The 121,896-nt window shown below is 45.4% G+C and overlaps 4 protein-coding genes across 7 annotated transcripts; 2 read left to right on the top strand and 2 right to left on the bottom strand.

The window, feature by feature from the left end:
• The first annotated feature begins 521 nt into the window (after positions 1-521).
• On the top strand, positions 522-5,453 carry LOC308531186 (haptoglobin-like). 2 transcript variants are annotated; one of them, XM_081108067.1, is made up of 5 exons: positions 522-720; positions 2,128-2,210; positions 2,738-2,839; positions 3,544-3,618; positions 4,548-5,453. In XM_081108067.1, the coding sequence occupies exons 1-5, from the start codon at positions 716-718 to the stop codon at positions 5,324-5,326; spliced, it is 1,044 nt and encodes a 347-aa protein (XP_080964193.1). In that variant the 5' UTR covers positions 522-715; the 3' UTR covers positions 5,327-5,453. The 2 variants fall into 2 exon arrangements, with proteins under 2 accessions (XP_080964193.1, XP_080964194.1); XM_081108068.1 differs by lacking the exons at positions 522-720; positions 2,128-2,210; positions 2,738-2,839 and having other exon boundaries at positions 3,570-3,618; positions 4,634-5,451.
• Positions 5,454-7,374: 1,921 nt separating this feature from the next.
• Positions 7,375-14,450, bottom strand: TXNL4B (thioredoxin like 4B). 2 transcript variants are annotated; one of them, XM_081108069.1, is made up of 4 exons: positions 13,605-14,450; positions 11,050-11,216; positions 9,523-9,674; positions 7,375-7,921 (listed from the first exon to the last, which is right to left on the bottom strand). In XM_081108069.1, exons 2-4 carry the CDS (start codon positions 11,179-11,181, stop codon positions 7,756-7,758), a joined length of 450 nt encoding a protein of 149 aa, XP_080964195.1. In that variant the 5' UTR covers positions 11,182-11,216; positions 13,605-14,450; the 3' UTR covers positions 7,375-7,755. The 2 variants fall into 2 exon arrangements, with proteins under 2 accessions (XP_080964195.1, XP_080964196.1); XM_081108070.1 differs by lacking the exon at positions 13,605-14,450 and adding an exon at positions 12,919-13,007.
• Positions 13,953-32,122, top strand: DHX38 (DEAH-box helicase 38). 2 transcript variants are annotated; one of them, XM_081108060.1, is made up of 27 exons: positions 13,953-14,148; positions 16,585-16,926; positions 17,237-17,421; positions 18,086-18,187; positions 19,168-19,315; positions 19,472-19,590; positions 19,750-19,826; positions 20,308-20,463; positions 20,992-21,153; positions 21,328-21,435; positions 21,761-21,873; positions 23,565-23,702; positions 24,032-24,218; positions 24,362-24,547; positions 24,902-25,042; positions 25,396-25,506; positions 25,588-25,704; positions 25,897-26,004; positions 26,302-26,414; positions 27,118-27,326; positions 27,434-27,588; positions 28,247-28,402; positions 28,497-28,631; positions 28,820-28,945; positions 29,447-29,542; positions 30,223-30,344; positions 31,659-32,122. In XM_081108060.1, exons 2-27 carry the CDS (start codon positions 16,604-16,606, stop codon positions 31,741-31,743), a joined length of 3,678 nt encoding a protein of 1,225 aa, XP_080964186.1. In that variant the 5' UTR covers positions 13,953-14,148; positions 16,585-16,603; the 3' UTR covers positions 31,744-32,122. The 2 variants fall into 2 exon arrangements, with proteins under 2 accessions (XP_080964186.1, XP_080964187.1); XM_081108061.1 differs by having other exon boundaries at positions 14,142-14,277.
• Positions 32,123-36,270: 4,148 nt separating this feature from the next.
• PMFBP1 (polyamine modulated factor 1 binding protein 1) lies at positions 36,271-83,030 on the bottom strand (the record flags this gene model as incomplete). The annotated part of the gene is made up of 20 exons (XM_081108355.1): positions 36,271-36,275; positions 37,797-38,032; positions 40,179-40,253; positions 40,759-40,862; positions 41,688-41,855; positions 42,150-42,317; positions 42,825-42,989; positions 47,861-47,998; positions 48,271-48,438; positions 49,360-49,513; positions 49,674-49,860; positions 52,955-53,195; positions 54,694-54,851; positions 54,954-55,080; positions 57,598-57,708; positions 58,719-58,889; positions 60,506-60,727; positions 64,327-64,569; positions 76,885-77,040; positions 82,980-83,030. 20 exons carry the CDS (start codon positions 83,028-83,030, stop codon positions 36,271-36,273), a joined length of 3,048 nt encoding a protein of 1,015 aa, XP_080964481.1.
• Between the last annotated feature and the right edge of the window lie 38,866 nt (positions 83,031-121,896).

Genomic DNA, 121,896 nt, shown 5'->3' with positions numbered 1-121,896 from the left:
ATAGTAATTGGGATAAGCAGGTGCAAACATCTGACTGAAGCATACACACCTTCTCATCTGTCTGTGTCTTAATTACTGGTCTATAAAACCATGAGAACCACTACCATTGAGTATGGTATGTGCCAGTCCACACTATTGTGTTAACTCTTTTGTGTGCTTTCTTGCAAACAGCAATCAGAGAAGACAATACATACATTGTACTGATTTCAGGTTGGAGAGCTTTGAAGCAATAGGAAGATGTCAACACAGCATGGGGGAAATACTTGAAAAGGAAATGCTCTCTTTATTAGAGCCCCATCTCAGCCCGGTTGCAGGAGTGTTCATAGGGGTTTGAAGTAACCCCAAAGAAGGGCTTTTTTTCAGTGTTTTCACCCTCCAAAACAAGGAGGTGCAGATCAATTGTTTTCCCAGCCCGCCCAGGGGCCGTTTTCGGGAAACTCTCTGGCAGCTAGCTACCTGGGGTCACGATGGGGCCAGGTGTCTTTGGGTTTGTAAAAGAACACCAGGGAAAACTCAAGCGTGAGGCAAGAGCTCCACGCTTAACGGGGATGTTTGTGGCTCTGTTACTGGAAAATGCCAGTGCCCTTAACAAGGTCAAACTTGTGTAGACACAGGGTTACAACATCGGGAAGGGGTGGGTGAGATAGTACAGGCATAAAAGCACCAGCCGCTGCACCCCACAGCACTGCTCTTCCAGAGGCAGGACCAACCAAAGATGCGGTGAGTCCACAGCTCTGCTCACTTTCCTTCCCTTTCTCTTGTTCCTCATCTCATCCTCCTTCGCATACCTCTCTTAGTTGCATGACAAGCCTACAGAACAGATGCAAAAATACAATGAAGAAATAGGGTAAATGGGCTAAATTATAGTCAACTGAAGGGCGCAGTGTGTTAAGTCCTCTGCTTTTCTGCACCCATAAGAGGTAATGCCTTCTGATACTGCCGTCTTTCTCAGGAGACGTGACTTACTTTAAGAAATATCTTTTTTTCCTTGAGGTTGTAAAGTTGTGTGTGTGTGTGTGTGTGTGTTTTTTTTTGTTAATCCTCACCCGAGGGTATTTCTTCCATTGATTTTTTTTTTAGAGAGAATGAAAGGAAGGGGGAGACAGAGAGAGAGAGAGAAACATCAATGTGAGAGAGACACATCGATTGGTTGCCTCCTGCATGTGCCCCAACTGGGGCCAGGGATTAAGCCTGCAACAGAGGTACGTGTCCTTGACCGGAATCAAACCTGAGACCCTTCAGTCCACAGGCAATGCTCTAACCACTGAGAAAAACCACCTAGGGCAGAGGTTGTGAAGTTTTTATCTTTGTAGGAGATGACAGTAGCTGGGATTTTAAATGTATTTATTAGATTTTTTTTCCTTTAAAAAATGTGTAATAAGAAAGACCAATAGTGGCATATTTGGATGACACAATTAAGGCACTTCGATTTTATAAAAAGACTTTGGAAATGTTGAAGTAGCCATACTAGAAACTTAAGCAAGCAATCCCCGAGGAGCTGACAATCTGTCAGTGAGATGAGTAACTGGCAGGTGTGGCCTGTGCATCGATGCCCGTGTCCGCTCATGCTGTCAGGGAGCCAGTTATGCTCCAGGGAACCTGCTGGCATTTTGGGGTTTGATATACCATTTCACGAAGACAAATGATCACAAAATAAGACACACACTATATAAGTATTTTAAATGAAATATTTAAAAACCTTTCCTTATGGGGAATTTTGAAAAGTGGAGAGACTAGCAGTCAATTCCCACGTTCCCGGCTCCACAGTCCACATTTTATCTGAGTGTGCTCGTAGCCTGGCACTCCAGAGGTGCCCAAGGGAAGCCTCCCCTTGCGGGAGAGCCCATGTATTACTAGATTAATGCTGCCGGAATTGAGGCCCACACACCTGTGTGCCTCCCTATCTTGGTGGTTCCTGTCTGAGGCTTATGGAGAATTCCCAGCAGCAGAGAGCTTGCTGGGCCTGGGTGTACTGGGAAGCTGTAAAGGATGCATTTGGTGGGTCCCAGTGCTTGCATGTGACTATTTTATTTCCTGGCTGCCTAAAGGGAGGGAGGTGTGTGTGGGGGGGTAAAAGGGTGAAGCAGGGAGAGCAGCTTTGCACTCCTGCCTGTCTTCTCTCTGCAGCGCCCTGGGAACTGTCGTCACCCTCCTGCTCTGGGGGCAGCTTTTTGCAGTGGACACTGTCAACGAGAACCCAGAAAATGCAGGTAGGTGTTTGGGTTGGGCAGACGCTGTGCACCCCAGCACCTGTTGTGGCTGACCCTGTGAGATCTGCACCCTTTCTTCAGGAGACCCAAATACCCTCTTCTCATCCTACTCGCTGGCCTTTCACTACTGTTAAAACCTTGGGGAGCCAGCCAGAAATAAGGAAAGATTGCCCACTGCATGACTTCCACTTGGGATGGAGGACGTACAGAGCAGCTTCCTCTCATCTGACTTTTCATGGGTCTCTGAGAGTCATTTCTTTTTTTTTTTATAAAAAATATATTTTATTGATTTTTTACAGAGAGGAAGGGAGAGAGATAGAGAGTTAGAAACATCGATGAGAGAGAAACATCGATCAGCTGCCTCCTGCACATCTCCTACTGGGGATGTGCCCGCAACCCAGGTACATGCCCTTGACCGGAATCGAACCTGGGACCTTTCAGTCCGCAGGCCGACGCTCTATCCACTGAGCCAAACCGGTTCCGGCCATTTCTTAATATTAACCTCCTCTTCCTGTTTTTCTTTGCAGATGACAGCTGCCCAAAGGCCCCTGAGATTGCAAATGGTTACGTGGAGCACTCAGTTCGCTATCAGTGTAAGACCTACTACAGGCTGCGCACTGAAGGCGATGGTAAGACCTGGACAAGTGTCCCTGTGCCCTACTCATACTGGCATTTCCATGATGAGTGGAGTCAGGGTGACTGGCTAGGAAATTCATGGGTTATCCTCAGAGCCAGGAGATGCAGATTGTAATAAGGGGTTTTGTTCCCAGTGCTGTGGCCTTTTGGGCAAATTAACTTTGCTCAGCCGCAAGCTTTGTCTTTTGTTAAGGGGAGGGGATGCCACATAGCCTACCTATCTCAGAGTGAGAGCTCCATCTAGATCTGGCAAAGGATGCGGCAAAAGAACCAACAATGGTGATAGTGATGACATTGGAAGTCCTTACTTTCCTGGCACTGTTGTAAGTGCTTTACATTCATTTGCTCACTTAGTCTTCATAACACCCCTCTACAAAGATACTATTATTATTACTTGCTGATGAGGAAACTGAGGCACAGAGAGGTCAGGTAGCCTGCAAGAGGTAGAGGCAGGATTTGGACCCTGATCCCACCCTGCATGGCCTCACCATGACCACCATGACCACGGTTCTGTCCTGCTGGGCTTCGCTAGGGCCCAGCACTTGGCTTCTAGGACAGCGATCCTCCCTTCCTCCTCTTCCCTGCCCCTCCCTCACCTTCCTTCTCCTTTTTCAATTTTTTTCTTTAAATACCTTCTCTCCCGCACTAGGTCCAGACTGAGTTTCTCCTTTGGCTCATCTCTTTCCTTTTGTTCCAGGAGTGTACACCTTGAACAGTGAGAAGAAGTGGACAAACAAGGCCATTGGAGAGAAGCTTCCTGAGTGTGAAGCAGGTAGGCAGCCGAGAGCCTGGGAAGCAGACCAAGGATAGGCGTTGAGGGTTCAGTGCTTGGGCAGGGATATTGGTCAGAATGTCCTAGAGGCACATGCCCCTCCTGTGTGGCTTCTCCTGAGCATACGAAAGCCAAGACCTGGGACCAGGGAGAACCACAAATGGCTGGCAGGGAACTGAGCAGTTAGGTGATGATTCCCTTAAAAAGTTCACTAAGGTTCCTGCTAATTCAGGCCTGCAGGGCACTGACGGAACCCACTGTATACACTGCCCCCAAGGGGTCCAGAGACCCTAAGTGTACAGACAACCCACCCAGAGAGCCAGGGTCCCAGGGTAAAGCCAGCTCCAGGAAGAACTATCAGGGAGGATGTAACTAACCCTAATCCAGGGAAGGATGACAGAAAGCTGGATGGATAGGGCTTCTGTTTCTTGTCATTAGGAAGAGCTACTGCTCTTTTTCCCTCTTGGAACAGGAGGGTTTTGCCTGCCCTCTTCTGCTATTAGTGGTGTGGAACTGCTAACCTGCCTTGTATTACTTGCAGTATCTGAGTTCTGGCCAATGCTACAATAGATCCCTCTTTATTCAGAGAGAATGAGTTATAATGAATTTCAAGGAATGGTGGACATGTCCTTGTTGTGACAAACTGTTGAATATACATACAGCTCATCAGCCAGGGTTTCTCAACCTCAGCAATACTTGTTTCTTTGGTGAGTTAGGAAAGCAGTAATGGAGCTCTGCCTTAGCGATAGAAACAACTGACGGTAAACACTGGAAACAAGAGGACAGATGGTAAAGCAAAGCGTGTACACACTCCTGGCTCGGAAGAGATGAACAATGATCATGTAGACCGCAGTGACAGCCAAAGCTTTCCCCCCTCCCAGACGGGGAGATCCTCGTGTTTCTCATGATTTCCTTGCTCTCCTTGACAGTGTGTGGGAAGCCCAAGAACCCGGTAGATCAGGTCCAGCGGATCCTGGGTGGCTCGGTGGATGCCAAAGACAGCTTTCCCTGGCAGGCCAAGATGATTTCACATCATAACCTCACCACGGGGGCCACACTCATCGGCGAGCAATGGCTGCTGACCACGGCTAAGAACCTCTTCCTGGGTCATGCGGAAGACGCAAAAGCAAAAGATATTGCCCCTACCTTAAGGCTCTATGTGGGGAAGCAGCAGCTTGTGGAGGTTGAGAAGGTGATTCTCCACCCTAACTACCTCGAGGTCGACATCGGGCTCATTAAACTCAAACAGAAGGTGCCCGTGGGTGAGAAAGTAATGCCCATCTGCCTACCTTCCAAAGATTATGCGGAAGTGAATCGTATGGGTTATGTGTCTGGCTGGGGACGAAACGCCAACTTTAACTTCACCCAGCTCCTGAAGTACGTCATGCTGCCTGTGGCTGACCAGGACAGCTGCGTGCGGCACTATGAAAAGAGCACGGTGCCCGAAAAGAAGGAGCCCAAGAGCCCTGTGGGGGTGCAGCCCATACTGAACGAGCACACCTTCTGCGCTGGCCTGTCCAAGTACCAGGAGGACACCTGCTTTGGGGATGCTGGCAGCGCCTTTGCTGTCCATGACACTGATGACGACACCTGGTATGCGGCGGGGATCCTGAGCTTTGATAAGAGCTGTAGCGTGGCCGAGTACGGTGTGTATGTGAAGGTGCACTCCATCCTGGACTGGATTCAGAAAACCACGGCCGACAACTAACGTGTGCTAGATTTCACTCTGGAAGAGGGGAACTGGATGGGGGTGGAGGGATAAAAGCTGGTGTGAAACCGACGGGCTCTAGCCCTGCATGTCTAAGGCAAACAATAAAGAGCTTTCTTTCACTCATTTCTGTGTTTTTGTTTTTTTTTCTTTTTGGGGGGCCCGGGGGGCTTGGACCTTTTTATCCTTTCCTTTATGGTACAGCAGCAGCCAGGCGGCACAGCGTGTACTGGGACTGTGTCAGAAAACACTGCAGGCCGACTGGAAAGCCCCATGGTGGCACAAACTGTCCCACTGCTGGCCACACTCACTGACTGAGTGCCCACTGAGGCAGCTCTCAGAAAGGCCATCGTTACCCTTGTTTTACAGACAGGGAACACAGACCCTGAGATGTTACACGATTTGCTTAAGGTTACGCAGCTATTAAGTAGCAAGGCCGAACCTTGAATCTAGGTCTGTCTGAATACAAACGCTGAGCTCCTTGCTGCATCCTTATTTTTTTTTTAATATTTTTATTGATTTCAGAGAGGAAGGGAGAGACAGAATCATCAATGATGAGAGATAATCATTTATCGGCTGCCTCCTGCGTGCCCGCACTGGGGATCGGCCTGAAACTTGGTTATTTGTTGTGACCAGGAATCGAACTGTCATCTCCTAGTCAACGTTCAACCACTGAGCCATGCTGGCTGGGCGATGTACTAAAGGTTTATAGCGGAAGAGTTCAGTTAGAAAAAGAGCTTCCTGTCTGAAAGGGTTCTGGAATCTTTCTTCTGGGAGTCCCTGAAGAGCATTTCTTTGTGAAATGGAAAACTTGGATGGCTTGTGTTTATTATCGGTGGAAATGGAGTTCTTGGGGTGCTGCGAGGAAAAAATTTCCTGAGGTCCCTGCGAGAGGATGAGGTTTCCTGGAAAGCTGTATTAATGATGTAAAATTAAGGGGGTTTTCCTCCAAGGTCCCATCTCTGTCTGTCTCGCCGTGGAAGAAGTCCAATTTTGTCTTCAGCAGGGCCAGAATGAAGGCCACTGACCAGAGTTCCTGCTCCATATTAAAGTCCAGTCCATCATCCGGCTTGCTTAGCTTGTGGTCCTAGCTGTAGTCCGCTGTGTGCGAATCTGCATAGCCAGCAGCCACTCAGCTGCTTAAGGCCACAGCAATGGAGAATGAACAGGCGAAGGCACGGGCAAGTGTGGGTCATGGAGCAAGAGAGCAAGCAAGCAAGATCAAGAGAGAAGGAACTCTTTGGGGATTTTAACCTTCCAAGATTTTGTGCACTTGTGGTGGCTCCACCCTCCTAGCCAATCCATTGCTCCCCAGGCTAGACTGACAGATAAGCACCTCCCCTACATCACCAACTTCACTGCACAGGCGCCCATCTCCCCCTTTGTCTGTCCACCTCCCCTTTTGTTTGATGCTTTCCCGTGATCTGCACGGAATGGCATGGTGGTTCCCTGGGGAGCGTGAACCTGTAGTTTCCTGGCAAAGCTGCCCAGATGACCATGCTTCCAATGTCTGGCTTTCCTTTGGCTGTCTTCCTTTATTAGTATTAACAAGCTACATACGACAAGAATGCCGACTCCTGTAGAGAGTAGGTTTCTTCCAAGTGGGGAAAGCAGCCCCTACGCTTTCTAACAATTCTGATTCTCTCTCTCTTTCTAGTCATGAGCCCTTGAAGCAGTTTTGTCTCAGGAAGAGGTGGAATTCTGACTTCTGGGAGAGCTCTGTTCCTACTTGCTAAGGGTAGTTAATTCTTTGTTTAGCTCAAATTGGGTGCTGGATGGTAAAGGTTCAAGTCTCACTTCCTGGGTAATAGCACAAAAGCTAGTAAATTTGCAAACCAGGACACTGTTTTCGAAGTGTGAACCAGGAAGGCTCCAAAATAAAACAAACTTGCCTGCTATCAGTGGAGAATTATTCATTCCAAGAGAAACTGGGATAATTAGGACTGGAGATCGGAGAGCATGAGTAATAGAAATATGTGAGTGGAGGAATGGGCAAGGTTGAGGGTGAGAAAGAGGTGTGTGTATGTACATATAGACTAGAAAATAAGTATTTTTGCTCTTTCCATTTTACTTGTGTGTCAAATAAATATAGTTAAATCAAATTGTACCAGCCAATGTTTAGGAAAATTCTGTATTATGTTAAGAGATAAAGAAAAGCACAATATAAAGAAAAGTCAAACAAATCATGCAGGGAAATTGACCACAGTTGACTTGACTGCTCTGAGGTTTGTGGGGAATAAACACTTAGGCTCCCCAGGTCATCACAGTCCCGTGGGTCTTCCACTCAGGCCAGTATTTTCTATACAAGTCAAACCTCTCTCCACTGGGACGCTGAGCATCTTTCCGAAGGACCCGGAAAACAGCACAGCTGCCTTCGCGTACCGTTTCGAGATGGGCCTTTCTCTTCAGCTTTGACGGTAGTTAATGTGCTAAATGTCTTGATAGAGAAGGTCATATTTGGGAATATTCTTGGGATCAATTGGACTTTGGACAATAAGTTTTCCCCTCATTGCTCCTCGATAGATTACTTCAATCAAATCTATGAAGTCTTGTTTGGTTTTGAAACTTCCCACAAATTTTGTGTGATCTGGAGACCTAGGTAGCACAGAAGAGAAACAACCTGGCTCAGAACTTTGAATATTTACTTGCTGAAGACCTTCAGGGCAAACAAAACGAACAGTAGCTCTTCCTGTAAGGGAGACTTTAGCCATAAGGCCCAACAATGATTTTTCCATTTGCAATTATAGGACCCATTTGATATACGACTAAAACCAGAGCTGTGGGCATGGGATAGCACGTAAGCTCTATCATATGGAAAGCTTCTGCTCAAAATGTATTTTAACCATTTCTCAACTCATTCTCAAGTACAATTCCCTGAGTACTGGTGTGGGCACAGCTTGTTTCACGGTTGTTGTGTTTGGCCAGGCACTGTGCAAAGCCCTAGTCGTGGTCTCCAGTTCCAGTCACTTCCATTTCTGAGTAGTGGGTATTAATTTCTTTCCTTCTTCCTTTTTTTTCTTCACTATTTTGAACATCAAGTATGTTCATTGCAGAAATTTTTCAAGACAAAAAGAGTTGCCACATTTTGGTATATATCCCTCCAATCATACGTACGTGTATGTGTCTCTACGTGCATTTTTTTTCTTCACAGTAATGGGAATTATATCACACATTCTATTTTGCAATGTGGTTTTTAAAAAACATATGTTTCGTTCAAAGTTAACCATGCATCTACAACATCAGAGTAAATTGGTATCTACTATCCCTTTGTGGACATCTAAATTCTAAGTATTTTGCTTCCTAAACAAGTATCCCTGGAGCCAATTTTGCCCACTTTCAGAATTACTTTTCTTCAAATTAATTCCTGGAAATGCAATTGCTGGATTAAAATTTTTACACACTTGTAAGGTGTTTGGTATGTAATGTCATGGTAGTTAATGTGCTAAATGTCTTGATAGAGGTCATATTTGGGAATATTCGCCTTCTGAAAAGATTACAGCAAATTAATACTTAAATGAACCATATTCTACCTTTAGAACACTTAAAACACATAACATTTTACACCTTTCAAACTAATAATGACAAAGCAGGTACACAGATCTAGACAAGAGGATATCTCAACCACATTAAGAAAAAATAAAAATTATGGATATTTTCAATATAGATATTAAATACTGGGATGCTGATTGGGCAGAAGGCATTACAGAAGACTTCATGTTACTTATACTTGACAGGCTTTGTTGAAGAATAACTTCAACAAAAGAATAACTTCTTTCCTGGCAGAAGACAGGAAACTTGGCAAGAGAGGAGCATGTCTTCGTTTGCTGAAAGGAGTACTTCTTTTATAAATGCAAACTATCAGTCCCAAAAGTTTAAGAATGACATATTTTGTTTTAAATGAAATCCCTGGGGAACTTGTAAGAAAATGGTTTGATATTTTCTAGGCTGAAGGATGATTAGTGCTTCACAGCTGTACTATTCTTTCATACTTAAGTAGGAAATTAAAATTTGCCAGTCATGCCAGAATACTCATTTTGCACCAAGCTGCTCATAAAAAAATTAGAGAGAGTATCTGTTGAGGAGACAGTATCAATAAAAGACTCACCTAGCCAACACTGCAAGCAAATAGGTAAGTTACCGAAACTGCTGAAAAGGAAACTTTTAGACTGTTATAGCTTCATGTCAGCCTAACTTACCCATAATCCACTTTCATATGCTGCCCATTGAAGAAAAACACAGTAGATGGAATATAACTGATGTCGAAATAGTGTGTATAGACTGGAGTTTGGTCCACATCCACCAGATATATAGCAGCCATTTTACTCAAGTCAGAAGAGGTCTTAGAAAGCTGCAAATGAGGAGAGAGATGTAGGTTGCAACATGAAACCAATGTTTCTGCTACAAAATGTTTTAATAGAATATTCTGTTTAAAAATATTCCTGGGCCAAGAATCCAGCCTGCTTGAGTTCCACATTAGACAGTGTAACTTTATCATTCAGTCTGAATCACTATTGGCAGAGTTATCAGAGGGCCCTGCATAAATTATGTGAGTATATTCCTTCATTTTTGTTCTACTTTTGATTGTAAAGTTTTTAATGAACTTTTTATGGATTTATAAAATCCATGCTCACTTAAAGCAAAAACAGAACAACTCATAAATATGTACTACAGACATCACAATTCCCCCTAAAGGTTTTTCCTTATAATCTCCACATAAATGATAATTATATATAAAAAAAGCACACACTTACATGGCATTATTATGTGCTACCCTAACTGCTTTCCACTTTTAACTCATTTAATCCTACAACATTCCTATGAGGTATGCACTCTAACAGTCCCCATTTCATAGGTGAGGAAACCGGGGCCTAGGGAGGTAATCTGCCCCTGGACACACAGCTAGTAGGTAGTCAGGTGTGGATTTGAACAGAGGGAGCTTGGCTTCAGAGTCTGTGCTCTTGACCTCCAGTGGTAGTCCTTCCTCCCTACAGCTGAGGTATAATCCTCTGGCCCTTACCCCATAGAGTAACACATCACATACTCATATTTAATCGCGATAATGAGGATTCTTACACTCCATCCATAGAGTGATGTCAGCAATAGAAATAGTGGGGTAGGTCTCTCTCCATAATAAACATAACAGTGACATCAGCAATAGAACAGAGGTCTTAGTTCTGGAGTGAGTCTCGCTCCATAATAAACAGACACAAGAATAAACCTATTCTGTCCCGAACTGCCCTTCCTATTCACCGGAGTGTGAAGACGGGTGGTGAAGTCAGAGATCATCATGGGGCGCACGCTGGAGCAGCACACTAGTAAAGCAGGTTTGCAGGCAGAGAAAACAGTTCAAACCCCAGCTCTGCAATTTCGTGGTTCTGTGCCTGTGGGACGTCACTTGGCCTCCCTGGCATTCATTTCTCCCCTTGGGAACAGTAGTCGTAAAGAAGCCAGTGCTGTGAGATAATGTTCACAGATGCTTGTTCGTAATGTTTCGGGTCTTTCACTGCCTTGTTGGTGAAGTGGAGCTTGGACAGCTGCTAGAGGGGAAGGACATCCAGCACAGATTCGGCACAATCACAGGTTTAGGGGTTCGGCTCTTATGAAAGCATACTAACAACTGAACAGCTCTATCCCAGACCCTGCCTGCGTCCCTGCATGCACTTGGCAGATGTTGAAGTAAGAATGTATAGATTAAAAATTTTTTATTTTAAATATTTACTTACAATGTCATCTAGTTGCAGACAGACAGGATCCTCGTCTCTCCCAAACCTGAGAACCAACACCTTCTCTGCAGTGCTCTTTATTGCCTCGTCGACTTCTTTTTTGCTAGTCAGCTTGGGCAACAGAAAGCTCATCTTGAAATAATCCAATGAATTCCTCACTGTCAGTCCTGAAATAAAGTTGCGATGTTTAAAGGCAGATTAAGGGCATGAGTCCTCATTTTTAAAAAAATTAATTTTTGGAGTAGGTAATATAGGTCCCCCAAAATGTACACACACTTGGAATAATTATAAAGGCAGTTATGATACACTTCATTTTCAAAGTTGAGCCATCAGCTGTTATAGTGTAACACTATTACAGCGTTACATTTCTTGGGGACACACTGTATGCATGTTTTTTCCCCAGAGGAACACAGTATCACAACACAGAATCAGAAAAGTAAAAGGAACACAACCAATGCACAATCTGGTGACAAATAAGTTTACCAGTTAAAAAGCAACAATATAGAAAGGAATAGGGTGAAAAATCTCCCTCCCTCTCCCTCCCCTCAACTGGCCTAGTCCCGCTGCCCCATTTCTCCCCACACACCAGGTAGCTACTTCTATTAGCTTCTCATGTACCTTCCAGAGTTTTATTAAGCATTCACTAGAAATACCAATGGGCATTCCTGCTTCCTCCTTCCTTTACTCCCCAATTAGCCTTTCAGCCAGTCAGTATTTCATGCGAAAAAAAGATGACATCCTCAAATTTGGCAATTGGAGGACTCCCAGGAAGGCAGGATATAGGAAAAGAATAGGGTCCAGTGCTATACTCTGGGGTGAGTAACAGCGGGGTGCTGTTCCCACCCCTACACCTGGAGGAGTCATGGAAGGGAGTAGTGACCGGAATTGTGTGGTGGAGAAGGCAGCTGTGCAGGTGGTCAGCCTGCAGTTAGGGGATTCAGCTACTGCTCTCCCTCTACCTAGTCCAACCCCCTCATTTTACATACTAGTTTGCTTATAGTTACACTTCTAGCTACAAAAATTAGGATTGGAAGCCAGGCCACCAAATCTGTACTTTAGTGTTCCTTCTACTACATATAATAAATTCCTGTTTTTATGATCAAGAAACTCTTGGGTCAGGAGGCTTTCTTTCTTTCTTTTTATTATTATTATTATTATTTTTTTATTGCTTAAAGTATTACAAAAAGTATTACATATGTTTCCTTCCCCCCCCCCCCCCCCCCCCCCGCCCTTGACAATCTGCATCCACCCACCAGACCCACTGATATACTTGATATTTTAAATTCAGTTCCAAAGTTGGCTAATGCTACGAGAAGGGAGGCTTTCTTTTTCTGTTTATTTGTGTGTGTGTGTGTGTGTGTGTGTGTGTGACAAGCCACATTTTAAGATATGAATTAATAAAACTTCATATAGGAAATGAAATTGTTCTAAACAGGGAAGCTGACGGCCAGGAGGGACTTCATCAAATGTGAGTGGTAGAACAAATTACTGATGAAAGGGAACGTCAAAGAGAAGATGAACCTGTCCCACCGCTAGAATTTAAGCAAACAGCAACTCCTGTATGTTACTGATAAAGAGGAGGAAGAGGGGGGCGGGCAGAGCTGTCAAAGGGCAATGGGGGTGGGGGTGGGGGTGGGGAAACTGGATAAATGTTGGAAGGAGAGAGAAACTGAGATAATAACCTAAGAAAATGCCCACAGCAAAGGATGCCAAAAGAGAGGTCACAAAAGAACAACAACAAATGAACCATAAATATACTACAGTAAGCGCAAAGGAAAGCAAATTAAAAGATGTATTTTTAAAAAGCCATTTAAATTGGTAAAGATGAAACAAAAATGGAAAGCGTGTGAATGAAGGGCAGGCACTCACAGTCCCCGCTGGAGCGCAGAGAGGCGACACTGTCGCTCCTGGAGAGAAAGCGGAGACGCTCCCGGACCAGCCATTCCAGCCTGAGCACCGGCGCTTAGGAAACAGACATGCGCACAAAGATGTACACGCAAAGGATACGCGTCCCACTTGCGGTGGCAAAAACCTGGAACTAGCGTACATGGCAACTTAACAGGGGACTGGCGAAAGAAGAGACAGCACAGTTCCGCCATGTACCGTGAAAGTCACCACGCACTGTGTGAGAGACGCACATCGCAGATACTGCGAGGTTCTCATGATAAAGAAGAGAGTTACGAGACAGTGCGATACCACACTCCACAGTCTCGGTACACAACCTCCCCATCCCGCGAACTCACCAACCGAAGTGAGTGGGAAGGAATACCCTCCACGCCACCAGCGGCGACCGCTGCGAGCGGACAGACAGGGGAGCTTTATTTACGTCCAGGGCGCGTCTTTCTCCTCCCAAAACAGTCCGCACCGCTGACCCTGGAACGAGGCCGGGGTGCGGCGCCTCCGGCCCGCGCGGTCGAAACTTCGCGTACAACTTAAGTCGGCCGCCGGGTACCCGGATTCCCCGCCGGGTGTGGAAAATACAGTTCACTCTTGAAAAACACAGGGGTCCCTGGTTAAACTTTAATGATGTCCGTGGTAGGGAAGACGACACTTACTTTATTTGTACAAGTTCCCTCCCTCCAACTTCAGGACTGCCGGCGGCGACGCGGCCTCTTTTCCCAGGTCAGGACGCCGGCGGCTCCTTTCTTCGGCCGGAAGCGCTCAGGGACCCTAAGGCAAAGCCACCCGGGGCTGTTGCCTAGCAACCGTGGGCGGTCCACTTCAGGAAACGGAAACGGAAGAGGAAAACGCACAGGCGCAGTAGATGAACCAGGGTAGCCCAAGAAACCGGTGGTTCCAGTCGCCGTCTACTGGACCGGCTCTGACCGGAAGCCGTGGAGTCACTTCCGCCCTTACTAAACATGCCCGGCCCCTTTCCTGTCCCCTCCCACCCTCTCAGGCTAGAGGCGGGGCCTCGCCTCTCCGGCCGGTGCGGTTGGTCGCGGCGAGACTCGGAAGTGTCTCTGGTCAGAGGCCCAGAGGAGGGCATTCTAGTCTTGAGGGCCTGGTCGAGTTATGTCCCGGGCCTGGAGCCAGGAACCGGCATTTTCCGGGTCGCTCTCTATGGTCTCTTTGGACGGATAGAAGGGGCCGCACAAGGTATTATGGGACAATAATGGCGGCATTCAAGGTGCAGGTTTTGGTTCTCTAAGGCGATCTGAGCGAGGGGTGGCGGCGCCGGCGCCCCGGGATCCGGGACAGAACCTCCCGAGAGTCGGGCTTGGTGAGGTGAGGGTCCCTTCTTCCTTCCGGACCTGCCCTTCGCCGATCATGGCTGCTCCAGGCGGCGGGTGTCTGTCCTTCGCTCAGGTCGGGCCCGGGCTTGGGAAGTGTGGTCCCTGTCACTTGGCTTGTCTTACCCGCGCGGGTCCTACCTGGCCGGGCTTTTCTCTCTGTTCTGCTCGGACCCGGGGCGGCCTCTGCGGCCAGGGATGCTTCCCGGGTCGCCCTCCTTGGGCCTCGGCAGTAGCCCGCTCCCACACGGACGTCTGAGCCCTTGTGCCTTCCTCTTCGCTGACACATTGTATCTCTAGGCCATCTCCTCTGCTAGAATGTTAACCCCAAGAGGGCGGGGGTTTTCGTCTGGTTGGTTCTCTGCTCTGTCCCTATTTCCCAGAACAGCGATGGGCTCAGGGGAGGTACTGAATGAATAATCGTTCAATGAGTAAATCCAGTTTCTTTCTTCCATTGCTTCCCCCCCCCCCCTCCTACCTCATGTAGCCTCTTTGTCATTAATCCTTCTCCAGAATCCAGACCCTTAGCTCCTAGTTCATTCATCTCAGCAGCGAATTAAGTTTTGCTGTGAGACACCTTGTTTAGTGACGCTGGTATCTTGCTGTCTCTCCAAATGGCTCACTTCCGGTTTCCCTTTAATCAGTTTAAATTCATTAATCCATTTATTCATCGAACGTGTGTTTTGCTAGGCATTGAGTACAGCATCAGCAAGACAGACAAGTCAGGGCTCTTTCTCCTGCGTAGAATGGCATGGGAATGGCATTCCAATGTTTTCTAGGTTAGACGACTTCCGAGCACAGCCTGTACGGCTCCACCTTCTTGCTTAGATTTTCTCACGGGTATATTCAGATGTCAACAACATGCAGCTTCTCCTTCTCCTACTCGACATTTTCCTTTCTTTCTTTTTCTTTGCTAATCGTCATCTGAGGATATTTTTTCACCATTGATTTTCAGAAAGTGGAAGGAAGGAAGGTGGGAGAAAGGAAGGTAGGAGGAGGGAGGGAGGGAGGGAGAGAGAGAGACACACACACATTGATGTGAGACATATCTATTGGCTGTCTCCTGCACATGCCCCAATTGGGGCAAGACTGAACCTACAACTCAGATATGTGCCTTTGGCCCTTGACCTTTGATTGGGAATCAAACCCATGACCCTTCAGTTGGCTGGCCGATGCTCTAACCACTGAGGAAACTTCCTACAAGGCCAGGCCCCTGATGACATTTTTCAAAACGTAGCTCTTGTTTCTATGTCCATATTATGTGTCTAGTCTGTTTGACTGTATTCCTCCATAGAACTGTGCACGTTAATTGGAACTGTGCAAATAATTCTGGATTCTGGTGGTACACCACTCCTTGACACTTCCTTTGCTTCACTGACTTGTTGGAATGAGGGCTCAGAATTGGTGTATGTTCACAAGTGGATGGTGTATAATGGAAGGGAAAGAGGAATTGATTAGAAGTGGAGTACCAGGAAATCTTACAGCCACCTAAATAAGTACTCTTCAGAAACACCCATTTTCTAACCTAGTGTTTCTCATCAATGTTTTTGATGAACATAGATGATTTTTAAACAGATTTTGAGTTCTATATACAACTGGTCCAAAAAAAGCTAGTAAAGTATGGATCACATAGATGGTAGCCTTGTACCCCAATATCTCTGCAGTCTCTGTGAGTTTAAAGGGAGGGAGAGGTAGAAGAACTCATGTAAAAAAAAAAAATGGCAAGGGACCCAGCATAGGAGCACAGCAAAGAATATAATGTAACAATTGCATTTATGTAACTCTTTATAGTTACAGAGAGCTTTTACATGTTCTCTTTTGTTTGATTTTCACAAGAAGTCCATGGATTAGAGCAAAAAGTATTTCCATTTTATAGATGTAGAAATTATGCCTAACCAAAGATTAAGTTATTTGCTTACACTCATATAGGTAGAAAATAATCAGGAGCCTGGGTTCCCACTGAGGTTTCTGACTTCATACCTGCTTGAGTTTCTGACTTCAAATCCCCGACACTCCCTTTATAGATGTCATCATGCTCTAATAAGTGTGCCATCATGAGTCCCGAGGATGCTGTCTTGGATCCTGGTATTTGGGGTGAATGTGTGCATATTTCTTATGTGTGTTGAGGTGGGAGTAGGGTGATCTTTTGAGATTGTCAATGACTTGATGGAAGGATCTTAGCAAGAGGTACTTAAGAAATCCTAGTCTTAAATATACCTATGACTACAGCTATCTTAGGATATAGCAGAGCTAAGCCTTTCCCCTCTTATGTCCTTTGCCAAATGGCTTGTTTTCCTTCTAGAGAAACCCCAGAACCTATCATGGAGGACACCAGTGAAGACACCTCGATCCATAGATTGGAAGGCACTGATGGGGACTCTCAGGTTGGCGGTCTTATTTGCAAGACCAAAAGTGCAGCCAGTGAGCAGCATGTCTTTAAGGCCCCTGCTCCCCGCCCTTCATTGCTGGGACTGGACTTGTTGGCCTCCCTGAAACGGAGGGAGCGAGAGGAGAAAGACGATGGGGAGGACAAGAAGAAATCCAAAGTCTCTTCCTACAAGGACTGGGAAGAGAGCAAGGATGACCAGAGGGATGCTGAGGAGGACGGCAGTGACCAGTCTGGTCGAGGTAGCCGGAAAGACAGGTGAAGGCTTTAGGATGGGTTGACCCATAGGGAATGAAAATGGAGGCTGGGAAATAATGTCCCACCTTTATCTCTCAGTTTTCTTGGATTTATTTGATTTTATAATATTGAGGGCAGGTAGGAACTGGTACATCCTTCAGATTTGTGGGGGACACTTACAGGAGATGGTGGTGGTTAGAAATGCTTTGGGTTGTTGCCGTATGGAAGCCTGCAGTACCAGGGGATGAAGGGGAAAGGACAGGCCACTCGTTGGGCACAGCCAGAGGCGGGCGAGGCTTTTCTCCTTTACCCGTTGCCCTCCCTGTTTCAGACATTACCGCTCTGCTCGGGTAGAGACTCCATCCCACCCCGGTGGTGTGAGCGAAGAGTTTTGGGAACGAAGTCGGCAGAGAGAGCGGGAGCGCCGGGAACATGGTGTCTATGCCTCGTCCAAAGAAGAGAAGGATCGGAAGGAGAGATCGCGGGATCGAGATGGTGACCGCAAGAGAGACAGAGGTAGGGTGCCCAGCATAGGTCCCATAGCCCATTAAGTATTTGAATGAACATGCCAGCATCTGTCCTGTTGCAGGAGTGTTTATAAGGCCCATTAAATTAAGAAGCCCTCTTTGCATAATGTCATTCTGTTTGGTTTTGACCCTGTTGGGATTGGGAATAGCAGGCAGTTTAAGAACTGTAACTTGCAACATAGCTGCTATGTTTGAATGTGTGGTCTTCCTTTTATTATGCAACTTGGTGATAAAGGTGATAATGGGTAGTATGTTTGAGAAACCAGAGTTGACAATAGTGCTAATGACAGAGAAAGGACAGTGCTATGGAGCAAAGCTAGACATAGTCCAGTGCTGGCCTTGCTCAGCAGTGTTTAAGTTTTATACCTTATAGACTTGTAACTCTTAAGCAGCTACTCACTATAGACTTGTAACTATCCTCTTCTGAATTCTTACAGGAAGGTAACTGTTACTGTGAGTTTGAAACTTTCTAGCCAGTAACTGTTTTTCCCCTTGAAAGAATGGGGACATGTGAGTGTCAGGAGCCCATGGATAGAGCAGTGCAGGTTGTACCTGTGAGTGAGTGGGAAGGCCTGTCCTTTCCTGAGGGTGAAGACGGGTGGAAGTTGGGATGGGACACATGTTTCCTAAGCTCTGCGTGTGACTCCTGACAGATGAGCGGGATAGAAGCCGGCACAGCAGCAGATCGGAACGGGATGGAGGGTCAGAGCGCAGCAGGAGAAATGAACCAGAGAGCCCGAGACACCGACCTAAAGGTAGACTGAGCTGTTGCTGGTGGTGGTTTGTGAGGGGTCAGGCGTATAAAAGGCAGGATGAGCAGCTCCCCTCCTCAGTGGAACTGCTGTGGGCAGAGAATTCCTGATTCCATCATGAATTCTAGGACTCTGATTCTGAGTCGGGTGGGAAGACCCTGGACCTCTCTGTGAAGATGGATATGCCTTAAGGTGAGGGGTGGCTTACTGAATGGCCACTTTCCCATATGGCAGGAAAGAATAGGAGCTGGAGAGCAGAAGGAGCCATTAAAATAATTACATTTAAAGGGTTATGTTTGCAGAGACAAATAGGAAATTCCTTGAAATGTTACAAACACAGATGAAAACTGAACTGTTAAAACACAGATATCTTTTTTTAAAAAGTGTTTTTATTGATTTCAGAGAGGAAGGGAGAGGGAGAGGGAGATAGAAACATCAATGATGAGAGAGAATCATTGATCGGCTGCCTCCTGCACGCCTCCCACTGGGGATCGAGCCCGCAACCCAGGCATGTGCCCTTGACCAGAATCGAACCCGGGACCCTTTAGTCCACAGGCTGATGCTCTATCCACTGAGAAAAACCAGCCAGGGCAAAACGCAGTTATCTTTAAAAACTGGCAGAACCATCTTATCCATTACAAATAGGTACAAAGTTCACAAATAGTAAAATAATTTTGGGAATCTGCCTTTTAGCGAATAGTTCTAGAGCAGGGGTGGGCAAACTTTTTGACTCGAGGGCCACAATGGGTTCTTAAACTGGACCGGAGGGCCCGAACAAAAGCATGGATGGAATGTTTGTGTGAACTAATATAAATTCAAAGTAAGCATAATTACATGAAAGGGTATGGTCTTTTTTTTTTTTTTAGTTTTATTCATTTCAAACGGGCCGGATACGGCCCGCGGGCCGTAGTTTGCCCGCGGTTGGGCTAGAGCCATGTCCTGGTTAATTTACATTTTCCTGTGGATGTGTCTTTTGTGCCCAGACGCAGCCACCCCGTCAAGGTCTACCTGGGAGGAAGAGGATGGTGGCTATGGCTCCTCACGGCGCTCCCAGTGGGAATCGCCCTCCCCAACACCCTCCTATCGGGATTCTGAACGGAGCCACCGGCTGTCCAGTCGAGATCGGGATAGGTGATATTCTGGGCAGAGCAGCCTAGTTTCTCTGGGTGGGTGGCATGGGTGGATGGGATGAGGGCAAAGGACTCTGGGCTGGGAGAGCAGGTGGCAGCCCAGGGACATGTCTCAGTCTAGTGACTGGTCAGTGATGCTGGTTATACTGTTTCCCAGGTCTGTGAGGAGCAAGTACTCGGATGACACACCCTTGCCAACCCCATCCTACAAGTACAACGAGTGGGCCGATGACAGAAGACACCTAGGGTCCACCCCGCGTCTGTCCAGGGGCCGAGGTAAGGCCGGTGGGAGTAGGCGATAGGAAGCAGGGTCACTCCCGCTGGTCAGGCTGAGCAAAGCTGTGCCTCAGGAGCTGTGCACCTTGCAGATCTGTTGGTGGCCCCTGGGGATAAGCTGGGGTTGTGGGGTCTGACCTGGTGCGTGTTCTCCTTTAGCGAGACGTGAGGATGGAGAAGAAGGGATTTCATTTGACACAGAAGAGGAGCGGCAGCAGTGGGAGGATGACCAGAGGGTAAACACTTTTTATCTTTGAGGGACGGAGTGAGGGATGATGGCCATCCATCGGGGAATGGGTGACAGGATGTGTCAGAGCACAGGGGCCACAAGTGACACTCTCGTGGAATTGGACTTTGATGATAGTCTCAGGGAAGCTGAGCCTTGTTCAGTCCCGAAGCCCTGGAATCTCTCCAGAGGCTCCCAGTGAAACTTCTCGCCTAAGGCAGGTCCCACCTTCTCTAGTTATGTGTTGGTGCCACCATGTGGTGAATCTGAGAAGTGCTGACATGATGAGGTGCCATAGGAAGTCTTACATATATAGTTGGTCACTGTGGTCTCCTGTAGAGGCTCATTTCAGAGTGGGGTGACCTGCACCTCTCACAGGCCTGCTCCACCGCACCAGTGACTTCTTACCAAACATCCTCCCCTTCTGGCCATGTCTTGTGCATAAACGTGATCTGTTTCCTGTTCCCTGTGGTTTGTCTCATGCACTGCAGCAAGCCGACCGGGATTGGTACATGATGGATGAGGGATACGACGAGTTCCACAATCCCCTGGCCTACTCCTCCGAGGACTACGTGAGGAGGCGGGAGCAGCACCTGCATAAACAGAAGCAGAAGCGCATTTCGGCTCAGCGGAGACAGATCAATGAGGTGATGCTGCTGCCTGTAGCGCTGGGGGCAGGTTCAGCTGGAGTGGGGCATGTGGGAGCAGCAGCGGGTCATGTGCGCGTGACGGCAGCACAGCTAGTGTCCCTACAGCCCAAGTGCCAGGAGCAGCTGAACTCTCTAAAGGTGGAGGAGGGGAGTGTGTGGAACTTTACAGTAGCTTAAAAAAAACCCCAACTTAAAGCTCTCTTTGCAGTACTTCCTTGAGGGTGCTGTTGATGGGAACTGGTAGGGTGGGGTTTGGCTCTGTGGTCTGTGTCCTTTGAGTCACTGAATGGGGCTGGGGCCAGGTAGAGGTTCTGGCTGAGATAGAAAGTGCCGCTTCTTGGAAAAAGGACTGCAGGTGACTTGGGGTCAGCGACTCTTCTAAGGAGCTGCAGGGTAGAGAGGCCTGTGACTTCGCTGCGGCCCCCAGGGCCCTCTGTCAGGACTTCTTGCATGCACTTGCCTGGTGACCTTTCAGAACCACCTTTGGTTTCATTCTGAGTGTGGCCTCCCACTGTGTTCTTACAGGATAACGAACGCTGGGAGACCAACCGCATGCTCACCAGCGGGGTGGTCCACCGGCTGGAGGTGGATGAGGACTTTGAAGAGGATAGCGCAGCCAAGGTGCATCTGATGGTGCACAACCTGGTGCCGCCCTTCCTGGATGGGCGCATCGTCTTCACCAAGCAGGTGAGGCTCCTCTGTGGCCTGAGACAAGCAAGCTCAGAAAGGAAGGGAAGGGGAAAGTACGCCCCATCACAGTAGGGGAGCCACCCCTTTCATTTACTGGGGCTGTTAGGAAATGGACCTTCTTGTTGAGGTTAATGATCAGTGGGAATTTCTCTTTCCCGCAACTCCCTGCAGCCAGAGCCTGTGATTCCCGTCAAGGATGCCACTTCCGACCTGGCCATCATTGCTCGGAAAGGCAGTCAAACAGTGCGGAAGCACAGGGAGCAAAAGGAACGCAAGAAGGTTGGCTTGTCTTCTGGGGCTGGGGAGTCTGCATATTCTTTTCATTTTTAAAGTCATATTAGAGCTCATAGGTAGTGTTCCTTTTGGAAGTTAAAGGACGCTCACAGAGCAAGACCCAGTCCTTGGCAGAGGGCATTGCGTCCCTCCACCAGGACGTTAGCTGGGACGACCACTGGGCCGGGTGCTTTGGGAGCCTAAGGCTGAAGATGCAATGCCGCGTGGGAATTAGCACCTGCTGCTAGAGGAAGCCTGTACCGTGGGATTGGTTTCCTGAACACAGTCGTATCACAGGATGGTACAGACTTACTTTTCGTGTCTTTTTCAGGCTCAACACAAACACTGGGAACTGGCTGGAACCAAACTGGGAGATATAATGGGTGTTAAAAAAGAGGAAGAACCGGATAAACCGCTAACGGAAGATGGTAAAGTGGACTACAGGTAGGGGTCTCGGCTAGCAGTGGGCTATCTCCAAAGATGGGCCCTCAAGGGCACTTGGATTGGAACTGATAAGATTCGGGCTCATGAATCAGAAGGTGATGAGTCTTCTGGTCTCTTCTGGACCCTTCCTCCTGGTCTTTCTTTTCTACCATCTTCAACTTCCCCTAGATGTTATTCCTATTGCTGCTACTACTGCAGGAGCTTCCTCCGTGCCAGGCAGCGTTAAACGCCTCAGTTACTTGCTCACTGAATTCCCACCAGAATCCCATGGGATCGGTGCTGTTATTCCTATTGCATGTGAGGATAGCGAGGCCCAGGGAGGTTAAGTAACTTGTTTGAGGTCACCCAGCTGATAAATGGTAGAGGGAGGACCAGACCCAGGCAGTCTAGCTTACGAGCCCACTCTTAGCCCCTCTGCTAAAGTGCCTCTCAGGTGTTGGGTGGGAGAAAATGGGCTTTGCCCCCTTAGATTTCAGGTCAACATAAGGAAGAACTATTTTTAACAGAGGTTTAAAAATAGAAAGGGTTGTCGTATCAGGTAGTGACTTCCCTGTTCACAGAGATATCCAAGGCAATGTTGGGTAAGTGCTTAATAGGATTCCCACATTAGGGAGGTGGCTGGACTCACATGTGTCTTGTGAAGCTCATCCTTTGAACACTCTGAAGTCCTATGGAACTGTCATCTGAATTAATAATTCTTCGTACCCTTGTGAGAAATGTCCTAAATGAGAAGTCAGTACTATTTTTTTAAAGTTGATTTTAGAGGAAGGGAAAGAGAGAGAGAGAGAGAAAGAAACATCGATCGGTTGCCTCCTGTATGCAACCTTTGTATGTGCCCTGACCAGGGATTGAACATGAAACCTTTCAGTGTATGAGGTGATACTCCAACTGAGCCACACCATCCAGGGCAAGAAGTTGATACTATTGACCAGCCCTTGTTAGTTTCTAGAAAATTTAATCCCTTAAAGGTTAATTGTTAGCTGACCAGGGGTGCCTGGGAATTAGAAGTAGGAAGCTTTTCAGAGCGTGGGGTAGGTCTGACAAAGGAAAAGTCTTGGGAGGAGGTGGGGGAGATTGTGTGGACTCGTGTAGCACGGGCTGGTTTCTTTTTGCTGTGGAGTCTTGGGAAACGACATAGTGCTTTTGAGTGTTGGGATGTGTGCATGTGTCAGATATTTGAGGCTTTTAGGAGGAGTGGGTAAATATTAGGTTGACTGTTTGGAAATGAAGCCTTACAGACTGCGCCATCCTGTCGAGAGGAGGTGGGAGGTCTGGCCTCGGTCGTGCCTCTGCAGCCATGACTCCTCCTTTCAGCCCCTCAGGGTTGAGCTGAACTTGCCCCAGGTGTTCTGTGTGAGGTAATGACTTGTCATTTCAGCTCCTCTTCTGGCTGAGCTCATTTTTAGAGCAGAGGCTTTGCCCACCTGCCAGTCTGTAACTCCTGAGCATTTAGCTGTCTGACCGGGGGCGTTGGTGTGCTGTGGATGATGGGCTCTCCCACAGCAGTCTGCTCCCTTAGGCGGGAGGAGGCGAAAGCATCTCGACCCGCTGGCTGCTCCAGTGTCTTGAAGGTTTATTAGGTCTTGTTGAAGCAGCCCTCATTCTTGGGCGCAGGAAGAAGGGCAGGAACCCGGTCAGGAAGGAACAGGTGGGAAATCGTGCAGGGTGCTTAGGCTGCCGTGTGTTCTCAGGACAGAACAGAAGTTTGCGGATCACATGAAGAAAAAGAGCGAGGCCAGCAGTGAATTCGCCAAAAAGAAGTCAATTCTGGAGCAGAGGCAGTACCTGCCCATCTTCGCTGTGCAGCAGGAGCTGCTCACTATTATCAGGTAACTGCCAGGGCCTGGGAATTCCAGCCCTGAATCGGTGTCTCCTTGGCTCCTGAGTTTACTTGGTAGGTCTTTTCCTTGTGGGCATTACATCTGATGGAGAAGGGAAAGCAAGCAAGATGGAATTGTTTTGCTATTGTTCGCTTGTTTAAACCTCACCCTCTTTTAGACATTTCAGGGGTATCTCTGCTTCCCCAGGGGAATCCTCCTCTCTAAGCAGCGTGCTTCTTGGCTGGCCAGAATTGGACAGGAGCTGGCAGCATCTTCTTGGAGGCTTGGATGTGGTCTCCACTCTGGCTGACTTGCCCTTTGCCTTCTCTCCCTCGCAGAGATAACAGCATCGTGATTGTGGTTGGGGAGACGGGGAGTGGTAAGACCACTCAGCTGACCCAGTACTTGCATGAAGACGGTTACACGGACTACGGGATGATTGGATGCACCCAGCCCCGGCGTGTGGCGGCCATGTCGGTGGCCAAGAGAGTCAGTGAAGAGATGGGCGGAAACCTTGGTGAGGAGGTGAGTGGGCGAGGGCCGAGCTGTAGACCTTGCCCGGTAGTTCCCGTCTATTTGAGCTGATCTGCTATGGCCTGGACCCAGCATGGGGTGTGACAATGGTGAGCTGTACCAGAGCTTCTGAGCCATCTCTCCCTGACCTCCAGGTGGGTTATGCCATCCGCTTTGAAGATTGCACTTCAGAAAACACCTTGATCAAATACATGACTGACGGGATCCTGCTCCGAGAGTCCCTCCGGGAAGCAGACCTGGATCACTATAGTGCCATCATCATGGACGAGGCGCACGAGCGCTCCCTCAACACTGATGTGCTCTTCGGGCTGCTCCGGGAGGTGAGGGCTGGGGGTTGCGTCCATGGGGCTTTGACCAGCACACTGTCAGTAGGTAGTGATCGGGGCGCTTCAGGTGGGCTAGGGGGTCTCTCTCAGGCCAGAGTGTCCCAAGACCCTTGGTTGCTGCATTCAGACCTGCTGTTGGAGTTTATTCTGTTCTTGCTCAGCTGAGTGACTCATGTCCTCTTGGCTGTGGCTCCATGGGTTCAGTCTTTAGGATTGTTATGCAACTATGTGCCAGTTCATCGGCTTTGGCTCTGTTTCATTTGGGAATAATGTTTGTTGATGAGACTGGAGGATGGAAGCCAAGGGTCCCAAACCTGTGGGGAAGCTTCTGACGGACCCTTCTCTTAGGTGGTGGCTCGGCGCTCAGACCTGAAGCTCATTGTCACATCTGCCACTATGGATGCAGAGAAATTTGCTGCCTTTTTTGGGAACGTTCCCATCTTCCACATCCCTGGCCGTACCTTCCCTGTTGACATCCTCTTCAGCAAGGTACTGAGGCCTTTTTTTGAACTGACCCTGAGCTCTGATGAGAAGTTGGAGGGCGCAGGATAGGATACTGAATTGGGAAAGGTTGTGGGTACCGTGAGGTGCGTGGGGCAGCCTGCAGCTGCAGGGCTCAGAGCCAAAGGACTGAGCTTTGGGTATGTTTTGTTTTGTTGTTTCTCTGGAGCGGAGACGTGGGGCCCCTGGGGTTAGTCAAGCTCCTCTGCAGGTGTGGCAACCCTGAAAGTCTGCCGTCTCTAGCCCTAGACTAGTGACTGGGCCACTGGTCCCCAGAGAGGTGCCTGGCCTGCATTTCCCTCGACACTTTCCTCTGACGGTGTCCCTGGCTGGTGTTGCAGACCCCGCAGGAGGATTACGTGGAGGCTGCAGTGAAGCAGTCCTTGCAGGTGCACCTGTCAGGGGCCCCTGGGGACATCCTCATCTTCATGCCTGGCCAGGAGGACATAGAGGTGGGTGCCTTGTCATGACCGTGATGAATCGGTGTATCCTGTGTGTGCGCATACAGTGTCTCATGGTTACTGTGACCTCAGGTGACCTCAGACCAGATTGTGGAACATCTGGAAGAACTGGAGAATGCGCCCGCCTTGGCAGTGCTGCCCATCTACTCCCAGCTGCCTTCCGACCTCCAGGCCAAAATCTTCCAGAAGGTGCGGCAGCAAGAACGTCTGTCCTGGGCCCTCACCTTTGGGTCCTCTTGGGTTCTCACAAAGGAGGGCACGAGAGAGTAGGAGTTACTTTTCTGGCAGGGGTGGGACATGCTGCTTCCTCCGGTTCGGGGGGCTCTTTGCTACCTGAAGGTCTACAGCTTTCCCTCCCCGTACATCCTTGCCCGGCTGTAGGCTCCAGATGGTGTTCGGAAGTGTATCGTGGCCACCAACATTGCTGAGACATCTTTGACTGTCGACGGCATCATGTTTGTTATTGATTCGGGTTACTGCAAATTAAAGGTAAGAGAAGACACGCCGGGGCCCTGGGGCCTCACCCAAAGCCTAGTCGGGGTGGGAAGCAGGCTCTGGGTCCTCCGCTCCCCAGGGAGGGAGTCACGTGAAGGTGGTGTTGGTTTGAGAGACTAACATTTGCTGAGTTCTGAACTTCTGTGTGCTGGATTCATTTAATCCTGCCTGTGTTGCTGAGACACTGCTCTGCAGTGTGTAACAACCAGGGATGTCTTTGTCTCAAGGCTGCCTCCCTTTTCCTTTCCTCCCTTATTCTGACCTTAATCAGCTCTTTGCTGCTGCTCCTAGGTCTTCAACCCCAGGATTGGCATGGATGCTCTGCAGATCTACCCCATCAGCCAGGCCAACGCCAACCAGAGGTCGGGGCGAGCTGGCAGGACGGGCCCAGGTCAGTGTTTCAGGTAGGAGCCCTGTGCCAGCCTGCTTTCCGGGGCGGCGCTGGGATTGCTGCGTGAGGGGCCGGGCCGGGGTGGGCAGGTTTGGACTGTGACCCAGCAGAGGATGGGGACTGATGTTGGTCCTCTCACCGTTCACTGCTGAGTGGAAGGAGTGGCTTTCCAGGCAGCTCTGGGGTCTCAGCAGTTTGGGGTTTCAGGCAGACCGATGTTGAATATGCTTGCAGTAGAAGACCAATAGTTACGACATGTTTTCCCTTAGAGGATAAATCTGAGCAAATTACACACACCATTGGTTCGTTTTTAGATCTCCAACTATTCTTTTTTTTGGTCCCAATTTTCAGAAATAATGTATTCACTATAGAAATTCGGAAAATACAGAAAAGTATGAAGAAAATAAAACCCAGCGATAATTCTAGTTCCAGGCTCTTTGGTTCCAGAAATGAAACAAGCATATAGGACACTAGCAGAGGAGTAAGCTTGCCAGGCTGAGTTTTGAATAGGTGGACATTCACAATTCAAAGAGAAAGTGGGGAGAGGCGGGGAAGAAAGGAGACATTCTCCTGCCTGTGTCTGCCTCTGTCCGGCTGTTCGGGGTGCGCATACCGTGGAAGCTGAGGGAGCGTCACTACTGCGTCGCAGCCAGGCATGCTGGAGGGCGCGGTGCCCAGTGTGCTGGTAGGTGCAGTGGCACTGGGTCTCCTTGCAGGCTCTACACCCAGAGCGCCTACAAGAATGAGCTCCTGACCACCACGGTGCCCGAGATCCAGAGGACCAACCTGGCCAACGTGGTGTTGCTGCTCAAGTCCCTGGGGGTGCAGGACCTGCTGCAGTTCCACTTCATGGACCCGCCCCCGGAGGACAACATGCTCAACTCCATGTATCAGCTCTGGATCCTTGGAGCCCTGGACAACACAGGTGCTGTGGCCCCGGGAGCCCGGCAGGGCCTCCTGGGTGCAGGGGCCTGGGTTCTTCGCCTCTGCACCTGTGCTCATTGAACATCTGGATTTGCTCCTCTCTCCTAGGTGGTCTGACCTCAACTGGGCGGCTGATGGTGGAGTTCCCGCTGGACCCCGCCCTGTCCAAGATGCTCATTGTATCCTGTGACATGGGCTGCAGCTCTGAGATCCTGCTCATTGTCTCCATGCTCTCGGTCCCAGCCATCTTCTACCGGCCCAAGGTGCGGAGATCGTGGCTGGCTCTCCTTTCTTCCCAGAAGCCTCAGGGGAGTTATGGGCTCGAGAAGGATTAGAGAGGACAGTAGTTTCTCTCTCTGTTATTAAAATGGAATGGAGCCCTGGCTGGGTGGCTCAGTTAGTTGGAGCATCGCCCCATACACCAAAAGGTGTGGTTTTTATTTCTAGTCGGGGCACATACCTAGGTTGTGGGTTTGATACCTGGTCCGGGCACAGGAGGTTATCTCTCTCTCTCTCTCTCTCTCTCTCTCTCTCTCTCTCTCTCACATCCTCTTTCTCTAAAATCAGTAAACATATCCTTGGATGAGCATTAAATATTGAGAAAATGGAATGCAGGGATAGGAGTCATGGTTTCTAAATAATGATTTTGCTGTTTTCAGTTAAGCAAGTTGGGGTCAAGGTGAGGGGATAGGATGGTTTGAAAATTTGCAAGAGCACTTTTTGTGTTCTAGAATGGTTGCTCCTAAACTCTCACCATAAGGATGAATGCTGCATTGTAAACTACCTTTCTTCCTCACACTGTTAGAGCACTCTGTGCATGTGTGTGGAGTTGTGGGTGGGTAGGTGGGAGTGTGAGACGCTCCAGCCTCTGCTCAGGGGACCTGGACTCCCCTGTGCTCAGAGGCCCCTGTTCCTCCCTAGGGCCGAGAGGAGGAGAGCGACCAAATCCGGGAGAAGTTTGCTGTCCCTGAGAGTGACCATTTGACCTACCTGAATGTTTACCTTCAGTGGAAGAACAATAATTACTCTACCATCTGGTGTAACGATCATTTTATCCACGCCAAGGCCATGCGGAAGGTGGGGCACTGGCCCAGATACTCGGGATGTTGGATTGAGGGGTGGGAGGCATGGGAAGGGGGCTTCATCCGTGCCCACCTGTGTCCTTCTCTAGGTCCGGGAGGTGCGGGCTCAGCTGAAGGACATCATGGTGCAGCAGAGGATGAGTCTGGCCTCCTGTGGCACCGACTGGGACATCGTCAGGAAGTGCATCTGTGCTGCCTATTTCCACCAGGCGGCCAAGCTCAAGGTGAGCCTGGTGGAGCTGTGGCCCCTTCCTGGCCTGATATTTGTGCCCGGGAAAGTGCTGCTTCTCACTCTGCAATCCTGCAGATCTGGGCCTCCCCACCAGCCTGTGTCGAGGTCTTATTAAAGGGACAGGTTCACTGCCCAAATGAGCAGCGTCTTCCTGATGTGGCACCTGTTGTCTCTTCCTAGGGAATCGGGGAGTACGTGAACATCCGGACAGGGATGCCCTGCCACCTGCACCCCACCAGCTCCCTCTTTGGAATGGGCTACACCCCCGACTACATAGTGTATCATGAGCTGGTCATGACCACCAAGGTGAGTTTTCCGAGGCGGCTTGCATGACGTAGGCCCACCTGGCTAGGCCAGGCCCCTTCACTGCCTTCTGGGATGAGCTTTGACTTTGGGAGGCTTGAGGCCTTGCTTTGAGGGGAGTTGAGGATGGTTTTCAGGTGAGGGTTTGGGGAAACTTGCACAGAGTTAGCCTCTAAGTTACAGTGGTCTTGGCTGTGCCTGCAGGAATGTTTCCTGCTTACTGCCTGGGACAAGCAACCCCCGTGGTGTCGTCATTAGAATGGTGTTTTGAGGGTCTGGGCCGTCTCTCTCGGACACTAGGCAGCGTTTTCTTAAGCATGGAGAAATTTTGGTGGGAGAAGGGGTTAACATTCACGTGTCTGAGGCTTTTCCTTGCCTATTTCAGCCTCAGAGGGCTGGGGTTAGGGCCCTTCCCACATAGCTCCTAACTGTGGAGCCACCCTGGGAGGGACAGCTGAAGCCTTGGCCCTCTGTGACCACCACTTTGTGGCGCTCTGCCTGCAGGAGTACATGCAGTGCGTGACTGCTGTGGACGGAGAGTGGCTGGCGGAGCTGGGCCCCATGTTCTACAGCGTGAAACAGGCAGGCAAGTCTCGGCAGGTAAGGTTCCTGTGCTTTTGATGAAGGTTCTGTTTGCCTCTGGGATCCATTTCCCCTCAGCCTGGTATTGAAGACACATCACTGTCTGATCCCCCCTCTTTACTTTTTCCTGGAAGGTTTTAAAGCATATCTCAGACAACATGTTTTCTCATGTTGCCTGGTGCTCCCACTGACGATGCTGCTGAGCTCGCCCGGAGGTTCCACCTGACCCCTCCATTCTAACTCCATCTCCGCGCAGTGTTAGTGTCACTGATGGCCACCACCTAGATCCATACTTAGGGTTGCGGAATGCTGTGGGGCTTCTGCTTCCCCTTCTCAGTGTGGTCCGGCCCACATGGGCCTGCACATATCTTCCTTACGTCTGAGTGTTTCAGCCAGCTGTAATGTCTCCCCTGTGCTTCCTAGCACAGCCATGAGCGTCATAAGAAAATGCAAGTCCTTACTGAATGGAGTGCTGAGGCATGACTGACTTGGGTTAGGACTGCATCGTCCAGTGTCTATCTTGAATCAGTGAGAGAAGCAGGCTCTGGCCTTGGTGCTGAGGCAGGCAGCCACGGGGCGCCCCCTCTGGGAGCTGTGTGGTCTACACAGCACCTGGCTTGCAGCAGGGAGATGGGACAGACAAGTCTTTCTTACTCGCCAGTCCCCAGTGGCTCCCAGAACCTCTCCCCCTTCTCTAGGAGAACCGCCGGCGGGCCAAAGAGGAAGCCTCTGCCATGGAGGAGGAGATGGCGCTGGCTGAGGAGCAGCTGCGAGCCCGGCGGCAGGAGCAGGAGAAACGCAGCCCCCTGGGCAGTGTCAAGTGAGCTTTGACTTGGGACCCTGGCTGGGAGGGAGCCCCCTGGAAGTCCCAGGGACCAGCTGGATGGACTGACTAGGTCCTGAAACAGGGTCACAATTTAAGAAAAGTTAAATGTGTAGAGGTGAGTGGGGGACAGAAGTTGGTAGTGGTCATGTGTGGAGACATGGAGGCGTTCCTGACATAGGGGTGGTGCTGATCAGCAACCCCGATCCTTGTTTGTCATGTTCTTTTGTGGCCAGTGGTGGGTTGGAGCAGCAGGTAGGTCTCACAGCTTTGCTGACAAGCAGGGTTTGGAAAACACTGGTGAGGGGAGGAGCGCCTTGGACTGTGCGTCTGTGCTGGTGCTGGGGTTCAGCCAGCCTTCACAGGAAGGGCACAGTGTTTGGCAAGACTATCCTCGCTTCAGACACCAGCTGAAAGCTGGGGGTACCCAGGGTCACCCCTCACCTGTGACCAACTTGTTACAGATTGGGGGATCCCCGCAGACTCCCTCAGACATAATTTGCTAGAATAACACAGAATTCAGGGAAGTTTTATTACAGCAAAAGGATACAAATTGGAACCAGCTAAAGGGAGATATGCATAGCATGAGGTCTGAAAGGTCCCGAGTCCTCAGGGCTGCCTTACCCTCCTGGCACATTGGTGTGTGACAGTACACACCGAGCATTGCCAACAGGGAAGCCAAGTTTCTCAGGGTTTCATACATGGGTACATGGATTGAATCAGCAGCCATGTGGTTGACTCAGTCTCAGCCCCCCTCCTCTCCTCAGAGGCTGGGCTCAAAGCTCAGCCCTCTAATTACATGGTTGGCTTTTCTGGCCTGGTGGCCCCCAGTCCTAAATCATCTTATTGGCATAAATGACTAGATGTGGTCCGAGTCACCCCCAAGGCCCTCCCTTCCTACCATGAACCACAGAGATACTCCAGTTCATAGGAAACCTCAGGGCTCTAGAGATTACCCCCAGGACTGGGGACAAAGACCAGCCGAGTCTAAGACACAGCTGGAGTGGTAGCCTGGTGAGTGGATGGAAGGCTGCCACTCAATCCACAGCTCACCTAGGGATGTGAAAGGAGTTATTAAGTAATCTATCTTACAACATTCCTTAATGGGCATCAGACGAGTGGTGTCCTGTTCTGCTCCCACTCACAAATGGGGAAGGCAGAGGGAGTGGCAGTGTGCCAGGGAGAAGACTCTCAGCCTGAAGCCTGCTCACACACCAGTTAGAAACAGCAAGGCCTCAGGCTGCGCATCCTGCTATGTATCCTGGGTGGAGTGAGCAGCAGTGTGATCCCTAACCCCCCTCTGTGCTCCAGGGCTACAAAGATCTACACTCCAGGTCGGAAAGAGCAAGGGGAGCCCATGACTCCTCGCCGCACGCCAGCCCGCTTTGGGCTATGAGCTGAGGCTGTCCCTGCAGGGATGGAGCCAGAGATTGAGTGGCTGGAGCACCCGGGCCTGCTGACAACACCTTTTCATCTATGTGCTTTCATCTGTGCATCATGGCCTGAGGGAAGCTCCTGCCAAGGGCAAGGCTCTGCTAGGGCGGAAGGAGTTCCTTGGTGCAGCACTGGGCCGCAGAGCAGCGAGAAGCTGCGAGAGGTGGCTGGACCCGTCGTGTCCAAATAAACTGTCCCCAGGACGCTTGGTGTATAAATGACTTGGCCATTGACTATGTTTTTTAAAATTCTTGTGTAAAGCCGCAAAACAGACCTAGAGGGAATTGTAATTTGGTTATAATTCAGGATTTGGAAATAAATTTATTCTTTGTAAAATGTTACTGCATTTCTGACTGTTCCGTTTTCCCTTGCCACCCGAAATCACATGATAAAGAGAAGATGGGCAGGACCCCAACCTGACTTGACATGAATGGATCCTGCTAGAACCTTAACTCTTCCTGTTTCTCTTCTCCAGACAGAGCTTCTTAGAGGAGGGATTGGGAGAGTGGGACACAGCTGACAGGGAGAGTGGCCTGGGCCACCAGCACCCAGCTCTGCGAGTGCCAAGCTGGTCTAAGGCTGGTGGGTGGCAGGAAGCGAGGGAGGTCAGTGGCCGAGTATCCTCTGCCTCTCCTTAAGGAGTGGGGGTGGGAGGAGGGTGTTTGGCCAGAGTTTCTACTCTGCATGTGTAAGGGTTGTGTATTGATGGAAAATAGTGTAAAATGTTGCTTATTGATTTTCACATAAAAGATGATCTTTGCCCTACCAGTGGTTGGCAAACTCATTAGTCAACAGAGCCAAATATCAACAGTACTACTTCAAAATAGACTCACCCAGGCCGAAAACCGACTTCTGTGCGTGGGCCACGAAGTTTCAATTGCACTGTACGCTACGCGTGCCCGCACGTGGCATTTTGTGGAAGAGCCACACTCAAGGGGCCAAAAAGCCGCATGTGGCTCACGAGCCGCAGTTTGCCGACCACGGCCCTAGCCGGTTTGGCTCTGGATAGACCGTCAGCCTGTGGACTGAAGGGTCCCGGGTTCGATTGTGGTCAAGGGCATGTGCTTGGGTTGTGGGCTTGATCCCCAGTAGGGGGTGTGCAGGAGGCAGCCAATCATTGATTCTCAATGTTTCTATCTCCCTCTCCCATCCTCACTGAAATTAAATAAATGATCCTTACGTTGGAATCACTAGTGTTTTGTTAAGCAGCCTCTTAAGTCTGCTGAGGTAACTTGAGTATTTGGCCCTTTGCATCACTCAAGGTCCTTATTTTGTGATTCCCTAGGGTTGGGCTTCTGCCAGGTGTGCTGGGTGCAAGGTTCTGTGTTGGGGCCACAGCACCGACAGGCTTGGGGCTAAGAAGCAGCCGGATATTGGCCAGCGCTCAGCCAGAGCCCAAGGTGCATGGCTCACGCTGCTGACTCAGTTCCACTCCCTTCCCCACTCTGTTCCTGGGATTTGAATTTCCATCTGTTATAGCTCATTATAGGTTAAAATTTAAATCAATTTTAAGGATGAGTTTGGAAGCCAGACTTTACCAGCCAGCATCAGCTACACCTCTACTTCCATTCTTTTTCTTTTCTTTTTTTTTTTTTTTTTTTTACCTCTAACCGCCTTTATTGGGAATGTAGGTGAAACTGACTTCTCGCAGCTCTGGAGTGAAGAGAGGGCTTCTGGCTGCTTGCCTGGGAAGGCTTCTATCTTGGCCCTGGGTTGAAGGGCTAGCAGAAGTTGTCTACCTGCTCTGTGGAGAGAAGTAAGCTGGGATGTAATCTATTTACACACTTGGGCTTGGGATGCAACAGAAAAGGAAAAAGATTGATGTTTCAATTCATGGCTTTATTATTAACAGGCTCTGACGAGTCACAACTCACCTTCAGGTTCTTTAGAGAAGAAAATTGAGGCCGGAGAGGTGATGAAAACCATGGGTCCAATCTGACTTTCTAGTTTAAAAGCAAGAACACCTGGCAAGGGACACTTGGCACACCTGGGTGCCACCAGATATGGGGAGGCTCCTCTCCCCAAGGCTCTACCTGCGGCTGCCTAAGAGTCTGCACCTGTGTCTCTAATGCTTTTTGGTTGGCAGATCCTGTCCATTCAGATCCACCTGTAAGTTCCTTTTAGCTTTAATGCTCTGATTCCTACCGTCATTCCCTTAGATCAGTGGTTGGCAAACTGCGGCTTGCGAGCCACATGCGGCTCTTTGGCCCCTTGAGTGTGGCTCTTCCACAAAATACCACATGCAGGAGCGCACGTACAGTGCGATTGAAACTGTGGCCCATGCGCAGAAGTCGGTATTTTGTGGAAGAGCCACACTCAAGGGGCTAAAGAGCCGCATGTGGCTCGCGAGCCACAGTTTGCCGACCACTGCCTTAGGTGATAAGCAGTCTTTTCCTAGAGGTACAAAAGCATTTCTGTGACAACAGCCCTGAAGTGGACTCCTGAGACTGCCCTTCAGACTTCTGGGTTTGAGGGAGCAGCAAGGCTGTTGCCCTGTCTTTATAGGGGTCCCCTGCTTGTATCAGTCACATGCATCTGTCTTGAATGCCTATTGGGTGCTTCAGACACGTTGGATATGTCAAAAGTTGAGGGTCTCGGGCTGAGATAGGGGACCCCAGAGCTTGCTTGCCAGGCTCTATCCATGGCAGGAGGCTTCCCCCTCAGTTGGGTTGTGTAGAAGAGGCTCAAATGGCAAGTGTGTATGTGGCAACCTGGTGGTTCAGGGAGCTCCCTCTTCCCTTCAGTAAGGAAGCAGGCTGAGGGGCTGATGTTTGCTCTGAGCCCCTTTAGCCCAGGGAGAGAAATATACTCTATTACACAGGATTCTGCTGGTCCTAGGTATCAGAATCTGGTGGCATCCTCCCACTGGGTAGCTGAAGCTCTTATTCTATATCATAAAAGGCTAATATGCAAATCAACCAAATGGCAGAATGACTGGTTGCTATGACAAGCACTGACCACCAGGTGGGCAGATGCTCAATGCAGGAGCTGCCCCCTGGTGGTCAGTGCGCTCCCACAGGGGGAGTGCTGCTAAGCCAGAAGCAGGGCTCACAGCTGGCTAGTGCGGGGAGCCTCTCCCACCTCCACAGCTGCCCTAAGGGAGCGGGTCTAAGCCATCAGTCGGACATCCCCTGAGGGCTCCGAGAGGGCACAGGCCAGGCTGAGGGAACCCCCCGAGTGCATGGATTTTGTCCACTGGGCCTCTAGTTTTATTTATAATCCCCTTGGCTAAGTCCTAGCTTTGTAGTCATTTTTTCTTTTCTATTATTTTTTTAGGGCAGTTTTAGGTACATGGCAAAGTTGAGCAGGAGGTGCAGAGATTTCTCCTGCTCCCGCACAAGCGCAGCTTCTGCCATCATCAACGTTCCCCACCAGAGTGTAATGAAGTGTATCTTTGTTACCCTAGACCAGCGGTTCTCAACCTGTGGGTTGCGACCCCTTTGGAGGTCGAACGACCCTTTCACAGGGGTCGCCTAAGACCATCGGAAAACACATATATCATTACATATTGTTTTTGTGATTAATTATTATGCTTTAATTATGTTCAATTTGTAACAATGAAAATACATCCTGCATATCAGATATTTACATTACGATTTATAACAGTAGCAAAATTACAGTTATGAAGTAGCAACGCTAATAATTTTATGGTTGGGGGTCACCACAACACGAGGAACTGTATTGAAGGGTCATGGCATTAGGAAGGTTGAGAACCACTGCTCTAGATGTACCTATACATCATTACTCCCCCAAAGTCCACAGTTTACATTAGGAGTCACGTTCAGTGATGCACATTCTACGGGTTTGGACAAACGGGTAATGACATGTGCCCATCATTCAGTATCATACAGAAACTGTTTTTAAAAATATCAGTTGTTTAAACTACTTTTTAGGAACTAACTTTGGTTATTGCTTAGCAGCGTTGGGGAAGGTCTGGCCCACGGGCTCTGTAAGGCCTGCAAGATCCTTTGGTCAGGCCCTGCCAAGGCATTAGGGGTGACTTGTAAGTTGATCATTTTGTATGGCCCTTGAAGGAGGTTATAAATATGCAAATGGCCCTTGTCAGAAGAAAGGTTCCCCACCCCTGGCTTACAGAATGATAGGAAGGCGACACTCAGCTTCCCTGCCCCTTGTCCTGTCTGAAGGCCGGACGGCTGGGTGACATCACCATGTTTTTCTGGCTCTGCTGCGCCTTTGCTCCCCATAGCTCCCTTGCTACCTGCTTGGCCTGGTGTAATCACCCCCCAGGAAGTGAAAGGCAACTTTGAAAAAATGTACATTATTCAAAGTATCCAGATATTGTCGCTTTCACCAACATGTAGAAAACCTCTTCGTAAAATAAAGTAAAAAAAATGCCTTCTTAGTAGACTGTACTGGGAATTTTCATGACACTGAACTTTTGTTTAAGTAAATGGTCCACAGGCTAGAAGTAGGAAGCTATTATCAGTACCAGATTTTCCCATCTTTGTTTTCTCTAGAAAATAAATCCTTATCCTAAGGCAAATGGGGGAGCACAGTCAAAAGAGCATAAGCAGACAACGCCCATCACAAAAGAAAGGACCAGATGTGCCCGCACCCCGCCTCCCGCTGCTCTGGCAGGGGCATCCTGTGTCACCATAAGCAGTGACTTTTCCTGGCCTTTGTTTGGCTGGGGAGGGAGATGATTTACGAACTGCTACCAACGAGTGGGTTTCTTCCTCCGCTTTCCCTTCCCCTCCACCCAGAAATGCAAGCTCTTTCACTTCTTTCTCTTTATTTTACCTTAGCAGCTGTTTCTCTCAATTTCCTGCAGATTAAGAATAGGAATTCTAGACATGTACTCAGTTTAACAAAATCCTACCACAACAAAATAGTTTAGCTGTCCTTGGAGTTTGTTATAATGGAGTTTTACTTGTACTGAGCTGGCTGGGGAGAAAAATAAAACTGTTCAGAGGAGGAATGACGTGTGGTGGCCAGGGAGGAAGCAGACGGCTCTCTCTCCGTCCTCCATTTGGAAAGTGCATCACTTAGTTCTCGTCCTTTCTTTTGCACCTCAGGATTACTTTTCTCTTTAAGGTTTTTAGATTTTTTTTTCTTCTTAAATTCTAGACAGAGATAGAAAGAATAAAGAAGGAGCTAGTTTTCTCTGGTTGGTTTATAAACGAATCCAGAAGCTGACTGTGGGAATGACAACTCCTATCCATGAGAAAGAGGCCTGTATTCGTTAGAATCCAGGGAAGGCAGCGTGAACACACTGCTGGGGGCTGGAGGGGACAGAGATGTCTGCAGGATGCCAGGAGCTCACCGGGACTGCTGTGCGCATGTCTTTATTTTAGAGTTTGGGCTTGGAGAGGGTGGTAAGGGGCCAAGGCTCCCTCTGCTGCAGGAAGTGGACAAAACTCAGTAAACATCAGCATATTGCAAAACAGGCTGGGACCTTGATATGTTCTTGTAGGAGCTGATCCAGGCCCAGAGGGAGGGATGGGGACTCACTGTCTTCAGAAACGTGTGGGAATGATGCCCAGGGGGAGGCGCTGGTTCTAGCAACATGAAGAACCTGAGGGAATCGGGAGGAAGCGACAGTCTTGACTTGAGGAGAAATTAATGAGGTGACTCCTCAGGACTGGCCTTGTGCCAGGAAGGCCGCTCTGTTGCAGTGTGATTTTCCTCAGGGTGACGGAGTCTGTGTGGCAGAAAAGATGGCTGTGCAGGGGACAGGGCGCTCTCGCGTGGCTCCCAGAACTCACGACAGGCAGAAGATGCCTATCCTGCTGCTCTCGGTCCCCACATTCCAGCTGGTCTGGGTAAGGGACAGACCTGGGACACGAGCTCTCGGTACCAGCAAAGACTCGTAGTGAGAACAAGCCTTGTCTACCGACAGGGCAACAATGACCTCTGGTCCTGACTTGTTTTCTTTTCCCTTTTGAGTTCGCAATCTAGTAATCTCTTGAAAAATAGTATCAGGCTGCTATCTTTTTGACCCATGGGACTAAGACAACATCGCGGTAAGTAGCAAAAGACGAATGGGGGACATACCTGAGCAGAGCGGAGTCCCGGCAAACGTGGTGGCATCCATTCTGTGGCTCAGGCTCTGGGTCGTCCCCCTCCAGTCCAAGCGGCCACACCCTTTCCTCTGTGTGGGCTCTGTTTTGCACGGGTTCAGAGCTTTCGCGCATAACCTTTGGTGCCCGGATTTCAGCTTCTTCTCCTCGATCTCGGTCTTCAGCTTCTTGTTTTCCTGCTGCAGATGGACCATTACATTGTGGAGGTGGCTGGGGAAGGGAAGGGCACAGGTGGGTGTTGGTCTGCGTCAGCTCCTCGGTTCCCCACAGGAAAGGACAGAGAAAGGCACCCCAGAATGGAGAGACATGGGTGCCTGGTTCCTTCCAGAGCGAGCCCTCTCACGCATGCTCTGTGGGAATGGAGCCTCTGTGTGTCCCTGGAAGAGGCCAGGCCTGGGGTTGGGGTGGCTCCAGACCCACGGAGTCATCTCAGCTCGGGCTCTGTTTTCTCATCTGTTCCATGGGGATAACTGAGTGTGACAAATGATAGAGACTTGATTGGAAGAGCCAGAAGGCTGTTACCAACAACTCTGACCCCGTGTCCTCGGTCTCTCATGGCCATGCCCTGGACTCTGTTCTGAGGCCCAAGTCCAAGTTCTTTCACATCCCTTTGCTGAAAGGTGGGAAGCCCGGGGAGCCGGCTCTGTTTGAGAGCTCGGGCGAGTAACTTATCCCCCTTTTACAATGAGAAAACGGTGGCTGTAATGCAGGTGACGGGGAAGATAACTACATATTTCCTGCGGTTCGACCCATGGCAGTTATTCATATGGACAGTTGTATTTCTCCACATCGAGGTGGAGGGTAGGGTGACAAGGGCTCAGGAACCAGACTTCCCGGACTGGAATGCTGGTTCTGCCACTTACTAGTTGGGAGGCCATGGGCAAGTTATTTAGCTTGTGAGTTCCTCTCCTCATCCGCCTCAGTTAACGCATGTAAAGCACTTACTGCCTTAATACATATCAGTGGAGCTATTATTATTCAAAGATGGTTTTCCTTCAAAGAGATTCAAGAATGAGTTCTTTATAGGAGAGAGGACCAGAACTTCAGTCTATAGGCCGTCGCTCTGTCCACTGAGCCAAACCAGCTAGGGCATGAGGACCAGAACTTGACACAATATAAGAAAAAGCCTGACATTCTCTGTTACCCTCAGATTCAGACAATTTTTCTTTTAGTTAAACCCTTTCAGAAAATATTTGTATCCTAGTAAAAAATTTCATGTTTTTTTTTTCCCCTCTAAAGGAAATCAAATAAAAAATTCATCCTCAACTTCCTCTCTGGGCTCGTGCTTTGCCCTCTTGCTCTCTGTCAACCTGGCCAGAGTTGACGACACCCAGTCCCTTGTAGCTCCTCACGTGGTCGCCACATTCCACATGCCACTGGGCCTGCAGGTGGGGTCGCCATGCCCCTGGCTCTCTGCCACTCCCTCTGGCCCACTCCTGTCAGCACCCCGGATGCCTTCAACATTTCGTACTTTCTATCCGAGTCACACCTCCGTTCCTACCTCCTTATTCCGATGTCCTTCCTCTCTTTCCACTCAGGCACCCTCTCCAGGTCACAGCCTGGAGCTGAGCTTTCTACAATGGGTTCTAGGTGTGCTGAGACACCTCCGCTCCTGTGCAGGGTCTGGGGCAGCTGCTGACTGGTCACAGCAACCCCACCCCCGGCCCTTCCAGGTGCCGAACCAATGCGATCATGTTCTAAGTGTTCTCTAGCAGGAGACTGGAAGCACTGCCCCAGAGCCTGTCTGTACCTGTTACTACACCCCCTTTGAAATCTCAGTTTTAGACATTCATGTCTTTCCCCCATTCCCGAACTTCCAACACTCCTCTCCTGCCACTCGCTGCTGACCCAGCTTTGACCGTGAAAGTGAAGCAAGGCCCAGAGGAGGGCAGAGCAACAAGTAGAAAGAACTAGGTCCCCAAATGACCCTGGGGGACAGAGGAACCCCACCAACCTGGACTTCTCACCTCCTAGAGCTGTGCCTTCCATGTTCTATGTTCCTCCACTTGGAGATCTTTGTTACAGCAGCTTGGCCCCCACCCTAACTAACACAGTCCGCTTTCTGTGCCCGTTTCGTTCTCAGCATTTCTGACCTCAGAGTCACAGAAAGTGACAGTGGAAAGGCGCGTGGAGACCATTAACTCCCTTTTATTATTGTTGAGGCAGCTATGGCCTTAAGAGGTAAAGTGATGTGTCCAAGGTCTCAGAGATGAGGTTAGGACTTGGGGTCTTTCCAAAGTCCCAGGCCTTTCCTGGGGTCTGACCCACGTATCCAGTGAGAAAGCCAGCCCTGGCTCCTGGCCAATCCTTCTACTTAAGACCCAAGCAGCAGCCAGGGTGGTGTAGGATGACTTACTCCTTTTCACCAGTCAGCTTGGCAATGTATTTGACCTGTTCACGGAGCTTGTTTCCTAGTTGCTCATTGGCGACTCTGTAATAAAATCCACGAGAAAAGAGTTCCCAGACCCCTGTGAGCAGAGCATGGGCTGGCTACACGGGACATTGGGTGTTCTCAGCAAGGCTTCTGCGGGGCCCCAGTCCCCAGAGCTGGAGCCCTCCTGGCCCCTGGCAATTAAGAGGACTCTTCATAGTCAACTCCTGTGCAGATTCCCTGTGATCCCAGGCGAGTTCAGGGATCTAGGCAGCGAAGCCGGACCCCAGGCTGGGAAGAGGAAAGCTGACCCTCAGTGAAGCGCCCATCAGAGCTGCTTCTCTTTTACGTCAGCAGGGCCCTCTAGCTTACCCCCAAGCCTTGGGTGTGGGCCGAGACGGGGTCAGCTTCCCAGAAGGGCAGTGTGTGTGTGTGTGTGTGTGTGTGTGTGTGTGAGAGAGAGAGAGAGAGAGAGAGGCTGAGAGACTATTCTTTGGCACATGTATGGGTCCTCGGTTTAGCCCAGGCCTTGGGACCTGGTCTTATTTTTTTCTTCCTTACTTACTTCTGCTCTTTTGCCCATTGCTCCATGTTGGTCATGATCTCATCATTCTCTCGGTGCAGCCTGCAGGCGTCTTTGAGCACAGGCCGCTGGGGCAGGCAACAGGGCTTTGTAGGAGAAGAAAATGAGATGGTAAGGGGTGGGAGCATGGGCCCGTCACCTGCCTGCTCCCAAGTCAGGCCTCTTCTCTCTTCCTGGGAGAAGAAACACTGCCTCTGCTGGCCAGAGCTGGAACTGCCACAGCAGGACACCACCTCCAGCATCCAGGCTGCACCCACACAGAGGTGCCACCTCTGAGCAGCCACCGTTTCTAGTAGAGACAAAGTAGACTTGTACACTTACACTGATTTTCAGGTCAAAGGCATTATTGTTCTAAAAAAAAAATTTGGTTAAGCCAATTTTTTAATATGGAAGGAAAAATATCTTGAGGAAGAGATGTCTTTTTTTTTTTCCTAATTGGAGCCAAGGCCCTGTGGTCACCCCACGGTATCCTGTGGCTTCCTGCCATGAATTCCACCGCTCAGGGTGCCAGGCATGGGGCACATCACACCCTAAGATCTTAGCGGACTCCACTGCAGGGAAAATAAAAGCGTCAGAATGGCTTCTGGAGGGAAACTGCCCAGTGGATTTTCTAAGTCAGGCGTGGCTGGTGTACCTGACAGGGAGAGGGCATGCTCTCTCTCCTGGAATGGGGCTTTTGTTTTGCTCAATATCTCTATCAACAAAGCCACAGGAAGATGGTTTGGTCGACACAGATGCTATGGCACCCACACCCTGCTTTGTGCTGAATAGAGCAGGTGTCTTTCCTTGCTCCCAGGCACCTCCCCCCTCGCCGTCCCCTCTCCTCCCCAAGGGCTGTCTGGTATCCAGGTGGCTGTAGGCAGTGCTGGGAGGAACTGGGAAGAAGTGACCACAAGCCGAGGAGCACCTACATCCTTCTCGTCAGCAAGGAGGTTCTCCTTCAGGGTGGTCATTTCCTCCTGGAAGGACCGGAGCTGCTCTTCCTTAGCGGCCAGCATCTTGAGGTCACACTGGTGCTGCTTCTGCCACTGCAGCACTTGGCAGCTCATCTCCTCCAGCTTCTTGTCGAAGGCGTGTACCTGCGCAGGGGCACGAAGTGAGGAGGAGACCCCCAGCTTGCTGCCGTGACCCCAGAGACCCATGACCAGGCCAGAGGGCCCTTTTTCAGCTCTGGGATTTGTTAGGGGGCATTTTATTGCCAGCGGCCAGCAGAGGGCGCTGCTGCTCTGATCGTTGGCTCCGGGCCTTCAACTCACAGGACCCAACAAGGGGAGGGAACCCATTATGGCTCAGTGCTAAATAGCTGTGGGTGCAAGAGGTGACCTTGGGGACCTGGAACAGGAAGGCAGCCTGAGCCCCAGGCTGCTCCTCACCTCTATCTCACTCTGCTGATGGAAGCCTTGAAGTTTTTTTAATTCCATGTTGAGCTTTTTCATCCTCTCCTCATAAGCTATGATTTCCTCTTCCAGCTGAGCTTTCCTATCTTGGGCCTGCATCAAGCTTCGGTGCAGGCTCTTGGTCTCTGAGATCGAGTGGTTGAGCTTTGGGTAAAGACAAAGGGGATGAGGTGGCTGTCAGAGCCCTGGGGGCCTCTCTGCTGAACCCTGAATGGAGAAGGGCTCCAACCCTCCCTGTCCTCTACCGAGGGCAGCAGACACCCTGTCATTTTCCTACTGTCCCACAGTAGTTGGTTTTCTGCATCCCACATTTCCTCCTCTGTTCCCTCTCTTTTTGGTCCTATGAATGGGTCAGACATGGTCAGCATAGGGATGGAGCATGAATTTCCTTGATAATCCAGATTTTGGGAGGACCTTGCCCTGGGTCACCCCTGGGCAGAAAGATGTATCAGGTTTGGCCTCCATCTTGCTCCTCCCAACCCTCCCCAAAACCCTGACTCAGAAGAAGTAGGCCTTCTCTGGACAGACATCCCAGCGCATGCCAGGGTTTGCACGAGCCTCGGGGACAGTCAGGAGTGTAGGAAATTGGTTTCTATGCCTCTCCCACTGCTAGGACATGTCTTTGTCCTAGAGATACAGGGCGTGGCCCACCTTCTCGAGAGCTTCCGTCAGGTCGTCTTGGCAGGCAGCTGACTTCCGGGATAGTTCCTCATAGACTTCTTTACTGACCATGGTCTGTTGACAATGCTGCTCTTTATGCTTAGCCTTGTCCAGCTGGGCCTGCAGATGCACTATGGTCTCCTTCTGAGAGGCGACCTTTAGGGAGGGGGAATATTACTGTCAAGGTTCATGGCTATGGAGGCATTCTCTGTGCCCATAGGAAACAGGAGGAGCACTGGGCTCTCTTCCCTCTGCACTAGCCCGTAGAACAGTGTGAGATAAAGCCCCCGTCTCCACCTCCTTGTTGTAAAAGGAAGAGCTGCTATTCCAGGCTCTTCTGCACTCCTCTCCCCACCGTTCCGCTTCTGGTTAGCATGCCCCTCCCTGCCTCCCTGCCCCCGGCACAAGGACTCCTGGAGGTTCTGGGCCATGATGTGTCATGAAAAGTCCCTTTCACAGACTCTGCAGCCTTTGATAAAGATCCAATTCTAGGATGGGAGACGTGATACAGTATCTCAGTTGTGTGCACTGTGCCTCACTTTGTTCCTGACATAATTCACTAGACTTACTGCACCATGAAATTAGGGCTGCCCGTGCTTTCTTCGCTTACAGCTCAGGGCACGGCACATAATAGGTGCTCAGTAAATATTACTCTTCTTGGACTGAGTGAAATATTGCATTGGGCAGTGTTTGAAATTAGAGATGTATTGAATACATAGTTCTGGCAGAAGTATATTTAAAAATGGATGTCCGTGTCTTAAATGTTGTCTTGAGTATTCGTGCTAGTTAAAAGGAACTGAGATCGGGAGTTAGAGGGTCTATGTTGAGGTCCTGGTTCTGTCATATACTTCATCTCTCTGAGTCTCTTCTGTGAATCAGGGTACTTTCAACTGCTTCATAGAGTTTTTGTGATGATCAAATGGGATGTAAAAAGGGCTTTGTAAGGTATAAATGCTACATAGCTGTGAGTTATGATCATGAAGATGCTAAGTAATTAGCCATTTTATTCTGCACTTTAAGTATAGGATCGACATCTAAGTCTGGAAGCAGGAGGGAGACCTCAGAAATTCGTGTGCCTGACTTCTGTTTTTTGGTATTCCAGTACACTGCATTCTCCATGTGGCCACACACACAGAGGAACACACCCTTTTGGGTTTTCTTCAGTAACTGCTCAGTGCTCGAAGTTTATTGTTTTTTCAAGTGGAATTCTGAGTATCTTTGACCTTAGGAACTGGTGAATGGGAGAAGTGTTAGACTGTATTTTTGCCCCTATATTTACCTATCTGGGAAGGGGGGTGAAGTTAATCCTAAAGATGGAATAATTTGGTCTTCTGCAAATAAAAGTACAGTTTGTGGAGACTTTGGAAAACCCTGGAGTCAACTGGGTCTGCACAGTGAACCAGGGGAGTTGCTGGAGAAATTACAACCCACCGTAAGCTCTTGATAATTGGTGGCCGGATTGAGAAATGTCACCATACAGGTGAGATACTAAAAATAAAGGTGGTAAAAATATCACAATGATGCTAGACACTGAAATGGAAGCTTTATCTTAAACTTCTCTAACATGAGTGGTTTAGCTTAGGAAAAGATACTAAAAATACTATATATACATACATATATAAAATTAAAGAATCCAAGAGTTTTAATGAAAAGTTCTCATAAAGATCTGCTCTCTCCTTGCCAAAGACATTAAACCTGGATGGTTTTATAGGTGAAATCCACTAAGTCATCCTACATTCCTCACTTTCTGTCAGTTAGTCTGGTTGATTCTACTGCCGAAACATATCCTGAATTTGCTGATTTCTGTCTTAACTGACAACACTCTAACTTAGATAGCAATACTTTCCCAACTGGTTTCCTCACTCCCAAACTGACCCTGCTCCCCAATCCATTTCCACACATTAGCTGAAGCTATATTTTGAAAACCGAAATCAGATCAAATCATCTCCTCTGCCCCTTGAGGAAATTTCATCAATGTCTATCAAATGTTCTTAGAATAAAACCCAAAATTTCTTAACAGAGGCCACAATGTCTATTGCTACCTATCTTTCTACTCTCATCCTATACTAATATCCTTCTTGATTACTATATTATTGGCCTTACTTCACTTCTTAGAACATTCCAAAGAGTGATTGAAAGAGTGATAGATATACACCGTCAGGCTTTATACTTGGGATGCAAGGATGGGCCCACTTGATTAATTTTATTCGGCACATTACAGGGAATATCAGACTGAAACATGAATTCCATTAACATTAAAAGCAAGAAAGGATGCTACTGTTGAACACCATACTTTAGGTAGTATCTAATGCAATCAGGCAAGAAAAATGAGTAATATATGTTACAAAGGTTTAGAAAATTGTTGCTTGTAAATGATCTAATCATAACTTAGAAAATCCATGAGAAGCAACTGAAAAAATACTATTGCTTATAAGTGAGTTTAATAAGATATCCAAATATAGAATAAAAATAAATTAGCTTCCTTAGTATTTAACAGTAATCTATAATAATAAAAGCATAATATGCTAATTAGACCAGGTGACCTCTGGATGAAGCCGGGCCTGTGAGGGCCGAGGCAGCCACCTAGGCAAGCCGCTGCGGCTATGGAGGCTGAGCCCCTTGCACGAATTTCGTGCATCTGGCCTTTAGTTAATTATAAAATACTAGAGGCCCGATGCACGAAATTCATGCAAGGGGCTCAGCCCTTGCAGCCATGGCAGCGTGCCTTGGCCATCGCAGCTGTGGCTTCGTCCAGAAGGTCGTCTGGAAGGTCGTTAGGCTGTCCAGTCTAATTAGCATATTATGCTTTTATTATTATAGACTAGAGGCCCCGTGCACGAATTTGTGCATGGGTGGGGTCCCTTGGCCTGGCCGGTGATCAAGACCTATTGGGAGGTTGGCCAGCCAGCCCCCAGATTGGGGCCTATCAGGGGGGCCAGTTGGTAGGGGGTAGGGACTGTGGGAGGTTGGCCTGCTGCCCACCCCCCTGATTGGGGCCTGGGGGGAGGGACCTCAGGAGGTTGGCTGGCCAGGGATGGGAGGAGGGGCCACAGGAGATTGGTTGTGGGAGCACACTGACCACCGGGGGCAGCTCCTGCATTGAGCGTCTGCCCCCTGGTGGTCATTGTGCATTATAACGCCTGGTTGACTGCCTCTTCGGTTGTAACGGTTGCTTAGGCTTTTATATCTATATATCTATATATCTATATCTATCTATCTATCTATCTATCTATATATCTATATATCTATATATCTATATATATATGTATATAGATGGTAGAAAAATGTCTAGAATCAGAGATGAAAAGGATCTCAATATATATTGCTTTGACTTCAGATGGGAAATTTTAAAATTGAGAATACTGATGAAAGAAAAATACATTTTAGAATGCAAAACTAAGTTTCTTTAAAAGAAAATATTTTTATTGATTTCAGAGAGGAAAGGAGAGGGAGTGAGAGAGAGAGAGAATCATCAATCAGCTGCCTCCTGCACACCCCCCACTGGGGATCAAGCCTACAACTCAGGCTTATGCCCTGACCAGTAATTGAACCAGTGAACTCTTGGTTCTTGGACTGATGCTCAACGGTTGAGCCACACCTGGCTGGGCAAAACTAAGGCTCTTTCTAGTGGCTATTTCAATTGATTAAAAAAGTCTACCATACTTGGGGCATACTTTTAAAAAGTGAAACATGCTTACACATACATGAAAATCCTCTAGTCTCCTGGCTGCCACCAAAAGAATTCTGAAATTAGTGCTTTTTACGTCCACATTGACATGACTTTCTTTCTTTTGGCAAATGTAATGGCAAGCCCATATAATACGTAGATAGTATCCCTTATTTACAGAGAGGTTCCTCGGGGATTTGAGTGACTCAGAATGCAACTCTGGATCACAGTAGAGATTTATATCTCTGGAGGGAAAATCTCCAGAAACATGAGTTTCTATGCTGTCTAACATGGTAGACACTAGCCATATTAGGCTATCTGCAGTTAAATAAAACTAAATTTAGTTAATAGTAAAATTATAAAATCAGTTCCTTAGTCATACTAAGCCATAGTCCAAGCACTCTGTGGCCACATTAGGCTAGTGGATGTAGTATTAAACAGATGTAATTTAGAGCTCAGACCGCTGTAATTTAGAGCTTTTCACCACTGCAAAAAGTTCCATGTGGCAGTGCTGTTCCTACATTTAGAATAGTCATAGTATTTTAAAATTAACTTTAAAAAATATTGTGAAGGAATCAGAGCTGCTGGTCTCTCATCTGTATCCCAAGAGACCACCTATTAAGATGTTCTAACTGTTTCTTGCCCAGAAAGATGGAGTATATTTAGTTGGGGAAAGTTATTGCCATTCAGGATGAAGGGAAAAGAGGTTAGATGTTAGACTGAGATGATCCAGGTTCAAATACTGGTCCATCCCATCACGTACTAATTAGTCACTTTAGGCCCAGCCTTTCATTTTCCTGTAAACCGAGGGTCATAGTATTGCATGTCTTGTTGGGCGTAGAGCAGACAGAAGGCATGTAAAGGACCTACGTCGACAGTCAGTAAGTGGTGACTGAACGCAAGCACCGTGCCTCGCACATGTTAGGTGCCGTTTGCTGCTCTCTGTCACCTTTATCTGTGTAATGACCCATAACCATCTCCCCTCCCATCCCCTCTTTGTGCTTCGCTATTATTTTTGGAAGTGTTCCCTAGCAAATTGCCCCAAACAATGGATTCACTCAACTCTGGTCTCAAATGCAACAGCGGAGGACTTGATGCCAAAGCCCAGATAGTCTGGGAGCTCCACCAGATGTTTGTAAATAAGACCTTCCACATGTGGAAGAAACATTTCTTTGGCTGCGCAACTGGGCACTGAAGGGGCATCCCCTTCGAGGAGGAGAGTGGAGCTGCGGGTCCCACAGGATGCCTTGGGCCCAGCAGGGAGTCGCATTTCTGTGGTGGAGGAGAGCTAGAAACCCAGTTCAGCCCAAGGGACTCAGGGTCAAAGTTTCTTACTCCCTTGGGGTTTCTGAAAACTCACCTCATTGTTCAGCTCTTGGATGATTTTCTGGGAGGAGTTCTGTTTGCAGAGAGTGGACTCCAGTTGTGTAGAATATTTCTTACTCTGTGCTTTGATATTCTCATTTTCCTCCTCCAACTTCTGCAAAGTCTCTTTTGACTGTTCCCCAATTAAAGAACAAGCCCAGAAAAGAGGTATTACCCTCAGACTCCTATAGAACCCCACTCCTCCTTTCCTTACCCACAGCTCCATTCTGCACTCTGTGGTATCTCAGGCCTTCTCTCTCCTCTTCACTTGCCTTTCCCACCCTCCTTCCCTCCCTCCTTCTTGAGGTTTGAGTACCCACTGTCTCCGTTTCCCACCAAGCCTGGCTAGGCTCATGGCTGGCCCTGTATTCATGACCTCGGGTCTTCCAAGATTCTCCTTCTTACCATCTTTTCTTTTTTTTTTAATTCCTGTCGGAGTGTCTCAATCTCTACCTCCATCACCGTCTCCTGTTCTTTACTTTTTTTCAATTGTTCCCGTTTCTCCTCTAGTAACCTTGTTACTTCCTTAAGCTCCTCTTCTAGAGTGATTTTGGTGCTGGTTAGCTCCCTGTGCTGAGAAAATAAAAACTGAACTGAAAGACAGTTTTAGACTGTATATTTTTGGAAAAGCACACAAACAAACTCAGACAATTGTACACAGGGAACAGCTGAAATAAATATAAGGACAACTTCCTGGTTATTTGGCATGCAAAAGTTTCCTCTGATGTTCAGCAACATTTTACATTTTTTCAAGTAGATATACCAACTTATTTTATTTATAGAACCAGCTCCCACAGTATCAACCTTCTCTCCCAATTACCAACTCTTTCCACATAAAACCTCTGCGAATAAAGTTTTAAAAAAATCTGAGAAAAGACAAAAAGAATAGTTCAGAGATCAAAGACTTTAACTTAACTGACAAGGATAGCTTTTGGATCCTAGAAAAACAACAACACATTGTCCTTTGACTCGTTATTTATTTATCCTCACCCGAGGATATTTTCCCACTGCTTTTAGATAGAGTGAAGGGGAAGGAGGGAGGGTGGGAGGGAGGGGAGGGGAGAAAAGAGGGAAAGAGAGAGAGAGAGAGAGAGAGAGAGAGAGAGAGAGAGAGAGAGAGAGAGAGAAACATTGATGTGAGAGAGACACATCAATTGGTTGCCTCCTGTATACACTGGACCAGGGCCGGGGAATGAACCTGCAACCCAGGTAGGTGCCCTTGACCAGAAATAGAACCTGGTGTGCAGGCTGATGCTCTAACCACTGAGTAACACCAGCTAGAGCTGTCCTTTGACTATTTTTAAGCCTAGCACTTGAAAATACTTATTATTGGTCATGGGAACTGGAGCTGACTGGCTGGCTTAGCATTCTAACACAAATTCCGGACAATTCATTTGCCATGGATTGGTGGTGGCATCTGCCCAAATAAAGACCAATCTATTTAATGTTAAACAGAGCAAATGCCTGAGCTGGCGGCCTACTTGCCCTTCATACCTGGTACTGTAGTGTTTTGATGCGATCTAACTGTTCATTTAGTGCCATTTCCTGCTCAGTCACTGTCTTCTGAAACTGCCTCTTTTCCTTCTCTGAAATTTCAAGCTTCCTCAGGGTCCCAGAGAGTTCCAATGTCAGCTCCTCTATCCGTTTCCTAAAGCAAAATGGCAGGAAGTAGGAGGACGGCTGTGGTCTGTGCGGGTGGACTGTGAGCTGGCCGCACAGGGCTCGCTATCCCACTCTTGGGCAGCGGCCCGTTGTGTCCTGGCTGGCTCACTAGGGACGGAGCCTCTCTCGAGGTAAACGTGTGGTACCTGCAGGGTGCAAGTTCCTCCCCAGACACCAGCGAATCCTGCAGCTTCTGGAGCTCTCGCTGCAGCTCCTGGATGTTGTCGGCCTTCTGCTTCTCCAGGAGAATGCAGTTCTGCAGTTTCCTCTGGGAATCCTCTAGGCTCGTCTTTGTCAAAGCGGCCTCCTCTTTGTACTGGGCTGCCTCCTGAGCTGCAAAGACAGGAGACAAGCCAGGGGCATGTCCTCGTGAGAAGGAAGGATGTGTGAAGAGCAGACTCTCAAATCAGACCAGTTAAATAGTTCGTTCCTTCATGGTGTGACCTACTTCCATCTCCCATCTGTCCTCATTTCTCTCCATTTCGTTATCGCTCTTAAGGAGCGCTTTTAAATCATCTGTCTTCAACTACCCTTCAGCTGTGGTCTCCTTCTTGACTAAAATGAAACAAATTGATAGGCATGGCTCAGTGTATCTTATGCAACTCATCCTGCCCTTGGGCACACGCCCTGACCCTCTAGGACAGTGGTCGGCAAAATCATTAGTCAACAGAGCCAAATATCAACAGTACAACGATTGAAATTTCGTTTGAGAGCCAAATTTTTTAAACGTAAACTATATAGGTAGGTACATTGTTATTAACTTAATTAGGGTACTCCTAAGCTGGCCTTTGCTAAAAACTTACCTCTGATTGAGGTAAGTTTGCTGAGGTCGACCCCTTCCAACTCTCCCATCCACACTCGTCTTGTATACCTGTTTCGTCTATCTCATTTCGTTCATCCTCTCTATATGTCCAAACCATCTCAACATACCTTTCTCAATCCTTGACACTACATCGTCTTTCACTCCACAACGTTCACTAAAATTAACTTAATAAACTTTACTTAAAGTTTTAAGTCTTAGTTAAACTATAGGTACGTTGAATAAAACGATATCATACTTAACGATATTTATTGATAAAATTAAATTCCTTACAATTTACCTTACAACATCCATAAAATTAAATCATGACAATGACTGACAAACACTAATGTGAACAATGGCCTTGCATCTCCTTGGAAAGTTTGGGTAAGTCAGGTTTGTATGTTGTTGTTTTTAATTTTAGGCACGATTCCAGGTTCTCATCGATAAGACGACTTCTGCACATGGACCACGAAGTTTCAATCGCACTGTACGTGTGTGCCCGCACGTGGTATTTTGTGGAAGAGCCACACTCAAGGGGCCAAAGAGCCGCATGTGGCTCGCGAGCCGCCGTTTGCCGACCACTGCTCTAGGAACTTAGAGTCTAGTGAGGGAACCATAGCTGCCCCTCTCGATAAGACAGCACTGTAATGTTAAACTTGCAAAGACTGTCAACTCAGAAAGCTCGTCACTGTAAGGACCGTTGGAGGTGGACTTACCGAGGAACAGAGGCAGGGTTGCACCTTAGAAGAAGGGAATTCCAGGTGAGAGGAATGTTAGAGTAAATGCTTGGTGAAGGGAAGGGGAAGGCCTGAGGGAAGAGGATGGGCAGAGACTGGTGTGATTGAAAGGAAGCTGGGTAGGAGTTCTGAGAGACAGAGCTGAGGAAGTGCATGAACTAGAAAGGGCTTTGAAGGACTTTGAGAGAAAGGTTTAGACTTGATTTTTGGGTTCTTGAGCAGGGACTGGACATGAAGGAAAGAGTACTTTAGGAACAGTGTGAAGGATTAGAATGGAGAACGACTTCCGGCAATATCCTTTAGCCCACGTCCTTGCCTTCACTGGGCACGAAGCTGCTGACTGGAGTTTCTCTATGCCAAATATATCCCCATTTCCAACAGTTCCTACTATCATTTCTACTTTAAACAGCAATCTCCTCTCCATTTTTCAGCCTAGGACACTGGAGGAAAGGTGGTATCACTATGGAAATAATTATACACCTTGTAAGAAGGGAGAAAAAAATTTTAAAGCAGGGAAGAGAATAGGTTCAGTTTGAGGAATGCTGAGTTAGAGGGGAAGGTGAGTTGCCCAGGGGGAGCTAGTCTCTAAAAATAAGACTGGTCACAGGTGTGAAATCAGGGCCTGTGCCTAGGCTTTGGAGTCATCTGCAAGGCAATGCAGCTCCAAGGAGGAAGGCGCTCACTGAAGAACAAGTGTAGAGGGAAATGAGAAGAGGAAGAGGGCAGAGTCTTAGGGATGAATGATTCTGAGCAGGGTGGGCGGAGAAAACAACTATGAGATTTGTGGGACCTGTTGTGTCTCCAAAGCTAAGCAACACTTGTTGAGGTACCGTGGCCCACAGCACAGACACACAGAGTCAAAGGAGGGTGAGGAAGCCTGGCTTTGAACCTTTTACTTTTTTTTTCAATTTCTATATCACATAACACAAAATTTACCCTTTTAAAGTGTATAGTCCAGTGGTTTCTGGCATCCTCACAAAGGTGAGCAACCATCATCAATATCTAATTCTAGATCATTTTCATCACCCCCTAGGAAACCCTATGTCCAAGGCAAGAAGTTACTGGCGACCTCTGAGAAAACAGTGGAACAAGGACACAATCCATAGTGCAAGCTGCACAGAAGAGAATTTTTGGAGGCCCCTAACCCTCCAAAAAAGGGAGAGAGAGAATAAAAAAACTAGGGAAGGAGCCCTGGCCTGTTTGGCTCAGTGGTTGGAGCATTGGCCCATGGGCTCAATTCCCAGTCACAGGCATATACCTACCTCAGTTGCGGGTTTGATCCCTGGCTGTGGTCAGGGCGTGTGGTGGAGGCAGCCAGTCGATGTGCCTCTCTCAAATTGATATTTCTCAATTTCTCTTTCTCTCTGTCTCTCTGTCTGTCTCTCTCTCTCTCTCTCTCTCTCTCTCTCTGTCTCTCTCTCTCTCTCTCTCCCTTTCTCCCTCCCTCCCTCTCTTCCTCCTCCCTGCCTCTCTTTCTAAAGATCAATGGAAAAATATCCTCGGGTGAGGATTAAAAACAAAAACAGGGAAGGAAGAGATGAATTGTGGGACAAAAGTTCTGGAGAAGATGAAAAGGAATGTGGTGCAAAGAAACAAAGTACAGAGCCCTGCCCTCCTTGGCAGAGAAAGGAGCGGGTCTTTATCTGAACCGCCGAGGAAACAGCGGGCAGTTCACGCTCCCAAACTGAACACCTGCTATGTGGTGAAGGTTCCAGAGAGGAGGTGAGGTTGGAGGTGAATGAAGCAACTGCTGAGATGTGAGATGAGATCAAAGGAAGACTTGAAGTGAGAACGTGGGGAGGCAGAGGGAGATGGCCATCTAGAGAGAGAAAGGGGCTCCAGCCCCATGTGTTGGGAGTGTGGTGGGCAGCGCTTGCTGGGGCCTCACCAGCCATCCTCTGCTGCTGCTGGGCATCTTCGAGGAAGTCCTTCAGCTTCTCGATCTCGGCTTGCAGGGCCCCACACTCCGCCTGGCATGTGTTCTGTTTCACCCCCCGGAGGGTCATTTCCAGTTCGGTCGTCATCAGCTGCTGCTTCTCAAACTCCATCTCTTTCTTCAGGAGGGTTGTCTGAACCCGTGTCAGTTCCTTCTCTAGCTCGTGCAGCATTTCATCTTTCTCTTGGAGGAGCTGAGGAAAGCAACGCGTTAATGCTAACGAAGGCCTGACAGTGGCAGGGCAAAGTCAATCAGAGACTCTTTGGAGCCCTCTCACAGCCACCATCTTCTCATGCCTGGATATTGCAATAGCCTCCTACCTTAGCTCTCTGCCACCCCTCACTGCACCAATCAGAGGGGAGGGGGGGGTGGCTCTAAAAACGCAAGTCAGATCTTGTATGCCTCTGATCAAAACCATCCATGGCTCCATCTCACTTAGAAAAAGGCCTCCCAGGATGCTATGCCTCATGACCTGGTCCTTGGCTACTAGCTTGACCTTACCTCTTGCCACCCCCACCCTGTCTGCAACAAGTGGTCTCCTAGAGCACGCCAAGGGGCCTCCCACTTGAGAGCTTTTGCACTTGCTATTCTCTCAAGACCTTTGCCTGGGTGGCTCCCTCCCTTCATTCAACTCTCTTCCCAAATGTCCCTTATCAGAGAGGCCTTCCCTGACCACCCTGTATAAAACAGCCACCAAGCTATTTTAGGAATTTATCAGTATATGACATATTAATTCTGTTATTTGTTTATTGTCTGTCTCTCCACACTAGAATGTAAGCTCCATGAGAGTAAGGATGTTGCATGTTTTATTATATTCTTTTAAAAAATTATGGTAAAAGTTACATTTATTGGGGTGGCATTGGTTAATAAAATTTTATAGGTTTCAGGTGTACAAATATGTAATATTCTTAGTGCCTAGAACAGTGCTTGGCACCTATTAGGAGCTCAAAAATATTTGTTGGGTAAATATATGGATGACTCAAAGCTGTCTATCCAGATGCCTTGCTTCTTGCTGTCATCTCTCCACGTGCCTCTATTTTGACTGACGGATCGCCTCTGGACCTTGAAATTGGAGGTGTGGATGACCAGTCAGTCAACCAATTGGATTATTTCTACTCGCTCTGATCAAGTTTAGAGCTGGATAGTATTGACTACAGAAGCTTTTGTCATTGGTTTCATTCCTAGGCTTCTCCAGGGCCTTGATTTATGTTGGCAACTACAGATCCTTTAGGGCAGCGCTCCCTTAATATTTTCAAACTGCCTGATTTGCATATTCTAAGATATTTGTCATTTTAAAAATTGAAATTCACTTCATATTCTTCATTAGGCTACACATTATTTTATATTATTTCTTTCCACTATCAAGCATGAACAAAAGCATAAAGGAACAATGCCAAGTGTGTCCCAAACTCTCTGCCCTGCAGGGCTGGGGACAAATCTCTTTCTTACAGAGGCAACATCTCTATTAAGGTAATGCTATTTTATTTATTTATTACGTGGTATGAGAAGTACTAAAAAAAGTCCTCAGAATGTCTCTGGGCCTGAAGAGACAATTGTACACACTGTACATGTGCTGATGCTCCCTAAGCATTCACAGTGGGTGCAGAATTGCCGAACGTGCTCTATCTGGCCAAGGCCTGGCCTCACACCCGCCCTATTGCTAGTTCCGACTAGAGAGCTCCTCGCCTCACCGTGTCTTTCTTCAAACTGAGCTTCTGGGCCTCAGTGAACTGCGTCTGCAGCTCCTGCTGCCGAAGCTGCAGGATGATGATCTCCTTGTCCTTCCTCTCCATGTGGGCAGATGCCTCCTCCCGCAGCCCGTGCAGGTCCAGCTCCAACTTCATCATTTCTACAGCGGGGCCGGACAGAGGGCTTCTTGCTTAGAGATGGATTCTGCCTTCCTTCTGGGGCCCCACCCTTTTTGGCCACAGCCCACCGGCCCCCAGTGTACCCTTCATGATGTTTTTCTTTTGTTCTGACACGGCCTCGAGCTCCATGCGCAGGTCCTTCACGAGGTTCTGGTACTCCTCCACGTGCAGGCACTGGCTGTCTTTCTGCTCCTGCAAGTGCTTCAGTATCTGGAAAGATGGAAAACAGCAGGGCAGGGTGAGAACATGGGGGGGAGAACGCTTTCTAAAATCCTGAATGTCCAGAACAGGCAAATCCGGAGGGTAGGAAGCAGAGTAGTGGTTGCCAGGGGTTGGGGGTGGGGTGGGTAATGGGGAGTGGCTCTTCGTGGATACCGGTTTCTTTCTGGAGTGATGAAAATGTGCTGGAATTAGTGGCGATGTTGCCCTACTCTGTGAATATACTAAAACTCACTGATAAAACACTTTAAATGGTGAATTTTATGGTCTGTCAATTACATATCAATTTAAAAAATATAATTAAAAAAAGGATATGGCAGACTTCTCCCACTCACATTGAATGTGTACAAAGGAAGCCACTCTTCCTCCCTATAACAATCAGTGTCATTGATGGAGCATATACCATGTGCCAGGCACTGTCCCAGGTACTGCAAACAACACAGACACAAATCCTTGCCCCCATGGAGCTGTCTGGGGCAGTGGTTGGCAAACTCATTAGTCAACAGAGCCAAATATCAACAGTACAACGATTAAAATTTATTTTGAGCGCCAAACTTTTTAAACTTAAACTATATAGGTAGGTACATTGTTATTAACTTAATTAGGGTACTCCTAAGGCTTAGGAAGAGCCACACTCAAGGCATCAAAGAGCCGCATGTGGCTCGCGAGCCGCAGTTTTCCGACCATGGGTCTGGGGGACTGAGCATAATAAGCAGTGACTTATAGAAAACAGAAGTTGATAAGTGCTATGGAAGAAGAAATAGAACAACAAAGGGGAATGGAGGTCATGGGGCAGGGACAGGTATGTGGGGTTGCAATATTAAATAGGATGGGTTGGTTGGCCTCCCTGAGAAGGGGACCCCTGTGCAGTGACTTGCTGGAGGTGAGAGTGTGAGCATGTTGTAGGTATCTGAGGGAAGAGCTTTGTAGCCAATGACAAGACCCTGGGGAAAGAACATGGAAAAGTCCATGTGGTTACAGCGGAGTGAGTGATGGAGAAAGTGGCAGGAGATAAGGTGAGGGAGTTAGGGGGCAGTCACATCACGTGGGACTGTAGTCCCTTGGTAGGGACTTTGGCTTTTATCCTGAAGGAGAGGGAGATGGGCTGTGACCAAGAGAAGGCAGGGGCATATACACACGGCAGAGGAGGAGCAATGAGATGTCTGGGCATCGAGGGAGGTGGGAAGAGATTGTCATGTGACTTCAGAGTTGACAGTGAGGGAGGCCTGAAACAGGAAGGCAGGGGACAGCTGGAGAAATACAGGGCAGTCACCATATGACTCAGGTGGGCACTGCGGGGACTCCAAGGCCCAGTCTATGTCAGGCCGGTGGAGGGGGAGAGGACTGCTGGCACTGACTGAGATGTGGATGGTTCGCTTCCCAATAGAATATCGAGGCAACTCTAAGGCTTCGGATAGGATATATAAAACGGTGGGGGAAGGTATATCCTGTTTCTTGGGAAAGTCTGGATTATTAAAAAAAAGGAATGTGAAAAGAGGAATTAGTGTCTAGTGCATATAGAATTTCAGTTTTACAAGATGAAAAAGTTCTAGAGATTTGTTGCACACCAATGTGAATATACTTAACATGGATGAACTGTACACCTCAAAGTGGCTAAGATGGGAAATTTAATGTCATGCGTTTTTTACCACTATAAAAAAATAAGAGAGTAAGGGGGGAAATAAAGACATTTTTCAGACAAAAATAAAAAAGGAGTGCTATCCTTATGGCAGGTCAGGATGTGAATAACATGGAGCTGACCTTTAAAATACATATTGACAGATGTCCAAGGAGGAAACTCCAAAGTTCAATACTGATCCCTTATTCATTCAGACTTTGTGGGATCAGAAAGTCCTGAAAAGAGGAGTTCCTGCTCCCCCACTGGGGACCCCTTAGAGAACTTATATGTGTCGTCTCCTCTCTCTGCCGCCCCTCCTGCCCCCATTCCAGCCTCAGCAGGCTGCCCTCCCGTGCCCCAGCATGGCCGCAAGTGCCTGGCTTTGTCTTGTACCACAAGTTCAGGCATGACTCACCTGGAGGAGACCTGACTTAGTTTTGACTATTGGTTGGTCAAATCTTGCTATTTGTTTACATGGTTTAAATGCTTATTCATTATGAGAATCAACTTTTGAGATGCCTTTGAGTTTCTAAAATATCAGGTTTTCAAAAAGAGAGTGAATTTGAATTAATAATTTTCCCTAAATTTGCTACTTTTCGACTCCAACCAGGCACTAGAAGGCTGGAATGGTCTTTATGAATCTGGCAAGCCAAGAGGACCCTCTATCTGGTTTAGGTGGATTGTTGGAAGTGCGTTAAGAGACAGGTGTAATTCCAAAATCCAATCCCAAAATCGAATGCTGGCTGTATCTATGTGGCAGGGCCAACCAAGGTCACACAAATACAAAATAAAATATAATGTAAGATAAAAATTAAAAACAAGCAGGAAAACTCAGAATCAAATCCCAATTGGCACGACCCACTCGGTACAAAAAAGCAAATTTGTCCCACCTTTTTGATGTCTTCGCAATCCTCTGAGGAGCTGGGAGGATGTCGGTGGGTGGCTGTATAAGAAGCAAAGTCTGCTTGTAATTTTATCAACGCCTCTTCACGCTCCAGAACCTGCAAATGAGCCCAAGTCAGTTAGGCTGCATGATCAATGTACCGTGTTTACACTAGTGTTATTTTAGCAGGGTGTTCCTTTTAACAGCCTAAGTTTCTTGTAACATTATAATTTATCATGAACTTCCTGTGGGGTCTGGGGCAGGAATTATGTTCTCAATCTTACATCAAGGTTCACTAAGGCATAGACAGTGATTTGTCTTGAGTTTGTCAGTGGACACATTTTGGACTCTCTCCTGAACCTCTGTGTGGTCCAGTTTGTTAGGCAGATGAAGGTTCTTTGGAGGCTCTGAATTAGGAAAGATGCGCTTAATCTATCAGGAGATGGGATTCAAAGTTCAAGAATTAAAGAAGGAAAACTTTTTAATGGAATGGGTAAATGTGTATGTACTTCTTAAAAATAAAAAAAAACCCATGAAATTTTTGTTCTTGTTTGTTGAGAATAATTCAAATAAAACCCAAGCGTTGATAATCAGAAATTAAAATTTGCTCTCCATTTATTCTTCCCTCGTTCATTTCCCCCAAGGGGGAAGAGGCACTTTCCTTTATATACTGGAAATTGACAATTTCTAGCATCTACTTCTACATCATGATCAAAGACACTGATAAACAAAAGTGGAACCATACATAAGATTCTGCAACTTATTCTCAACAATTTATCACAAGCATCCTTCTATATAGCCCTTACAGATCTGCTTAATCCATTTTCTTGGCTGCACAGTATTCTCTAGTGTGGATATCTTTTAAATCATTCCTCAATCTCTTTAACATTTTTCCTATTGATGAGCTCTTAAGTTGTTGTGTGAAAGATTTTATGACTCTTTACAATCTTGAACTTAGTGTGGGTGGGGAGAATGCATACTATGGAGAATATGAATAAAAGGCAGAGGCAAGTTTAAGACATTTGAGGAGTCTTGGTGAAAGAGATTACTTTAGGTAACTCTCTCCCTCCTTTCTTTTCTTATGACTTTGTTTTGGGTCTCAGAAGTGTTCCAGAAGAAGGCACTTACCAAAGCATTACTGCAGGCTAGCTTATTTCGAAGTTCCTGGATTAGATCATCCTGTTCAGAGACCTTTTGCCAGACTTCAGACAGTCGTTTCAGAGTCTCCTGATGCTCTTGAATCATGCAGGGAGAAGTGTATATACGCACCTTTGAATGATCTCCCTTGTTCTCAGGTTCCTGGGATATTTAAAAATAAGGGGTGGTTTTGTTTACAATTTTTGAGTTAAGAATGCTGTGAGCATGAAAAAAATCTCTGGACTTATATTCTAAAAATTTATGTTCATACATGTGAATCATAACTTTCTTAACAATGGAAAAATTAACAAGGGTATAAATATGGTATAAAGTTCAAGAGAGAATACACTGAAAAGTCAGTCCTTCCACCTTGGCCTTCTATGACTCACACCCCCTCCTGCAACACAGTCCTAGTTACCAGTTTTTTGGGTATCTTTTCAGAAATTTATATATATATATATATATATATATATATATATATATATATATGAAACCCCCTAGTTTTTTGCCCACACAAATGAAACGTTTTCTATACACTAATGTAAATTGTGTTTTCACTTGACAATTTATTGAGGACATTTTTCATTTTGTTACTTGTACATCTACTTTTAAAATTAATTTCAAATTGCACAAGTAATGCATATGTGTACTATCTTTCTAAAACATTGTAACATTAAAATTTCTCTCTGATCACCGCCACTAATCCTATACTCATTGCATTCTCTGAAGATGACCATTTTTGCATAGCCTTCTAGAACTTTATCTGTACATTTACATACATATAAACAAACCTGTAGAATGCAGATATTATGTTGTCTTTTTAAAACATAAATATAGACTTTTTCACTTAACAAGATGTCTTCGAAATTTATCCATATTAGTACATGTACATTTATCTTGTTCTTTTAAATTCCTTTTAAATGCGTTTATCCAGTCTCCTATTGATGAGAATATAGGTTGTTTTCAAGTTTTTTTTCCCTAAAATGAACCTGAATATTTTTGCATATAAATCTTCTAGTACATTATCTGGTATATGTGTAAATTAAATTCATAGAAGTAGGACTGATAGGATATATTTAAGATATATCTATCAAGAGAGAATACACTGAAAAGTCAGTCCTTCCACCTTGGCTTTCTATGACTCACACCCCCTCCTGCAACACAGTCCTAGTTACCAGTTTGGGTATCTTTTTAGAAATTTTTACGCATATATATATATATATATATATATATATATATATATGAAACCCCCTAGTTTTGATAGATATCACACAATTGCTCTTCAAAGACATTTATCAATTAACATTCTCATGAGTATTAGTATGCCTGTATTACTTGTATAATGAAAAAAAAAAGCAACTGAAAAACGAATACAAATTCAGGCATTTTGGCTCTTTGTTCGCATGGTTCGTGGCTTTCTCCTGTTTGATCCTGAAGTCATGCTTTGCATGAGTCTTATGACCTAGAAGAGCCCTTTACCAGACCCCCATGAGAACATGGCATATTTGAGAACTCATTTGGTAATTCACTTTCTGCCTGATTTGAAGTAGTGGCTTTTTATATTGATTAAGGGCCTCAAAATTCATAAGGAACAATCTTAAAGGAGATGTGGAGACTGGACGTTCAAAGGTGAGGGCTACACAATTCAAGGGGAGGAATGACATCTGGTTGAAGGTCTGGGTTTCTGGCGGCGGAGGTTGGGGCTGGTACAGGGGACCACCTGGGAGCTTGTCCACTTGCTGGAGCTCCTGGTTTGAGAGGCCTAGTTTAGGTCCTACCTGACCGACAATCCCACTGAGTTCCCCCTCCAACATCTTCACTTGACATTCCAGTAACTCAATGTTGCTTAGGGAAGTCTGGTATTTATCCCTGTAGAGGTTTAAGCTTCTTTCTAGGGAGACAATCTTGTTCCCGGCCAAGGCGAGTTTCTCCTGTGCCAAATGGAGCTTCTCCCCTGTGTTTCCAGTATGCGTTCCAATTTCTTCCTCGTACAGAATCACCTGTTGGTGTAGGAATGAAACCACACTGAACCCATAGAAGCATCTAATGAGAAAAGAATAAGGCTATGAGACTCCATGCAGTCCTATATCTTAACTCATCTTAAGAAACACAGATACACAGAATAGCCCCAGCACAGATTTAAAAGCTACAATATAATATCAGAATGTTAATGGTTAGAAATAAAAAAGGTTGTCCTATTTAGATGCTAAGCTTCTTAAAGACAAGGACCATATTTATTTCCCATTCTGCTGGGCGTGTAGTAAGAATTCCATAAAGACTTGTTAGTTGATTAATAGGAATCAATTTGTATAGCTCCATTAAAAATTTTTTTAAGGCTTGAAACACGAGTTTCCTCTCTTCCCTAGATATTCCCTAGGGGTCTAATTTAGAAAACGGAGAGCACCCTGGGCACACAGGTCCATGTCAGCAAAGTTCCCTGGAGACAGTGGGGGAGCATGACCCGAAGTTCCTCTGAGATTTGTACAAGCCTTATTTAGTTTTCTTTTCTTCCTAATCAATTAATTAGCCAACCAATGGACACATTCATTGAATGCTCATGAGCAATGTCTTGGGTGCTGAGGGAATACATATCTATATGATACAGGCTCCTCACTCAGAGTTTATAAACGCTGCCAATTTTGGGGAGATATGATTTAAAATGAGCAAACAAGTGGAACATAGTGGAGAGTGCTAAATTGTATGACTTGACTGACACATACGGAAGGAGTTAAGAGCAGACAAATCGCCAAGGCAGGCTTAAGTTTGGTTCAAATAGTTCAGTGTAAAATTTGAATAGAACACAATCTATTGGTCTAAGCTAATTACACTTGTTGCCTGTCACTTCAGATTCTTCCTAGAAAAGGATCATTTAGGCCGAAGCCGGTTTGGCTCAGTGGATGGAGCGTCGGCCTGCTGACTGAAAGGTCCCAGGTTCGATTCTGGTCAAGGGCATGTACCTGGGTTGTGGGCATATCCCCAGTGGGAGATGTGCAGGAGGCAGCTGATCGATGTTTCTCTCTCATCGATGTTTCTAACTCTCTGTCTCTCTCCCTTCCTCTCTGTAAAAAATCAATAAAATAAAAAAAAGGATCATTTAGTCTGAGGTGTTTATTAGGGAAGGAGAAAGAGAAAAGGGCATATTTCATATTCAAATGTTTGTAACCGAAGCTGCCAGTGGCCTGCTCATATCCCCTTGGCACTCACCATTCCTTTGCATGTTAGGTTCCTTCCAACCACTAGCATCTTCAACTCTTTGCTTAAGAGCTGTTCGTGCCTCAGGGGCCCACCCAAGCAGAGGAGCCAGACAAGGCAGGTTACAAGTACTGGGGAGTTCGTACTCTCAGTGCAGTCCTCGACCAACGACGGGGGAGTATTCTACACCATCTCCCGGAGTTCTCCAGGGACCGAACCCCAGCTGTCTACAACAGTGATCTGACCTTCTCTGACTTACTTCCCTACACTCACCATGCTTCCCAGGATCACCTCCTGAATTAACTACTTACATTCACCTCCTTGTCTTAGGGTCTGCTATTGGGAAACCCAACCTTAGACAGAAGCTTGATGCCTTTGTGTATTAAAGTATTGAGGGAATTTGGCACAATGCCCAAAGTAATTTTTCCAATACTTTTCTGGTTTGGGATCTGTACCAGTGACTGCTGCTTGCTACTGTTACTGCTACCTGCCGCATCAATGCTTCCCCTCATTAGTGATAGAACCTTGACTTTATTTGGGACAGCAGCACACCTTACTAAAACAGTGCATTTCCTCGGCTACCTAGCTGTAGCCATGTGACTAACTCTGGCCACTGTTATAACAGTTAACGTGTATGGGGCTTTTAAAGTATCCTTAAAAGGAAGCAGTGTGCCTTTCTCTCCACATCCCCAAATTCTATACTGATTATTTGGATCAGGGATGTGATGGTTGGAGCTCTAGCAGCCACCTTGAAATGGAAGCCTTGAGCTGATGATGATGGAGCTGAAAGATAGGACCCGAGGTACCCAATGACACATGCAGTTACCATAACATCCCTAGACCTTATCTTATATGTCATAGAAATAGACTATCTTACTTAAGTACAATTACTTGGGGTTTTTCTGTTACACTCAGCCAAATAGAATCACAACTAATTCAGGGTCACTTTATCCAGGCTGAACTATTGTTTAAATTATACTGAGTTTTAACAACAGTCCTGCATTAGCGTTATTAAACCACAATTCATGCTCACCAGCTTTGTTCCAGATTATATTTTGTAGGATAACCTTTCTTTGTTCCTTTCCCACCTAATCCTTTTTAAGAAATTCTCATTGGCCATAATACTCCCCTTTTTTAAAAAAGTCTATGTTCTTTAAGGCCCTTCATAAAACCCCTGGAGTTAGTCTTTAAGCAACAGCACACACACACCACCACCACCACCACCATCCAAGACAGTCATGGAATTTTACCTTTAAAGGCAAAGGAAGAAGAGCCAGGGAGGCTGCCTGTCCTTTTACTTAGAACCCACGGTTTTACTGTTGCTAGTGCCATTGCTCAACTGGGTTAGGCTCCATAGCTTTGGTCTTCAGAATTTACTTGGGATTCCACAAGGATTCTCTCTCAGGTTTAAAAAAGACAATCCTGCCTGGCTGATGTGGCTTAGTGTCTGAGCATCAACCTATGAACCAGAAGCTCATGGTTCGATTCCCGGTCAGCGCATATGTCCGGGTTGCGGGCTTGATCCCCAGTGGGGGGTGTACAGGAGGCAGCTGATCAATGATTCTTTCTCATCATTGATATTTCTCTCTCTCTCTCTCCCTTCCGCTCTGAAATCAATAAAAATATTAAAAAATGGAATCCTGGGACATGAATAGAAATGAATGTCCAGAATATAGTTTAGATAAGTCTATCAGTGGTTCTCAACTTTCTGTCCCTTTAAATACAATTCCTCATGTTGTGACCCAACCATAAAATTATTTTCGTTGCTACTTCTTCATAACTGTAATGTTGCTACTGTTATGAATCGCAATGTAAATATCTGATATGCAGGATGGTCTTAGGCGACCCTTGTGAAAGGGTCGTTCGACCGCCAAAGGGGTCACGACCCACAGGTTGAGAACCTCTGGTCTAGATGATCTCAAACTCCAGTCTGCAAAAAGGACTGACTTGTACTCTCAATGTTTGTTTCAGACCCTTGTCAACTGTGCCAGTGTCAGGAATTTATATATTATCAAAACTTGATAACTTTTTCTAAAATGGTTCATTTAATGGGCCTTATGCTCTTTTTTATAACCCTCAGAGACCTAGAGTCTTTTGCATTTAAATTGCAATGGTAATAAAATGAAAATGATGGGCCTTCACACACACACACACACACACACACACACACGGAGCACATACCCACATGCACCAGTACTGGAGCTCTCACCCACTGATGCCACTCTGCTTAGTTCCCGCTGCTCAGCTTCGGAAAGAGCAAGACTTAAAGAGGGGAAGCTGATAAAACCCGCTCAAGATGTTGCGAAGCTCTCCTCTCTAAGTCCAATGCTTGCTTTCTAGTAGGCTTGGCCTGTTTCCTGTAGGCACATGAGCATATGAGACACTTCCATAGTAACTCTAGCTATACCTCATCTTCTTTCAGTTTGCAGTGATGGTGAAGAAGAACCAGGTCGGAAGTCTGCTTCTCTAGGACGGACTGATACTGCAGGAGGGAACAGTAAGACGTCTGCAACTCCTCCGTGCGAAACTCCAGTTCTTGCTGAAGGGCCAGCAATTTTTTCTTGAGTTGCTGGAGTTGTCTCAGGTGACACTGTTTACTGGCCCCAAATTCCATCTGTGATTCCTTGAATGCTAATGCTTGCTTCTTATTCTGTAATTGAGGTAAAACATACAGAAAAGGCTTTAGAGGGTTACTAAGCATGCATTCATTCTTCGATTTTTTAAAAGTTGTTCAAGAGTTCACATCCATTTACCCATCCTTTTACCTTTTCATCTACAGAGCACTTATTAAACATTTCACTCTATTCACAATGAAACATCACTTTTTGTTTCCATTCTATAAGAGGATTTAAAAGGAGAAAAAACCATAGTTCTTTCTTACTACTTAGATCTACCATTCTTCTTATTTAGGTCAGAAGAAAAAACACACATAAAGGAGTGAACTAGAGAGTAGTATAAAGATATATGTGATAATATGCTTATGTTTCATCTTCACATATAAAAATAACACAGTTGACCTGGAAGGTAACGAATTTCTGGTCACAGTCCTTGGACTAATCTTGATTATTAAAAATGCCCAGATAGCCATAACCGGTTTGGCTCAGTGGATAGAGCGTTGGCCTGCGGACTCAAGGGTCCCGGGTTCGATTCTGGTCAAGGGCATGTACCTTGGTTGCGGGCACATCCCCAGTGGGGGGCGTGCAGGAGGCGGCTGATCGATGTTTCTCTCTCATTGATGTTTCTGGCTCTCTATCCCTCTCCCTTCCTCTTTGTAAAAAATCAATAAAATATATTAAAAAAAAAAAAGCCCAGATAAAAGGGTAAACTCTGGGGTGGGGTTTTGAGGAAACAGGTTTCTGGATGGTGGGAAATGGGAGGCAGAGATATTGTTCAGGCATGTCTGGGCACTGACTCTGTCTCTTTCTGCTGATAGAAGATGTGACTTTGCAGAGGCTGTGTGTGTGTGTGTGTGTGTGTGTGTGTGTGTGTGTGTAGTGTGTGTGTTAGAAAGATAGGTAGGTAGATAGATATTTCTCCATGCCAGTCCACAATTTACCTGAAATGCTGCTAGATTATCCTACATTTTCAGTCATTCATTCAATAAACATATGTTGAACACCTACTTTACATTGAGTATTTTGCTGGCCGGACATATTCCCAAGTTGCTTATCTAGTACAATTGAGGTCTTTGCACTAATGTGTCTATATTTTCTTGCCCAACATGCCTGATGACATGTGAAAGAGGTGGATGAAGAGGGTGTCCCTTAGCTCCTGTATCTGCTTCTTATCCTCCTTCTCATTCTTTAAAACACTGTGCAAATCCTGCTCTTCTTCCTATTTTCCCTGCAAAGGTCTCTTTGCATCAATACCATGGACTTCACTGGCATGTCCTTAACAAGGCACTGCACATTCTGATTTCTGAGCACCTCATATTGTCAGTAGATGATAAACTCCTGGAAGATAGGGGCCATGTCTGCTCCTATGGAACCCGGATTAGAGATTTATACACAGCGAAGTATTGAAAGAGAGAAGGAAATAAAATAGAGAATGAGCACTCTTATTGGTTCCCAAGAATTTGAACTTGTGGCCTTGGCTTCATTAACAGAGTACTTTTAAACATTTAAAAATAAACTGTTTTTCTTAACAGTTTTAATGAGGTATACTTTAGATATCATAAAATCCAACCATTGTAAGTGTACAACTTAATGCTTTGTGGCAACCTGGAGTTGTGTGACCATGATCACAATCAAGCCTTCGAACATTCCCATCACCTCAAATAGTTCCCTGATGCCCATTTGTCACTCCTGTTCCTCCCTCAGCTCCAGGCCACCACTAATCCGCTTTCTGCCTCTATGGATTTACCCTTTCCAGACGTTTCATATAAATGGAATTGTATAAAATGTCATCTTTTGTGTCTGGTTCCTTTCACTCAGGAAAATGTTTTTTGAGGTTCATCCAGACTCTAGCCAGCATCACTATTCTGATCATTTTTATATTGCTGAATAGTATGAATGTACCACATTTTGTTCATCTGTTTACCAGTTAATGAATAGTTGGACTGTTTTGGATTTTAGTTGTTATAAATAATGCTGCTAGGAATATTAATAGCTGTCGTGTGGATATTATATTTTTATTTAATGAATTTGTTCAGCAAACTTTATGGTGCACCTTCTATGTGCTAAGCACTAGATAATGGGGATACAGAAGTTTATGAAACATGCAGCTTCTCTGCCTTCTGGTAAATTATGTAGTGAAAAAGGGAAAAAGTGCCATGGAAGAGAGTGAAGCAGGGGAGGGATGAGGAATGCCAGGATGGAGGCAGCTGTAATTCTGAATTAAATGTTTTCATGGAGGCCCACGTTGCGAAGGTGACATTTGAGCCAAGACTTGAAGGAGGCAGGGAAGGAGCCTGATGGGAATCTAAGCAGGAACACTTCAGGGAGAAATAACAGCAAGTGGCAAGGCCTGGAGGTGAGAGGAGCCCAGTGGTGTTTGAGGAGTCACTTTGTTCTGGCTGGAGCAGAGACAGGGAAAGGGAGAGTGGTACCAGGTGAGGTGAAAGGAAAGAGAGGTGATGTTCTTTAGGGCCATATATGCCATTCTAAAGACTTTGACTTTTCCTTTCAGGATAGACCATTGGAGGGTACTGAGCAGGGGAGATTGATGGGATCCCCTGTAGATATTACAAAGGACATACTGGCTGTCCTATTGAAAATCAACTATAGGGTGCCCAGCTAGCATAGCTCAGTGGTTGAGTGTTGACCTATGAACCAGGAGGTCAGAGTACATGCCCAGATTGCGGGCTTAATCATCAGTGTGAGGCCTGCAGGAGGCAGCTGATCAATGATTCTCTCTCATCATTGATGTTTCTATCTCTATCTCCCTCTCCCTTCTCTCTGAAATCAATAAAAATATATTAAAAAAAAAGAAAATCAATTATAGGAAGGCAGAAGCAGGGAGACCAGCCAGGAGGCTACAGCAAGGATGTGGATGAGAAAGGATGATGGCTTGGACGAAGGTGGTAGCAGTAGGTGGGAGAAATGGCTGGATTCTAGATATATTTTGAAAATAGAGCCCACAGGATTTGCTGCTGCATTAGATGTTAGATGGTGGGAGATGATGGTCATCCAAACAGGATAATTCCAGGTTTTGGTCTGAGTAACTGGAGAGATGGAGTTTTAATGAGATTAATTAAGTAAGAGCTGGCAGCCAGGAGAAAATCATCTCTAGTGAGAGTGGCTGGGGCAGCACAGATAAGGGAGGCTTAGTTCAGCTCAGAACCAGAAAGTCTATAGCTGATTGCGTTGTTCAATCTGATTTACTCTCCGGCTCTCCTAGAAGTTCATTTCATCCTTAATGTCACAGAATAGAGAAGGCAGTCCGAGAAAATTGACGACAATAGTAACCAGGCAAAAGAAACCCTAGGTCAAGACCAGCTGAACTCTTGGCCTGAATATCCGGTTTCTTGCGGGGGGGTGGGGAGAGAGGGGGGTTGACAAGACTTCTTTCCTGAGCCAAACAAAGCAAAATTTTGTATTTATTTTGTGTAGCTATAATTTCCAGGATTTATATGAAATGTTTTCAGTTAAGTGCTTTTATTCTTTTCAAAAGAATTCTCACCCCTTGCCTGTAAATGAGGTTCAGGGAGAAGTGACTTGGAAATAATATGTATGTATGTGTGTGTGTGTATACATGTGCGCTTATACATGTATAGTTTTCTTGGATAAGAACTTTAAACATTTGCATGCTATAGATAACTATGAGTTTAGCAGGAGTGGGCAAACTTTTTGACTCGAGGGCCACAATGGGTTCTTAAACTGGACCGGAGGGCCGGAACAAAAGCATGGATGGAGTGTTTGTGTGAACTAATATAAATTCAAAGTAAACATCATTACATAAAAGGGTACGGTCTTTTTTTTTTTTAGTTTTATTCATTTCAAACGGGCCGGATCCGACCCGCGGGCCGTAGTTTGCCCACGGCTGGTTTAGAGGAATCAAATTTCAAAGACTTGGAGAAATGCCTAGACTTATTTCAAATCTATTGAATTTCTACTTATTTATCTTTAAGTACTCAAAAGATTATTTTTCTTAATTCTAAATGAGTAGACAATGACATGCTATGAATTAAGTCTACATTTCACTTGTATGTGCCAAAGATCAGTATCATTAAGGCATTAATGCATTTCCTATTGCTTTTTTGTCATCTTTTTAAAAAGTTTTCTTTCCAATGAAGACAGATATTTTATTAGAGTCTTCTTTGACCTTTACACTGAGGTCTGGAGGAAATGAGCAACTTGGAAATGATATGGAAGACTAGTTCTTAGAATGATTATCGAGAGTTGGACATGATTCTGGAGGCCATGTGGTCCACTGTGCTTCTCAAATAGATTTCTATCCAGGCCTCAACTATTTTAAAAGATGAAGAGCACTGGCCACCTGTAGGAACCTGTTCCCATATTTAGTCAAACTTTTAGCCCTACTTATGGCCAACGAGGGTATAGCTATTGTTCCCTTCTTGCCTCTGTGGCCACTTGATCACAGAAGGAAATTAATTGGCCTGGCATGATTTGCCTTTTGAGAAGTCACAATGGTTTCCACCCTATACTCTGTTCTTTTCAAGTTGATGCTAATTGATTGATGTTAAGTTCTACATTTTCCCTGATATTGAAGTTAAGCTGACAGGTCTATAATTACCAAGATTGTCCTTTTTCCCTTTTTAAAAAGATGAGCACTTCATTTTCCCTTTCAGCCTACAGGGACTTTCTTTATCCTCTTGAGTTCTCAAAAATAATCACTAGCAGCTATGTAATAACACCTGCCAATTCCTTAAGTACTCTTTGAAATATGTCATAAGGCCCTGCTGATTTGCCTAAAGCTGGCTTTCAAAATACCTTTTAACTATTTTATTCCCTGTTCTAGTTTTCATTGATTCTCTTCTGTCTCAGGTTGGCATTGCTCTGATAATAGATCCCTGCTGATATTTTTTCTTCATTTAAGAACTGAAAGTCTCATATATTTCTGGTCATTGTCATGAACATCTTTCCCCTTTTCTTGAGGTGTTAAGATATTTCTCTTGTAATTCTAGTTTAGCGTTAGATCACTAGATAGGTTTATCTGTTGCATTTTATATCTTCTACAAATTACACTTCTTGTCCTGACTGGGGATCTAACCTGCAACCTTGACATATCAGGATGATGCTCTAACCAATTGACCTACCCTTCTAGGGATTTAAACTTTCTTGAACATAGAACTATATGTTTAAGTTACATGCATTTCTTTGGCATGCACCTTCATGGTTTAGGCGTTCTTCTCATCAGTGATCTCTGTTTACCAGAGATTTACTTAAAAAAACTATTTTGAAATAATTTTAGATTTCTAGAAAATTGAAAAAGTAGTATAGGCAGTTCTCATATACTCTTCATCCAGCTTCCCCTAAATGTTAAGAATTCACAATGTTATCTCCGATAAGGGTTTAATCTCCAATATTTATAGGGAACTCATACAACTTAACAAAAGGAAGATAAACAACCCAATCAAAAAATGGGCAAAGGACCTAATAGATACTTTTCGAAAGAGGACATTCAGAAAGCCAAGAGACATATGAAAACATGTTCAAAGTCACTAATCATCCGAGAGATGCAAATCAAAACAACAATGAGGTACCATCTCACACCTGTCAGACTGGCTATCATCAACAAATCAACAAACGACAAGTGCTGGAGAGGATGCGGAGAAAAGGGAACACTCGTGCACTGCTGGTGGGAATGCAGACTGGTGCATCCACTGTGGAGAACAGTATAGAGTTTCCTCAAAAAACTAAAAATGGAACTCCCATTTGACCCAGTGATCCCACTTCTAGGAATATATCCCAAGAAACTAGAAACACCAATCAGAAAGTATATATGCACCCCTATGTTCATAGCAGCACAATTTACAATAGTTAAGATTTGGAAACAGCCTAAGTGCCCATCAGCAGATGAGTGGATTAAAAAACTGTGGTACATCTACACAATGGAATACTATGCTGCTGTAAAAAGGAAGGAACTCCTACCATTTGCAACAGCATGGATGGACCTGGAGAGCATTATGCTAAGTGAAATAAGTCAGTCAGAGAAAGATAAATATCACATGACCTCACTCATTTATGGAATATAATGAACAACATAAACTGATGAACAAAAACAGATCCAGAGACAGAGAAGCATTGATCAGACTGTCAAACCTCAGAGGGAAGGTAGGGGAGGGTGGGGGCAAGGGGAAGAGATCAACCAAAGAACTTGTATGCAAGCATATAGGCCTAACTAATGGACACAGACAACAGGGGGGTGAGGGCATGAGTTGGGCGGGGGGGGGGGGGGGGAGCAAGGGGGGATAAGGACACATATGTAATACCTTAATCAATAATAAAAAAAAGAATTCACATAACCATAATACATTTGTCCAAATTAAGAAATTAACATTGGTAGACTGCTGTTATCTAAACTAATACTTTATTTGAATTTTATGAAATTTTCAACCAGTGTGGGTTTTTTTTTTTTTCTGTTTCAGGATCAAATTCCAGATCCCACGTTGCATTTAATATATTTACTTTTTTATTCCTAATGATTCAAAATGATATTTCTGTGTGATATTTTCATTGAGAGTCTATCAATCTTTTAGTATATATTCAACTAATTACTTTTACCTGCAGAAATCAAATTTCTTGCAGAGTTTTACGCTAAAAATAATGTCCTCCATATACTTCAAAGATGAGTTTCACAATTTGAACCCTACTGAATATCAGGCTATTCTCCCTATGTCACCACCAGGGCCAAAGGAGTCTGGGAAATTGTTTAGAGACCCTTCCTTTTCTGGTTTGATCATCATAATATCTCTATTATTTTCTCCTTTCACTTTAATTGAGGCAGTATTTTTGTTGTTGCTAATCCTCACCTGAGGATATTTTTTCCATTGCTTTTTAGAGAGAATGGAAGGGAAGGAGGGACGGGGAGAGAGAGAAAGAGAGAGAGAGAAAGAGAGAGAGAGAGAGAGAAAGAGAGAGAGAGAGAGAGAGAGAGAGAGAGAGAGAGAGAGAGAGACATCGATTGGTTGCCACCTGCATATGCCCTGACTGGGGGCGGGGATAAACCTGCAACCCAGGTAGGTGCTATTGACCAGAACTGAACCCGGGACCCTCTGATGTGTAGGGCAACATGCTAACCACTGAGCAACACCGGTCAGGGCAATTGAGGCAGTCTTTTGATTTTGGGGCAGGGTAGGGACTAGAGTGAAGCAACTGACATGCAAATATCAAGGAGGCTCTTACTCTCGAGGTCGGGAGTTGGGAGTTCAGTAAGTGAAGGGATGGCACCTGAAGAGTGAGGGCCTCTTAAATTTTGCACCTTGGCATGTCACTTGCTTTACTTCACTTTCCACTGGGTTTTAGGGCACAGTGTATGATTGATTGATTGATTGATTTTTTCCTAGTCCATAAGTGCTGACACTAGTCCTGAACAGCTGAGCCTAGTCCCGAAGGGCTCAGGTCAATTTGATTGTAACAGTCTCTGGAGTCTCTCAAAGGAATCTGATCATTTTGAATGTTGCACAGCCCTAGAAATAATCCCTTCTGATGAAAGGGTCTCTCTCTGCTCCTGAGTATAGGAACACCATGGAAATTCTGTAAATATGTTTTTATAATGCTGTGTAAAGTTGGTGTACACAGAAATGAAACCAGTCAGGGCAGCTGCTGCTCTCTGGAGAGGCCCATGATGGAAGTCAGAGGGAATGGGGCGGGTGTTGGAATGAGCGTCTGCTTCCTGAAGGCCAGTCTGGTGCTCAGAAACCTTTAGACTCACTGTAAGTTGCCACTGCCAACGCAAGCAAAAAGCTTGTGATGTGTCAATGTGCAGTGGGACATCATTAAAGACTGATGCTAGCCTCCAGACTAGCCTTGCCTCGGAGCCTAGGAGTCGAACTTCCGACCCTCAGAGAGCCGAGCCCAGCCCCAAAGAGCCAGCCTAGCTCCTAAGACTACAACCTAGTCCCTAACAGCTGAAGCCAGTCCCCAAGGGCGGAGCCTAATGCTGAACCCAGATGGGAGAGCCAAATCTACTCCTAAACGGCGGAGTTTAGCCCCAAATAGCCCAGTCAAGGCCCAAGAGCCAGTCTAGTCCCTAGGTGCTGACACTAGCGCCCAACAGCCAAAGCCAATGCCGAAGGGCGGAGTCTAGCCACGAAGAGCTGAGGCCAGGCCAGAACAGCCGGACTTAGCCCCCAAAGCTGTTCTTCCAGGAGGCCCAATCATAGTGTATAGTGTATTCTTTAAACACACACACACACACACACACACACACACACACACACACACGTTTTTATTGATTTCAAAGAGAGGAATGGAGAGGGAGAGAGAGATATAAACATCAATGATGAGAGTGTATCATTGATCGGCTGCCTCCTGCATGCCCCCCATGTTAGGGATGGAGCTTAGAACCCTGGTATGTACCCTGCCAGGGAATCAAACTGTGACCTCCTGGTTCATGGGATGGTGCTCAACCACTGAGCAACACGTGTTGACAGAACACAGAGTATTCTTGATTTATAAGGTCATGCCATTTTCTTTCCTCACAACCCACGCCTTGCCTGCCACTCCTTTAGTCAGAGATAACATCTGATGTAATATTTTAATTTTCTTGTATAACTATGGTCCTGAATTATGACCTCTTGCTTATTTCCCCAGCTCCTTGTTAGATATCAGTCAACATTTCAGAAAGTTTTGGGTTTCCCCTTTGTTCCCATATTACATTTCCTCGTGGAAGGCAGACATTGCAAGGATTTTCTGAGGGGAGGAGTATAAGTCCACATCTAATTGTGTATTTGTATGCGTAGCCTGCAATTTAAATTCTGCACTAAGTGCTAGGGGGAAAAAAGAGCCTGTTTTAAAGCTTGTTTCAAGCTGTTAGGCCTTCTGAAAAATAAATAGAATAATAAAATGTGACTTAATATCTTTCTCCTTCCAGGTTGCCAGGTATTTATAAGCCACATGGCTTTCCCTGACTTGGGGAATAAATAAACTTGTGACAGCAATGGTGAAAATATTCTAAAACATTAATATTTAGAAAGAAGTAAATTATGATAATATTCTTCCTGAGAACCATTTAGGAAAACCAATGGATTTCTCTGTATTTGTGACTTACTGGGGGAAGAACAGCAATGCTCAGTAAGATAAGGTGGAATTGCTTTGCTGGTAGCATTTTTAGGGTATTAAAGAGAAACAATTTGTGGTTTTTACAGGGAGGTGGTAAGTCCTAGGAGAACTCTAACAGACACAATTAAGAGAGACCAGATCCTTGACCACAAATGTTGAAGAAGTTGGTGGTTCCTTAAGCAGCTACTAGTAACTTGGGTGTCCAGTAACCGGTCTGTGCAACCGGCACCTGCTTTGTGGCTGCCAAGAACTCAAATCCCTCAACAGAAACCAAGACTGCAAAGTAAGGAATTCTTGGAAACCCAAAGTGTTTAGAGAGCTTTGGGAAAGTATTTTTCAGCTGGCCCCCTAGCCTGTGTGGATACATTTACAGACTGGTTTAAGGAGCTAGTGCTAGAGTTTCCAAAGAGAGGAAACCTCAGGCTGAAAGGAGGCTGCCTCCACTGATGAACTGCTTAGGCAGCAGGCACGGAGTAGTTCAAAATCTCCATCTCAAGAAAGATGACCGTGCCAGGAGGTCTTTCTGTTCACACACGTGTAGGAAAGTGTTACTGAGGATCTTGGCTTGGGTACCGCTGGAAGCAGGCAAGCCCTGTGACAGGGAACTGAGTGTCAGCTGGCAGTTCCTGTGGGGGGTGACCTTAGGAAGCTCAGGTAGTGGAGAGAGAAAGTAAGACAAGGAAGAGCAGGAAGCTGTGAAAGGGGGTGTTAACAAGCTAGTTACCACTGTGGGCATCTGGCACTGGGTCCCATTGAGGAACTTGGGGATGCAGCAAAGAGCATGCCTGGCATTATTTCTGACTGAGGGGCAAGGGAGATAGGTTTTTTAATCTACCGTCTCTCCATCAGTCATTGATTGAGGGCTGCTTTTAGAGGCACTGGCTCCTTTGCACTTCAGATCATCCTGTGATTGGGTTCCCGCATGGAGAAGAAAAGCTGCAGGCAGAGAGCTACAGATGTGGCAATAAAGAGCACCTGCTAAAAAATACCAATGGCATATTTAACAGAACTAGGACAATAGTCCAAATACTTCTGTGGAACCACAAAAAGATCCTAAATAGCCACAGCAATCTTGAGAAAGTAAAACAAAGTTGGAGGAATCATGCTATCTGATATCAAACTATACTACAAGGCCATAGTAATCAAAACAGCATGACACTGGCATAGAAACAGACATACAGGTCAATGGAACAGAATGGAGAGCCCAGAAATAAGCCAATGCCTATATGGTCAATTATTGTTTGACAAAGGAGGCAAGAACATATAATGGGGTAAAGACAATCTATTTAATAAATGGTGTTGGGAAAATTTGGGTACATACAAAAAAAAAAAGAAAGAAAGAAACTAGATCACCTTCTTACACCACATACTGAACAATGGTCCTTGAAAGGACTGACTCCATCCTGTCCCTTGCCCTCCATCTGAACCATAGGCACTCCATCTTGTTCCCGTAACCTCTATTTTGTAAGAACTGCCATTTAAAATTTTCCACTAAACACAGATGGTCCTTTGTTCTGTTAATTCCAGGAAGTAACTAAACCAGATAGCCTCCCTGATAGAAGTAACTCTGCTATTTCTAGCTTCTGTAAGCACGCTTGCTCAAATAATGAGGAAAAGAAGACATTTTTGGGGAGGGGCTAGCAATCTGAATCTGTGCCAGTAACCTAATGTACCCTCCTATCAGCCTATAGTCTAGTCACTGCCCCTCTTAATTATCTGGTCCTGCAAGCCACTCTGCTGGCGTAGGGGTCTGGTCTGTCCGTGGTTCCTCCCATGCCAGGTGTCTTCTGGTTATCTGAGCTATGCTCAAGGCTGCACACTTTTTATGGGATATCTGCTAAGCACACTGCCCCCACCCCAGCACACAGTTTTTTGTTTTGTTTTGTTTTTTTTCCTTTATAAGCTAATCCCTAAGTTCATTTGGGGCTGTGAGGTTTTGGAGAAACATTAGTTCTCTTGCGGCCCCCGCGTTTGCGATAAAGACTCCAAATTCGGCCCTCTGACTGTGGCGTCTGCTGTTTGACTAGCTGAATTCCAATATAACAATACAAGAATAAGCTCAAATTGGAGTAAAGACTTAAATGTAAGACTCAAAACCATAACAATCCTAGAAGGAAACATAGAAAGTAAAATCTTGGACATTTCTCTTGTCCCTCCCCCCAATCCTGAAATATCTACTGGGGCAAGGGGAACAAAAGAAAAAAAATAAACAAATGAAATGAAATAAAACTAAAAGGTTTTTGCACAGCAAAGGAAACCATCAACAAAATGAAAAGACAATTCATGGACACAGACAACAAACAATATTGTGATTGCCAGAGGGAAGGGAGGGATGGGGAGGAGGTAGAAGAGGGTAGAGGAGATAAATGGTGATGGAAGAAGGCTTGACTTGGGTTGGTAAATACATAATACAATATACAGATGATATATTGTAGAATTCTATACCTGAAACCTATATAACTTTATTAAACAATGTCGCCCCAATAAATTAAATAATAAAAGAAAAGACAACCCACAAACAAACAAAACAGAAACAGACTCATAGATACAGAGAACAGACTGATGGTTGCCAGAGGGGAGATGGGTTGGGGGACTGGGTGAAAAAGGTGAAGGGATTGAGAAGTACCGATTGGCAGTTACAAAACAGTCGTGGGATGGAAAATACAGCATAGGAAATGTAGTCAATAATACTATATTAACTATTTATGGTGCCAGATGGGTACTGAAAATATCAGGGAGAACACTTTGAAAAGTATATGATTGTCTAACCACTATGCTGTACATCTGAAAGTAAGACAAAATAATACTAAATGTAAATAAAATACAAACTGTTTCTTTGTAAAAAAAAAAAAAAAAAAGCACCCGCTGCACTAATGAGCAGTGACACCTCTGAGCAGGTGGAAGGGGTGTTATTCTTTGGTTAACGTAGAAGTTTGTCTAAGATCTATCAGGAGATGCTGCTCTCCTTATATAACTATAACTTGGTCTTTCAGGGCAATGACCACAGGTGCCACAAATCCAGGTGTGCAAGGCAAGATAAGGAAAACGACAGAGCCTCAGATGTAGATGACCTTGGAGAGAGCTAGACCGAAAATCCTGAGGGCAGGATGGAGTGTGTGTGTGCGTGCGTGCGTGTGTGTGATAGGGGAGATGGGTTTCATTCTTTCTCATTGCCTGCTCAATAAATGTTCTCGTGGAATGCTTTCGGTTACTGTTCCTGTCCAAGGGAGCGGAGTGGAAGTGAAGAGAGCAGAGGTGGTAGCAGCTACTGAAACCCTTACGTGGATGCTGTTCATCATCGCCTCCTCCACACAGAGCTGATTCTCCTGCAAGGTCTTCCCCTGTCTCTTGCAAACATCATGTAGATTCTTGATGTCAACTTGCAGGCTCAAGAGCTTGCTGCTCAGGCTGCTCACTTCTCTGTCTCTTTCCCCCGCCTAGGCCGTCAGAAAAACAGAGGCATCAATTAATCAGCCACCAAGTAAATGCTTACTTTCGTTCACTTAACTGGTTGACAGAGACTTTAAATTGGCTGAAGATTTGTCCATCTACCCTTTGCTGTTATTACTCATTCCGTGTAACACTTACACATTCTCCATTCTCGAGGTGTCTGAGTGCTCTGCATTGTTCAGACAATTACTTATTTAATTAATCTTCGCCCACTGCTGTGTAGGTGCCTCACAGACACTTCCCCTGTTTTGCAAGAGGAAGTCAGTGCCTAGAATAATTCCAGGCACCTTGTGGATTGTCTATGAATATTAATGGGTCTGCCACTGATGAGATCAACATATTGAGACGTCAAAAAACTTGTCAAGATGAGTGAATCAGTGATGGAGTTGCTGTGGATTCTGAAGTCTCTTCACTCTCTTCAATCCACTAAACCAAGAGACCTCCCTCACCTGTAAACCTAGTGCTTTTTCTTTGGAGACATATACCAATGGGAATAAAAGTAAAATCCCTGGGCTGATTATATAAGATCAATGCCTCTGAATATGAGTGAAAAAGATGAGTTAATTATTGCTAGGTCAGAATGAAAAGTAGTGGCTGAGATCACTAATAGAGAGTGTGAAGTATAGTAACTTCAGTGGGGTTAGGGGTGTGGAGCTGTGGGTAGAGGGTGGGTGCTCCATTACACTAGGGTGTCACTTTTGACTCCCAGGGTTGGGGTGGCTGGCATCAGGGTGGAAAGACATTAGGAAGTAGCCCTCTGTGATCCTGTCCAGTGCTTTCGCTCTGACACTGTGCAGACTGTCCATAACACTCATGAAGACAGGCACTACCTACCACCTCTGAGTTTCAGATGTTGGAAATGAGGCTGGTGCTTTTTTTTAAAAAAATATTTTATTGATTTTTTACAGAGAGGAAAGGAGAGGGACAGAGAGTTAGAAACATCGATGGGAGAGAAACATCAATCAGCCGCCTCCTGCACACCTCCCACTGGGGATGTGCCTGCAACCAAGGTACATGCCCTTGACCGGAATTGAACCTGGGACTCCCCAGTCCAAAGGCCGACGCTCTATCCACTGAGCAAACCAGCCAGGGCGAGGCTGGTGCTTTTATGGAAGGTACCTGGTTTATGTTAGGTTACTCAGAGTGAGCTCTTAGACAAAGATTCATGACACCTATTAAAGAAACACTCCCAAGAGCAATCAGCAGGGAAGTGGGGGAAGCAGGACAGGGAAGGAGAAGAAGCCAAGCAAGGGCAGGATTTCAGACAGAGTCCTGAGGGCAGTAGCTTTAGCCTGATCCCACGGGAACTCTGGAGTGTAAGTTACACCTCAGAGTCTATCCTGATTAGATGCACAGAAAGCCGGGTTGTCAGACTCGGCATCAGCCAGTCAATGGCTAAGGGCAGCCCCATGGGAGGAAGGTTCCCAAGGACTTCCAGTTCTGTGCTCTTCTGAGAAAAGTGACCCCAATAGCCCAAGGACAATTCTTTCTAAGAGAGTTGCAGGTGCAGAAGCGCACAGAAGCCATGGTGCAAAGAAATGGAAAGTGACCCAAGCAACAAGGTCCCATGGCTAGTTAGCAGCAGGATGAGGAGAATTCTGCTCTCTCGACCCTGTAGCCAGTGCTCTGTCACCATATCCCACCGATGGCTCTGGCTTCCCATATGGACATCATAAATCAAGCCCTTCTGGACAGGTCAGTGTAAGAGACCTCTTTACAAAGCTGAGGGGCCAGAGAATAACCAGGGGCATTGGACACTACAATGTCAGACTATTCGGAATTCAGAAGGTTTCCCAGAAGTGCTGCTGTCTCAGCTGATTTATTTCTTCATTTCCATTTAGTACCTGGATTTTTTTTTTTTTTTACCACTTTACAGTTTAATTAGGTTAACGGCATGGCTCTATCATTAAAAGGATTTCATTATCTCAAAACTCTCTCTCTTCCACCCGTCTCTTGTTCCTCACTTTCAGAAAAACAACGGTGGATGTCAAACTGCCCCAAGCATGTAATTACCAGTAAGACAATTACCAGGGACTCTCTTAAGAGAATATGTGTAGAGCAGCTAAAAAAAAAGAAAGTAGTGTACAGACACTGTTTTCTAACTGGAAAATAAAACCCTTGAGCGGACAAGGAGCAGCAGTTTGATTCTGATGCTTTAAAATCCCTTGTGTCATGGCTGCCCTGGTGGGAACAGGATACAGAGGCTCATTTGGGAGTGAGACCCTAGGGATCCCCTCCTCTCCTGCTCCTATCTTTCCTTGGCATCTATGAAGAGATTAGGTGACAGTACAGTCCCTCCTCTATGGCCGTGCACATGCCCTGTACTCTTGCTTTGATGCTGAATATCTGCGTCTCACGGCAAGGACCTTGCCACCAGATTGTCCTATATGGAGCCTGGTACACTGTAGACTCATTAACAAAGCACCAACTCTATACATCCTGAATCTCTCCAAGTTAAAAGTTAAATGTCCTCTCTCTTTCAGGGCAATAAAAAAATCCCCTCTGCCTCCAGTGTTGGATGTCCTCGGAGCCGAAGGCCTGCTAGCCCAATGCTGTTGCATGCCTAGGACTTCAGAAATAGATCTTTAATGTGCATGAGCTCATCTAATTTAGACATTAGCATTGACTCAGAGTCTCTGAGGCAATTTCTTCATTCATAACACAAGAGTTTTGGAATAAATAATCTTTCTTTGAGGATTTCCTTAATCAGTTGAATAACAAATGTGTTTTGCAGGATGTCAAATGAAATTTACTTTTGAAATAAAAATCTAACCATTCACTCCTAAAGACCCAATCATACAGGGTTTTTTATTTATCAGAACAAGAGTGGAAATGCTGAGAGAGCAATAAAATGATTTCCTTGAATCATGTATTATTTTTTACTGTAGGAAATTGTAAGAAGAGGCTGTGCTCACCTCAGAACTCCAGAAAGGCAAATGTTTCTGAGCTTCCAGTAAACCTAATTTCCTGCTAATATCTTGCACAGCGGTCACTGAACACTGTTTTCTAATCCCATCTACTTTATGAAGGCTAAATTCCAGGCAGATGCCTTTTGAGTATCAGTACGTCGTAAGGATTGATTTAATCTGACATTTCATCAATCAAAGCTCCGTAACCAGTACCAGTGCATGAGATGAACTGAGAGTCATAATGCTGACCCTCAGGCCCCATCCGACCCTGACCCAGACCTGAAGTCATTAACGATGACTCAAATCACAAGCCTGCTATGCTAGGTAAGTTTTCTCTTAAGCCAGCACTTAGATTCCCTGTTTTGCTTCTGTAAGGTTGGAACTTGGTCACTTTGCTCGAAGGCATGTGACATCATCCAACCACAGGCAAAATGGTGAGTGCTGATATTGCAGTTGCTACTATGCTCATGATAGTTATTGGAAAATAGGTTATTCACTGAAGCAACTTTTCTGATGGAGTAAATGGATCTTTTTTCTAAGAGCATGCCTTCTTGAACATGTACTTCAAAAGATGGGAGAAGCCCTGGCTGGTGTGGCTCAGTGTCGACCTATGAACCAGGAAGTCATAGTTCAAATCCTGGTCAGGGCATGTGCCCGAGTTGTAAACTCCATCCCCAGTGTGGAGCGTGCAGGAATCATCAGTGATTCTCTCTCATCATTGATGTTTCTATCTCTCTCTTTCTCTCCATTCCTCTCTGAAATCAATAAAAACGTATTTTTAAAAAAGGAAGAAATTTTGCTCTAGGCTTCAAAGTATTGACAGATAGTCTCATGCTTTTTTTTTTTGGTGGGGGGAGGGAGTGGGATCCTGATGTTAAACCGAAACTTTGTGATTCAGTTGCCTTCTCAAATCCCAAGAGCATTAGGAAGGTATTTGGCACTTGAAAAAACAAGAAAGCTTGGGTGGAAGTTTCCAGAGTAATTTTGGGGTCAACTAACACCACCTTAAAAATCATCGGTTTTGGGAAATTATCTTCTTTGAAGATAATGACAAATTTTCAACAAATTTGTCGTCTTAATCACCACTACCATTCAACATATAGAAGTTTACAGTGAGAGTTATGTTTAAAAAAAAACCCATGAAACATTGCTTCAGGAATTTTTATATTTTCCTTGTGCAGCAACAGAGTTTACAGTTATCCACAGTAATTTCAAACACTGTTAGTGTTACTCCTAACTTGCTTCCTGAGTTTATTGTTCCATCTATAGAAATATTGCAGTTTTTGATGACTGATGATGGGAATTAATGGGCACTTATCCAGGGTTTTGTCTGGGAGCAAAAACTCTGGAATCAATTATGTTCATATAGTAAAGAATGAGTGTATATTTTATTGTATTCTAAATTCTTTAAAGATTGGCTCACTGTATAAAGTATACAGTTCAGTATACACAGGGCAGATGGCAGAGGTCAGCCATCTATGGAATATGTGGCAACTTTTATTGGCACCTGGGCAATTGCCACATACTTTTCTCCATCATATCCTTGGAGAAATTATTTCCCTAGAAAATAAGCTCCACGAGAACAGGGATCTTTGTCTGTTCACTGCTTCCTCCCCAGCCCCTAGGACAGTGGTTCTCAAACGTCTGGCCCTTTAAATACAGTTCCTCATGTTGTGACCCAATCATAGAATTATTTTCGTTGCTACTTCATAACTGTAATGTTGCTACTGCTATGAATCATAATGTAAATATCTGATATGCAGGATGGTCTTAGGCAACCCCTGTGAAAGGGTTGTTCGATCTTCAAAGGGGTCGCGACCCACAGGTTGAGAACCGCTGCGCCTAGGACAATGCCTGGCACATTGAAGGTGCTCCAAAGATATCAGCTGAATGAAGGAATGCCCTTCTAGAAAATCCATACCAGATCCTTGTTCCGGCAGAGCTCGCAGCAGATCCTGTACGGCTATCCTCTAGTAATCCAGCAGGAAAGGAGCTGAAACACCGCTTTTAGAAGCTGCTCACCTCTTGGTAGGAGGTCTGTTAAAAAGCATATGTCATGTGGGACAACCCTACACTAGCCAGAACTTATCCCTTAAATCCTTTCTGGAACAAGGCAGGGAATACATAAACACAGTTTGACCAAAATATTAAAATAATCAGAACATTCCACTTCCATATCATTCTAGATAAAGGGAGAATGTTGGCAACAAAAGTTAATATTTTTAAGAGCTTTCTCTGTCCCAAGCACTAGTGTTTTACAAGCAATATTTTACTTAATCCTTAGAGCAAGCCTCTGAAATAGGTGCTCATTCTTCATATATATATATTTAAATATATTTTATTGATTTATTACAGAGAGGAAGGGAGAGAGACAGAGAGCTAGAAACATCAATGAGAGAGAAACATCAATCAGCTGCCTCCTGCACATCTCCTACTGGGGATGTGCCCGCAACCCAGGTACATGCCCTTGACTGGAATCGAACCCGGGACCCTTCAGTCCGCAGGCCGACACTCCATCCACTGAGCCAAACCGGTTTTGGCCTTCATATATTTTTTAAAAATATATTTTTATTGATTTCAGAGAGGGAGAGGGAGAGAGAGAGATAGAGACATCAATGATGAGAGAAAATTATTGACTGGTTGCCTTCTGCACACCTCCCGCTGGGGATCCAGCCCACAACCCTGGCATGTCCCCAACTGGGAATCGAACCATGACCTCCTGGTTCATAAGTCGATGCCCAAACACTGAGCCACACTGGTTGGGCTCTTCATATTTTTTAGGTAAGGCAAAGGAAGCTCTGAGAGGGTATGCAGCATGCCCCATACCATACTGCAATTAGATGTGCACTCAGACCCACCCAGCTCAAGACTGAACTCTTAAATGCTGTGCCCTACTGCCCACCCGTCTGTGATATTTCTGGGTGCCTAATACTGGCATTTTGAATTATGAACCTTGAAAAGAAGTTCCTTGTAACAAAGGTTCAACTTCATATATGTATAGGAATTAGAAGCCTTACCTCATCTTTCATTTCCTTGGCACGTCTCAATTCTCCTTTAAGTTTTAGCATTTTCTGAGCTTTGTTATAAACCTGGAAAAGTATAAAGATTTAAGATGGAAAAACTATAAATGAGTCCAGTCCTTTAAAGACTTTCCCATCTGGATATGTGCTCTCAGCAGGGAGTTCAGAAAAATTTCCCAAACTGTTAGCAATACTTACTTATCTACCCATCTGTTTGTGTTTCCAAAAGTTAAATCCTTCACCAGGAAGACAACCATGGTTTTACATCTTTTCCAAAAAACTATCACTAAATAGTTTCTAAATTTATCCTTCCTGGAAAGCAAAAGGTCTGAAATGATTTTACTTCCTAGATTCCTAAGTATTGGGTGGCTCAACGTAGTTAATATTATGCACTAATTTTTAAAAAATATATTTTATTGATTTTTTACAGAGAGGAAGGGAGAGGGATAGAGAGTTAGAAACATCGATGATAGAGAAACATCGATCAGCTGCCTCCTGCACACTCCCCACTGGGGATGTGCCCGCAACATGCCCTTGACTGGAATCGAACCCAGGACCCTTGAGTCCACAGGCCAATGCTCTATCCACTGAGCCAAACCGGTTAGGGCTGCACTAATTAAAATCAGATAGAATGTGCACAACCCAACTTTATTCTCATGATAACCCTGGGAGGTAGACACTATTACTATCTCTATTTTACAGAGGAGGAAACTGAAGCCCAGAGAGGCTAAGTGACTTACCCAAGGTCACACAGGCCCCCTTACTACTCCATGAGGAACTAATTTATAACTATTATTTTGGAAATATCTTATGATGTGATTTAAGCAGCAAGTTACTGTAACGTTGGTGCTTGTAAAGTTAGGAAACATAAAGTGCTTCAAATGTCTAGATAAAAAGCCTCAAAGAAAGCCAAAGATTTTTGCTCATGTATGGGTGTAAGGACAGGATGATGCATTTGAGGTCATAATGCACTGAGCTTAATGAAATAATCGAATTCATTCTGTTTTTAACTCTAAGACTACAAGAAATTTCCACCAGCCACTTACCTGCATAATAGTTCCAAGAATGAGAAGCTATCAAAATACTCATTCTTTGTAATGAACCACATCCCCCACCCCTAATATAAGCCAAGAGGAAGAAAGAATGCTGGTGAGACATGGAATTTGGAATGTTTTATGAGGTTGCATTCTGATGTGCTGCATTGTTTCTCCTCTTAAGTCTTCATGCACAGAGATGCATCATGGGAATGGTGAGGTAGCTCAGGCTTACCCAGCAGGGAGAGGCTAGTGATGCTGCAGTAACAACTGCCAAATCTCAGTGGCTTACAACCATGAAGGTTTATTTTTCATTCATGCTACATGTCCTTTATGAGTCAGCTGGGGTTCTGCTCTTCATTGTCCTCAGCTGGTAGAATCTTTATCATTTAGTATGTTGCCTGTTGCCATGGCAGCAGAAAGGGAACTTGGTGACTCACATACAGATTCTTAAAGTGGAAGTGACACATTTCACTTCTGTTCCCATTTCATTGGTCAAAACAAGTCACATGGCCAGGCCTAACTTCTTCCTTTATTCCCCAAAGGAAATATTGGTGAACATCACAAATGACTAGGTATTTTAGGTGACTGGGCTGCTATAACAATTTATCACAGACTGGATAGCTTATAAACAGCAGAAGTTTCTCATAGTTTGAAGGCTGAGAAGTCCAAGATCAAGCCACTGGCAGAACTGATGTCTAGTAAAGCCCTGGCCAGGTGGTTCATTGGTTGGAGCATCATCATTCAAGGTCAGAGCACATATATATCTAGTTTGCGGGTTTGATCCCCAGTTGGGGTGAGTGCGGGAGGCAACGGGTCAATGTTTCTCTCTCACATCGATATCTCTTTCTCTCTCTACCCACTTCCTTTCTATAAAATCATATAAAATCAGTGAAAACATATCCTTGGTTGAGGACTTAAAAAAAATGAAAAGAAAAGAAGAGAAAGAAGAAAAGAAAAGGATTGGTGTCTGGTGAAGTCCCACTTACGTGATGGCTGTTTTTGTTGTTGATGTTAATCCTCATCAGAGGATATTTTTTCCATTGATTTTTAGAGATAGTAGAAGGGAGGGAGGGAGGAAAAGAGAAAGATAGATGTGAGAGAGACATATCAATTGGTTTCCTCCCCCACACCTGACTGGGGCCAGGGATCGAACCTACAACCCAGGTAGGCGCCCTTGACCAGGAATTGAATCTGCGACACTCTAACCACTGAGCAACACTGAACAGAGCCCCCCCCCCCCCCGCCCCCCGTAACTTCACATGGTCGTAGGGACAAGGAAGCTCTGTGAGGTCTGTTTTATAATGGAACTAATCTCATTCATGCAGGACCCACCCTCATGACCTAAACACTTTCCAAAGGTCTCCCCTTTAACGTGGGGTTAAGGTTTCAACACATGAATTTGGGGGGGACACAAACATTTAATCCACAGCGCTAGTAAATGAGAAGATTAAAAATAGTGTGGCATATAAGGATACCAACAGGGCTCCTGGCCACCAAGCTTCTAAACCTGGTTTAGCATCTAATTAAAAAATGTACTGATCTCTCTGAGCCTCTGCATGTGGCTCTGCAAACTGGGGGACTGTGCTAAATGATTGTTAATTCTTTCCTAGCTCTAAGGTTTACTGATTCAATGTTCTACCTTGACAGACATCTTTCTTACTAAATAACCATGAACTCAGCCTAAGCATCACATAAAAAAAAAGAAATTGGAAGAAAACAAATATATCCTTGAGAATAATATTCTTCTCCAGGCAGACCTACTGGATAGTCAGGAGATGATTCTTAGATCAAATGCAATCTTGTCCAAATTGTGACTGTTTCATCTAATGTGGAGTTACACAGCTATAGTTGCAAGGGCCAAGAGCATTTGGAAGGAAAAGTAGAAGGCACAGGGCTCTCATATTTGCATGGAAATGTATTGGACTTCCCTAAGTAAAATAAGTCAGAGGAAAAAGACAGAGTTAAATTGTACTCCATGAGAGAGACATGGGAATCCTGTGAGTCATTAACAACAGCAGTGGGCAATTTGGAAGTGCTTATGATGAAATAAAATGGAAGGGTTATATGATAAATTTTCGAAGCATTTGACAGTAATGTTTGCCAGATGGATAAGGAAGAGTGCGTTGAGGGAGCCTCAAATGCTTTATAAAATGATCACGTGAAACTTCACAGTGCTCTGTGAGGAGTGTGACTGGGCAAATATTTTGTACAGCAGAGAATTCATCACAGAAAGAGGGGGTCCCTACCTGATCTCTGGGCCCAGGACTTGAATGTCTTTCCTCTCCTCAAACCCTTATTCTACCTCTTCTGTGATGCTGTCTTCTGCATTTTTGTTGAAACCTTAACTTCCTCATGTCTCTTTTCCTCCATCAGCATCTTCAATTCTGCTGCATCTGCCCAGGGAACTGCTTTCTTGTATTCCAAAGTTCTGCTGTCTGCTTTTCCAGTATGCCTTCCCTTGGTGACAGCTGTGTCCAGAAAAAAAAGTACGGTAAAAATAAAATCTTGGTCAGAGCATCTAGTAATGTTTTGTGCCTCCTAAGTTGACCTCAGTCCACACTCAAGGTCACCTTATAGATTTCCAAGAAACAGTAACACTGCACCTCACATGAGTGACTAGCGTAGCAGGTATGAACTCAGGTGTGCAAAGAAAAAGTTACTATTTTTCTATTACTCTATAATGAGCTCCATTTCCACCAAATGGCAGAGAACAGAATCTTAGTTATCTCTGAGAAAGTATCATCATTTTAAGGTTAAAAATGATCCCCTTCACCTCTTCAAGGTTTTCCAGAGTATAAATTCTGGGGTCCTAGGTTGGGTCCTGGCGTCAGGGTGACTTCTGGTCCATGGCATGGGCATCTCTCCCAGGTGAAGTGTGCTAAGATGTCTGTGTCTTGGTCAACAGGCCACAAATACTGCATCTTCCTCAGGCTGCGGGCTTTGGATCTGCTGGCCCTCTTTTGTCCTTCAAGGATGACCCTAATGCATAAAGACAGAGACACACACCTGTGAGATGGGTCTCAGGCCCTCTCTTCTTAGAGCTTCCCTACCATCGTTCTATTTTTTGCCTGGAAAGGTGTTAACAAGGGGATAGAATCCAAAGATCTTGCTCACTTTTCTGCTCCTCATTCCTGGTATTGATCAAAAGTCCCTTCTGCCTCTAAATTGCTAAACCAATCTGAGGTTCTGTTGTGTTCCCCACTTTCACCCATGTCTTCTATCTCAGGGTCTAATCCTCTTGCATATGTTCAAATTCTCTGCTTCTTCTTTCTTAACTCAGAGAGTCTTTGTTTAGTTTTGGGGAGAGGAAGAAAAAAGGGTTCAAGTGAACAAGTTCAATGAAATACAGGTTGAGCGGACAGGATGGGAAACACATGTTAGTACTTCATGCACCATCGGCCCACATTAGATTACACAAAAGCCCTAATCACAGGTTGCTGATGCTGCTTCTCTCTCCAGGTAACTGGTCACTACCTGGGTACACAGATGGCCTACTGGTCTTGGAGCAACACTGTCTGTTCCTTTTCCTTCATCACCTGGATGGAAGAATACCCAGGATCACTTTTTTTCATCTAAAACATTTTTTCTATGTTTTCATGGAAAGAGATGCCATTCAGTTTAAGCTTAAAGCTATCCTTGGGGGTTAATCAAAATAAACAGATTTACCTACACCGAGTCCTAAATCTTTCCTTTACTCTTACCGAGTTTTAGACTTTTCTCCAATATACCATCTCCTTCCAATGAAAATGTTTGATGAATCCTAGGTTTCTTTATTATTGAAAAGATGAAAGGATGTTCAGTGTTTCCCCTATTTTAAAATATTATGTGAGCACCATGAATGAACATGGATGCTTCTTCCTTAATAAATAATTTTTACCCTGAATGCATGGGTGAAGGCATAGTGTACAGAGGTCTGGCATGAAGAGAGTCTATCTCTTTGAATCCAAACCCAGTTCTACAAGAGAAAAATCCCTGATCATATAGGGCATATCTACTGGGGGAAGACGGTAGGAGGAGATGATGCTGGAGATGGTTTTTTCAGGGTCTGGGAATTCTGCACCATAATTTAGTGAATAATAACCTGACACCAAGATCACTATCTGGGTCATAGTCCAACTCCAGGACTGAGGCTCTTCGGGGGAGGAAGTAGGGCTGATCGGTCTTTGCAGGAGTTTTGGAATGGAAAAGAAAAAAGAGGGTCCAGGAGGAATAGGAGAAGGAATTCCAGGGTTTATCAGACTCACTGTTGCAGGTAAAAATCTCTCTCTGTGGCTATCTCCTTTGGTACTTTTTTAAAAAAATATATTTTATTGATTTTTTACAGAGAGAAAGGGAGAGGGATAGAGAGTTAGAAACATCAATGAGAGAGAAACATCGATCAGCTGCCTCCTGCACGCTCCCCGCTGGGGATGTGCCTGCAACCAAGGTACATGCTCTTGACTGGAATCGAACCTGGGACCCTTGAGTCCACAGGCCGACGCTCTATACATTGAGCCAAACTGGTCAGGGCCTTTGGTACTTTTCACAGAGGTTTTCAGTTGCCTTTTTCAATATCCATACTTTTTATCTTCCTTAGTAAGAGCACCCTAATTTTATTGTGGTGTCCATGTACTCATCAAGAAGACTACTGATCTCAGCCTCTCTTGTAGTTGGGGATGATTATAAGTTTTAACCAATGAGCTGTAAGAAGAAATGTTTGGAATGCTGATTTAATGGCTGGTGCTCCAGCAATCATTTGGAACATGAGAAGATACTCAAAGAGACAGAAGGAACTTAGGTCCCTGATGGTATGGAACCACCATGCTAGTCCTAATCACAGAGAGCAATTTATGTCATAAGTCACTGTTATTTTGGATATTTTTCATGTAGTTGAATATATTGCAAATGAACAAAGTACCCTTATTTATGTTCCTCTCAGAGAGACCTCCCTATAACTCACATCTCATTTCTAGCACTTCCACCAGCTGCTTCTTCTATACATTCTCCCACCTGACTGCTCAATATCTTCCTTCTTTCCTTCCTTCCTTCCTCCCTCCCTCCCTCCCTCCCTCCCTCCCTCCCTCCCTTCCTCCCTCCCTCCCTCCCTCCCTTCCTCCCTCCCTCCCTCCCTCACTCCCTCCTCTTTCTTTTCTTTTCTTTTCTCTTCTCTTCTTTTCTTTTCTTTTCTTTCTTTTCTTTCTTCTTTCTTTCTCTCTCTCCCTCTTTCTTTCTCTTTCTTTCTTCCTTCCTTCCTTCTTTCCTTCCTTTCCTTCCTTCCTTCCTTTCCTCCCTCCCTCCCTCCCTCCCTCCCTCCCTCCCTCCCTCCCTCCTTTCTTTCTTTCTTTCTTTCTTTCTTTCTTTCTTTCTTTCTTTCTTTCTTTCTTTCCTTCTTTCTCTTTCCTTTCAATGACATATCTGCTTTCTGCCTGCTCAAATATCACATACCTTCAAGGCCCAACTCAATGGCCATTTCTGTCATCTTCTCTCCAATTTTAATTTCCAGAGTTATGGAATGTTATAATTAATTTCCAAAAGCTTGCATGGCACAATTACTATATATCAGGCACTGTTTTAAACATAAAATTTCATAGCTAATCCTCACAGTAACCCTGCCAGCTAGGTAACTCCTCACATTCCCATAACACTTTACCTATATGTCTTTTACCACAACAGTATCTGCCATTATTCTGGTTATTTATGATTTTCTTTGTCCCCCACAAAGTAAGCAAGGTCTTCTCTGGTGAAAAAACAGGAACATACAGACCTTTCTGAAATACTTTTAAATTTCCAGAAAAGTTGTAAAAATACAACAGAGAGTTCCTATATATCCTTTCTCCAGTTTCCTCATTGTTTGTATTTATTACCAATGATCCTAACCTTGGTCACTTGGTTATGCTGGTGTCTACTGAGTTTATCCACTATACAGTTACTGTGATTCCATTATACTTCATAAAAAAATCTGAGAATTGGTTCCTTGAGTTGCCTTGGCTGCCTTCTTCCTGGTACTATGCAAGAAGAGTCTTGTTTTGATAAAAAAAGCTTTCAAATTTCTTCCTCCTTGTTCTCTATGTGAGCTCCCTCCACCTTCTTCCAGGTTTCGGAAGGTTCAGTGAATGAGCCACGGCCTTTTGGAGGTGATACGGTCAGTTGGCATTTGTCTTGGTGCCTGTTTCCAGCAGGATAAGGGTTAAGTTCTTTGGGAAAACTTCAGCACAGAACTGCCAAGTCTCCTAGGTTCAGCTCAGCAATCAAACAGCATAACCTAATAGAGCCCCTGGTGCTACGGGAAACACAGACACTGATTTATATTTTAATATCAGTAATTTCCACAAGAGCAACATTTCTGAGTGTCATTTTACAATTTCTGTCAAATGCCAGTTCAGTTTTTCTTAATTCTGTTTATTGTGTCTGAATTTGCAATCTTATCCGCAATGCAGATTCTTGGCTCCCCGGGGAGAACATTTTCATCTTTCTCTGGAATGGGAGGGATGGGGATGGGGCATAAATGGGTCCATAAAATAATTGGAAATGTAAACAAAGCACTGTTTATTAAGAATGATTAGGAAGTACTTTCAGTTAAAAAAAAAAAAAAAAGGCTTGGGCAGTACTAAGTAAACTTTGCAAAAATAAAGACAAACAAAAGGGGTGTTTGGGATGCAAACGGAATCTTTCCTTCCAGAAGGGAGAACTGCTGTGCACACTGCCGAGCACCAGGATGGGGAATGTTTGGCCACATGTCCTGTCAGACCGCTGCTATGGCCATTAGCACTCCAGCAGGCTGTAAAGTGCTTTGGTATCCTTAAGGATCAAAGGTGCACAGCTACATGAATGCCAGATGTTGCCATTAGGAAGAGGGAGCCTGGTTCTCTCCTGGATTCTTTGAACATCTAATAAAAGTCAGAACAAAGCTGGTGCTGTTGGCACCAGACCACATCTACTCAGTGTGCTTAGGGGTGGGGTGCTTCCTGAGGCCACTGGCTGCAGATGTGTGCCCTGGAACACCCAGTGGTGTGCCCTACTTCCCCGAGGGTCTACAGCTCCAGTGTCTGCATTGGTCCTTTCTGGACAATCAGAAAGCCACTTCCTCGAATAGTTCAACACAATGCTCTTTGAGGCCTGAAATTTAGCACTGGTCAGAGGACCTCCCCTCTGGTCGGTGCAGAAAGGCAGCCACGAGCCTGAAGCGTGAAGCTTCTCGCATGACCTTTCTCCAAGGGGAGTGTCATTAGTCTCCACAGTCCTTTCCTCCACAGCCATTTGCGCTGCTTCCGATCGGCATGAAGACCTCATGCTTTCCACCAGCATCCCTCAGTTCCATAGACTCTAAATCCAACATCATGTCTCATTGCCAAACCTCTGGCAGAAGCTGTGTTGAGTTTCTCAGTGGAGCTATCGACCACATTGACTGAAGCCGCAGTAACGTGTTTCTCCCCGTCCAAAAGGGTAAAAATAACAGGAACAAGTTGTCGGAAATGAAATTTCAATTCATCCACGCCCTTTCTACACTTCTGCTGTGACTCCCAAGCAGGGATCAATAGTGTTTAGACAGCCAAGGAGATTTTTTCCCCTCTTAAAGCACCAGATCAATAGTAAAAAAAAATAAAAAAAAATCCTCCAGCCCTCTGTATGTGTTGTAGTAAATGTGAACAAATCAGAGGCCTTCGGCTAAATGGATTGACTGAAGGCAGCAGCCGTCTGGTGCTTTGTAACTAAGAGTGCATCGACTGTGCAAGTGGCAACAAGGGAGGAAAGCCCAGGCCTGGGTGAACCCGGTGCTCCCACAGATCCCATGACAAGGAGACGGAAAAAGGAATTTCTGGCCCCAAAATGAAAGAAAGATTCCTGTGTGTTGCAGCATGTGGTTGTGACTTTTTAAAAAGTTAGCATTAGTAGGACCATTCATGAAAGTACATTTTGGAAACTGAGGAAGCAATGAGAAAAAGCCCAAGATAGCTAAGACAGGTTGGACCATGCCACACTTCCATTTTGCCTGCTGCTTTTTAATTTAAATTTTATTTTTAAAATTTATTATTATTATTATTTTAAAAATACATTTTTATTGATTTCAGAGAGGAAGGGAGAGGGAGAGAGAGAAACATCAATGATGAGAGAGAATCATTGACTGACTGCCTCCTGCACACCCCAGGCATGTGCCCTCCCCTGAATTGAACCCTGACCTCCTGGTTCATGGGTCAACGCTCAGCCACTATGCCACACTGGCCAGGCTTTAATTTAAAAAAATTAAAGTTCTTAGCTATCTTTGGCTTTTTCTCATTGCTCCCTCAGTTTTCTTCCCATAATGCTGTCTAGCTCTCAGATATATCCAGCTAGAAAGATTCTGAATGCTGCTTTTCTGGGCGACTTGTCAGCCTAGCACAGTCATTTCTCTGACTCACCTGGTTTCTTCATTTGCCATCACTGATGTTCTCTGAGGCCTGGTCTCTCTCCTCCCTTTAAATCCATCATTCATGCGACAGAGAAATTGGGTCAAAGCTCAATTCTGATTTTGCTCAAATGATTTATCCAGGAGCTACCTTCTTCCATTATGAAAATTACTGTGTTTTATTACATCTGTTTTCTATTTCCATTATTGATAAATAATGCAGTGTGCAGCTATTCACATGAATATTTCAGTCCTTAGACTGACATCCAAATTTGGTTCTTCTGTTTTAAGAAGTAGGTAACCAATGGAGTGTTGCCCTAATTATGGTGTGAGAAGCTGAGACTTCTGAGGTGGATACTGTCACAAAACAAATCCTTAACTTCACTTGGAAAAGCCAACCCAACGACTCAAAAGACTATCACATAGTTGGTGATACTTTGTGGGATTACAACATTATCCAGGTTGCAAAAACCAAAGGTGAACTGCTATGAATGTGTGAACATCGACCTTCATTATAAAAGACGTTATTTTTATCAATGATTATCATGCTAACTTCTGTAATGAATTAAGACTCTATTTGAAATAAAGCATTGGCTAACTAGTATAGAAGCATATAAAATGATAGCATGTCATCATCTATTAGCTTAGATAATAAAGTTTTTGTAGTTTAGTTAGATGTTTATAGTCATAGATAAAAGAAATGATACTTACCGATAGTGTTATAAACAGAAGCTTCTCTTGGAGTCACTTCCTGCCTCTTATGAGCCTGTACTTTAAACCAGACCGGTTTTCCTTGTGGTCACTGGCATCTATCTCAAAGTTATCCTAGGAGGAGAGATACACCTCAATCACTTCAAACAGTCAAGAGGTTAGTGAGTAGAAAAAGTCCCTTTCAAGGGTTATTTCCAAAGATGAAAGAAGAGAAAGAGACACTATAAATATTAATTTACTCAGTAGTTTAAATGTGCTGAGAACCCAGCATGCATTAGGTGAAGCAGAAATAAACAATGACAAATATAACTAAGAGAAAGTATACCGGTGCCATGAAATAGCCTACTTCCCTCTTGGAGGGGGCCTTACACAGTATGCTGCCTTGTAACTGCAGCCTCTCCCTCTCAATGATTATTAGCTTTTTAAAAGTTTAAACATTGGAATACGTAATATAGCTAAGTGGTTCCAAAATGTGAACAGGAGGTGAACTGACTGGGTTTCCGTTTGCCTCTCACTTTTCCTTTCTACCCCTTTCTCCTTTGAGGTGGACCAGTGGGTGCTGCATCAATTAGCAATCTTGCCCACAAGCCTCAGGTTGGCTTGGCTGATGGGTAGAATCAGCAGGAGACCAGAGGGAGGGAGAACTGTGCCCTATATGCCCGTGTGCCCTCAGATGTGGCTCTGGCAGATCCCCAAGCATGACTGGGTCTCCGGACATACTTCTGTCTTGGGCCCTTCCACACAGCTGCTCTGTCACCCATTTCAGGTAGGTCTGCTCCCTCCCTTGACCACTGAGGTCTGGAGATGGGCACAGCAGGTACCTCGTAGCTTCCTTATATCTTGCCCACACCTTTATACCTGACCCTGTCCCTTTATGAAACATTCCATGAATTACTCAGCCTGAGCCTGCCCTCTATTTCCTGCCTTATTAATATGGAAAATGAAAAGAGCTATTAGCAGTTGTATTAGTTTCCTAGGGCTGTAATAACAAAGTTCTAGAAACTGGGTGGCTTAAACAACAGAAAGTTATTGTCTCACAGTCTGGAGGGTAGAAGTCTAAAATGAAGGTGTGGGTAGGGTTGGTTCCTTCTGAGGGTTGTGAGGGAGAATTGTTCGGTGCCTCTCACTTAGCTTCAGTGGTCTGCCCCTCCCCTCCCATCTCTGCCTCTGTGTTCTGTGTGCATGTCTGTCCCCCAATTTCCCCTTATAAGGACAGCAGTCACCTTGGTGTGGGGGCCCACCCTACTCCAGCACAACCACCTCTTAACTAATAACAGTGCCTTATATGGTCACATTCTCAGGTACTGGGGGTTAGCACTTCAACATACAGGATTTTGGAGGTCACAATTCAACCCATAACAGCAGTCAAATGCTCAAGTATATTCAACTATACAAAAAAAGCCTCTCCTGACCTCCGTCTATGATCTACTTTCTCCTCCACATTCTTCAAGAATGAATTGTGTACATTTGCTGTCTCTTGATATTTCTTCTACCACCCTCCTCCCACTCCCAACTTGGCAGCAGCAACTCTGATTGGTCAAGGTCAAATGTTCATTGTCAGAACCAATGGGTTATTGGTTCTTAGGGTATTTGACAAACTTGACACCAGTGGCTACTTCCTCCTACTAAAAACTCTGTCCTTAGTTTGTTTTTGATACCCTCTCTGAGGTTTCCTCCTGCTCAATTTCCTCAGCAAGTACCTCTCCGACAGACCATTCTTGGAATGGTCCCCAAGGTTCTCTCTTGTCTTGCCCTCTCCTTTCTTACTCTGCATCTTCTCTGCTCTATTCCACCCATTGTGCTCATTTCAGTTGCCATCCATATGAAGATGTCTCCGCACAACAGAATCCCCAGCACAGGTCTCCACATAGAGCTCCAGATCTCTATATGCAACTGCCTTCTAGAGAGCTATTCTGGATTGTTCCACAGATCTCTGCAGTTCAACAAGACTAAACTCATCTCTAAAACTGAAATCATAATCCTCTATGCCAAACCTGCTACTCCTTCCCTGTCACCTATTTTTATTTATTTAATAAACACATATAACATTTGTTATGTGTCAGACACTATTCTGAGTAAGTCACTATTAATTGTTATGTAATCTGCATAACAATTCTATGATATGAATACTCTGGTTATCTTCCTTATAGATGAGAAAATGAGGCACAGAGAGGTTAAGAAACGTTCCCAAGACTACACAGGAGTAAGTGGTAAAGCAGAGATTTAAACCCAAGTAAGCCCCACTTTGGAGTTTGTGTTAACTATTATATGCTGCCTCAGTGAAAGGCACCACTACCCACTCCATTTGTTCAAGGCCCGAAATATGAGTGCCATCTTGATTCTTCTCTCTTTCTCTCACTCACTTTACTCCTTATCCCATCACTTACCAAGTTTTCCTATTATAGCTTCTAAATAAATCTATTGGCCCTCTTGTCTTTATCTCCAATGACACTGCTCATTCCTTCAACAATTAGAGATATGATCATGTCATTTACTTGCTTAAAACCTTTCAATTATTCCTCGTTGTTCTCATGAAAGAGTACAAACTCTTAGAATGGTTTACAAGGCTCCTGTTGATCTATGTCCTGCTTTCCTGACCCTCAGCCCTTCTTCACATTTCCCATAATAGCTCTCCTGAACTATGTTCAATTTCTCAGACACATCCTGAGTCTTCTGCCCATGCGGCTTTGCCCACAAGCATCATTCAGTCTCTCTCCTCCCACTATCTTTGGGCAAACTCCAGCTGATGTCTCAGTAAATATCATTTCCTCTACAAAGCCTTTTCTGGCTCCCTAAGCCTAGATTCTTCCTCCCTCCCTGATCCACTGAACACTCCTAACAGGGCAGTCATCACACTATATTAGAATTGTGGGCATAGTTGTCTGTATGTTCCACTAGACCAGCGGTTCTCAACCTGTGGGTCGCGACTCCTTTGGTGGTCGAACAACCCTTTCACAGGGGTCGCCTAAGACCATCCTGCATATCAGATATTTACATTATGATTCATAACAGTAGCAACATTACAGTTGTGAAGTAGCAACGAAAATAATTTTATGGTTGGGTCACAACATGAGGAACTGTATTTAAAGGGCCAGAAGGTTGAGAACCACTGCACTAGACTGTAAACTCCATAGATCAAGGGATGGCATTTTTTCTTATTATCATCTTATCTCAAGTGAGTAGACAAGTATCTGGGACAGAATGGATATTCAGTAATATTTACTGAAAGAATGGAGACAATGAACTAATTTCAGTGAGAAATCACTATCTTGGGATCTGAAGTACTCTGAGTCCATATGACCAGCACACTCTTTCTCTATAAGGTAGGCCAACAGGACAAAATAAGATGGTGTTGGGTGACAGAATCAGAACTTAAAGACGCTTACAGAGTCCAATGTTGAATGGCCACTGGCTAGGACAGCATCACATAACTATCTCAGAGAGCAAAGGTCTCACCAATGGAGCTGGTTTTATCAGTCTGCTGGCCAAGGATCCCTCTCCCCTGAACATCGCTAGGAGGAGATCAGACATCATGTCCCCCTTCTCAGCATCATGAGATTGATAAGCTCTTTCCTTAAACAGGCTACTCTGGTACAGTCAGATTTTGGAGATCTGAGAGCTATTCTGTGTTAGGTGACTACATAGGCTCTAGATATGGTTTAGCTCTCTCAGAACAATCTTTTTATTTCAAGTTCTGGGGATCGCTCCTCTATAATCCACTATGAAGTGGCAGACTATCCCAAAAGGCTACTGCAGTTCAGAGGTACAATGGATCACTTTCCATTGGATCATCAAGAAAAGATTTTTATGAAGATGGTTGCATTTGATCTTGCCTTTGATTCTGATAGGAAAGATGGGTTGTATTCTAGGACATTAGGGAGAAATGAAAATTTCCAACTAGAGCCAGACGAGTAGGAGAGGCAGTGTCTAGCATTTATCCAGAAGTAACAGGGAACCTCTGAATGTGTTTTGAGCTGGGGAGTGATATCTAAAGAACTGCTTCAGGCAGATTAGTCTGGTCTCTGTGTATAGGAGACAGGGCAGACAGAGGAAGGAAGAAGAAAAGGCCCAGGCAGTTAGACAGGAATTAGGAGATAACTATTTTCAACTAAAAATAGTTGAACAGGGCAATAGGTAAGAAATCTGTTTCTCTAATTTGTCTCTATAATAGTATAATATTATATTCAAATACATACACACATATACTGAAGTATAGTGAGCAGTGATTTAAAGCAAACAAACAAAAATAATGTCAATTCTGAATATTTACTAAATGCAGACTGGTGGTGGGTGAGATGGAAAATTGCTCCGCCAGGACAGGACTGTGTGGTTCATTTTCTTTAATCACTAGGTGAGTGTGCAGATTAGAGCTGGCTACAGTGGACTCTGAGAACTGTCCACATTCAATGAGTTGAGTTAAAATAATCAAATTCTATTCAAGTAGGCAGGACACAGAATGGAAACCTTTTTGATCTAAATTATTTCTGTCGTAGTGAGATCCACCATTACCCTGTAGGGTTATTTGCCCAACATTTCATTTGTAACCCTAAAGGGTTGTGGAGGTGAGATGAAGTTAGGGCTCATTCTGGAAAGGGTAGACTACCTATACCAAACCCATTTATATCTCAAAGTCTTTTCCCTGTAGTTGCTCTCCAGTGATCAAGTTGTGGAAGGAAGGGAGAGTGAGGGGGTTCCATATGGGTGTTACTATTGTTATGTTGGAAAATACTTTTTGATGAACAGTCATTTCCTTCCACTGCCAGAGGGTGTTGATAATGAGCAAATTACCTTTTACTCCCTCTGGTGTGGATGTGAAATTGGCTGCTAATAGAGTTGCTAATGCTACTGGGTTAGCATGTGATTGTTCTATTTTAAGCCAATTTAAGTTATATTTGGGGAGTAGCCAATCAGACATCTCTCTAAGAATATGGGCCCAACTGCAGCATTTAATATCGAGACACCTGCCTCACCCACAGATGTGGCTGGGAGCAGAAAGTGCTGAACGTGCCGTCGTTAGCATGAAATGTTTTAATACAATGCCTTTTTTCCTTTGTAGGTACAAGAGTGGTCTCATTAGGCAAATGCTAAATGTTTTCATCATAGGGTAGGACCCATTTAAAACCCAATAATATGGAATGCTATCAGCCAATGATGTACTTGGTTTAATCTAACAATGGGTTAATATTGGTCATTTCGTTACTGCTTGTTATGCAGTGGAAGCTTATGAGAAAATGAAATGTTCAGAAATTAGTTGAAAGGAGCAAAAGAGGTGAGAGATTTTACTGAGTTATACGCTCCATTGGGCTAATTAAAGGTACAGATGCATTAGGAGGTTATGGGAACATCTCTGATTTCTAAAGGTACTTGTCCAGAAGGGGGACGGTGTATGCTAATCATTTCTGGCACTGTAGACCCCCAAGGGAAGGGAGCATGGATTTTCTCTCACATTTTGTGTAGCCCTCCCCCTTACAACACCTGTTGCCACCTGGCATCTGGTGGCTAAATTGAATGCACTGCTTGGGCAAGTTTCTTGATTAAATAGAATATTCTTGAACAAAGCACTGTTGATTCGTGATTTTCATGTTTTATTGGCTTTTCACGTTTTAAATGTAAAGCTCATTAACTACACCCAGAGATGGAAACAGGTATGAGGGATGGAAAATAAAACTCAGCCTATGTGATACAGAAAGGTACAGTGTGTGCCATTCTGGTTTGGATTAACTGGGCTTGGCACTGTTAAGGCTCCTGTCACCTGACCAGGTTACTGAGCTGAATAAATTGTGGGAATGGAAAGTGCTGGTGCCTAACAATACCTAACCTTACCCACCCCACCCCCCGCCAAAATATCTCCCAAGAAAATTTAGGTCATGCTCTCTGTTTTACCATTAGGATTGGGTGCCCATGCAAGACCCATCCCTTATGACCGTCCATTCATCCAACAGACATTCGCTGAGAGCTGCCTTGTGCCAGGATGGGACACAGAAGCGACTGGGACAGAGTCCCTGAACAAGGAGCACAGAGTATTCCAGGGAGGCACTTATCTAAAAATATAATACAAGGTGGCTAAGAAGAGACGATTAAAAGCTTGAGTATTTAGGTACAGCCGGTGTTGCTCAGTGGTTGAGCATCAACCTATGATCAAGAGGTCACGGTTTGATTCTGGGTCAGGGCACATGCCTGGGTTTCAGGCTCGATCCCCAGTGTGGGGCATGCAGGAGGCAGCTGATCAATGATTCTCATCATTGATGTTTCTATCTCTCTCCCTTCTCTGAAATCAATAAAAATATATTTTTAAAAAAGCTTGAGCATTTGGAAAATACTGTTAGAGTTGACTTTACTCCCCTTAAACACACACACACAGTACTTACAATGTTGCAGGCACCACTCCAAGGACTTTACAGAACTTTACTCATTAATTCTCATAACAATTTTTGGAGGCAGATACTGTTATTACCTTCTTTCTAAAGTAGAGGAAATTAAGGCGCAGAGAGGTTAATAACTTTGCCCAAGCTAGTCTATGTAGAGTCGGGATTTGAACCTACACCACCTGGTTTCAGAGCTCATGCCCTCAGCCACTACCTGCTCCCATCCCTTTAAGCCAGTCCCTGAAAGATGAGTGGGGTTTGGGCCAATGGAGAAAGAGGGAATGGGTGAGATGAGGATGTCAGGGCTGGCATTCCAAGTAAAGCTTGTCCGAGGGCATTGATTTGTGACTACCTGTGGCACATAAGGAGGACCTCCAGAGGTTAGAATAACAGGATAAGAGGGGTGCAGTTTGGGGTGTGAGTGCTGATCCTGAAGGGATGGGTAGATGAAGGGAAGTTGGCAAAGAGGGCTGAGAAGGAGCCCACAGAAGGAAAACCAGCAGATGGATCTCTCCAAAGGGAGAGAAATTATGGTGCGGTCCACAGAGTCAGCTGCTGCGGAAGTTCAGGTAAGATGAGGGAAACCAGGCCATTCATTATGTTGGGGACCAGGAGGCCACTGCTGACCTTAGTGAGCACAGGGCGGGTAGAACAGAGAACTGAAATGATGCTGCAGTTGATGGAGGAGTTTCTGGGAGGAGAGAGTGATGCGAATATTTTTCTAGAAGTTTTATAGTAAGGGGAAGAGGGAGAGACAGGAGAGAGGGTAGAGAAGGAAAAGGGAGAGAATGGAAGGGAGGATAGTGAGCTTGGCTAAGGATCCAGAGAAGGGGGAAAAGCAGAGGATGAGGAGTGAGAGAGAGGTGGGGTGGGGGAAGCATCGGAGGTAAGTAAGATTGAGGTATCTAACTTCTCTGCAAGCCTCAACCTGAACCATTCTCTGGAGAACAATGCAATGATCGTTATTCTTTTTTTTTAGGCACAGAAACATAACATAAAAAGGTTCAGAGTTGATACAGGGGTTTTTATAAGATATCCTAGGCCGCAAGGACTTGGAGAGAAGACTCGGTGTTCCTAGTGGAGTACCAGGCAAAGAGTAGGTTCAGGACGTGTTTGTTGAATGACTACATGGGTCTTATTTACACGCTTATTATGAATATTACAAAAATAACATGACACTAAATTAAAACACTTGGAAACACAGTTACAAAAAACGAGTATTTTATGGACTGCAAATCATTTTATGAAATGTTGCAAATACACGGATATGTATATTTATCTTGCCTGGGGTCTTGAAGTAATAGGACCATTATAGGGTTTCTCACTGGGTCATCAAAAAAGCTCCTCCTCTCATATTCCTGCTACTTTACAGACAGACTCTGTATTTTACTAAAGGGAGGAAAAAGACATTGTTTTTGAAGCAGAGGGTATAGTTAAAAGTGCTAAGAAAATGTAAAACAATTTTACTAGTGTCTTGACTACTAATTTGGATAAATGTTTATTCTCAAAATGTTCCAGCATTATCTTTCTTCTTCCAGAAAGGTCAGGTGCGTGCCACTAAAAATACATTTAGTGCATTGAGAATATTTTTTAAATGATTTATTGGGGGTAATGTATAGACTATTTATTTAAATATCTCTCTTATTTCCAGTAAAGCCACAAACTCATTAGGAATGACTTGGCTCATTGCTTAAGCAAAATGATTTCGCTATTTAGGACCTCTTTCTTTAAAACAGGCTATTCTCCCCTAACCATTTACCAGAATTGGCGATCTATTTTTAGAAAAGTACCAGTGAATGGGTAAGGTCAGGGCCCCGAGGCTTAGGGAATTCCTCCAGAAGTTGTGTCTGTTGTACATCCTGGTTCATTTTTTTCTCTCTTCCTGATTCTCTGGAGTGGAGGGAATTCTGCTCTTGAGGCGTGAAGGCACAGCACTTCTCTGGGGGGACTGGGGACTGCTCCAGAGAGACACTGTTCTGTGTTCTCTGTGGCAGGCACCCAGCTGGGACAGTATGGGGCCTGGTTTTAGCAGAGAAAAACAGCTTATGCTCTTGGGGGACATTTGAACCCTATTTGATATATTAGCCAATAAAATTTGCTAACTAGTGAGTGTGCAATAAATAATTGCCTCTCTGTGGCTGACACGTTCAGATGCTTATCATATGGATATAAGTTTTGAAGTAGAATGATGCAATGAATATGTGTGATACCTCTGGGGATCGCATTTCTGATGTGGCATCTAAGAATTCCCTTTGTTTTAGTCCTTTGACCCTGCCTTCCGGTTCAGAGGTAACCACCACCCTGAATTCTGTGTTTACTATATGCTGAAAAATGCTTTTATCCCGTATGGATGCACCCCTCAGCAATATGTTAAGTTTCTTTGCTTTTGAACTTTATAAAAATTGTATCATACTCTACTTAATCTTCTGCAACCTGCTATGTTCATTCCCCATTGTTTCCCAGGGGCAGTGGTCCACGTGGTTGCATTTAGCTGTGGTTATCCATGTCACTGCTGTATGACAGCCCACAGTGGGAATATGGCATAGTTTACTCATCCATTTTCCCATATAGCTGTGTTGCTGGTGGTTCCTTAGCTATGAAGAAAGGGCTGCTGTGTGCGTTCTTGGGCATTCTCATGCTGTAATGCAAGGGTTTCTCCAATGTGTGTGCACGGTGCCTAGGCTTGCAGGCATTTAACTTTATAAGACAGTGCCAGACTGTTACTCTCAATAATGCTGCTTGAATTTCTTACCAAACTTAATGAAAATTATGTCCATACATCTATGATTCAAAAAGAAAGACAGGCAGACAGGCAGGCAGGAAGGCAGGAAGAAAGGAAGGAAAGAAGGAGATAGAGAGAGGGAGCGAGAGAAGAGGGAGAAAAGAGAATCCATCCCCAATAGTTTAAGGCAAGTATAGAAAATACATAAATTTCCTCAGGTGTTTTGTTCCATCTAATGATCCAAATTCAACTATTATAGGATGTTTGTTATTGAATTGAAAGATTAAAAAATTTATTAAATCCAGTTGGTGTGCATATGAGGAATCTGGCATTTTCATTTGTTGTTTGTGGAGTGTTAATTGCTTCTTTCTTGAAAGAAACTTAGCAATATAGAACGAAAGTCCTAAAAAAACTACAATTGACTTGGCAATTCCCCTTATAGGATTATGTCCTAAGGGAAGAAAAAACAATAAGTATAGAAAGATGTTTGTGTAAGGGTGTTAATTGCAGTGTACCTGGTAGCAATAAGAAAGAAGGAGAAAGAATCTAAATGTCCAAAACTTATTGGTTAAGTAGCTATGTAGCAATTTAAAATGATGGCAGGGGGGTGTATATTAAAGTGAATAGAAAAACCCCTACAGTTATTTAATATGTATATGAACCATCCTATTTATAAGACTATCCAACTTTTATTTATTTTTTAATAAAAAATTTCTATAATTATTTTCATGGGAAAAATTATGTATGCACCTACATTGAATTTTATAAACAGTGGCAGGATTTTAGGTGATCATTATTATTATTGCTTCTTTGTATTTTTTCTACAAGAATAATGTTTATTTTGAGTAAAATAAAGAATAACTTCTTGCAGTCTTATTTATTAGAAAGAAAGCTTGGAGAGTTTTGATACTGCTTATACTCCATTACCCATCTGTGGATTATCCTGAGAAAATGTAACATCATAGATTGGCACATGCTATGAAGACTTTATCTCCCTTACTCTCTGGGGGATGTAAACTGATTTTATAGCAGCCTAAAAAACGCCCCCAAATACAATGCTACAACCCCCAAATGCATTCTACTGAACAACACGTCGAATGTCTGTGTCACCTTCCTCATCCCAGGTCCAGTCCATCAGCCTGGATCACATACACCACCACCAGCTACTCCCCTCCTCACCACGTTTTCCTCCAGGTGGTTTACTATTTCTAATTTCATTTGTCATTAAAACATCCCCACGAGGCGGGGAGAGTAGATAGTGGCAGGTATAGTAATTATCGAGGCCACTATTTTTTTTTTTTAATTTGGGGAAAGACTGGTCAAATATTTTCATTTTATAATCCCTGGTCTCTTGGAACCTTTGAAAATAATGGCCAGTAGTTCAGCAAGTTCATTAACCAAGTCCCTCTAGGTTGGGGAATGTACATTGTCTGGAGCTGCTGATTTACGTATTGTACCGTGTTTTCAAGTATTCCCTCACCTGGTTTATTTCAACATCTATATTTAAAGGTCTTCATTACTCCCTAATTATCTATGCTCCCTTCCTTTATTTTTCTTGTTAAAGACCAATTTAAAAGAGCAGCTCGGTATCTCTGCCACTCAGAGTCATCATTAATTTCACTCGCCTTCTCATTTATTAGTCTAGCCACTTTACTGCACATGCTGCCTCCTCCCCAGCCTATATTCACTGCCTCTAACCTCTTTGGTGGTATTAACTCATTCTGCAGTCTCTGCTGCTCTTATCTTTCCCTGACAAGCTTTGAAAGAGTTGGTGCATTCATTTTTATTTACTTATTTATTTATTGGCTCTTTCTCATCCTTTCTGGATTTCCACAGTGAGCTTTTCTCCGCCCTTGGATCTTTTCAAGGCTCTTTGTTAAGCGGCTCCTTGCATTTTTTTTTTTTTTAATCCAAGGCACCCTGGACCTTTGTGGCTTAACTGTGATTGGAAAACTTTGTGCCCTTGCTTAGTGCCATCCGCGTTTCTTAATTCATCTAAATCTGATTTATGAAAATCCTTGAACTTGAGTGAGTTCCTTAATGTTTTTAAATACGGAGACCAGGTCATAGCACCAGGGCAGTGGCATCTCATGGTCAACAGCATCAAAGACTGTTTACAGGAGGGAGAGAACCAGCACAGATATGAGGTCATTGTTCATGCTTGGGAAGAACATAGTCATGATGAGATCCAAATCCATGCTCAACAAAGAAGCTGAAGTGCCATTGGTGTTCCAGGTTGTCAACATTGAACTTGGTTTCCTGGGCAGAGAACACACCACAGATGGCAGGCAGCTTGCTGGGAGGAAGGCGTGATTAAGAAAGGCTGCGCAGGAGTCCCTCTTTCTAGTTTCCGTTAGATAATGGAATGAGGACAAGTGGTAGATTTGACACTGATCCATGTGGACACGTCAGTCCACAGTGTTCCTTCATTTTCTTGTGTTTGAGTGTCCATGTGTGGACATGGGGATCTGCTGGCAAACATGTGAAGGGGCAGTTTCCTTTCGAGTCTGTGGCAGAGACTCCACAGAGTCATGCTGCTCAGGTCTCCCTTCAAGAGAGAATCTGCCCAAGGAGGGCAGTTGGCTGGTGGCCTCTAGCTGTGTCTGCAAGGTAGCTCTGGGTCAGTGGCCAGGCACAGCGGTGGTAGAAGGGATCACCGTTTCTGGATGTCTGCACCAGGTTGCCCTGTTGGGCTGCCCAAGCTCTTCTCCAAATGCACTGCAGTTGGAGGCTCTTCCTAGCTCATCTTCTTTCCTTCCCCGTCCTTTTCGCCCGTGGCAGACCTGTATGGTCTGAAGGCTCTTCCTGCCCACTCCTGCTTTATCTCTCACGGGTGTTAACTCCACCAAGTCTCTTACATTTCCAACTCCATTTCAGCGTCTGCTTCTTGGAGGACCTGAACTAACACCAGGATTCAGCCTTCTTTTACCCTTGCTAACTTTTCCTGGCTCTCCCACCCATCCTGCCTGGCATGAGCTCAGCCATACTTTCTTCTATGTTACTTGATGGAAAACCCATATGCTAAATGGTCACAGAAGGCTTTTCAGGCTAAATAAAAATGGAATTGGGGGTCATCTCTAGTCTGGGATTATATATACTACCACTGTCACTCATTAATATGGATGATTGATCCCATTACAGTTTGACCAAATTGGACAGTTCCCAGGAAAGAGCTTGTACTTAGACCACAGGATCACTAGGTGACGCTGCTGCCCCACACAACGACGACAGCCTGAGTGAGGCCTGGCCAGAGCCATCCTGGGCTGGGGGTCCTGCCGTTTCCTTGGCTGGACAGGGCCTACAGGTCTGTCATCCACTCTAGAATCTGAAAAGGTGATTTCCAGATCCATGAGTCCAGGCTCTAGAAGAGCATGTTAAATCAATTTCTCTATCTCTTCCTCCCTCTTTCTCAGAGGGTGTGTGTGTGTGTGTGTGTGTGTGTGTGTGTGTGTGTGCAGTTCTCTGGTGGGGCCCTTTAATTGATTCAAGAACTAACCATGGCTGTTCTAATTTCTCCAAGTGTCTAGGAGTTCACTTTACACGACTGCAAAAAACACACAGAACAACAGAAAGCTTAGCAGTCCCCACCCCCCACTCCCACACACATGGGAGAACAATCAATTTGAGCGCTATTGACACCAAAGTCTTTATCTAGAGTCCCTCAGAAGAGTTTGTACATTCAGGAACCACCCACTGTGCTAGGAGCATAGGGAGACACGGAGACCAGGGGCTGCTTCCATGGCCAGGTTTCTGGCTTCAGCACTACCATCTTTTACCATCGCCTCCCCTACCTTTGCACATACACGGTCAGCAATCTATAAACATAGCACCTGTCTTGCAAATCCTCACAGACAAAGCTGCTGAGTGGCACTAAAAATTTTAACCCTGCAATTCACCCATTATCCCCAAACAGCCCTATCTGTTCTATATGCACAGTACTCCTTGCTTGAAGCTGTGGGTGGGCACATTGGTTACGCCGAGTTTGAGGAAGTTCTTTTCTTACACCTGGGAGGGCTGGTTGCATAGAAAATACTTTCATATTTACAGGACTGAATTTATTCATGCCTCCATTGGGGGATTTCCAGAACCACAACCATCAATCCACCCTTTACATTTCTTTAATGCTGCCCAATATTTTTCGTCAAATTTTACACCAATAATGCTTAGGGAATTCACTGGAGACCTCTGGCTCAGCACATTCTCTACAACAGGAGGATGTCAGTGGGTAGGTTTTGAAAGATAGCCCTACTATTGCTAATAGGCTCCACAACCCAAGCGCAGTTCTACTCCAATTTGCGCGATTTGTAAGAATTCAGATTCTCAGGCCTGTCCCTTGGTGATTCTGACTCAGTAGGTCTTGGGAACGTGTATTTTAAACAAGCATTCTAGTGAGTCGTATGCTCAGAAAGGTCAGAAAACACTACCCCAACTCAACAAAGTGGGATCCAGCTATGAACCAATATAATTCCAATCCTACAGGGCAGAAGGCACAATGGAAAAAATAAAAACGGTTTTAACAGCGAGAGGGAGAACCATCTGAGAGTCACGGGATGCCCTCACCAGGTAATTGGGCACCTGGGGTCAGTGCAGCCACTTGGAAGCTGCTGCTAGAGAAGGCATTGGGAATCTTTTATTAACATACTTAATGTGCTTGTCTAAGGGGAAAAAGCAGACAAAGCCAGGAGCCCTTGTTAGCAACCCCTCCCTGTATAGGGTATGGCTGAAAAAAAACCCAATGTTTTCTTTCTCAGGAAAGGTTTTGTTTAACCCTCCACTATCTTTCTCTGGGGAGAAGCCAGTGGGGCTTTTCCAAGCTTAAACTGTAGTCTTTCTGAAAGGACTGGGCAGTCCCTGGGGCTCCATGAGCTGTGCCTGGGAGGTATACTCAGAAAATCACAGCGATGTCTGTCGTGGAGCTCAGGTATGGATTCTGGGAGAGAGCAGCCGGCCATGCACTGTCTTAGGTTGCCCTCCTCCTCTACTAAAGTTAGCTTAAGAAACCCTGGGGACCCCAGAATACTGACCCACCCAGTGAGAAATCCCCCCCCCTCCCGCAAAATGGCTGAGGGGTGAGTGCAGCTCTTTCCTAGTTGAGGGTTGACTCCAAAAAAATCAGTGCAGGATCTTAGTGGGAAGCTGAAATTGGAACTGTGTGCCTTGGAGAGCCAAGTGGCAGGTTTTCAGCCCACTTCTGTCACTTTGCACTCAGACCGACATTGCACCTGCACACAAATCACAGCAAGTAAGATTCCCACTTGCCCCTCCCCAACAAACTTGGCTACCCCCCAGGGAATTTTTTGTTTGGTAGCAACAGCTAAGTAAAAATGCAATAAATCTCTTCTCATATATGAGAGAGAGATATATATATATGGTGGATATGCAGATAAATCGTCCTGCATTGGGGTGTCTTTTTGTTTTCTATCCCTGAAAGTGTCTGGGGTGGCTTTGTGTGTGTGTGTGTGTGTGTGTGTGTGTGTGTGTGCGTGTGCCTTTTTCATAAATAAATATTTTAACTGGAAATTTCCAAGCGTATGACAGGCCCAGAATGTGAACTTGAATGTACTGTAATAGAAATCATCAGTTGCCATGGCGACGTGTTCCAAGAGCAGATTGCACCAAGTCACATGGGCAGAGAGTGCTCAGTAATACTAACACATCAGAGAGCGAGGCCACTTAACCTCAATAGCTTCCAGCTATTGTACAGAATGCAATTGAATTTATTCCTAATTTCTGCCAGTGCTAAGGAACAAAATTTCCCTGCAGATTTTAATCTTACTCAGGCAGCCCCAGCCGGTCCTCAGACACTGTTCAGCACCAAATATTCAGCCCGGTTACTGGCCCACTCTACAGCTCTATTTTCTTATTCTTATTTATAATAATAGCTTCCCTCTCCCTGCTGGATCCTGCAAGTCTCCCTGCTCGGGGAGAACACCCCTTCTTCTTTACGAATGGCTGCATGGTTTCTCTGACTCCATTCCACTTATACAAGGAATGCAGCTTTCATAATAATTCTGTTTAAAAGAGACACAGTTCTACCCTCAGCAATAGTCTCCCCACCCCCCACCCCAAATCTGTTCTGAAATATAATTCCCACTGGCTTTGGGCTGTACCTTGGAATACTACAATTAGCAGCCCCATCATAAAGAAAGCAAACCCGGGGATCAGGGAATAATGGAATCAGAGGATGTATTTTCAGTCCCTGTCACAGTCATCTCCCCCAACCAGGAGAACAACGCATATTAGCAGGAGGTGCAGCCGCCGATCACAGAGCACTCATTTTGAGAGCTGATCCGCTCTTATGAAAGCTGATAAATCAGAGTCTCTCATATGGGTAGTCTCAAGTTAGCAGCGCCATCGATCTCCCCTGCCCCTTTAAAGTTATTTGTCTTATTCACTTCCAAAGATGGTATCAGAGGTGCCCAAAGAGCCTTTGTTTTCTGCGCTCTTGCTCTTCCCAGGGTGAGTTGCTGTGTTGTTGCAGGAACTGAGAGGCACGCTTCCGGCCCAGCCCTTTGTTTCTAACCCAAGGTCACCTCTCCCTGTTGGTTCAGGTGGTGTCCATAGCCTGCCTGTGCTCACAGGCAGGAGGCAGCGTCTCCCCTTGCTGACAGTTTTTTCGTGGCCCTAGCTCTCCGATGACCTCCCCCTTTATGAATGTCACTTTAAAAAAGATGTGAAACCTGTTCTAATAACTAAATGAAGACGAGGCAGAGTCCAGCCCTCAGAGAGTCCACGTTGAAGGTCAAGCAAAAGGAGACTTAAAAACATAGGGAAATTATTGAAAAGGTCTTTTGAGAAAAAGAATAAAGGCGGTTTCTGTAGTGGCTTTCTTTAGTGGGCAGGCTGTTCCTATAAGGGGGGAAATGTAGTCACAAATCACTTACTCAGCTAGCGCTAAGCCACTGTTCTAATGCCATTGTGTTGGAACAAGAAATGTGGAGAGAAGCAGAGAAGAGAGGGGATGGCAGCGTGAAATTAGGATGGGCTGCTGGGGGTCGTTGCTGATTCTACAGAGAGAGCTTGGTGACTATGGAAATATTCGTGAAGCTTGAGAGAGAGAAGCAGCCAGAGAAGCAATGAAGAGAAGCATTGCGATGAATTCTGTATGACAGCGTGACATCTGGATCTGGAGAGAGAAAACCACATGCCAAGGTGTTGGTAGCACACAAGGCACCGTAGCTGCCCTGCTGGGACAGAGCCTCTGGAAGGCCTTTGCCAAACAGCCTCACCCTACACCTGCCGGTCCACAGGGCAGGAAAACAGGGTGTCCTCAGGTACAGCCAGCCCTCCAGCCTCTACCAGGGACTTTAAACCAGCTCAAGTGCCCTGGCTCCCCCCCTCCCCCCTCCCCCAAGCCTCTACCCCCACCCTCATCCCCCGCGCCTCGCTAGAAAGGGGAAATGCTGCACTTGTAATTGGCAAATTGTCCAGCTATTCACAAAACTGAACATGTTTTCTAATCAAAGCTGGTTTTGATTTATACCAGAGCATCATTTCCAAAACTATTAGTTTGTTGTTGTTTTTTGTTAATCCTCACCAGATGATATTTTTTTCACTGATATTTAGAGAGAATGGAAGGGAGGAGTAGAGGCAGAGAGAAACATCAATGTGAGAGAGACACAGTGATTAGTTACTCCTGCACATGCCCCGACCAGGGCCAGGGATTGAGCCTGTAACAGAGGTATGTGCCCTTGACCAGAATCAAACCCTCGACCCTTCAGTTTGTGGGCTGATACTCTAACCCAGGGGTCCTCAAACTTTTTAAACGGGGCCAGTTCACTGTCCCTCAGACCGCTGGAGAGCCGGACTATAGTTTAAAAAAAAAAAACTATGAACAAATTCCTATGCACACTGCACATATCTTATTTTGAAGTAAAAAAACAAAACAGGAACAAATACAATATTTGTATTTGCATGTGGCCCGCGGGCCGCAGTTTGAGGACCCCTGCTCTAACCCCTGAGCAACTAGCTAGAGCCAAACATACTAGTCATGTGCTGCTTAACGACAGGGATAGGATCTGAGAAATGTGTCATTAGGGAATTGTGTCATTGTGCGAACATCACAGAGTGCACTAACACAAACCTACACGGGATAGCCTGCTACAGGAATTGTGTGTGCTGCACTTTTATACGGCTGGCAGAGCAGTAGGTTTGTTTACACCAACATCACCACAAACATGTGATAATGTGTTGCACTATGACAATGTGCAACTACAACAACGCTGTGATAGAAAATTTTCAGCTCCATTATAATCTTATGGGACCATTGTCATATAGGCAAGACCTTCCTTGACCAAAACATCATTACACAGTGCATGAGTGTACTTGCTGACCCACTTGGTAGGGTCGTTTAGGCAATTAGAGCCGTGGAATGTTCTAGGTGGTCTTTTAACCTATATCTGAGCAATGTCCCTGTAGGCAGAGAGGCTCATACAGAGGTATGGGCCAGGGAGTACTGTGCCTGATGACTCCCCCCTGAAGAAAGATGGTGAGAGAATGTCAGAGAAAAAACCTGAGCATTTTATCCCAGATGAATTTCATTAGCGGGAAGGGCAATCTGGGCTATTATGCTAATATCTGCAATAGCAATTTTACTATGTTCGTTACTCTATAGTCAAGGAATAACATTATTATAGTTCTTATAGCCTTTCAAAGTGCTTTCGTAACAATTACCTCATTTGAACTGCACAGCAACCCTATGATGTAGGTGGGGTGCATTTTATAGATGAGAAAATTAAGATCTAGAAACAATGGGGCTTGGACAAAATGGCACTGAGTAAGGACAACGTCTGATCTTAGGACACCTGTGCGCTCCCCACCACCTGGTATATTGGACAGGCTGAGGGCCTGCGCACCTGCCCTTCCAGAAGGAAATGGCCCAAAGAGGCTCCTGCCTGCAAATTTGCTATAGTCCTATGTCTGGAAAGAACCAGCCAGCCCCTGGGTGAATGGATGGGAGTGGGTGCCTGAGCAACTGGCAGTCATCTCTGGGTTGAGCATAAAGGGGACAGTTGCCTCTGAACCAGTTTGGTGTGGATTCTGCTCACTAGAGTTTTCCAGATTAAATGGAGGCAACCCAACCTAATCTAATTGGCAGGTGTGAATCCTGGTGACAAATCAGAAGGCAGTTCTCCTTAGCAAGATGCCTGCTCTACACATCTACCCACGAAGCAATGGGACTCAGAGGAGGGTGGCATTTGAGGTTTTGATGTAGTCATGTTGACTCTGCCAAAATACAAACTATTGCTGCATCTTCAGCTACTGAGTATTAGAAGAAACAGATATCCTTACCCCTTCCCATGCCTCTCTCCACCTATGCTCTCTTCCCTACCCTCAGAGGCAAGACCTCAGAGTGATGTGCTTATGTGGTACATGTTGGTAAAGGTTTCTCAGCCTCAGTACAATTGACATTTGGGGCCAGATAATTCATTGTTGTGGGGGGCTGTCCTAGAAGATGTTCAGCTGCATTCCTTACCTCTACCCATGAGAAGCCGCTAGCACCTCCCTTCCCAGTCATGACAACTAAATGTCTCCAGACATTGCCAAGTGTCTCCAGGTGGTCAAAACTCTCCCTAGTTGAGAACAATTGTTCTTGGCCAGGGGTTGCAAGTTCAATTGCCCATAGGAACCAGATAATGACAACGACAACAACAACAACAACAGAAGTAGTAGTAGTAATAGTTAACTCTTCTATGGTGCTTTACTAAGTGCCAGGCACCATTCTAAACATGTTATTAATTTTCACTCATTTAATCCTCACTATTACCTTTTGTAGTAGGCACAACCTCATCTTACAGATGAGGAAACTGAGGCACAGAGGTTAAGAAACTCGTCCAAGGCCACACACTGGGAAGTGGCAGAGCCAGCATTTGAGCCCAAGCCACGTGTTCCCAGAGCCTCTGCTTCTCTCTGCTCTAAGGCCTGACCATGGCAGCATTTTCCTTTATTTAGGCCAAATTCACCTGGTTCACCTAGAGAGGACGCCACCACAGCGTACACTTTTTAGGGATGAAGAGGTTTTAGAGCCTCTTGGGATGCAAATGCTTCTTTCTATATATGACAAGCATTGCTCAAATGAGAAGACTTATTGAATGGACAAAAGTTAACTGGGCATTTTAACGTATGTACTGCTAGGTGTGTCTTCGCTTCAGCAGTGTCTGGGACTCTCTTGAGTTCTGGCAGCACAGGGTTTTAGCTTCAGTGGAGGACCTGTAAAGGTTGGCTGCACATCCAGAATTTGCCATGGTACCCAGGGCCCTCCTCTCTGCCTCCTCTGTGCCGAGGAGGCAAGGCAACAAGCCACTTCGTGATGAACTCTTCCAGATGGAAACAGCTCACGCATCAGCTGGCACTTGCTCTCAGGCCTCGGGGCAATAACAGGCTGCCTGGGGAACAGGTGAGTGGCCTGTGGGCCCAGTTCTGCATGCTGCTGGTGACATTCATGGAGACTGTCCCTGGGTGCTTTAGCTGGATTATGGCTTCAGTTCACAGGCTTTCCCTTGAGAGGGTGATGGAATGCTAATTTGACTCATAATTTTGAGCTGAACAATTACCCTTAGAACAATGCATTTTGGATTTAAGTTGGAGTTTGAAAGTTGTAAAAGTTATAGGGACTGTGTGCACATTTCTATTATAGATACTTCTCATTCCCACCAGTGGTTAGGTCTTCAACACTCCCCACATTACATCTGGCTTTTAATTCAGTTAGAAATCATCTATGTCTCTTCTAAATAGCATAGTTAGAAACAAACAGCAATTTTCAGAGTAATTCTCCCCAACATGAGAGTGAACGCTTTTCCAGGAAACAGAGAGGACTGGCTCTAAAGCAAATACTAATAAAAAATTCAGGTACAGCTGCCAACACCATCCTTTAACACTGAAGTTGGTCAAGGGTTTGTACTGCATTTTGACCTTATATTCAATGACAACATTTATTTATCTTTCCTCTGGGCCCATTTAAATCCCAGAAAAAGACTAATATTTACTAATTATCAACTATATGATTAGACACCCTTCTTTAGATACACAGTACTATTTAAATTCATCCTATATAATAAAAGCGTAATATGCAAATTGACCAAATGGTGGAACTGGTCATATGATGCACACTGATCACCAGGGGACAGACACTCACCTCTCTCCACCTATGCTCTCTTCCCTACCCTCAGAGGCAAGACCTCAGAGTGATGTGCATATGTGGTACATGAGGGTAAAGGTTTCTCAGTCTCGGCTTGACATTTCATTTGGGGCCAGATAATTCTTTGTTGTGGGGGCTGTCCTAGAAGATGTTCAGCTGCATTCCTTACCTCTACCATGAGAAGCCGCTAGCACCTCCCTTCCCAGTCATGACAACTAAATGTCTCTAGACATTGCCAAGTGTCTCCTGGTGGGCAAAACTGTCCCCAGTTGAAAACAATTGTTCTTGGCCTAGTCTTCAACACTCCCCACATTACATCTGGCTTTTAATTCAGTTAGAATCATGCATGTCTCTTCCTCCAGGTGGTCAGTGTGCTCCCACAGGGGGAGCACCGCTCAGCTAGAAGCTGGGCTGATGGCTGGCGAGCACAGCAGCGGTGGCGGGAGCCTCTTCCACCTCCGCTGCAGGCAGGCGGTAAGGAGCAAGGGTTCCTGGACTACGAGAGGGATGTCTAAGCCAGCAAGCAGAGATCCCCTGAAGGGTCACCGACTGCAAGAGGGTGTAGGCCAGGCTGAGGGACACCTTCCCCCACCTCCCCAGTGCATGAATCTTGTGCACCAGGCCTCTAGTTAAAAGTAATTTCAAAACTCATTATTTAGGTGAGGAGACTAGGTATATTGAAGGACCACTAACTCTATAAGGTCAGTGCTGGCCAAATGGCAGAGGGCCCTGGAGGTTTAGAGAGACTGAACATCCAAGGATGGGGTGCTCATGAGGTTGCTTCCTTCCAGATGGCCTCCCAGATCCTTCTCCTCATTTCCCTCCACCAAACTGAAGTGAATTCCCATCTTAGAATTTTCATATCACTTTATTTCACCTGCTATCCTGTACTAGAGTTATTTATTCATGTCTTATCTCCCTACTAGAGAGAAGTTGCTTTAGAGAAGATTGTCTCTTTTGCTTATCTCCTATCTCCCTACTAGAGGCCCAGTGCACGAATTCGTGCACCAGTGGGGTCCCTGGGCCTGGCCTGAGGGATCAGGCTGAAACTGGCTCTCCAACATCCCCTGAGGGGTCCTGGATTGCAAGAGGGCGCAGGCGAAGCCGAGGGACCCCACCTGTGCATGATCGGGGCAGGGGAGGGACCACGGAAGGGCTCCAGGGCGAGTCGGCCCGTCTCGCTCAGTCCCGATCGGCTGGACCCCAGCAGAAAGCTAACCTACCAGTTGGAGTATCTGCCCCCTGGTGGTCAGTGCACGTCATAGTGAGCAGTTGAGCGGCCTTAGCATATCATTAGCATATTATACTTTGATTGGTTGAACGGCTGGCCAGTCGACCAGACACTTAGCCTATTAGGCTTTTATTATATAGGATGGACACTCTGACTAGCATGGTGTGTTGTAAATCTTGTGCCCAGAAGGTAGAGTAGGCTGAATAGATGCCCTTGAATGAATGAATGAATGAATGAGTGAATGAGATGATATGGGATTTGAGCTGGATCTTGAAGGACAGGCAGGTTCAAACATTCCTTAATAATAAATCAGTCACTATAAACTATAAACCATCTGGCCAGAATCCTTCTGGATTCCTTACTGATGGTTTTCTCTAACCATGCTAAGAATCATGCATTTTCCCTCCCCTAGTCCCTACCCTGACACACTGTTTACTAGGTACCATGATCTTTAATGACATCAAGGCTTTACTGAGATAGGGAGTTGGCACTTTATTGTACAGATCCCATTACCTCCCCGTAGGAGGCTGTCACTTTCCCAAAGTGCACTACCTCTGGTGCCAATCTCTCGCTCACACATTCCCCTCCTGACTGTTGGGAGCACACAGGCATGCTGTATGTCACCTGCTCCTCTGGCTCCTGACAATCTCCTTCCTTTGTTTCCAAATCCTAAGCAAATTGCTCGGTTGACAATCAAAGCCTGCTAACATCAAACAGCTGCTCTAGACAGGTGTGTTCTACAGTAACCTGCTGTTTGCTTTCCTCAGCAGGGACTGATATGACAAATAAAACCTGGAGCTGGGTGCCAACTTCCTCCTAGCATTTTTCAGACTTCGAAATTCAACCCTACAGTATCCTCTCAGTCTTCATCTGTGTGTGAGATGCTGTACAACCCCACCGATTACTGCAATTCCTTGCAAAAAAAAAAAAAAAATAAGAATCACAGTGGCTGTCTCTGAGCAAAGAGATTGCACACTTCCAGAACTCTTGATTTATAAAGGACACCCAGGCACTTAAAATATTTTTTAGATTTTTCTTCCTTGTTAATGTGATTATGTGAGTGTTGTCTTCTGTTTTCTGCTTTGAGCAGTCTTCCTAAGGTCTTAGGTCCTGACCTTTGAAGGTAGCTCTAATGAGTTTGGAGCAGCGGTCGCCAACCTTTCGGACCTCACGGACCACCGGTTGGCGACTGTTGCTCTGGAGTATGACTGTCCATTCAACCTCCCATTCCTTGAGGAAATGAGGGTGTGGCAGGTTGGAGGAGGAATGGATTCCCAGTTCTTCCAATGTTCCTTCCTCTACTTTGGAGCCTGAAAAATTAATAATCAGTATTTTCCATATTTTCTTCTTTTTACCAGGTGCTTTTGCACCCAGGGTTCCGGATGTGATTAAAGTTCTGCTAGTATATGTCCCTGGGTGAAATGTGACAGGTGACAGTGGGGTGGAGCCCATGTTTTCTGGGACTCTGGTTTCTCTGGCAGCACCATTGTGGCTGTGTCAGGGTTTTCACTGGTGGCCACTTCCTCACGTGGTAGCTTCCCAATCACAAACCAGGCAGCAGTTTCCTTGTTGCTCAGAGTCACTCCTGAAAATTCCACCAAGTGTCTGTGATTTTAGCTTTGCTGGAAATTTTTGTAATTGAAGACCCTGCTTTAACTTGCTAGAGTGAATTCTCCTTCCATGACTGACCCTTAATCAAAGCAGAGGGCAAATGGGCTAGACATTCATCCCCATGCTTGGCAGGGTGCACCGAGGTAATCAACCAGCCGGCAGGGGTCCATGCAGGGCCTCAGGCTGGAGGCTGGGGAGAGGAGGACTGTTCAGCCAGCGAGGAACCTGTCTCTGGGACTCTGCCTGGCTCTTTCTCTTGCTTGTATAGTTTTTCCTCCACCCCCACATCCCTCCTCCTTTGAGAGCCACTCCTTTTCCCAAACTGGAAGCAGTGTTTGCTTCTCTGAACTCCATGAGCACTCAACACACGTCTCTTACGAAATGATTACTTTCTACTCATGTTATGTCTCCTTATTACATTTTTTTAATGTCCTGAATCAAACTGTCCATCCTTTAAGAGCAGGAGCAGAGTCTGAATGGTTTTTGCAGATCCCAACACCTGGACATGCTTTGACTTTAGGGTGCATAATATTCCTGACAGGGATGGAAGGACGGGGCAGAGGATGTGGGCGTGACGGTGCTCCCTTGCTGGTGCTTGATCTGCGATTTTCCATCATTTGCCTTGACATGGATGTGGGGGCCTTTCAAAGACCTCGTGCCAGTTTGAATGATGGCATCAGAGCACTAGCACTGCTGACAGAACCTCGCACAGGTGACCCCTGAGCACTTTAAATGTGGCTAGTGCGACTGAAGAACTGAATTTTAAATTAATTTAAATGTAAAGAGCTACAGCAGCTAGTGGTTGCCATATTGGTGAACACCACTTCAGAGTACATACTTACTGACACATGGACCCTCTGTGTTAACTCTCTGTCACTGCATGCCAGAACACTAGATGTCATTGCTGGTGCTTATGGGAGTTTGCTTTCCTGGCCCAGGATCAAGGCCTTAAAGATTAGGAGAAGGGCAGAGATGTGGAAGCTTCATGGGGAGACTTTACAATCAAGGGACTAGCTTTTCAATCTCATGTTTTGGAAACAAACGGTATGTCTTATTTCTCCTCCTACTGAAGGCAGGGCTGCCTTAGCACAGAGGCAGCATGTCACCAAAAGAATCATTTGGCTTCATGTGGAGGAGCTTGGTGCTGAACGGATGACTCCTTTTGGAAAGGATAACAGTTTTGCGTCAAGTCATTCTTTCCCCTTCTGTAGCACAGTAACCACAAGCGTGTATCCAATTGTGGCTGGAGGTAAAAAATGAAAACAGACCCCTGTGGGTATGCTGGGTTGTTGTGGGTGAGCTGACTCTTGCTATACACACCAAGGGGATGATACAAGGACAGGACTGGGTTCAGTGATGCAAACACAGAGTGCAGTATGTACACTCAGTGCGCGTATGTGGTCACCTGGCTGCAGAGTGGCCTTTCATGAAGTTCTGAGCATGTATGTGCAGGGCCCTTTTAGGGATGTCCTTCATGGAATCCTTAGAGATCAGTGTTTCAGATCCCAATTGAAGACAGCCCTTGGATGTAGTCATTTCTGCAGTGAACGTGCCAGACAGAAGAGGACATAATTACCAACCACACTTGGGTTCATTCTGCTAAGTGCTCATTTTCTTACTTAAAAAAATACAGTGTTCTCTTTCTGAATTCTCTCACATATACAATTTCTTTTTTCCTGCTGGGCATATCAATTTATATGCAGACACAAATCATATATCTATGGTCACAACTTGTGACTGTAGAATTTAGTGGCACCAATGGCTTCACCAGTTGGAAACTTTTCCTCTCTCCTTCTCCCCGCCAACCCTGCTCCTTTCTCTTTACCTCCTGCCATGGACCCTCCTTTGCTGTGCACAGTCTTACAGTCCCAGGTGCAATTTCTCCCAGGAACTCCTAGTGTGGTTCACTTGGAGGGGATGGACAATGGGGAGGACTGGTAATCTCTTCAACTTTCTCCTCCTCTTTTTCCTACTACTCTATTTTCTTCCTCATCCTACATCCCCGTCTCTCTCCAGGTCCTCTTGGCTGGCTGACTACTTGACACTCGCACTTATCTGGGGCACATCTAACTTTAATCAGGAAGTTGATAATGGGCTGTGACGAGCTTCTCAGACATCTCCTCTTAGAATAAAACCAAAGAATTAACTTTTTATTATGGAAAATATCAAATACATACAAAAATTGAGAGAAGAGTATAGTGAATCATCCACTTTAACAATGATCGATAGTTTGTCATTCTTGCTTCATCCATCCCTCATCTACTTTCTTTAGCTTTTTAAAAAATATATTTGTATTGATTTTAAAGAAGAAGGGAGAGGGAGAGAGAGAAGCATCAATGATGAAAGAGAATCACTGATCAACTACCTCCTGCATGCTCCTATAAGCCAGGCATGTGCCCTTGAATCGAGCCTGGGACCCTTCAGTCCACAGGCTGATGCTCTATCCACTGAGCAAAACCAGCTAGGGCATTGGCTCTCTTTTTAGAAAGCAAATCCAAGTCATCATATCATTTCACCTACAAGTATTTCAGTAATTATCCCTAACAGGTATGAACTTAATACTACCATTGTCATGCCTAATAAAATTCACAAATAGTCCTGACCTTCATCAACATTTAAATAGCAGGTCCATCATTTTTTTTTTTTTTTGGTATAAGTAAAATTTTGTACCTATTGCTTTTTGAGAGGGCAATTTAGCGCAGACTTCATGTTTTTAAATGCCTCTACCCCCCCCCCCCCCGATTCTGCGTTGCATGTGTAGGAATTTATCTTAGGATGTACTACATTCACTAAACTATGCAAAGGTAATATTCTTTACCATAGTAATACATGGGAAACAACCTACATGTCCGTTAATAGGAACTGATGGGGCCATTTATACTAAATCCATGTAGGCAATTAAAAGAAGGTGGTAGCAATGGATGGTGAGGGCCTTGGGGAAGGAGAGAACAGGAATGGGCTGGAAGAGGTTCATGGGGGAAAAAGGAGGACCTATGTAATACTTTTAACAATAAAAAATACACATATAAATAAAAAAAGAAGGTGGTAGCTCTATGTGTTTTGATATGAGAAGCCATTTAAGACATACTATGGCGTAAACAACAATAGCAAAAAGGATATACAAGACACTTCTAGGAAGGACATGGAGGGAAAGGTCAACAGTTAGACAGAAGGGGAAAGTCTTCTTTCACCTGATACTTTCCTGTGCATTTTGAATGATTTTTACCATGAAGTTGTATTTCCTTTCTAGTTAAAATAGTTAATAAACAAGTGTATTCTCACCAGGCCAAGATTGGGAAACTCTGACTTTATGTTTCCAGTAGTAGCTTATGTAAATACTACGGTGCAGATCGCTAGTGTGCTTCTATGTCTGGTTCTTCTCTCCTTCCTAGTCTCCCGGCAAGATGACATTCCTCTGTACCTCTGACGCTAGGCAGGGCCATGTGACTAGTTCCAGGCACTGGAGTATATGTGGAATCGACATGGGTCACTTCCAGGCCACGGCCTTTAAAAGTTAATGTGTCTCCTCTGTGCTCTCTCCTTCCCTGCCATGCCACTCTGGAAGCCTCCTGTTGAGATGGTAATGCCCCACATCGAGGGGTCCAGGGTCCCCGAGGCACCGCACAGAGAACCCCCAATGCTCAGACTTTGCATGAACACGTAAAAGCTTTTGTTGTATTAAGCCACTAGATTTCAGGGTTGATTACCTCAGCCTCGCTGGTCTTGTTTTGACTAAATCATCAATGACAGTAAAACAACTGAGGGCACACAAGAAACAGGCTTCCACAGATTGCGTGGCCTACCCTGCATGGAGGAATTATAAACCTTCTCCACTTGCTAATGTTGGGAGAATCATGCATTTGAGCTACAAGAAAGGTCAGTATTATTCCTAGGTGCAGAATTCATATCCATCTTCAGGCCCCGGTGATGACTTCCTGAAAACATCTGCACAACCAGAAAGACTGCTCTTAGACCTGTAACTTAGCACTAAAGCCCAATCGGGTTTTTTTGCTCTCACATCTTCCCTGAGCCTCCGTGGCATAAGAACTATTAAGCAGGAGCCATGGCAGCTCAGTCCTTCCCATGATGCCCATGGCATAACATATGCAGGTGAATTTTAGAAGCATCAGGGGCTCTGAGGCTCTCAGTCTCTCCCTTTTCCACTGTTCTAGAGTCACTGCTTGTGACAGTGAGAAGCTCTGATTAAAAACAGCTCGAGAGACAGAAAACAAATGTCACTGCTTTGCTTTGCCTCAGTTCCAATAAACTAAATGAATGAGGGCCCTGACTAGATAACTACTTGTTCTTGGAAGATGGGGTGGAGGTTCTGAGGAAGTGAGTGAGAGTGACTGGGAAGGCATAGGAGAGACTGGACAAAACCAGAGGCACAAGAAGAAAAACACTGCTACACCTAAGCTCTAATTCTAGCTGTGTAGCCTTAGGCAAATTACTTGGCCTCTCAGAGCTTCAGTTTCATTTTTTGGCTTGAAATGAGATAATGCATGTAACAGTCCTCATAGAGTGTTGGACAAATAGAATGAGAGTTACCTCCAGGTAAGGGGCCTCTATGATCTACACCTGTTTATAATTTTTGAGGGTCGGCCAAGAGCAGGGGAGCACCAGGATGCCCACTTACTCATGGCCATGGTATTCCGGAAGGCCAGCTCCATGGGGTCATTCCAATACTGCACAGGCAGCTCATCGTCAGTAACAATGTGACAAGGACTCACACTCAGAGAGTCTTGATTAGGAGCATTTACACTTGTCTAACCACTTTCTGTTAAGCCTTACAATAGTCCTGTGTGACTATTGTTCTTTCCATCACGTCAATTATGAAATTGAGGCTTCAAGAGATTAAGGGATTTGCCCAAGTCCATAAAGCCTGTGGAGCCGGGATTCAAACCCAGGGAGTTTGTTCTGAGAATCCACCGCCTCCCCCAAAGCACTGCTCTCAGCTAACTCAACGTGGTGATGATGACTACGGCTCATAGGAACACCAGGGAAGCAGGCTAGGGAGTGTTTAGCAGCTCCCTAAACGTTTTATAGTGAACTTCATGTGAATCATGTTTTTCACCCAGAATATACGTAAACTCAAAAAATTTTTAAAAAAATGCACCTAGGAAGACTATTTTGAATTGGAAAATATGAGTCACTTACAGCTCTGTGTTTTCCAGTGTCAGGAAGGCAGCTCCGTGCAGCCTGGCTCCAGTTCCCGGGAGCTCTAGTTTTGTCTTCATAGCCAGCCTGGAAAGGAAAGGTGCGTCAGATGGCAGAGGCTTCTAGGCTCAGGAGAAAAATCTGGGCTTTGCCTTGCTTGAGTCACAGGAGGTGACTGAGGAGGGGATAGGTGTGATGAAATATTGTTTTGCTAAAATCACTCTGGCAGAGGTTTGCAGGGTGAAGGAAAAGAAAGAGAGACTGAAGGCAGAGAAGGTTGCCGCATGTGAGGATGGGGGCTGGGCTAGGCTGAGCAGGGGGAGTGAAAAGCATGAGGTGTCCGAAAATGAATGGAAAAATCAGCAGGACTTGGTGATCAACTGGATCCTGGGGTGGCGGAAGCAGACTCAGAAGTTTTCAGCCACAGAAAGAATTAAGAGGAGGAAGCGACAATTTTGAGGCGGGGCGGGGGGGAGACAAATATACTGAATTTTATGTGACACAGGAGCTGAGGAGAAATGGCTAAGTGGTGGTGGGAGACCCAAGAAGAGCAGACGTTTCAGTCTGAATCTGAAGGCTAG

The sequence above is a fragment of the Myotis nattereri genome (genome assembly GCF_964212035.1).
Source record: "Myotis nattereri genome assembly, chromosome: 15".
Taxonomy (NCBI): domain Eukaryota; kingdom Metazoa; phylum Chordata; class Mammalia; order Chiroptera; family Vespertilionidae; genus Myotis; species Myotis nattereri.
This window is presented reverse-complemented; position numbering and strand designations above follow the sequence as displayed.

Coding starts and splice junctions, on each gene's coding strand:
- LOC308531186 (XM_081108067.1), top strand. Junction 2,211..2,737: donor CGAGAACCCAGAAAATGCAG/GTAGGTGTTTGG, acceptor TTTTCTTTGCAG/ATGACAGCTGCCCAAAGGCC. Junction 2,840..3,543: donor GCTGCGCACTGAAGGCGATG/GTAAGACCTGGA, acceptor CTTTTGTTCCAG/GAGTGTACACCTTGAACAGT.
- TXNL4B (XM_081108069.1), bottom strand. CDS start 11,181: ATGAGCTTTCTGTTGCCCAAGCTGACTAGCAAAAAAGAAGTCGACGAG. Junction 9,675..11,049: donor GTCTGCAACTAGATGACATT/GTAAGTAAATAT, acceptor CCTCATTTGCAG/CTTTCTAAGACCTCTTCTGA. Junction 7,922..9,522: donor CATATGAAAGTGGATTATGG/GTAAGTTAGGCT, acceptor TGTGCTACCTAG/GTCTCCAGATCACACAAAAT.
- DHX38 (XM_081108060.1), top strand. CDS start 16,604: ATGGAGGACACCAGTGAAGACACCTCGATCCATAGATTGGAAGGCACT. Junction 26,415..27,117: donor GGCCCAGGTCAGTGTTTCAG/GTAGGAGCCCTG, acceptor GTCTCCTTGCAG/GCTCTACACCCAGAGCGCCT. Junction 28,403..28,496: donor ACGCCAAGGCCATGCGGAAG/GTGGGGCACTGG, acceptor GTCCTTCTCTAG/GTCCGGGAGGTGCGGGCTCA.